Here is a 144,179-nt window from a genome sequence, read left to right as displayed (position 1 = left end):
TACCCCTTCAACCACAACTAGTACTACAACCTCCTCAACATCAACTACATCCACATCATCATCCTCAAGTGGCCCTTGAAAAACGTGATCATAGTGAGTGTGACGGAGCGTGCTGTTGTATCATATCATAGTCACCCCAGGATCAATTTCTATGACAGTCCTGGTGTTACTCAAAACTGTTCTGTTTACCTGGGTAAAATAAAGTATCTTGCACTGCAAATGAAAAAGTATAACATGTCTGTTTTCCTGTTCCTTCGCAAACCATGCCTTGCCGAAAACCGCATCGAACACCTCCATAACCGGGTGTGGGTGGCGTGTGCCTTGCGACACGCTGTGACGACACCATGAGCCCGGGGTCGGAGAGTGTAAGCTTACTCGTAGGGGTAAAGACCTGAGTCGAAAAGCTCAAGCTTTGAACATTATGTGAAGCAGGCGGTACAAGACTTGTGTCTCTCTAGGGAACTATTTTCTTGTCACTGAAGAATAACTACTAAATCAATACCTTATCAAAAACCCTTGGAAGGTTACAAAAACATGTAAATAAATATATAAATGAATGCTACTCGGCTAAGCTGAAGAAATTTCAGTCAACAAAGAATACTTAACAAACGATACTTTAGTCAGCAAAGCCTTAGTCAGTTAAAGATTACTTAACAAAGGATATTTTAGTCAGCAAAGCCTAGTCAGTTAACAAAGATTACTTAACAAAGGATACTTGAGTCAGCATAGCCTAGTAACAGAATTTAGCTCGTTCCATATCCAAGCCACGCGTCAACAGGGACACAAGACTGAATGTCAAAGGGCAAGTATATTATCCTTTTCTTCATGAATCTGGACTTCCAGAGAGGAAAATACAAGATGCTTGATGCTGCGCTTTCATGGTTTACATAGCACGAAAGAGGAAAAAGCTAGACCCAACCATGCTTGGGGATGATAGTGGACGATCGTCCGCTCGGCTGAATGGTTTGATACATATCTCCTTTGTCCTCAGTATATATATATATATATATATATATATATATATATATATATATATATATATGTGTGTGTGTGTGTGTGTGTGTGTGTGTGTGTGTTACCGGACTCCGTGTGCACGAGGTTACACCGCGATTGAAAGGTCACTTTCGGGAGCTGTATCACTGGAACCACAGTCACGTCAAAGAACTTCTCACAGCAAAGGAGTCTACATTTCCCTGCTATTGGAAGTAGCGCAGCCTTGGCCTAAAGGAGCTTTGGGGCAGGTTCTGAGCATCACCAGGACTTTCACAGAAACTGGTCCAGGGGTTTTGATAGATAAAATATACAAAATATAAACTTAAAGTGTACACTTTCAGACATACCTACCAACACACAGTTGTTTGGGGATATGTATGAAGGCCCGTCGCTACGAATAAAGAGCTCTGCTATACATCTGTACAGGTGTTCTCGTCAGCTGTGTCCCCTTACACAAAGATACACATGGCATTATCATGTCACTGCTGTCAGGAAACCTGTGTTCGAAGAATGAATAACAAGTGCGGTTATGTCATTCAACTTTTTTTCCCCCATCATCATCTTCCGTTAACCTGTTAACGTTTCATACTAGCTTGTGTCCCTTTGTTATGTCATAATGTAATATGATAGCGTGATCCTTTGTGCGCCTTACAATTGTGTGTGTGTGTGTGTGTGTGTGTGTGTGTGTGTGTGTGTGTGTTTGTATCTTCTACACAACCTTTGCATTATCAAACTTCCAGTGATGCATATCAGCAAAATGACACTGCGGCACACAATACGAAACGACGCCAAATTTCCCATGTAAACATAGGAAAACCACACTTAGTAATACAATATCTCTATAAAACCTGCAACTAGTGCTAGAACTACCACAACAACCACAGCTAGCGCTACAATTACCCCCTACAACCCCTACAACAACCATTAGCATTACAACTAAGCAATGCAACTACTAATACCTCGACAACAACTACAACTACCTCTAAAAATTCAACTTTCTAAAAAAACAACTATAATCTCTTACAACATCCTGACCTATCATCACACTACTACTTACAGGGCATAACCATAAGGCTTTTGACGAATTATGTTCTACTCGATGTCACTTGGAAAATATATATTGCACACAAATGATAACCGTAAATTCTTATTATATAAGACGGTATTACAATGAATTATCCAACAATGAAATGCATCTACATATATTCCATGCAATTCCGACGCGTTTCACGTGCTTATAATATTTCTGGATCTCATTCTCTATGCAAGTACTCGCTGACGAATGGAATGGACGCAGCGGTGATATAAGACTTCGAGCATAATTCGGTTACTTACAAGTTCAGGATTCGCATCTTTTGAGCATTTAATGGTCATTCCTGCTCCAAGGTCCTTTATTTAAAGAATAGTTACCATGCATTGGTTTGACAAGTTTTTCAAAAGCAAAACATTGAAGTCCGATAACTGAAATATTTTTGTCTTCCTGTTCACATGTTTCCCTGATCAAAAAACTTCAAAACTATGATTTTTTTTTTTATCGTTTACGTATCTAGTGAATGGCAACATATCTCTTTGGCGAATACAACTGAAATGAGTATTACCAACGCAATGAGTTAACCTGGTTTTCCTATTCTAATGAAGATTTATTTCTTAATGTTATTTTAAAGATTCAGTTTTAAAAAAGTGGCATACGGAAGGGATTTTATGACGTATGGGAAATACAGCTAATAGGCAAAAACACTAACCATACGGAAAAACAAATAGAATAACACTGCTCATTTTAAATTCCACCGAACCAGGAATAGCATAGCTTTTTTGAAGTGTGTCTCCTGACCCCTGTTTGTGTATATACATATGAGAGTGCATCTGCGCAGGAATGAAGAGCTTTATTGTACTACCGTACAGCTGTTCCCCTCGCCAGTGTCCCCTGCACACAACATGCCACTGATGTCAGAGAACCTATGTGATCAGTTTTTTCCCTTCGTGGTCTTCCATTTACCTGATGTCATTTCATATCTATTGAAAGTCAGTTCCAGTGTAATGTGTGATAGCCTGATCCTTTGTACGCCTTACATCCGTGAGTAACAATCTATCTATACTACATGGTTTAGGAGTATACATACATGAGGCCCCACATGTGCATGTGCATTTTACTTCCGTGTACGTGGGCACTTCGTATCATCTATCCCAAATACGAATTTCGCAAAATCTAATTTCTATCTAGTAACATGTGCAAATTCACTCGCTGTAATACACATTACGAGAGAGCCAAATTATTCTCTGATGTTTGACACCATGCAAACAAGAAGGGGAAAACTAAATAATTTCAATAATCCGTGAAGTAGAGAACTTATATCTTAAAACGACCAAAGTAGACTTTATATTTCATTATATTTCACAACTTTATCCACTCTCTGGAATGAAAAATGTACAAAGCAAGACAGAGTCAGTAAAATACATGAAAGTTAATAAAACAACCAACACAGGCCCAGTCCTCTGTTCTTAACGCTACTTGACTAACGCGAGAAATAGCAAACAGCATGAAAAAAAATATCGGTAAATTACAACACTAAACTCGAAAGTTTGTTATTCGAAATGATACAAAAACACAAATGACATAAACCAATGCACAAAGATCCTTATGTTCCTGCACACTATCACCTATACGTATCAATAAAGTTGAGTAATGACAGACGACCTGGAAGAATGCTATCAAAAAAAAAAAAAAAGAAAGGTCAATGACAGCAGAAATTTGTCAATTTTCTTCTGCCATATTAGTAGAGTTCGGTCGAAGGAATTGAAAATAAGAAACACTAAGCACACTCGGCAAATCCTCCGGTAATTACATGCAAATATAACAATTTACTTTATGAAATTACACTTAGAACATACATCTATGTTGCTAAGGGATGTTAGGGTAAGGCTTCCCTGAACTTCAACTACCGAAGGATAAATCAACAATCCTCATAGTCCTGTCCCGTGGCCTAAATCACTTCAAAGTATTTCAGAGTTTCTTCATAATCTTACCTAATGAAGAAAAAAGAAAAGGAATCCGGCGTATCTGGGAGAACTGTCACTGTACCAGCCGAGTTTGGGGATCTGTTTACCTCTGGCCGGCGGAGCTGAGAACTTCCTCCACACCTGATTATATCATCCTTATGGCTATTAACCACAAGTTTCTTTTCCTCTAACACATTGCTTGCACTGTTAACTTCAAACTGATATGACCAATGTGTAAGTCTATCGCTAAAGTTTGTGGCAACGTTACGTAAAATCGCCGTAACTTGCACGGGAACAACAACGTTGCACACAAGGCTGTTCACGACCTGGCTGGGCTCTGGAGTAAATTGATATACATCTTCTTCGCATAAGATATAATATCAAAGAGTATTGTCGATATCAAAAATTATTAGTATTAATATAATGTAAAAATTTATATCAGTAGGGCTTTTAATGTTTACAGGAAATTTTGTTATACTTATTACAGGGAGCTATGACGTCGTACTCCAATGTGGTTTCTGTTGTGTTCGGAAAGCATTACGATAATATTGAAAAAAGAAGCTCACTGATTCTTCATTTCCATCAGGTAAGACGAAATCCAGATTTTGGTATATCGGAGGTGTGTGAAGTTCTAATGTACCCCATTTCAAAGCCGCAGAAACTCGAGAAATAGCTATTTAATTTGGAGGGTAATCGTTCGCAGACACTTCAAATCCGCAGATCAGTGCCAGTTCATAATAGTTTCACAATCTTAATACGACCTTATAATAATGAAACATCGCGTTTTTAACGTATAATTGAAAGCATGGGCCTTCGGGAATCGGTAACTCCTCTGCACCTATGATGGTTTTTGTGACAAATGGTAGTCAGACGCGCCAACACAGTTTCACAAAACAAACTTGTCTTCCTTTGGTAGCCTAATGAACAGACCTTTGACGAAGTGAGTAATAAAACTCACGTATAGTTTGGGTTTCAGTATATGAAGTTAGGTGTGGTGATGATCATAGGAACCAGTATGTTTCAGCAGGGTTACATTCATGTAAAACTTTTTACCTTGAGGTTTAGCTCTTAATTTGCCCCACAAAGGCTCGGGAAAGCAAGTGTGGTTAACTGGGAATATTTGTGATTCATTGTCATACTGAAAGTTTGACACGTGAAAAACATATCATGAATCAACATAACAATATTCTGTGTTTAACATATTTGAAGACCAAGAATGAATCAGGCCGGATGTCAAGATGTAGGGTAATATTAGCGAAGAAAGTGATACCTAATTTGGATGTATTTTACATACGTCATAGAAAAAAATACAAGTTCCACAACTTCCGATGCTATGTGTTGTCCCATATTTCCCGTAATTATGATGATAATCATAAAGTAAGATTATTAATAGGATTTTTTTCTTTTTTCATTAGTACGTTTAACTCCTAGGAAGCAGGGCAAGACCAACTTTGATAGGCTATGCACGTCCATCATCATATGTTTTGGTGAGGGGGAAATATATTTTGACCTTAGAGGTTCGTTGGGTAATTCTTAAGCCTTGGATGATGGGCGTAAGAAGTGAAATATGTTTATGAATTCCTAATGGCTTGGTTTTCATGAGCCACATGTATAATGAGTGTGCATTGTCAGAATATTGCTCTTAACACCTGAATATGATGTTAAATGTTTTTTCGGTTTGTGGATGGTAGTTGATATGTTAAAAGATGGAACAACCAACCAGTATGGTCTATGATTATGGGGTCTGATTCCATAGCAATTGTTGTAAGTTTTGAAGTTACGAATGACATTAGATCTTCAGTATCCTAGAGCACTGGTAAGTAATACATTGATTGAATTATGATCTGTAGTTTTGATGATATCGAGGCTAGGTTAGGTGACAACTGCAAACTTTGCTTCATATATATATATATATATATATATATATATATATATATATATATATATATATATATATATATATATTCATTTATATAAGTGTGTATATACTTTGCTATAGCAATATCTTTATCACTGAAATTCAGTAAAGATATTGATCCAACCAGAACTTTTTTGTTAAACATTTCTTTTTATTGTGTGTACTGACAGAACTCATTTCAGTGGTATTTATTCATTGTTCCCTCATTTTATGTGATTACTTATAGGCCCCTCATTTTAAGTGGTTATTTATGGATGCCTCATTTTGAATAGGTATTGATAGACGCTTCATCTTACCGTCAACATACTGGTCATGTGAGTGTTCATTTATCACTGGAAACTTCACCCATTTAAGCATGGCAGTACAGCACTTAAGGATATGACCTTAGAACTGACCCTTAAGGCCTAAGGGTCTTAACTTTCGTGCTCAAGGGTCGTATCGTCTTATTCAAGGGGTTTAAGGTTAAGGTAAGGTTCATGTAGAAGGTAAGGCTCGAACCTGAGGACCTTGCTTTGTTAGTTAGGTTAGATGAGGAGAAAGCTTTTTCTTTTAATAATGCTTTACTAAGTATAAATGTCAGACGTAGCTTTGTTAGTGCTATGGTGTACTTTTTCCACAAATATTTTGTAGTTTGAAGTTGAAAATAGTTGAAAGACAAAAGGTATGATGATATTATGAAGTATTTCATTAGTGACAAGCTGAAAATGTCTCAAATATGATTACTTGTAATTAAAATGATTCTGGCAAATAGGATGTTTAAAGGAATGGGAAGAAAAATGAATACGTTTGTGCTAATGAAATGCAAGGGAAATTCACAATAATTATGATGTGTCAGGCTATGATATAATGAGCATTAAGATTGATATCGACCTTCCAAGGTTGCGATGACAGGAAATATAGGAATGACGAGAAAGGAAGGAAAATATACTAAAAGTTTACTAAAAAAATATTTATAAAAAAATCCTTATTACATAGTTTACATAGTCATATGGGTAATAGATTAGATAATTCAATAAATAGTTTGGGTGCATTGATATATAGCTTCGTGGAATTGGTGTCCAGCATACTAGCACTAAAGGCTGTCGTGGTAGAGCGTGGCTGGAACCTTACATGAAGGTCCTGCAGAGGATTAGGGTTAGGACGCTGGCAGTAACGCTCGCCAAGGAAGCTGCGTGGGCTTGAGCGGAGCTAGGCTGCAGTACTGTTGGGCGTATGGTAGGGCGTGCTGGAGACGTGGGCAGCATAGTCGTGCTGGCCCCATGATCTATGCAGGTCAACGTGAAGGAGATTAGCTCAGTGCCATCAAGGCATCTGGCCCCCAAGAGCATTTCCCTCTCGAGTTCCTGTTGATTCTGAGAGTTGGCGTTGCTTAGGATCCAGTCGAACTTGTCACAGGCACAGTGGAATTTATTTTCCCCGATGCTGAAGACTCCCATGCTCTTATCCAGAAGGAACCCTTCCTGTGCCACAGATAGAAAGACGTTGTTAGAAAGGGCAATTACTGTTTGGTAGGATATACCTTCGCGTCCCTTCAGTCCTGCCAGAGCGGAGCTGCCGAGGTTGGTAATCGTGTTGCCGATGAAGAGCGGGGCGCTGATCTCGCACTCATTGTAGAGCTCCATAGAAAATGCTCGAGTGTGTACGTTCTCGATGTGGTTGCCGCCGACGATGAGAAAGCCGAACGTCTCTGAAGTGACAGCGCGGGTATTCAGGGTCTGGATGGTGTTGTTCAAGAGCAGGAAGCGGGAGCCGTACCCCGGGAGAGGCAAGTTGACCGTGGAGCTCAGCTGGCGAGCCATGATGTCGCGGAGAAAGTCGTGGGAACGAGAGGAAGAAAACCTGCCGATGTTTGTGCAGCGCCGAACCTCGTCATTATCTTGTCTTGGCAAGAACACAGCCTCGCTTTCCACGTTGTCCACCTTTGAGCGTACGATGGTCAGGTCCTCAAGCGATGGCAGGTCGGTAAAAGCTCGGCTCTCGATATTCTTCACGGTAGTGTTAGCGATCTCGATAACTTTAAGCCGCTGGAGACCGCTGAAGGCATTGCTCCTGATCTCGCCGATGGTTCCCCCCAAAAATCTGATTTCCTCCAGTAACTTCATTCCTCCGAAGGCATGGGCCGGCAGAAAGTCGAAGGAGGAATCTACGAAACTGAGTTTGGTTATGCTGGAGTTCCAGACCGTATTGGGTTGGTGTTCGGCGAATAAGACGTGACTGTTGTGGAGGACAAGGGTTTCTGGAGCCACACGAATCTCTAGGTCGGGCCATCTTAGTTCCAGTCTCCTGTTGGAACACCCCGTCTGGTTGATGGACAAGTGAGCGACCTTATACAGCCTTAGCCTTGTCTGTGTGAGAGAGAGAGAGAGAGAGAGAGAAGCTTTAGTTATCTTAGTTCTGTCAAGAGAATATCATATCTAAACATAATTTTTTTTTACAGTAACTACCAAGTCCTTATTGACCAGATACAACCATTATATTTCCGTTTGCGAATATTAGTTGACCAAATAGAATTTCCTTTTCTTCCACTTTGGAATCATAATGAAACAAACATAATTCATATTTCCCACTTTCATCTCCTCATTGACTACGTAGACACGATTACTCCACCTACATTGGTAGTGTCTTGATTACAAGTCTTTACATCTCCCTTGCGCCATTGTTCCAAAACCAAAGAGTTAAACTAAAATTGCACTTGGTGCCGTACTCGCCCAAACATTTGGAAAGAAAAACAGAACAAAAGGAAGCGTGACTGTCAACCAAATGAGACATCCAAGTCTTGTCGGTTGAGCTGGTGAGAAGGCAAGATCATTTTACCACACAAGCTGAAGCATGCGTGATTCGAGATGTGGCGAGTACAACGAAAGATAACGGAACAAGACACTCGTCGGATTACGACTGTAGCACACTGAAAGGAAATTGACTTCGTGATAGAACACGGGGAGGGGGAGTAGGATTTAGGACGCTGAGTAAACAGTATATGAACTAGCGAGAATGATACTTCGCAAGAGGGAGACTGTTCCGACGTATCGTATGAATACGAAGCAGTAATCTGTTGTGGAAAGACACAGGTGATGCGAATGGAAAGAAGAAAACGCTCTACGCGCTGAGAGAAGACGAAAATGAATGGGCAGCACAAATACAATTAATGGCGCAAGGAACACGTCAGCATCAGATGAAAAGCCATCTGTGCCGTGAGGACAGTATGTGTGTGTGTGTGTATAATTACCTGGGTGAGCCGTTGATTGCAGCTGCAAGAGACGTTGACCAGGTTTTGGTTTGGCCCTGTCCTGGTCAAGCTGCATGTTTCACTCCTCTGGGTTGCCGTCGCTCCGACCAACGCCAGAGTCGCGATGGCCATCAGCACCCACCGCCTTCCGCCGAACATTGGATCCGTCATCACTTCACTCCGGTAATTCCCTTCGCTTTGCAACGTCTTTCCAAAGTTGATAATAGCGAGAGATCCTGGCTGTTTACCTGGCTCTCTCTGTGTTTGTGTATGTGTAGTTCGAACAGTGTCACTAAACTAGTTTTTCACCAGGTCCTGTCAGAGCGTCGTCCACACGGCAAGCACGAAATACAGTTTGAGGAGCACGATGGTACTTTACATTTTATATTCTCTTGGTACAGGAAATGCCCCTCCTACTCCAGCGAGTGTCGCAGCGTTTCACGTCATTTGTTTATGTTGATCGCGCCCCAGCCATCATTTTCATGTCGGTCGCCATCCATTTGATAGCTCAACTCTGACGACTTCTAAGTCATCGATGACCGTTCGAAAATGAGTGGTCGCCATCCACTTATAGTCAGCCGTTCGTGGTGTCTGCTCATTATAAGCGGCTATGAACAAGGCAGATATAACTAAAAGGATGAAAGGTTTTGTTTTCTTGAGCCGTTGACGTCACTTGAGAGCGCCCCGGGCTTCACACAGTGTCGTCTTGGACTTCCCATGCCATACACCTTTGTTTTGTTTGTCAGTGTCGCCTTTCACCTCATTCCGGAGAAGGGAGCTTGTCACTGGAAAGCTGGTATTGGTGTAAGGTTGTTTACGTGTATTTTTCCTCATCCTTTACTGCACTGAAATGCCGTAAAGAGGAGACTGCCGTATTTCAGTTCGGGGGGAAAAGTAGATATATGTATATGTTTTGTATGAGTTAACTAGTGGTCTCTTGTTGGATGGAGACCACACGCTTAGGTTTCGAAATAGTCTAAATGCGTAACGGAGGCCAGGGGCCAACCCACTTCCCATGTGTCTGGTTTAAAAGTAGGTCAGCGCAGGTGACGAGGTACAAAACAGTGACCTTTTATTTCTTGGCTGTTGGTCGAAGGGACGAGTTTCTGGAGCGTGAAATATCTGGGATGGGATAGTTGGAGAGGATTCTGTGAGGACGGTGATGAAGCGATAGCTATCAAAGACTTGTAGATCAGGGAGGAGCTCTTGTGAACCAAAATAGGTACCATCTTTACGTCTGGAGTGTTCATGGTTCGCTCAAGCGTGGACGAACCAAAGATATATATATATATATTATCCCCTGGGGATAGGGGAGAAAGACACTTCCCACGTATTCTCTGCGTGTCGTAGTAGGCGACTAAAAGGGGAGGGAGCAAGCGGCTGGAAATCCTCCACTCTCGTTTTCAATTTTCCAAAAGAAGGAACAGAGAAGGGGGCCAGGTGAGGATACTCCCTCAAAGGCTCAGTCCTCTGTTCTTAATGCTGCCTCGATACGCAGGGAAAAAGCGAATATTATAAAAAAAAAAAAATATGGCCTCCACATATAATGAGACTTGCTGTTGTGAGAAACGATCTTAAACTATCATGGACCTCCGTGGTGTAGTGGTTGGTGTCCCTGACCCTAACGCATTTACGGGCCGCCCACAGGCTCAAATCCTGGTTGCGACAGTTGGTCCACAGTCAGCCTAGCTGTTCATCCATCCCTGGGGTTCAGACAGACAGACAGAGGTTTTTCACTGAATGAAATAAAATGTTTTTAGCTTTGCCAAAATGCTTTTTTTTTTTTTTTTTTTTTTTGCCATAGGATTGTTTACAATACGTAAGATATTATCCGTATGTTTATACCTATAGCCTTTAGGGCGTAGAATATATATTTTACCCCTGGTGTTCAGTGGTGAAGTTATGAAGTTTTGTGAACGTATTTTTAGAGCAATGGAAGACTTGTTTGTTGCTGGAATGCCTCAATGCAAAAGTCTTTTCTCTTTTTTTTCAGGAAAGCTGAATTGCCTTCTTTTTTCCTTCTCTTTTTACATTTGTCTTCAGACGAACACTTTCGTACCTCGTCACCACCCGGTAACGTGACCTGACGTAAAGTGGCCGTGACGGCACGTGACGCAGGGTGTGGATTTGCGCGTAACATCATCGTGACCGTTCAGTGACGTGACGATAAACGTGACGGGTCTCGACCAGCACGGCACGGCACGTAACAACGACCGTAACGCGATGCATTACGAGTCTAGGAGGAGCCGCCGCCCCCCACCCCTCGCGGGGCGTGACGGGACGGGACGTGACGTAGACCATGACTGCGACGTGACGTAGTTGGTAAGGGGCTTCTGTAGAAACCGCATCGTCTTCCTGCCCCTCCTCGCCCCTGCCCCAGCCGGCTCTTCCGGCGGCGTTAACCGCGAGGGCCTGAGTCAACCTGGTGGTGTCGCTGCAGAGGGGGAGGGAGGAGGAGGGTGTCACGTCCGATCGCGTCCGTCCGACCCACTCTCTCTCTCTCTCTCTCTCTCTCTCTCTCTCTCTCTCTCTCTCTCTCTCTCTCTCTCTCTCTCTATCTATCTATCCATCCATCTATCTACTATTTCCAAAGGCTTTGTAGGAAGACGACCTCCCCACCAGGCTGCCGGTGCAGCGGGCGGCCGTAGTGATCGCTGCTTCGTCGTAGTCGAGCGCCCGGCTTCCACCAGCTCAGGTCCTTGCCCTCCTGTGCGCCAGCTGTCGGTCAGCACACACACACACACACACACACACATACACACACACACACACCCTCTGCCCTCAGGACCATGTCTTTAGGTCTCCCTAACTTTTTTTGCCTCCACGCTAATTCCTACAGCGTTCGACTCGGTGGTTTATTAATGTGTCTGGCTGGTTTCTGGCACTAGTTTACTCTGCAGTGGACGGAGATGTAACAGGTTTATTCTTCAGTGGACGGAGATGTAACAGGTTATTCTTCAGTGGACGGAGATGTAACAGGTTATTCTCCAGTGGACGGAGATGTAACAGGTTATTTTCCAGTGGACAGAGATGTAACAAGTTATTCTCCAGTGGACGGAGATGTAACAGGTTATTCTCCAGTGGACAGAGATGCAGGATTTAGGGAAAACTTTACTTTTTTGTGTGTTACATCGAAGTTATACGCGATTGGAGGTCATGGCGATGTATATATGTATGTAACTCGCATGTTTGAGGTCATATTGCATACATACACATACACACCCATGAGTCTCCCATGGCTATGCATATATGCATGTTCATGTCCCTCACTGAGAAGGAAGTGCCCCGTTAAAGATACACACACACACACACACACACACACACACACACACACACAGGGTTGTTAAGTCGGTTGGTCTGTCAGCACCCCAGACTCTCGTTTTCCACCTATTAGGGTGGGGTTCAACAGTCGGATCCCGAAGGGGAGAAATTCAGGGTCGAAAGTATTATATGCAAACCCTTCGAAACGTCGCTATTGTGGTGTTTAGGCATGAGACGTTAGATGGTTTTCGGTACGTTTCATATTCTATTATATTCGTTTTTATTCATTATTGTATTCTAGTCATCGAGGGAAGTCCAGAACTTCTTTGAGGGAAGTTTAGAACCTCTTTGAGGGAAGTTTAGAACCTCTTTGAGGGAAGTTTAGAACTTGTTTGAGGTGAATTTCAGAACCTCTTTGAGGGAACTTTCGTTGAGGGTTCGCGGGTTCTGAACCTTCTCATTGATCATGAACCATCGTATGAAGGTCTTTCCATCCACCTCCTCAGTCGTTGAGGAGGTTTTTGAACCTCGCTAAGGAACGCCGGTGGAGACAGTTTTGAATTGGTTTGTAAGTTGAAGGAGCATTGTTTTGTTCAGGAAATCGTTGAAACATTCCCCACATCGTAATACCTTACTAACAGGTGGTTTCCGGTACGTTTTAACAGTCTTCCTCCGAAATCCTTTCCTTTCAAGTCGCTCGTGAATTTTCAGCTCGATCAAACACGTCATCTACGTTTCCCATACAGTGAAAGTCACAGTTGAATTTAAACCATGCATTGAGAAAGTAAAAAGAGAATTAACTGTTATTGAATTCATCAAGAAATTGTAGGGGGGGGGGGGAGAGAATCTAGTTATTTGTTCTAATGCCTTGCGAGAACTGGATTCGAACCTTTACCATTTGTGTGGGAGTTTGGGTACGGTAACGACTGGGCTTGGCCCGTACAAGCGGTAGGTAAGGGGTTCGAATCCTGCTGTCGGAGGGCATTATGTGTTTTATGAAAGTGCGAGCCCATATATATATATATATATATATATATATATATATATGTATTATACTTTGTCGCTGTCTCCCGTATTAGCGAGGTAGCGCAAGGAAACAGACACTGATGGTGAATGATAATGGCGTCATTAAGAGTCTTTTGTGTGTGTGTGTGTGTGTGTGTGCGTGTGTGTGTGTGTGTCACTAGGTCAGCGGCATGACAAAGGTGGTGAATGAATGAATAAAAGAAACTCCTTTGATATTTTTCTGGGAGAGGATGAAAATAGCATCGTGACTCATCAGTTATCATCCTGTGACTTTAGGGTCATCCCGGAATGCCGACGTCACGGGACTCGTGACGTCACACGTCCTGTGTCCCGCCACGTCACACATGTACTTCCGGATGGCAGACCAGACTATCAAAACCTCGGGGGTTCGACACTGTCTGCTCTGTTGCTCTCTGCCACAACCCTCAGGGTTTGTACACTGGGAACCTTAATTTCTTTTTTACATGTTTATTGCTTACCTGTTGTAATTGGCCTCAACAGCCTTCAGCCTTAACGACCCAATCGCTCTCGTTGTGTCTCCCTCGTATGGACCATAAATACTGTGAGAGGTTTTAGCAGGTGAAGTCTTCTTCTACAATCCAAGCTGGGCCCAGGTTGTTAGATTTTGGTCGTTGGTTCGACCAGGCTGTCGAAGGCTGCAGCTGTGGTCTGGTTATTTACAAATGCATTTCATTGGAACACATGTTTTACATGTTTTACATGTTTTTTTTCTGTCAAATTGAGATCGATGTTCGTGGTAGTGAGGAAATGAAACGTATTAGACAGACAGACGCCTTCACATCAAAAAGGAATTTCTGGATTCCTTTTTTTCAATTACTGTTATTATTCTATCCAGAAAGTATTTATAAGACTTCCAACGTTGGAGATACACCAACGTCTTCAGTGGCGTTGTTGCCTAACCTGACCAGTTAACAGATAATTGGGTCATTATCAAGGGTCATTATCGAAGTCTTTTTTGGTCGGTCATTATACTAAGCTGTCATACACAATTATCAGCACTTGTCAGTTTTTTTTTTTTTGTCTTTTTTTTAAGTTAGTTTAGACGTTTTGTACATGTGTAAGAAGTCCAGGCACCATAGCTCATCACTGTTTTATTTAACAAATGTTACAAAACATATAATCTGTACAACCTATTTACAGAGCTTAAATGCATCTCTTAAACATCTAAACGCTCAGATCAATGCACCTCAAACGAGAGTGATTTGAACATGCCTCATTACCACTCTCTCTTTTTCTCCTCTTTATTTACAAGCGTCGAAATAACGTTATGATTTCTCTTAATATATTCACATTTACAGTTTTTGTTTGTTTTTTCTTTCTTTCCTCGTCCCAAGGTTAAGAAGTGACTTGAATGTGTTGGGTGTTAAGAAGTAAATGGAATGTGTTAGGTGTTAAGAAGTGACTGGAATGTGTTGGGTGTTAAGTGGCGTCAGGTAAGGAGGTCTTCTGTCAGTCTCTCTGTTCGTAACCGTGGACGGACGTACAGACCTTCCCATTCGTACATTATTATGCACATCCTCTTCGCGCCGTCACCGTGCACTGTGGGTACGTAGCACTCATCGTTTTCCCCTCCTCCGCTAACATGTTTTGGTTTTTGACCGTCCTCGCAACTTCAAGAGAAGGAAGGCCGACCGTCAGGCCTCCAAAGCCCTTCCTGGATGCCGAACATCCTCTTCGAAACCTTCCCTGTAGACGTCAGGTGCCAGCAGGTTTCCACAAAGGGGAGATGTAGATGTAAAGAAACATAAAAAGACAGGAAACGTGAGTTTGGAGAAGTTTGTGTTTCCCACATGTTTTCAGGGACTTCGGTCAGTCAATCTTAAGTTCTTGACTAAGTTCTGTTGTATTTGGTTTAAATCCAAATATGATATTCGTTTTACAGAACTGCTCCATGAGTACTACAGACAGTAATACGGAAATGTTTGCTGAGTTTGTTTTTTCTCATGAATTATGGTTTTCTAAGACATTATACGAATGAGATTGGAAAACACCTGCCAGCTAATCATTCCAGTCATGTTGAAAGCGTCCAATTGGTTCGTTCTGTTTCACCACTTTCAGTTGTTTTGTCACATACATTCAGAACTAAATGTATTTATAGCAGTTGGAAATGCATACACACTGATACGTGCTTTCAAACACATAGGAATGAGAGAGCAGTTAAAGGAATCTTCACGGTATAAAAGCTAAAAGAATGTTTGTCGCAAGAAATATTTTGAGTCGTCTTCACATTGTTCTGTAAAATCCCGTTCATGCACCAGATTTTCGTACGTATGACACTACAGAAGTGTTCGTTCACTTGTACTGGGCGATTGCTGTATCTCCGCCATGACGCACAGTCTTCATTTCATTGAATTATTGCACATGACAAGATTATTCTTCAACACAACATAAGCCGGATTCACTTTTGAAGTGGTTCTTCTTTAGTTCTTTACGGAATACCTAAGAGGTGTCTTTCACAATACTTGAATTCTTTATCAATGCATTTGAGCTTTACCAGGCTGCTTGACCTCACCCAGACTTGACTTGGGATGTGGAAGATACCTCGCAAGCATCACTTTCATCATCGATTTGAATCAGGATTGTATAGAAAAGGTTTCCGATGGAGTTCCATAAGCAGTGGTTACTGCTGAGGCCATTCCTGGGCCATCAGAGAGTGCCATGAGTTGAAGACAAGAGTTCTTCTTTGGCACCAGCGTTTCCCACTGTGGCAGCCAGACTACGTAGCCCCACGCTAAGACCAGCTTTGCAGGGCGAGAAGGGAGACCAAAAGATGACACAAAAGAGGCACTAACACGAGTTCTTAGAGGACAGCACGTACTCCATCCCCGCCTGCTGGACCTCATTCTTGAAGCAGTATCTCCACCTGCAGGAAAAGGGAACATGACAGTTGTATATTCTTTCTCTCTCTCTCTCTCTCTCTCTCTCTCTCTCTCTCTCTCTCTCTCTCTCTCTCTCTCTCTCTCTCTCTCTCTCTCTCTCTCTCTCTCTCTTTCATATATATATATATATATATATATATATATATATATATATATATATATATATATATATATATATATATATATGTATATGCATATTCCATTTGTCTTATGTAAATGAAGATTGTGTTGTGGAAAGAACTTTTAAGATGATGTTTCTTCTTGATTTGCCTAGGGATTAGTCCCTTCGCGAAGTTCCATGATCTCATATATAGAGTATAAGTAAGCCTTGTTTCAAGGAGTTGTGTGCAGATGAAGACTTGTGTTTCTGGAGGTAACTAAGTGACTGACTGACTGACTCACGCTATATTGTGTCCAAGAGGTTCGACCGTGATGGACTTTAGGTGGAGCCTTGGCCTCTTGAGCCTCCAAGACATGATGTTGAACATCGAACCCGGGTACTCGAAAGTCACGCCCATCGTCTCTAGATGACCCAGGTCATGGGTCAGGATCACTTGACGGTGCACGGTCCCCGCCTCGTAGTAGTGGGATCTGGGGAGAACAGAGGATGATTTTGTTACGTGGGGGGTTGAAACTCGGGCTTATATTCTATGACCAGGGTAAAGCGTCAGTTTCGTGGCGTGAGGAGAAATAGAGGTTGTGTGTGTTCAAGTGTATGAGGGTGATTATACGTAGATTTTTGGTCATTCATTATATATACAGAACGGAGAAAAGTAAGATAGGTGTTTCACTCTTAAGCTTACTTCTCCGAGAGTTGTATGGGGCGTGACTTGTCCTTGTTACCCACTAGTCGAAGATGGATGATGGCAAATTCTCCATCGTGGTCTCTGGCCTGGGTCGTGTTGCTGACCTCCACACTTACCCTGTAGTGGTATCCTGTGGAGATGTGAAAGAGACTTGAAGTCATACGTATATGCACACATTTGGGGTGGAGTGGGTCAGCAGATGGTTCGGGGACATAGGTCAGAGGTGGTTGGTTTAGGTATTAGGGAAAGTCAGGAACTAATATGAGTATAGGGATATTAGACTTTTATTTTAATGGGTTGTTGAGTCATAGTTGAAGTTATAACAACTTTGTTCTCCACATGTTAAACCATGCGTGTAGTTATTTTTGGGTGATGAACGTGCCTTGAATCAGAGGAAACCCACATACATACCCATAGCAGAAGCCCCCCCCCCCTCCCCCAGAAGGAAACCCCATACATGCCATTGCCCTGACCCATAGCAGTAGCCCCTAGAGAGAGGAAACCCCATGCATTACTTACCACAGTAAGGGCTTCGGTCCCTGGTGTGGAGGAAGAGCTTTGTAAGCGGTTGCACAGGTAGGTTGGTGGATTCTAACCCCATAGGAGAACATGGGTGTTCTTGGTCGCACCCCCAGCATTCCCCCTGAGAACAGAGCGAAACAGGTTAGTAAATACTTTTTTTTATATACGTTTCTGGTCTAGTGTTGCGAAGCAGAGCAGCGTGCCTGATGTCTCTCCAGATCTGACTACGAAGGATACAATACTCGTATTCAACGTGGGGTGGGTTTGGTTCACTGCAGAGGCTTTATAACGTGTTCATGAACTTTAATGTCCTCCCTGATTAAAGAGAGAGATGGTGCGAGTGTCCATGGCAGCTCATGGGTATAATACTAGGGTACAGGACGTCACAATTATGGTTAATCCTTCGCCGGGAGCATCACTTGAGATTTTCAATTTCTAAAGACAGGCAAATACTGAATGATGTTGGTAATTTCCTTAGTGTATTTGAGCTGATACATCATATGCGAAATGGAGATGTATGTGCTCAATACACACTCGAGGTGAAGTATAATATACACATCTGAACAAGCGCTTGAAACTCCAAGACAAATGCGTAGATTATAATGAGTCAATGTATAAGAACTCAAAGGCAGACAGGCCGACTCACATCCATGAACTCCTGATAGGAAGGGCAGGCGACACCCGTCATAGGACATGATTGTCGGATGGACTCTGTGAAGTAGGTGATGGCTCGGTGGTGTTGGCATTTCATGCCACCTGCGGAAAAAAAAAAAGAATATTAACAATACAGACACGCGATCGACCATGGTATTTTCCGTCAGCTGCATATGAATTAACAATTGTTTGACGCGTTGATATGATGAATCAACTCCTGGGTTATATGCAAGGTATGAGGTGTATTGAAACCTTTGAACCCTCTTGTAACAGCTGGGTAGTTAACTAAAGGGCTGGTACTTACCACTACATCCGGGTTGTTCGCCCCCACCGTTAGGGTAGAAATCCAAGTGACCAATGGGTTGGGTCATTCCCAAACCTGTATAGAAAAAGAAAAAAGAATGTCAGTTGGTATTGAATTCAACTTGTTACTTTCTGCATCGTATTTTTTTTTTATGTAGAGCAAAAGTGTCCTTAAAGGGTATTATCAGCCAATTGTTTGTTTTTAAATAGGTTCTGATACGAATCTGTTTCGGAAGGGCTCTGATATCAGATTTTAGATTTCAATAGTGTATTCTGTAGAGAAAAAGGTTGTGAAAAAAAGAATATGATAAAGTCTTGTCAGAGAAGAGATAGCGAAAACCTGTCACACAGAGGAAGGTAAGAAACGCCTGGTAGACACTGTACAGGTGTGGAGTTTGCCGCGATAACAAGCGAGATACCCGACCCTAGAACTGACGAGTGAGATAAGGAACTGATGAGAGTTATTGTGAGTGTACAAGATACCTACTGGTAGTGTGAGGTGGAGGAACTACAGACCTTACTGAAGGGGATGCACTCGACAATGTTAAGGGGTAATAGAGAACGCAGGTGTCACTAGAGAACTTAGGTTGCCTTAGAAAATGTAGTGGAGGCACTAGATAACGTAGTGCACTCTTAGAGCCCAGGAGGCATTGGGATTGTAAAAGAGGCACTAGAGACCTTAGGGCCAGAGAGAACGTGAAAGGCATTAGAAAACTTTTGAGGCATAGAGAACGTGTGGGGAGTGCACTAGAGAGAGCTCAGGGGACAAAGAGAACATAAGAGAGGCATTGGAGAACTTATGACACGTAGAGAACGTAGGAGAGGCAATGAAGGACATGGGAGAGGCAGTAAAAAACGTAGGGAGGCACTGGAGATCAAGGGGGAGGCAGTAGAGAAAGTAGGAGAAGTACTAGAGGTCGTGGGAGAGGCAGTAGAGAACGTAGGAGAGGTACTAGAGCTAGTGGGAGAGACAGTAGAGAACGTAGGAGAGGTACTAGAGCTCGCGGGAGAGGCAGTAGAGAACGTAGGAGAGGTACTAGAGGTCGTGGGAGAGGCAGTAGAGAACTCACTGAGGGGGAAGCCGAGGATCGGGGAGTCGTCAGTGTGGATGACGTCGACGAAGAGGGCGTCTGAGTGGTCGAGGCGAGTGATGGTGTGCGTGTCGTTGAAGTAGGGCTCAGCGGGGTCGAGCGCCGTGATCCTGGGTAGGTAGAGGCCGTAGGACTCTCGCAGGTAGGTGCCCGCGTGGCCGCTCAGGTGAGCGCCTAGGCTGTGGCCGATCAGATGGAAGGATGAGATGGGAACGTCGGCGAATCTCTGGAAAGGTCATGCGAGCTGGTATAGGGTCAGCTGTATCGCGGAAAGGGGCTCTTTTTTTGAACTTTTTCTTTTTTTTTGAACTACAATTGCGAGTTGTTTGAGCAACATATTTCATAGGAATCGATGCGCAAGTTCCTACCAAGCGCCCGTCTGTTGCGGCCTCAGTACCCACTTGACGCCGTCGAGGGAGAACTTACGTTGAGGGAGTAGATGAGGTAGGCGAGCTGGGCGCCCACCAGCCTTATGTTGGCCACGGCCTGGGTGTAGGGAGGTTGAGCCCCGCCGCTCCAGTCCACCACTATGACGTTCTGGTCGCTGGCGCGTAGGAGTTCCCCCTTCATCATCTTTCGGATAGAAAACGGCGGAGGTGTAGGTGCGTGATCATGGTGATTGAGGTGGGATGGTGTTTTATATCATCAGTACCACGGGGATGGGAGGAGGAGGTGATGATCTTGGGGACATGAAAGGAGACGGGAGGAGGGGATCTAGGGACATGATTACGTTGATCTACTGGCCCACGATAACATGATTGTACTTAACGACATTTCCTCGCTATCATCTGTTGTTGGGATAACACTACTGTCTAGCATCTGTCACTGTTATCTTGGCTATGGTGGATGTCTTATCAAGGTAAGATGACGCTACTAACATGGTTGGACTGTGATATTTCGGGTGGGTGTGATAAACTTTGTTATCTTTCTTTTGGGAGAAGAGATTGGTTATCTTGAGTTGTTATTTTTGGGTAGTGATTCATGTATATGGTTTGCCTTCATGGTATAGCTTTATAGTGTGTATAGTTTAGTGACACGGTATAGCTAAGTATAGTGTGTGTAGTTTAGTGACACGGTGGAGCTAAGCACAGTCTGTATAGTTCAGTTGCAGTGTAAAACTTTGTGTAATGTAAGGTCTTGAATTTGCTTTGTTTAGTCTGTGCAGTTTAACGCCATTGCATAGCTGAATATAATAGTCTGTATAGCTGAGCGCCAATTTATAGCTTTGTATAGTGTAGCGTTACTATATAGCTTCGTATACTTTAGCTCCTTTTATACAGTGATGCACAATGTGTATAATATAATGCTGTTGTATTCCGAGATAGTGTATTGGATTTCGAAAGCCTGTATAAGTATGACAGAAAACTTATGATTATATATACAACGATGATAATGAATGTAAGTACGAGACAAGAGTGACTGAGTGTATTTAGAGGCATCTGAGTGCATTTATAAGTGTGTGTGTGTATATATATATATATATATATATATATATATATATATATATAAACACGTACGTATATGTGTGTGTGTGTATGTACAACCACGCCAGGTAGCGTCAGGTAAACATTGACATAATCATTACCAACTCAATCAGACGTGCGAACCTTACCTTCACCCAGGACACGGTGCCGTAGGAGAGGTACCCGTGGCTGATCACCTTGAAGGGCCTGTCGGGGATGAAGGGCGCGCTCAACACCGTCCCCAGGTTACCGGGGTCGAGAGTCTGTCAGGGAACGAGATGTCACACGTAAGTATAGAGGCATACGCTTTGGAAGCACGTTGCAGCACGCTGGGTTTGGCGTACGGAGTTGGGACCATCTACCCATTGCCCCAGATAACCCGGGGCTATCCACCCCCCTTTCCCCAGATTAACTCACTGGGGTTGTCTACCCCCTTTCCCCAGATCAACTCACTGGGGTTGCCTACCCCCTTTCCCCAGATTGATACAATGTTAACTGTATATGTTTCATATCACACATTTCATCTATTCTAATTTACTCAAAAGAAATTGCATCTAGTTTACTTGAGATGTGGTATAATAATAGGGGAGCTGACCACGAATATTATGGTCAAAAAGTTTAATAAAATAAGGTGCAAGCAAGTTATTTTGATCGCATCATGGCGGATGGGAGAATCAGCTGTTTTTTGTTATGGGTAGATCAGCTGTTTTTGTTTTGGAAGGATCAGCTGGGTCTTTGTTATGGTAAGATCAGCTGTTTTTTGTTTTGGGAGGATCAGCTGCTTTTTGTTTTGGTAGGATCAGCTTTTTTTGTTTTTGTTTTGAGATCAGCTGGTTTTGTTGTGGTGGTGGTGGTGCTATGTTGCCATATGGTGTGCTATGAATTTCTAAGGATTTAGCTTTGTTATTTTTTTGCCTGACTATTGACTGCAGCAGGTTCCTTACCGCCGGGAAGGTGTCGTTGAGACGTGTGAAGAGCTTGAAAGTGGTGCCGATCTCGCCTGGGGACTTGGGCGCCCGGATGACCGGCCTGGAGGCGTTGACCCAGGGTGAGGTCAAGGAGAAGCAGGTCGTCTGCCCGTAGATCTTCCAACACTCTGCCGGGAGAGGGGGGGATATATAACACAGTGTTACCTTATGACCTCATCCGGGGAAGGAGGGCATAGGGTTACTATCTCCAAAGGTACTCCGTGACCTCGAAAGAGGAAGGGGGGGGAGTTGTGTGAGGGGGGGGGGTGCGTTGGTGCAGAAAGGTCATGTGGGGAGGGAGGGTGATATGGCAGACATGAAGATGAAGGTGACACGATAGATATCAAGGGGTCACATGGTAGACATGAAGGAAGGGGGGGGGGGGTGATAAGATAGACACGAAGGGGTCACGTGGTAGATACGAAGGGGAGGTTCGTGTGACTGACATGAAGGGTAAGAGGCATAGGCAACCTCTCCATCTCCCTCTCTTCATCACCCCCAGGCGTCTCCCCATCACCCCAGTCTATATCATCACCTTTTGGGCCTTCCCGTTACCCAAGACAGGTCCTAACCAACACGCCAGGCTACTTCCCCATCACCCCAGGCTCCCCCTGAGCCCTTCCCATCACCCCAGGCTCCCTCTGAACCCTCCCCATCACCCCAGGCCTCCCTCTGAACCTTCCCCATCACCCCAGGCCTCCCTCTGAACCTTCCCCATCACCCCAGGCCACCCTCTGAACCTTCCCCATCACCCCAGGCCACCCTCTGAACCCTCCCCATCACCCCAGGCCTCCCCTTCTGAACCCTCCCCATCACCCCAGGCCTCCCTCTGAACCCTCCCCTGCGGTGGCTGTGGGAACACTCGGGCACTGACCGGCCTCCATAATCGGGAGTTATCTGTGACTCCCTCCCCCCGGGGGTTGTTAGGGCACGCTTTCTGACCTCTAGCTCCCCGCACCTAACTAACTAATTAACTAACAAACTAGGCAGTGGCCCAGGGCGGGTGGCTGGGAACTAGCAAGGTGTTAGGGAGGGACCCAGGGCGATTCGTAACCTGACGAAGGTGTTAGGGGTGTGTGTTAGGTCCTTGTCTCGTTGTTAAGTGTGGTGGCATAACGAGAGAAGTTTAATAGGTTTATCGGTGGAACACACACACACACACACACACACACACACATGACCCACAGTACTCCAGTGCGATGACTTCCGGGAGCTTGTCTCTGCGCTAACCTAACCGCGTATTTATTATTCTATGTATTGTATTCCTGTCCTTTGACAGGAGTATTATTTAGATATCTTTGCGAGAAGCTTATCTGAGGCCGCTGGTTTGAGCAGGTTAGTTGGGAGGTGTGTGTGTGTGTGTGTGTGTGTGTGTGTGTGTGTGTGTGTGTGAAAAATCAGCAGCAAAATACTGCTATAAAGATTTTTCTAAGACGTATTAATTTCGTTTTTAGAATTGTATGAATTATATAAAGATATAATTGATAATTAATGCCCGTTTCCTGTGAGAAGAAAGATAATGTAGCAGTAAATATTAAAGTGTTAGGAACTCGTAAATTATAATTAAGAAGTGAAGGTCTGAAGAGTGGAGAGAAACGAGTATCAATAAGGAGGAAAAGATTAAAGAGTGTGAGAGAAATCAATAAAATGCTCGTAGATGAATAAGAGAAAGGAATGAGGAGGGAGGGTGAAGTAAGAGTGAACATCCGTACGAAAACATGCTCGTGAGAGAGTGTAAAAGAGGGTGCGAATTTAGTGACAAGAGTTGCTAAGGGGGTTGGAACGGTACATGATGTCCTGAGAGAGAGAGAGAGAGAGAGAGGGAGAGAGAGAGAGAGAGAGAGAGGGGGGGGGGAAGGAGGGTACGTAAACAGAAAAAGAGAGAGACGTAGAGGTGATGATGATAGTTGTTGGAGAGGTAGGATAGAAAGGAGGGAGAGAGAGAGAGAGAGAGAGAGAGAGAGAGAGAGAGAGAGAGAGAGAGACATGAAAGAAGAGGGTGGCATGGAAGAGGAGGGGAGGACAAAATGAAGGAAGAGATGGAGGCATGTAAGAAGAGAAAGAGAGGCATGAATGAAGAGAGAGGGAGGTATGAAAGAAGAGAGAGAGGGAGGCATGATAGAAGAGAGAGAGGGAAGCATGATAGAAGAGAGAGGGGGAGGCATGAAAGAAGAGAGAGGGAGGCATTAAAGAAGAGAGAGAGGGAGGCATGATAGAAGAGAGAGGGGGAGGCATGAAAGAAGAGAGAGAAAGGGAGGCATGAACGAAAAAGAATGAGAAGAGATGGAATGGTGTAGGAGGAGGAGGGGGAGGAGGTGTGGACACCCTAACAACAGCAGTGGTCAGCAACAGGGCTGTATCCGGTCGCGGATGTGTCTTACGTTCAATCAGGCCACTCCTACTGACCAGTCGGTGCTCTCCACCACCTAACATTCACCATACAGTTGAGAAATCTATTAATGCTAACCCTAGGTAAGTCAACCTAACCTAGTCGAACTACCATGCTAACGTAGTAGCACTAAATCAACAACCTAGTTAAACTACTTCAGCAAACCTAGTTAACCACACCTAGTTAAACTAATTCAACAAATCTAGTTAACCAAACCTAGTTAAACTAATTCAAGCGAACCTAACTCAACCTTACCTAGCAAAAAAAGCTAGCTTAAAGGAGCCTGCTTTATCGTACTCTGATCATATCTAATTGAACTTTACAATGTAATAAGACCATAATCAAATAAACCTACTTAAAAACTAAACTAACTTAGCCATACCTATCTTGACTATCGTAAGCTAACGCAACACTGCCAGCCTTAACTAACCATAAGCTAAACCCTCACTGATATGATATTCGCAAAATCCTGAAATGAGAAATTCGACGTTTTTCTCATATTTTTTTTTTTTTTGGGGGGGGGGTTGTGTGGTGAGGTTGACCATTTCTGTGTGCGATGAGAAACATGCGTTAAGTATGGTGGGTTCGTTACGTCATCCTGGCCAACGCCACCCAATACGGGCACGTCTCTTACTTCCGGTGCACCAGATGCCACCCCTCGTAGCCCTCCAGCCACCCAGAGGTCCCTCCATTCCTTGCCAACTAAAGTGAAGGTCGTCCTTTCAGTGCAACCCACCTACGACCACCCCCCTCACCTCTGCCACCCACATAAGGCCTCTCACAGCCATCCACCTATGGCCACCCACTCTACCACCCACCCATTAAACACATGAATGACCATCTAATTCCAAGTTATGAATAAAAGTAATACAATCCTTAAACTGATAAGGTTTCCAAGTGTTTATCTCTGTTACATTTCATGGCTTAAAGGACCTCTCGACCTGTAGTTTAAAGTAGGCGGATTTTTGTGCTGAAAGTTATAAGTAATAAAGCCTTTAAACACATGAAACCCGTCTAAAGTTAAAGATAAAAGTATCAAATCCCCTAAAGACATGAAATCCATATAAGAGTTGAAAAACAAAGTATTGATTACCCTTAAAAGATACGAAACCTTTATGAAGTTCATAGATTCTGAAAACACACGAAATCCCCTCCTGTTTAAGCACATAAATCGCCCAAACACTTACCTTCTTCCACGTTGGGGGCGAAGGAGTCGGCTATGGAGGCAGCCATCTCCGGAGGGTGGGCTCCCAGGTCCATCAGGAGGTTAATGTTGAGGAGGTGAAGCAACACGGCCTCCTGTACCGCCCCGATGGCCGGCATCCTGCTGGTGGTGAGGCACACGCGCTCCTGTAGGGCAAAAGATTGGTTGGATCAAATTGGGCTAGGCTAGGAAACGCTTACGGTAATAGGGGCAGCGCTTATCTGCGAGGGAGGAGCTAGGCTACGCTTAGCTGTAAGAGCGGTGCATGGATACGGTTATATGTGGGACAAGGCTAGTCATTTATATAATCGTGGGTTGTGCCTAATCACTGGATGGTGTTGAAAAATAATTTTATCCTCTTGATACTGCAACTAAGGGATATCTACGATTTATCATTAACGCCTCAAGTATGAGGCCAAGTTGGCTGGCATATATTGCAGCAGGTGCTGGGTAAGCAGAAGAGAAAAACGCTGCGCCCACCCAACCAGTCAGCATAAGCATACTCAGCAATCTTCGTGGCCAGGTTGTCTAAACAGCCAGAGGAGAATGAACAGCTTCTGGCTGCAACATTTCTAAGGTAGTGCATAATGATGATTTATGCTGTATGTGTGTGTATGTGCTCGAGCGAACAAGCAAAAGTACAAAAAACAAAACGCATATATATATATATATATATATATATATATATATATATATATATGAAAAATCGTATTTTTACCAGTTTACCTTCTTATACCTTACATAAGCTATGACATAAAACAGTAAATGTAGTCATTATGCTATTGAAGTCACTTCTTTATTCGTGTATCTGTTTATCAGTATTATGATTATCATTAGTTATTATTATTATCATTATTATTATTATTATTATTATTATTATTATTATTATCATAACATTATTATGTTATCATTATTTATCATTTATTTCGATTATACTTAACCTCAATTGTTTCTCTCTTAACCTCGCATTTTTTGCCGACGTAATTATGTTTCTCTGGTAACCTTCCTTATTCTCTTCTTATTCCAGCCTGTTTGAGTAATTACATTTCCTCGTTATCATCCCATATCCTCTTAGTCAAAACCCACGTAACATACAACTTGCCATTTTTCTCTTAATCAGGCAACATGGTAAGAAAGGTGACCTTCGGCCCTAAGATGTACGCTGTTTATGTTTTTAGTTTTAGAGATGAGTGCTATCTGTCCCTTATCATCCTCGGAATGTGTGATTCACGATAACAAATGGGGGCGAAACAACACTTTGGACATACTTTACTTTTGGGTCAGAGATCGAGTTGTGTCGCACTATCTGTCTGAGATTCGTTTAACCGGCATCTCAATTGTCCGGAATCCCGTTAACCGCAGTTGTAACAAGTCTTTATGAATAATCTGTAGCCTCGTAGACTGGTTGTGCTTAGCCAGTACCTGGATAGGTGGACGTTGGATTATTTGCAACGCCTTTATCCATGCAATCATATTTACATGATTTGTATATTTTACACATTTTTCTTAGATTTTTTCATTTGTTTTCGTATCAAGAAAAAAAAACTAACGATTGTCGAGAAGAAACTTTTAACTGGAATTACGGTTACTAAAGACTTAGTTAATGGACTAAATCATACGGAACTCATTTAATGGATTCCATTGTACGGAACCCGTAAATGGATTCTGTTATACGGAGCCCATTTAATACATGTCACGAAACCTCATTAATGAACTTCATAAGGAACCCATTTAATGGGAATCCGTTATATGCAATTATTTTCTAATGTCCCATTCGTTATATATATATATATATATATATATATATATATATATATATATATATATATATATATATATATATATATATGTGTGTGTGTGTGTGTGTGTGTGTGTGTGTGTATAATTATCCCTAGGGATAGGGGTGGGAGCGGGTGGGCTGGAAATCCTCCCCTTTCGTTTTTAGTTTTCCAAAAGAAGGAACAGAGAAGGGGGCCAAGTGAGGATATTCCCTCTAAGGCTTAGTCCTGTGTTCTTAAAGCTACCTCGCTAACGCATATATATATATATATATATATATATATATATATATATATATATATATATATATATATATATACGCACACACGAACGAGGCTAGTATGTTGGTAAGTGCTTACATAACCTGATTAGCTCACACAAACACACACACGCATACGTTCGGGAGACACGTGCACCACATGATAGGCAGACGGGTATGTTTATAAGCAAAATTGGTACGTTCTGAAGCAGACAGACAGACACAGGGGTTGAGGAACGTAAAACTGCTGTCATACATACTGATAGACACACACTCCCATTACCTCAACAGGTAATCGGTCATTACATACCTAACCTAACTATAGAATAAGCACATTTTTCACAGTTCTTTCTCTATCAAACGGAGATGTAAAGAGGAATATAACTGTTCATGTTGAAGCAGAATCTCCAGCACCGTGAAAGGTAAATATATAGGTCCTCACTGAACTCTCCCCAGAGAATACATATAAGTTATAGGCTCTGACGCAGTTAACCCCATAGAAATTATATTAGATGGAAGCACGATTTAGTCATTGAAATATTTTGCTATAATTTTTTTTTCCATATGAAACTTTCTTCTTATCGTATTGCAGACATGGCACAATTTGGATCAGGATCGCATGTTGGAGTCATTATCATGTAATTTAACCTGAGCGTACAACACCACGACCTCTTTATGTTATAGAGTTCCCGCAGAACTACACAGCTGCACTCCACTCAGGAGCTGGGGAAATGATGAGTTCGTGCAGTAAGAGGCTGCTGCACTCCACTAGAATGCTAGTAATACATGAACTTTTTAGCGCAGAGGTCTGCAGTGAGACTGTCTGTACTCCTTTCTGTCCACTGATGGTGATGCGGTCTCAATAGACGTTATCCTTGCGGTTTAACCAATTGCAAGCGGAGAGTCCGGTAACACCCACGTCTCATATGTATCGTTTGCAGGGCTACCTATAAGCTCTCCGGTCCGAACTGTGTTCGAGTGAAAAGTAGATTTAGCTTGCAGATGCTTTTCGAGTATCATAATATACATTAAGAAGAATAAAAAAAAGATGAACAGAAATTAACTTACCTTTTGAGGTCTTTCAGAGTCTCTGCTTGAAGTGGATTGTGTAGTGAACTGTTGGCGTTTCTCGTTTCTGTTCGTTTAAATTTGCAAAACTTTCAGTTGTTAGGAATATCTGCTGCCGGAAGACATACTACTTCTCTTACATCCAATTCAACGGTAGTAAAAAGAAATGAGGTTAGTCTCACTTAAATTCTAAGTAGACCGGTACAATCGTCTCTTGTAGAATAACTGTCAGGTTCTCGAAGAAGCTTTTTCCCGTCGCTGTATTCTTAACGCTTCTCTTTAGCCCTTGATGCTACTGTTATTAAAACAGTCTGAGTTACGGTACAGAATTACCAGCAGACATCTACGTCTTTAGTGTGCAAGCTCAGCGGGATCTCTGGCGTATATGAACCAAGCAACCAACTGGCAGATATATATACGTGTCGGCGTCACTTGGGACGACAGTTGCCAAATGTTACCGAATTAGCAAGTCCTACTTGTGTTCGTATCGTATGTACCCATAAATGTTGCGATGTTACCCTTATCGATGTCCTTGAGTCATTATCTCGTAGAGTTCGCTAAGACATTTGTAGAAATTTACTCCTTGGTGGTTTAAGTTGCAGGAAATTGGTCAATGAGGTGTGTGTGTGTGTGTGTGTGTGTGGATTCGTGCGCGCGCGATCGGGAATTTCTGGTTGACCCCAGACCTTTGGACAACCCATTGTTGCTTACTTCTCATTATCTCCACCTCAACAACATTCCTTATCTCCAAAAACATTTTTTTTTTATCTCCGACAACAACATCTCTCCCAATATGCGCACGTGCAACACTTATCTATCTATCTGTCCATCTATCTATCTATCTATCTATATATATATATATATATATATATATATATATATATATATATATATATATATATATATATAATTTTTTCCATACTATTCGCCATTTCCCACGTTAGCAAGGTAGCGTTAAGAACAGAGGACTGAGCCTTTGAGGGAAATCCTCACTTGGCCCTCTTCTCTATTCCTTCTTCTGGAAAATTAAAAACGAGAGGGGATATATATATATATATATATATATATATATATATATATATAGAGAGAGAGAGAGAGAGAGAGAGAGAGAGAGAGAGAGAGAGAGAGAATAGATATATAATAAGTATTGCACGGTGGAGTACAAGTAGGTAATTGTAATGGTTATCGTTACTGACAATGCATGATGATCTTCGTACACACGAGAGAGACAGACATACAGACAGACATGGGCTCGGACTTTCCCGTCAGCACGCGCACGTAGCCTTCTCTGAACATTTAGTTCCTCTGCACTGATTGTGACGCAATCAGCTTGAATATGGTTTTCAAACGTCAGAATATATATATATATATATATATATATATATATATATATATATATATATATATATATATATATATATACGTCTCGATGTCGTAAGCCCCAGAGAATACACGTAGCCTCCAAATGCGTGAAGCAGCTTCGTAAACACGAGAGAGACAGACATACAGACAGACAGACCTCTTATATCAGTAGGCATCTCTCGTGGTGGTGATTTCCAAGGGGCGGTTCCAAAGTCCCCCACTGCCAGCGTTCGATGCCCCGAACCGACCGGCCGACCTGCAGGCTTTCGGATCCCTGTTGCAGCACCTTGTTTGTGTGCGATGCGTAGCGATAAGCTGGCTGACAAAGACGGTAAGCAGGCTGACGAAGACATTAAGCCGGCCGACGAAGACGTTGAGCTGGGTGACGAACATGGGAAGGTTTTGCCCTACACTCTCAGTACACTGGCTCGGGATATCTTTACTCGTATCACAGTAACGTTGAAACTGGAAGGAGTGATAACAGAAAGAGGCGTTCATGAGTGGTCAAGAGAGAGCATATATATATATATATATATATATATATATATATATATATATATATATATATATATATATATATATATAGATAGATAGATAGATAGATAGATAGATATATAGATATATACAAGTGTATGTGGGTGGGTTGGGCCATTCTTTCGTCTGTTTCCTTGCGCTTCCTCGCTAATGCGGGAGACAGCAACAAAGCAAAATAAATAAATAAATATATATATATATATATATATATATATATATATATATATATATATATATATATATGTATATATGTTTTTCTGGACATGACCATTCGGAAGGTATGAGTGAGATAGGCTCGAGGAGGTGTGCGATTACAGACGGGATCAGAGGTGGCTCTTCTTATCAGTTACACGGGGGCGCGGGTTCGCATCCTAGCTCTACTTGATGCTTGTGCGGCGGGTTGTAGGTCCTCTCTCTCTCTCTCTCTCTCTCTCTCTATATATATATATATATATATATATATATATATATATATATATATATATCCCGTTAAGCGACTCCTGCCCTTCTTCACATCGCAGGGAATACGTCGACAGTCTTCTTTCTCCCCTGTCCTTAGGGATGATAATCAGGCGATTACCAGGACTTCCTTTAATGATTTTTATTTTAGTCAGCATTATATTTAAGGCTGTTTTAGGTAAGAAATGTTGCGTTAGTCAAGTACTCATTCCTCTTGCAAAGTTCAGTACAGTAGTTGCTATTTTTGAATCGTCCCGTCTCTAACCTTAAACCTAAATGTAAATTAGTAACTGTAAGATGGCTAAGATTAAACAAGCAGTTATGTTACTAATTTATGTTCGTGTTTACTTTCGGTTAGGACGGCGCGGCTTCCTGCCGTTTTGTGAGGCGGAAGAGTGGTTAGGGACGTACCTTCCATGGTCGAAGCTAAGCTAGGGTTAAGCTAGGCTTCCTTACACCAGTGCCGCGTAAGGTTAGGTTAGATTGTCGAGTGTGTGGGTTAGGTAGATGATTAGATTACCTGCAGCGCTTTGATTGGTTAGATTGGTCACACGATTAGATTTAGATTAGATCTCATTTCTAGGTTAGAGAGGTTAGATGATTGGGTAGGGTTGATTTAGATAAGTGAGTAGGGTAGACGATTAGATTAGATAAAGTGGTTAGGTTAGGTTAGTAAGCCAGCGATGATGGATAATGTACCGCTAGTGTGGTTGAATATACTCCCCTTCAACACTACCGCCAGAGATATTCAGTCTCCCAATGCACATCGGGAGAAAAAATATATAGGCATTTATGAACGTCTTCCTCGTTGTTATAAACAAGATAAGCGCTGTGAGCTGGTAATCAGGCCCTTTGCAGTTTGTCCTTTAAACCCGATTTTGAGCAAGAACAAGTGGGAGAGAAAGCAGGAAGCTGAGTTAAGGCATTCGTATATATATATATATATATATATATATATATATATATAATACCTTTTTAGTCATTTTCAGCCTTATGGAGGTGTCGTTAGGGATGATCTGCTAAGCACAGGGATAAGCTGTACACATATTTGGAAATAGTGGTTGGTTATGGAGCGGTTTGGATGGGAGGGGTCTAATGATATTGCCACTATGAGCATGTTGAAATCATATCATACTTAAAATAGTTTTTTGTATCGATATATAGGTGTTTGTGGTTGCTAGGCAGCCTATGAATATTCCGACTGTTCTGTTTTGTGTGTTTTGAGCCTTTTGTTATGTTTTCTTATGACATGGGGAGAGCAGACAGGTGAGGCGTAGTTTAGGGTGAAGCGGGTAAATTGTTTGTTGAAGATACTGAAGGGATTCTTTATCTTATCCCAGTCTGGTACCAGTAAGTGTTCTGACGGCGAATAGGATGTTTATTGGACTTCGTGTTGATGTTTGTGGAGTGGGGAGTGAATATTTTGCGTGTGTGTGTGTGTGTGTGTGTGTGTGTGTGTGTGTGTCGTATGATATTCACTTCATAATTGGAATATCATCGCTTAGAAGTGGTTCACCATTCAGACCGATGGGAGGGTGCAAGTTGGATTCATGTGTCTGGGGGTTTTGCGAGGGGTAACTGTAGACTTATGTGGCAATGCAGACGTTTTGTGTTTCGGGCGAGCCAGTGTTCTATTTTAGTGATGTGGTGTTGTATGTTTGCTGCTAGGGTAGTCGTGGGGCCGGCTTCAACACCCATGTGTTTTTTATTGATTGTTTGCCTGACTTTCAAAAGCTTATCAGATTAAGCTTAACTTTCATGTCTTTTGAAAAGTGATCGTCTTTTGATTATTTTCCCAGCACTTATTACTCGCTTAGTTGACGCGTATATATATATATATATATATATATATATATATATATATATATATATATATATGCGTGTGTGTGTGTGTGTGTGTGTGTGTGTGTGTGTGTGTGTGTGTGTGTGTGTGTGTGTGTGTTCGTTCATACTAGCAATAACAAGCAGAGAAAATGTCTCCCAGACTGTATTACATCATCAGACCAGACCCCAGACGTACCCATTAAGAACGCTGGTTGTTGACACACACACACACACACACACACGTTAGGTCACGTGGTTTAGTATCATGGTTAGTCTACTGCCTCGTTGGCGGTTGGTGAGCCAGTCAGTATCAAGCGAGTCTGTGTTCTGTCTCGCCCGTCCCATTGAAGTCCACTTCTTCTTCTTCTTCTTCTTCTTCTTCTTCTGAACATCACTTGTGCATTGAAAGGTATGAGGCTTTCTATATGTGATCCATTGCATCAATACACTTTCTTTTTCTCTTCCTGCTGCGACAGACGTTGCTCGCTTATGCAAGGCTTGGGGAGGCATTGTGCACGGGAATGACTTTAAATGACGTAAAAGTAACCAAATAATGGTTTTCTCTTTTTTGTTATTGCGTTTGCTAGTCAGCTACATGTTCCTGATGTCTTGTTTCATTGACGGGGGAGAGGAGGGGGGGTGGGGGTGTCATACTTCCTCAGACCAATGCTTATCAACACTCTTGAGTACGACTGGACACCCCTTGACGTCAGGTACAGTCCTTGAGCACGACGGTACAACCCTTGAATGCGACGGTTCTCAAGCCATGAGCGTCGTACGACGGAAGCACCCTTGAGCACGGCGGTGCAACCCTTTAAGAGCGCCCGGTTAAAGGGCCGGGCTGTCATAACCAAGGGGTCCCCCCCTCCCTCCCCCCACTCCCAATTTTTCATCAGTTATCGAATAAACTTAGTTTCTCTCGATAACCCGCCCTGAGCTGAACGCTCGAAGCCGTGTGTGTGTGTGTGTGTGTGTGTGTGTGTGTAATGGTTACGCAACTTTCTTTTATTTTTTTACCTCTCGCGGACAACCAATCTGATGCAGGCCTTAATGTGAACTGTTTTCCACGAGTAAATAGGATCTTTATTTTATAAGTCATGACATTGTAATACGATTACGGTAATGACTAAGGCAGTGTACATAAGACTGTAACTGGTAGAAACGACGGTAAAGCAACAGGCAACAGAACTTTTGCTTAATGGCATCGCAAAGTTAGGTATACAGATTACCTTATAAGCCTAGAAAACAGAACAGTTTATTCCAGTTGTACGACACGTTTCTTGGCCATCTTTCAGTATTTCCAGTTCCTGATATCTGGAAAATATCTTTCCAACTGTTCTTAACTCTAGGCAGAAAACACCCATCGAGTGAGTTATATGAGAATTCTGTTCGTTAATTGTGTATGATTCGTCTCTTGATCATTTTCTTTTGATGAATAATGCTACATAAACATTTCGGTATTAATTGTCCCTCTCATTTCGTTGGTAAAGCGGGATTATATTTTGTTTTAGACATTTAAGGATTGAAGTGCTCACTGATGGCAGGCCTTTCATGAGGAAAGTAAGGAAGCCAGAGGAATAATGTGTTTATGAGAAAGCCAAGACCTGATTCTGCGGGGGAGAGACGGTTCCGGGCGCCACCCCAACACTTGTGTGTCTGTATCATGTTTACCCTGACTCAAGCACTCCATAGATTATTCCTCTTTATCTTATCTTTATATCTTGTGAACATTGGTCGCCTTGTATTTACTTTCCCATCACTTATTAAGTGCTAATCAGGTATCAAGAGTTTATTATTCTGATATCTTGGGGGAAAAACGTGATTCCTGTGAATTTATATAATGTATGTTGTCATTATGATCATGTAACATCAGAGCTCCAATTACCGAGCTTCTGTAGTTTCGAGGTTGCACTCCACGCAGGAGCAGGGAAATGATGTATTCCTTTGTTGAGAGAAGGTCCGCTCCATCATTTGACAGTGACAGCCTCTCAGAGGGGGACATCTCTTACGTGTAACCACTTGTGTGTGTGTGTGTATATATATATATATATATATATATATATATATATATATATGTTTCCACATTGAACTGCTCTCTTCTTGGAGCTGCTCGGCGCGTCCCACCGCGGCGTCAGTCGATTGCCCAACCGTTTCCCTGGTGTAAGGTACTCTCGAATTTCACCCCTCGGCGTCCTTGTGATAACTTTTTACCCCTGTGTAATTTACTGTTTGTAAATACCTATTTTATATAGTACTCTGAGTGTGTGTGTGTGTGTGTGTGTGTAGAGTATACACATCAAAAATTAAAATTCTTCGTGAAAATATTTTTTTCTTTATTTTCACGGTGTGTTGCGGTGATTGGTATGAGCAGAAACACCAGCCGTTTGTGCGGTTAGATGTCAGTCTCTGAATAACGTAGTGTAGGGTGGAATAACTCTGTGGTGTTGAATGAGGAATGATGATTCTCCTCTCGCTGGGAGAGTAGTGGGGGAGGAGGAGAGGGGTCACGCCTTGGCCAGCGTGACCACGCGTGCGTGCATCTCCGGATCGCATCGATGACCGGAGGTTATCATCTGTGAAGTGTTTACGGCTACCAGGGGCCCCGTCCTCTTGCTCGCCGCCACATGTAAGCAACTACTTCAATGTTTTGTTCCTGGTTGATCGATAACAGTGGTCAAAAGTAATTCAAGTTAGCAAAGAAACGCTAGCGGACCCGTAATTAATTTCCGCTCTCTATATTTTTCATCCGCCCCAAGATGGCATTTTGATTAAAGGCGTGTTATTTTCCCGTACCGTGTCGATCACTCATCATGCAGTACCACCGCCTTAGAGTTGGTACAACACTGGGAGTCCTGATAAAGGAATGATTGCACTCGAGAAAAGATACTACTGGTGTATATCTTCTACGCGTTAAAGGGATCGGGAACAACATTGGCAGGTTGTGATGTTTACGGTACAAGGAAAATCTAAATGATAGGAGACCTGATGACCTGAGGCGAGGTTATCTGATATTTGACAGTAATCTTTAACCTGAATACAATGCGCAAGATATCATGATAGTGTGAAATCCTCAATATCTGAAACTGAGGTTTTAAACCAGGTTGTGAGTCGCCAAGATGTATCTTTGTTCCCTTAAATCCGTAAAAGCCCAGTTCCGTTTGAATCCTCGCTCAATTCGAGTTCCTGAAGTATTGGAGTGGGATATCATTCCAATAGATTATAATTCCGAAGCATCATTAATCGAAAACGTAACAAATCCTTAGCCTAACCCACTCGAAGATTAGGTGTTTTCCCCAACTTCAGGCTTCGTACACTTTTTCTTCTAAATAAAGATGCTTCATGATAATCATGACGCTTTGGAATAAAGTGTTGCGTTTAGTACGCAAGTTACAGCGTCTAATCTTAGCAGTAGGGGTCATAGCAGCGGTAAAGGAACCTGGATAGAGAGAAAAGTGATCGATGAATGAGATTTGTTCACTACACATTAGCCAGAAAACTTTAAACATGAAAAGTATGTAGAATACTCCCCATTACTTCTTTTTATCTCTTAGCAGAGGGAAGGCTGCTTTAATTACCACCAATACGAGCATTAAACGTAGTGTTGAAGAGTCGTTTATGTTGTTAAGCCCCCAAACTTGTTTTGGTTGACTGCAAAGATAACGTAGGGTTTGTAGTTATATAGTCGGGTGAAACTTTGTCAGTTGGAACTGCAGACATGTACTAAAAGAGTTGGCAGTAATTTGTGATTTATTTTCAGACATTTGAATGATGGGGTTCAGTTGTATGGTTTCGGGGATCAGACAGTTGTCATTTTAAATATCTCTCGTCTGGAAAGACAGAATTGTGAGAAGGCGTTGAGATAGAGTGTTAGCAGCCAGCAACATCTGGTGGCGTCCCACACTAAAGTTAACGAAAGGTCTTAAGACTATAAATGAGTTCAGTAATAATATCTTGAGTTCTCCCACCCCCTTGTATAATCTGATTAGGCTGAAAATGACATACTCTTTCCCCCCCCCCCCTCCCCCTTATAGGTCTTCTCTCTCTCTCTCTCTCTCTCTCTCTCTCTCTCTCTCTCTCTCTCTCTCTCTCTCTCTCTCTCTCAAAGATCAGTATCTTATCACTTAGTACTGATGGTCCCCACTTAGCCTTGAAATGTAGACCAAGTGACGTCATTTGTGCTGCAGATGTTTCATGTTCATGTTCAAGTGCCGATTGTTCAGCGTAAATACATCACGTTTGGTGTCAGGTGTTTAGTGGTACGTGTCTACTGCAGATACACCATGTTCGCTGTCAGGTCCATCTTCATCTCAAGTGCCCTTGTTTAATGTCAATACATCATGTTCGCTTTCAGTGTTGTTCTTTTTTTATGTTAGCTGAGATAGCATGGCCATCCCATTAACGATATATATATATATATATATATATATATATATATATATATATATATATATATATATATATATATATATATATTCTTTTCTTTTTCTTTCAAACTATTCGCCATTTCCCGCGTTAGCAAGGTAGCGTTAAGAACAGAGGACTGGGCCTCTGAGGGAATATCCTCACCTGGCCCCCTTCTCTGTTCCTTCTTTTGGAAAATTTAGAAAAAAAAAAAAAAACGAGAGGGGAGGATTTCCAAGCCCCCGCTCCCTCCAGTCGCCTTCCACGACACGCAGGGAATACATGGGAAGTATTCTTTCTCCCCTATCCCCGGGGATATATATATATATATATATATATATATATATATATATATATATATATATATATATATGTGTGTGTGTGTATATATGTATATGTCTGTGTGTGTATATATATGTATACGTTGAGATGTAAAGGTATGTATATGCGCTGTGTGTGGACGTGTACGTATATGTATATACATGTGTATTTGGGTAGGTTGGGCCATTCTTTCGTCTGTTTCCTCGCGCTACCTCGCTAACGCGGGAGACAGCGACAAAGTATATTAATATAATAATAATGATAATGTGTTTATATATATATATATATATATATATATATATATATATATATATATATATTTTTGTCGCTGTCTCCCGCGTTTGCGAGGTAGCGCAAGGAAACAGACTTTGGGTGGGCCACACGAGGCAGCCGCCTTCAAGCAAGAAAAAGTAAAGCTGGTTTTCTTCCGCATCTTTACAGAGCAGCAAGTAACTTTAACTAGCTGGGAGGGCAGTGCTAATTGTGTTTATGAAGACTGCAACAGAGGATTCAGGGGGGGGAGGGGTCCGTTATATACTAGTGGCTTTTCTCAACCACCTCATTTCTCATGGGTCACAAACAAACTGGAGGAGTGTAGCGTAGTCTTAGGATTATACCTGACACTTCAAGATGTTACACATTTCTTGAATAATGGTTCGTGCTTGGCGAAGCTGAATGACCCCCAGCCGTCGATGATAGGCTTGAAGTCCAAGTAAACCAACTAACGGACGACATTGTCCCGCGTCTTGTGGCGCATACCCTTCCGAGAGATATGTTGTCAGTCTACCCTAGACGCTGTCACCTTGACCCCTTTCTCGTACCAGTGGTATGGGTGATGGGTATTATTCGTTGTACGTATTGAGACGACTTCAGTATGATCAGTTTGTACCCAATTCGTTCTCACTAGCAGCAACCAACAATGACACCGAGATAAAACACATATTATCGCTGGGTAGAGGTCACATGAGACTTGCATGACTCTTACACTAGTGGACGAGGGAAAACGCATATTTAAGTCACTTAGAGAACAAATGTGTGCACGCCAGCCATGATTTCGATGCTCTTCGCATTCGGGCTAGGCTGTTGCATTTCTCTGATATTCCACCGATTTCTTCTGTCGACAATTGGTCGCTCATAACTCGTGTTAGACATATAATCCTGTGGGTATCATATTTTCATACATGTAATGACAGTCTTGACAGAAGTTGCTTGAATAATTTGCCCTTCCAAGAATAGATTTTCTCGAGGGGTTTTATACAACCCAATACGATGCGGCACGACGAGTTTCGCCGGCCGGCGTCTGGGTGTGTGTGTGTGTGTGTGTGTGTGTTTAGGTCCCTCTGTACAAGCAAGATTTTTGAACCCTGGGGTCACGGCCCCAAGTGAGGCTGCTAAGCATTATTCTTCGGGTCATGAGGCCATCAAGGACTCCAACATGGCTGTCAAAACAAGTCCATTATAATATCAACAGTCAGCAGCAACTCTCCCGCGTCAATGTATATCAATTGTTTTTTGTTTAACCCAAGTTCTTTTGCATTGTTATATTCAGGAACCTTAGTTCCTCCAGTTACCTTAGGATTTTAGTTATCATTAATACGTAATCATGAATTAACTGCTTTACTCTTGGAGTCGTCTTTGTTGCAAAGATAGGGAACCACTGCGTCTTCGGACTCAGCAAACAGTGCAACATTTCAGGGACTTCAGAACTGATAATAATGTTTCGCCTGAGCAATTCTTACCAGAATTACTTTCTACGACCCCTCACATCATGTCACTGATTCATATGATTAACGTCATGTTGGTCTAATGATCATGTCTAGGTATTCATCGGGTGATAAACATTTGGATGTTGATTGATTAAAATATGCGGTGTTGATTGACACGTATGAATTTCGATAGAATAATGAACATTACTCGTATCGTCTTCATACCTAAGTCGCAATACTTTAAAAACACCTCCAAAATGTCCACAGCATTTTGCACCTTGCAGCCTGACTGTCCCTGTTACGGTGCGTGGCGCATTGTTGGAGTTGCAGAAGCCCTCGGAAGAAGGGTCCTAGGATATATATATATATATATATATATATATATATATATATATATATATATATATATATATATATATATATCGTGCTGTATTTCAAGATCAGAAGGTTAATGGGGTCATCGTCAAATAGAGTACGAAGACCCTATGCTCAGTCTTGTTCGTCTGTGATCAAAATGAGATCGTAATGATCTTCACACAAGTGGAGACCAGGAGGGCTTATGTTCGATAACGACTGGCCCAAGCTTGTACATCTGTAATCCACAATTATGAGTGGATATGATGATGGTTACCAGAATGTGACGAAAGACAACAGTGTGAAGACACCATGAGTTCTAGAACAAGATCTTGGTCATAGATATGAGGAAAGCAGAGGGTTGCGCTAGCGCGAGTAATTAATGTTTCAGTTGCTCGCGCCCCTGGCCTCAGCGCGCTTTGTAAGAGCTGACTCATAATACTCGCTCGCCCATACAGGCTTCCCACACTCCCCGCAGCCAGACAAATGACCTTTACGGCCTGCTGACTAATGGAGTAGATTGATACCCCATTTGTGTGTGGACTAGGATACGACGCCGTCATACCTACATCCTGTTCTTTAGTCGAGCAAAGAGTTAAACAGTATTACTAATGTAAATTTCTTTCTCCGTGAACGATATCGCTGACAGCTTGATTGGCTTTCATGAACGTATTGTTTGGACCTTGTCTATCCGTCAGTGCATGTGGGCGTCCCAGTTTTGTCAGCGCTACATCTGTGACTGTATGAGCAGACTTGAGATTTTGGAGTTATAATTGAACCAGTTATTTGTAACCTAATTGATATTTCAGAAGACATTGGTGAAAAATAATACTACGCGGATTATTTCTTTTGAAATCGGATTTTTTTTAGTTTTCTGCCCAGAGCTTTTCATACAAAAGAAAAAAAAGAATTTGCATAATTATTGATAATGATAATATATTGATAACGTTTTCACATGTCTGCGTTGGTACTCGACATTTTATCCGTCTTTTTTAGTGTTTAATATTGGTCTACTTTTCATATGATAACATGATTTTTAAAGAAGAATTTGGTGTCAGGTATGTATTGTACTATATCCACATAATTAGATTAAAGGACTGTTTACATGGATATTATTATCATAGTTTCACACTGATTTAGACTTTGAATTCTTTCAAGATTTTAGGAGGAATTCAGATGTACTGATATACGAAAGGTTTGCCGTGGGAAGGGGTCAGCTTGGAGTGGCGTTGAAATGTTGCAGACAACTCTGGTTCACAAATGACCTTAGCGTCCTGTATATTGATATTAGTTTACTACACAATAATACCCAGACAACTTAATCATACATCAAACACATATACATTTCCGAAAGCTGGTTGCACAAGCTGGCATAGCTTGTAACAGCTCGCCAGCTCTTTAGCCTCAGAGCCAACATGCAAACACAGCACGCCTACCCCTCTTCTTGCACACGCAGGGTGCACTCGGCCACGCCATCAGAACCAGCCAATCCCGTGTTAGAGTTCTCAGAGCAGCCTATCACGTGATAAGAGTGACCGCACCAGCCAGTCACATCTTGGTACGTCAGGACATACCCCTCGCTCGGCTCTGCATCTCGCAGCCTTGAAAACCCAGGCGGGAAGTCTTAAGATAAAGTAGTAATTTTCATCACTTGGTATGGTACAAATATGTATTTTTAGCATGGGATGCACTCACTGCTGGGAACGGATGTTATATTTGACCCTGCGATGGTCCTTTCTTGTCATCATCTCATTGTGAGGGTTTGATGATAGTAAACAGTCCCTGGACCACTTGTTTGGACCCAGGGGTCTGTTTCTGCTTAAATTCGGTCGCGTATTGTTTTGTGTGACTAATAGTTCATGCAATGAGAGGAGTCTCAATTTCTTTCGTCATACAGTCTTTTAAACTTATCTCAACACTGCACTGATAATGTCTCCGTTACTGTACAGGCATTTCTTCACGTGAATCTTTTATAACTTAAATCTGACCTAGTTACGTTAGTCATGTTTTCGCTTGCTCAGTATTTTCCTCATTAGGTCTGCCCAAGAAGCTGTACGCTGCCCTCATGTCTCTCCTCTTTCTTCTCTTAAAAAGCTGGGAATATCAAGGCTGCTAGCCTATCCCTACAGCTTATTTTCCTTGTGGTGCAGACTCCAATAGATCATTATGTACTGTCATTTAGAGTAAGATAATCTGGTGCTGCTTACTCTTTGCCTTGATCTGATAACTGATATGAATACATTTTTGAACATCATGTCAATGTATTGACGGCAGTTTTGTTGGTGAGCGGTAAGTGATACGATTCCTTAACAGTCCTCTTCATATGAGGTTCTGGGAATAGACTAGATACTGTATCGATCCACAATCCTCTTTTCACATCCTACAATTCTTCTTTTGCAAGATGATAACCATTATATCCCATCTTTATCATCTTACATTTGATTGGGTTAAACTTCTTGACCTCTCAGAAATGCGTCTTTTGATCCTTTCCACTGGTTATTCTTGATCCACTAGGAGTGTATATCTCCCTTTAAGCCTTATAGCTCGTCGTCTCTCTCTCTCTCTCTCTCTCTCTCTCTCTCTCTCTCTCTCTCTCTCTCTCTCTCTCTCTCTCTCTCTCTCTCTCCCTGACTCTTGTGGATGGTGTCAAAGGTTTTCTGGCAAGTCTAAGAACTCATTGTTCAGTCACCCACCCGTTTTGTCTAGGCTACTGCTTCTTCCGTCACAGAAGTCCGAGATTTATTATGCCTAAGCACTTCCATCTGAGCCCGTGCTGTTCTAATTTAGACAGTGTCACTTTCGCAAGTAAATTCCATTTGTTTCCTGATTCTGAAAATATTTACTCGTCAGTGGCACTGGCCTGTAATTTAGTGTTATTTCCATATTTCCTTTCTTTGAAATAGGTATTTGCTCTGTTCCTGTTCCATGCTACGTAGAGATCTCTCTTCCATTGACTTTTTGAACAACTTAAGTAGCCTGCCAAGTGTTAGTCAACTTTCCCAAACTATTTAATGCAAAATTTCGTTGTTTGCTTACTCCCTGACTACATAAAAGCGAGATTTCATTGCTTGCGCAGACTCCCCAACTACATAATGCAAAATTCCATTGTTTCTGTCCACTCCCCGACTGCATAGATGCGAAATTTCATTGTTTCTGTGCACTCCATAACTACATAATGCTAGATTTCATTGTGCACACTCTCTGGCTACATAATGCGAGATTCATTGTTTGTGTAATCTCCCAAACTACATAACGCGAGATTTCATTGGGCCAGCCGCCATATTTTAAGTATCTTCCATTGATAAACTCTTCTTGCCAAAGGGTCGTCTGTAGTCATTTCCCCTTCTCATCTCTCCAGTGTTGTAGGTTGAGTTTTCACTTTGATGGTTTGTATGCCATCAAAATAGTCTTGACTTGTGTGTGTATATGTTCTTTAACTCGAGACAGCGCGTGTTTCAACATCTCGACCGCTCTGGTTACAGAGCCAGCATGCAAAAAAGAACGCTTACTCTCCCAAGCACGCAATGACAAGACCACGCCACCCGAATCAACCAATCACGCATTAGAACATCCAGACCAACCAATCACGCGTTAGTATGCCGCGACATACCCCTTTTTTCGATTCTGTGTCACTGCTAGTTCTTCAAGAGGCTACGCGGGAAATCTTCAGATGAATAAGTGGGGTAATTGTCATCATGTACTGCAAGAACAAAATATCTTTGCAAGGACCTGGAACAAATTGCTTGAGACTGTGTTTGACCTTAATATGTTTCTTTATTGATTAGACTGCGTCTCGTAGTGAGGGTTTGCTAAAAAAAAATTTTGCGTTGGTTTATGTATGAGAAGTTTAACATCAGTTCTTGAAAATGATAATGAAAAAAAGGCCGAAACAACAAGAAAGAAGTAAGAATTGTATTAATGTTTTTGATGTAGTAGAAAGCTTGCCTTTTTAAAAAGGGTCAGGCCATAGTTGTTAAGAAAAACATGAGAAGGCAGAGAGTCCCAAAAGCTTGGCGTTAGAGGGAGACATCACAGTGGCCCATCCTTTCTGGCGTATGGGCTTGCCAAGCACTGTATGGAGCACTGTATGTGGTCATGCGAGAGGTCATCAAATTTATTTCATATCTTCATAGATCCGAAGCATCTTTTTTCCGAGAACAAATCTTAATGAATAACCTGAAATTAGAGAAACATACTCAGGTAAGGTTCAAGATTTGTGACTATTCGGAATATCATAGCCATCCCGTTTTGCCGAAAGCGGAAGCCCAAAGACAAACAGATTTCCGGTACAGCAGCCTAAGTGATTGCTGTAGAAGAGTCGCTCCTTAGACCCAAGTAGCTGTCTTGTCTTTCCTCCCTACCTACAGGTGAGCAACTGGCTCTATCCCCAAGCAATACACTCTCTCCTCATACGAAATGCTTGACAATACATAACTCACGCGACTCGTTCTTTATATCTTGGTTTTCTTGCGGTGAACGCTGTAGGAATCCACATTTTTGGCAAAATCTCGTCTTCAGAGCTCTCTCTCTCTCTCTCTCTCTCTCTCTCTCTCTCTCTCTCTCTCTCTCTCTCTCTCTCTCTCTCTCTCTCTCCCTGTATGCGTCGTTTACTTTATATCTCCATCCTAATTTTGCGCAACTGAATTGCACAGTCTCCCCATTGTTGTCTAATTAATTGATATCTAAATACCACAGTCCACAAACCTTTTGCCAACTGACATGTTCTTTGAATTAGGCGTGTAAGATTATGCATTTAATGACTGTTCAGCAGATAAAGGTCATGAATCTTTTTAAAATCCTTACTGTACTGAACAATAAATGAAAAAAGACGTTTTAAGTATATTTCTTATTGTAAGCGTGCCAATTCTCGCCGACAGATGGCAGGTTTGTCATCAAAACAAAGAATGGTTCCTCAGGAGGTAGGGTATCTACATAATCATTTCAACACCATACGTAGTTTTCTGTTAATTCGCCTTGACTTCAGTTACCCATGGGAGGATATTAGTGTCGCAGGAGAAGCAGGGTAAGAGAAATGATTGTGTAACCCGCATGTCTGTAATATTTTGTCCAGATGATGTCTTACTTCGTGTAGGAACAGCAATATTTATATACTTCACTGTTTACCAATGATAGTTAAAACAAACTTATGAAATACATCAATGTTCCTTGGGCTCAATAAATGGCCTACATACGGCCATGAGATTCATATTGGTAGACTATTGTGTATTTCGCTGTGTGTAACATGGTATTTACAATCTTCCTTAGTTCAGAAAGGAGTCGTGCTCATTGCAATCACTTATGATTTAACTTTGGTTGAATCAGTTATGATAAACAATCGTAGTGTATTGCCATCTGAAATATACCAGATCATGCCCTAGGGCTCCTAAAATGGGTAACGTACGGGCGTTCGTCTACTGCTTTCACTGTAGGTCTCAGGGTCACTCAATATGTTAGTGGGGCATCCTGCCATTCTTGGTGTTTGCGGAAGCATTCGTTCATCTGAAAACGTGACGATTGGAGTGTGGACAAACATACATGAGGTGATTTCTCCTCAGACAGGCTGGTAGTAGATGTGTTTATCCCATCCCAAAATCCATGGGTGACAAGTTCTTCAGAAACCCACTGATTTTGTGTCACGAATTTCAAGTCCATATTCAACCGAACTTACGAATTTTTCAGGGTTCTGGTAAGATTCGGTTGAAATTTAGATGAGTGCAGCTTGTCTCGAAGCAAATAAGCAAATACTCACAAAGCATATTTTCTAGACACCTTACCTTACATTAAAATCTATCATTATATAGGACCAGTTTAAGGTCCAATGTGGAGGTAAGCGTTAGACGACATTGTTTTCATCTCTGGATTATCACAAATTTCCCAACGGAGACAGGACTATATAAGTAAGAAAGTGTGATAATTCCTCAAGGTCATGATAAGATCTTAGACCACAGGCCAAATAGCTATTCGCTTTTAAACGCCGTTCATGTAGTTGAAAACATAATGTTTACTAATGATAAGCGCTGCTGACCACAAAGCCTAGATGGGTCAATGTGACGCAACTTACGCAAGGAGTTTGTTTGTCTTAGCTTATCTCCCCACACGTCTTTGACATTGACATTAGCCTTGAAATAGATATTACGCATTGATGCTTAATAGCCCCAGTAGGTGTTATACACAGATTAGATGAATGTAAGTTCGACACTATACACATAAGCAATGTCGTATTCTGTGGCTTATGATGATATGGCTTAGCAGTTTATTACCTTAATGTTTTGGGACCACTAGTCTTCTTGATCAGTATAAATGACATGCCTTTTAAAGGTAACTTTAAAGGTTTGAAGGCCTACCTGAATGTAAGTGCAGATGATGCAAAGGTCATGAGATTCTGATGCAAATTTGTCGTGTGAAGAAAAATGGCAACAAGAAAAATGCAGATAAATTGTTCATTCAATTTTTCAGACAAAAAAAAACTTTCAGAAATGAAATATGAATTAATGTTGAACTTCAAACGAATTATAATAAATGTAAGATACACAATAACGTTTCATCTACATAACATATCTGTATTTTCGAAGTTGATTATGGTATTCAGCTGCTTAAGCTTTTAGTATGCTTGAGATGCCAGGAGACTCCTGGTGGTGTATTTCCAAAATGGAGTACCTCAGGGATATATATTAGAGCCCCAGGCGTTCCTTTATACTTAAAACAGGTGTTCCCTTATTCTTAAAAAGAATAAAAGATATTGCTAAGTAAATCAGGTATTCCAGCTCTTGCTGAGTTCATCCTTGCTGCCCTTGCTCTTGATATATATTAAAAAGATTGTGGCTCGGACGGCTACCTGTTCCAAGTCAGCACATTGAACCGGTTCTAAAACGCCGTAAGTCTCAGAAAGGTTGGCCCATCCATAGCTCACATTCGTTCTTGAATTCTTACTATTCAAGACCAATCATGAATGTTTACGTTTCCGATTTGTACCTGTACAATTCTGAGCTTTTTCGTTGCTGATTACCTAGCTCTTTCCGGTAATATAACTTTCACTATATTTAGTGTTGGCTCATATGTTTTCGTGCTACAACTCTAAACATCTTTACTCATTATTTTCTTTGTTTTTTTCTGTATAATATCCGTAAAATGTACTGCTCTTCATAGTTGTCCATTTCTTTTTCACTGTAACTCTCATACCAAATGTAATCTCGCAGGTGAAAAAAATAGTATGGTGTCGGGCAAGATCGGGGTGTCGACAGGTGATGTACGATAATGTTTCCTCTAAGCGAGTCTTTCCGTCAAAAAATTTAAAATACAAGTCCGCACTCCTTTTAAGAAATGACTGTATATGAGTTTAATATATTTTCATTTCTTAAATTGAAGAATTTAAGAGTACGTACCTGTTTTCACTATAAACAAACTCACGACATTTAGACAACTGGCTGGGCGTGCAGTGAACTTCACCTCAGTGTTACCATTCAGGTGTGTTACCTTTTAAGTCGCCATTAATAGTGCATGTATGAGGTATGTAATGACTAAATCAACCTGATGAATCATTAGTATATATCAAATTATGATTCGCTCTATCCCTCACTAAGAAAGTATATTTTTCTCCACATGTAAAAATAATCGTATATTTAAGAGGTGACAACGCGGTCAACATTATGTACAGTTATCGGTGTGTATTAAGCATTGTGAAAGCTTGTACCCAGACCTTACACTGATCATATAATATTTACAAAAAAAAATTCTAAACTGTGCAGAAAGGTGTTTTGAACCAGTGTATATAAAAGTGATATACGATTGCAATTGGGAAGACTCAATGTGAGGACGCTGAAAGTTCGCTTAAAGCAAGTCAACACTTCCAGTGAGGGGTGGCGTCGTGCAAGGTATACCAGACCTCACCGTGTTGGAGGTGCTTGTGGAACTTTTCTTCCCATACCTGTTGCTAAGACGTGTTATCTCTGTGATGACTTCGTTAGACAGAAACTTGTGACCGTGTTGTGCAAGAGGTGACAGCAATAACGGATGACATGGCGTGAATCAGAGGAAAAATGTAGGAAAATGACGTCTGGCTCTCCTGCTAGCGAGGTTACCTGTGAGAAACCAGTGTTAGCTAGCAAGCACCGACCAATGATTATTACTGTCTTCGGAGTGTTGAGAGAATTCTAGTGTATAAGAATAATGCCTTTATGTAAATTGATGCTATGATGGAAATCCCATACGGTGACAATATTCTTTTACAGTAATAATTACACTTCACGTCAACTGGACGAAGCCTTCCATAGTCTTCCCTTGAGGCGGAGGGCTAGACTAGGGAGTGTGTGTGTAAACAAACACATTTATTATCAAGACCATGACTATATTAACGTGATGTAGGAAAATTTTATGATTTGATATATTCAATTTCCTGCTCCGGGAAGTACGATATTGCGCAGTAAAAGGATAAAAGAAGAAATTTAGTCTGTAATGTGGCATCTGTGATATTAATTTAAGGTCTTCAAGATGAACAAGATATTACGAAGTAAGTGGGAATCTTGACTGTTCCTGTATAGTGATTGTTGACACATCTCACATTTTATGGTGTAGGTTTCATTTTTAAAGATCATTTTTCAGATTTGCATGTTTTCCTTGATTCTGATTCGTTTTCTGTACATGCCTTAGCTTATCCATGTCACGATATATATATATATATATATATATATATATATATATATATATATATATATATATATATATATATATATATATATATATTCTTTATACAATGATCGTTACTGGTCGATGAACACGCAGATAGACATCCACTGCAAATGATAGAACACGTAGACAGGAAGCTTTTATCACTTGCTCTCATGAGTGTCCACAGGATATATTTTATAGGTGGGAGGAGGAAGCAAAGTTGGCAGAATGTATTAAATCTTGCTACTTTTATTATTACTGAGAAGTAGATTCAATAAAGTGTGAGAATTTATTTAAACCTATTTTTAAAACGGGTGTTTACTGATTCGTTAAAGGGAAAATTACCCTATTTTTTTCCGTTTTTATTACCAGTTTTTATCGCAACACGATCCGGAAACTGCATCCCTCTCACCCTTTAGCCGACGCCTAGTGGGCGATTAGGTCTGCGCTTCATGCCCTTCCCCTGTGCCATGCGCACTTGCTTCATGGGTTTCGGTGCTCTCCCAGGATATTATGCTATCATGAGATATGATCGATTATACAACAGGAGTGCGTTTCTGCTGAGCTTATATATATATATATATATATATATATATATATATATATATATATATATAATTGTGTTACCAAACTCCGCCTCTTTGACGTTGCACTTTACGCGAAAAGTTATCTTTGGCGAGGCTTCATCATCGTCATTTGACTTGAGTACAGTCTCGTTAAAGAACTTTTCGCTTTACAAGAGACCATCCTGTCTCAATTACTGAAGGTAGCGCAGTCTTAAGGCTTCTGGAGCCCCTGAAAAGGACGTTCTGGAGTAACTTCATTACCCTTTCAGAAGGGACGTCATCGTCACTGGACGGAAAAGAGTATAGTGTCCATGAGGACCTTGCTGCAATAGTTCCTCAGAAGGCTGTTTTCAGCCGATAAGAATCGGAAGTTTGTAAAGATTTCCATTTATCCCATTACTGCTTTGTTGTTTGATTAAAATCTATCATATTACACTTCTTATCTAGTCTATAGTGGTAGAACTTTAATCGTAAAGAGCAAATGATATGTAATACTTCAGCTTTCCCATGGCGCCTATCGGTAGTAGATGGCGCCACATGCGTTGTTAAACAACTGAATTAATTGTTCCCGCACGGCGGCTCCCACAACCATCACGATTCGCGTCACATCGCAAAATTTGTTATTGTGTATACACTGGCGGTTCACTTTCGCATTATCGCGCATATGGCTTCCCGGCCGTGTTCGTTGTAGATCAGAATGCGAACAGCGTTTGTCCAAGTTTGCGTGCGTTGACGGCTGACCAATGCTAGTCGACAAAGCTGATGCATATTTGTTTTTCCGAACTTTGCAGCGATCAGAGATAACAGTCCAGCACCTAGGTTTTCGTTGGCAGCACTTGGAACGAGTAATTACCTTCAGACGACACTGCTGATATCATCGTCAGCAAACCGAAAAAGAGTATTGCGTCGTCGAAATATATATATATATATATATATATATATATATATATATATATATATATATATATATATATATATATATATATATTACTCCAAATTAGAAAGTTGGTTTGAGACGTAGATTTCACTTGACCCAGCATCAAGGGTACAGTGAAAGTCATCCATTGATCAGGTGGTGTGGAAGCCTCGCTTCACTTTTCTATACTCACTTTAAGGTGGAAGTCCTGGGTGGATGATCCAAGGCTTTTTTTATTATTATTTCCTGTACCGTAGGTGCAAGAAATTATGTAGTCATTTATTTTCTGGCATGTTTTTGAAAGATTTTTCATTTGAAATTAAGTATATCTGGCGTATTTAAAGCTGTGGTTTGGAGTCTTTCTTTTCTCGAATCTTGATCTGTTTTTTTAAACAAATGGCTACCGAGAAAACGGTCTTGACGATGTTGTGACTGGTCACTGGGCAGGGTCTGTACTTCTAATTTGTTTTTGGAACGTATTTGATAGTTATTGTGTATCCCCATCATTCGTGTATAGCTGGCGTACTTCATATCCGCTTTGTTAACGTTCGTAACGAGAATAACCTCACCACTTGCCCAAGTGACCTGGGTTTGCTTCACATACATCCATGACAGGAGCAGGTCCTCCGTCGACCTCTCCCCTTCTCCGTCATGTGTAAACTAACCTTGTGTTATAATTACGTTTTGCCTCCGCAACACACACACACACACACACACAGTATACATAGATTTAAGGAGTTGTATTATAATGAAAAAGAGATAGGGCCTCATGCGTGTACAATTCCCCCATTGTACAGTATAAATAGGTAATTACACGCACACACACACACACACACACACACACACACACACACACACAACATACATATATATTACACTTCCTGGTTTAGGTTCCTTGGCCTGAGTTGGAAAACTGGGGACCTGGAGGGGGTGGGTGTGAAGGTTAGCGGGACAGAAGTTGGTTCGGGCCCCAACCGTTGCGCGTTGCCACACTCACGAAAGAAAAAAATAAAAGAAAAAGCTAAAAAGTTTCCATGGGGTGAGTGGTGTGACCCTCCAGACACGTATTGCATTGCACAGTGGAGAAATTCAAGCACCTGAACCAGTCTGTAGTCAGCCGTGAGCAAGATTTTCCGATCTAGATGTGGTTGCTGTTGCCATTTTACGGTCGAAAATATCTTAAGCAACCGAAGGAGCGTCATAGGATGTTTGACCTCTTTTTCAACTGTAAATTTAAGTTGAGGCATCGTTAAGGACTGTAAAGATCTTGACATTGCCCTTCTAGATAGGTTGTGATACAGATCGCACATTCTCAGCCAAGGGTTGCAGCTGTTGTTCCGTGGGGCGCTGTGAAAAGAAGCTGGAGTGCTGTGAGGGCTGGGGGGGGGGGGAGCCTGCATTGTTCTGTTTCTCGACCCAGGGGTACCCCGGCACGGATCGAGAACACCGGTACCCACCCTGAGAAGTTCCACCCAGCCTCTCAGTAACGTTAGCAGTGCTCGGAGTGTCTGACTAACGTACGGGGCAAAGTGGATTGTATGGAAAAAGGACGAACTGGAGAATTTTACAAGTTGCGCGTATGCCGGAACGCCGCACTAGGTGTTCAGCTGCGGCTAGGGCGTTGCGGGTTGTAGGATAGTCCACAGAACCTCATAACCAAAGAGGTGTTCTAAGAGTTTCATAGTCAAGATGAATGGAAAGGAAAAAGAGTCTGCAAAATTCCATAAGAAGCCCCCCCACTCCCATGTTCTTGCCATTAGTCACAATAGATGGCATTAATGAGTTCAGGAAAGAAGATTAAGATTTCTAATTGATGAATACAACACGTACCTTGTTCCCCGGTGCCATTATTAGCAGAGGACGCGTCAGATTTCGAGTTGATTAAACTTGCCGTCGATCATGTTCATATGCGGGGCTCCCTTGGAGCTCGCGAGGGGGCGGGGGGGGGGGGGGCATATTCTTGGCATCGCCTCCCTTGTTAGTTGGTAACCCGGTTGCTGATGGCTTTGCGCTGCGTTGAGATGGCGCCCACGTCCTTAATGGGCAGTCCGCTCACCCACAACCTCAGCTGGGGGTAGCCAGTTCTGTTATTGTCACTCTCCATTAGATACTGTTCGCCGCCGCAACGTCGTCGAAGCCTTGGTTTTGTATTGCTGGTGGTGTGTGTGGGTGTGGGTGGATGGGTGGGACCGATGTGATAGTGGCTTCCTGCAGTCACTTTTATACTCAACAGATGATGATGGGGCTGCCTTCATCTGCCTACTTACCGGAAGATCTTGCCAGGAGGGGCAAGGCTAACGCGTAGAGCTCACCGCTCGCTTTGGGTGAATAACCCTTGTTACTCAGAACCGCCACGCACCTCCTATATATTTATTGATCCGAGTTTCATCCAGGATCAACATCGGCCATTTACCAAGTTTTAAACGTTTCTGTGAACGTTCTTCTGATGTTTCTCATTTCATGTTGAATCACCTTGACCCGTAAGGTCTTTTTGAGATATTCATGAGCATGACTCCCGCCCGACTGGACGACTCTGTATCTTCCAGTCAGTTGTTCTATCTACCTCACGAAGGGTATAGTTGCAGCTGACGGTGTTGTCATCGGAATCCTGGTCGATGGGGCTTTCGTCGCCCAACGTTCCGCACGGGTCTCCACGGCACCCCTACCACAAGCTGTCCTTTTAAACTGCTCCAGCATATTGATCCTAGAGATGTCTCCTCTCCCCCGACGCATGTTGCTGTTCCCTTCTTCAGGAATCCTTCTTATGGAATAAACTTTTTTTTTCGTTTTTCATTTGTTTTTCTATCCATAACCATCCTAAGATTCGCCTTCGGTCTTTCTCTTGGCTATCCCTCAGGTGCGGACGTCCGCTTTGATCCGATCTTAAAGAAACACTACAATATCCGAACGTCACGAACTAGCCAAGACAGTTACTAAAACCCTTTCGTGTATGATTTTGAAATCCCTGCCATCTCATCGTCGCCATTTTGGTTTTCTAGTGCACCTGCACCAAGATTGATGAGGCTATTCCAGGCTATCGTTAAAACATTCCCGCACGCGAACCTCGGCAGCCAATTTAGCGGTGTTTCTGTGCTCATAAGTTCTTGTCTTTCGCCATGTGTTTACCTGTCTCTTAAAAAGAATATCCCTTCACCAGCGCATTATGGGTCAGTAAGATCGCATTTTCGGTAGTGGTGTTATGTATGGGGAGGTGTCTTGTCTAACAGAGCGTAGGCACGCAACTGCGCACTGCGCAGGTTTACCCAGGACTTCGCGCGCGTTACCATGCCGGGTTAGCCTCCCCAACCCCACCTGTTCAAGTCCCCCCCGCCCTCCCCCTCACTTGGATGTCATTTCTCTCGGTAAGTTAGAAAAAAAATCCCGTATTCTATTTGTTCCTGTTGTGTGAACTTTCTATTTCATTTAAGTCATTGCGCCTAAGACTTTCACTGTCTCTTGTGCGCATATGTTTTGTTTCATGGCAAAACCTCATCGTAGGTATATATATATATATATATATATATATATATATATATATATATATATATATATACTTCACCCTTAGATGTATGAGGAAAGGTGGGCCCGCATGGTGACTCCCACCCGTATTGGTTAATACAAGTTATCAGGTCTTCTCTGTTGGCAGCTTCGAAGTGTTTGACTTACCGAGTTGAGACAGTGATACTGACATAGCTTCCCCAAACTGAAACAGTAAAAGTAGTTTTACGTACGAAAGGAGTAAATTGAAAGAGTGCAGCATACATGTAGCATGTCTTTACTCCCGTGTATACACACACACACACACACCCTAGCTTGTGCCATGTATCTATTTTATCGACCAGCCCATTAGGGAGGATGAATAGCTAGGTGGATTGTGGACCAGTTGCCGCGACCAGGATTCGAACGTATGTAGTATATGCGTGACGGTCAGCCGTGCTAACCGATGCACCTCAGTGTGCATGTATTTTGATTATCAGAGCCATTTATGTTAACATATCACTCATCTTGAACTTTAGTCCCAGCATGGTAGCGTCCTGGTGTCCAGGGTTCGCTCTGTTAACAGTATCTGGATTGTTTGTCAACGGTGCAGATGATGTTTTTGCAGAAATACAGTGTTTTGCTTACCGAAGTTTACTTTTAACATTATCCTCTCTCCCGCTCTATCATAACGCGGCAACACGGAACACGTCTCTAAACCAAAATTTCCTTCGGTGAGCGCTACGCGGAACCCCACTTTAATGTCGAAATCTCGTTGTATTCACTGGCTTCCGACCTGACTCTTGGAGCTTAGCTCTATTTTCTTGAACAGTTTTAACTTGAAATTGCCTATATGTCAAGGTTGAAACCTTCCAAGCAGAAAATAACTTTTTCGTTTTAAAAGCTGACGTATGAATTGGAGTATAATAACCACCTTCAAATAACATCAAGTTTTTCGTAGAGAGGGTCCAGATAACTTTAAAGAAACTCTTAGTCGATTGATACACATCGGCTTCCAATTCAACACTCACTGCTTTTTTGTATATTGAATTCATAATCTTTCCATCACACTGTATGTTTTTATTTCGATTGTGTGTGACCCAAATACAACCGTGTTTTAGCTTATGTTCCCATTATTCCCCCATTCATGATAATGTGCTCCCTCGCTGCTTTCTCATTTATGTAGTTCACACCCCCAACTCGGCTGACAATACGTTTTATTGTACTCTTATCGACAAGAAAATCTCTCTCTCTCTCTCTCTCTCTCTCTCTCTCTCTCTCTCTCTCTCTCTCTCTCTCTCTCTCTCTCTCTCTCTAAAACACTCCGATTTCTAGGTTGTGTACAATTCCCACCGCCAACAAACCTTGAGAGAACTGCGTCGTATGTTACGTGATGTGACGCTACACAACACCTGTGACCTTTTGTATCATCTACAACCTCAGGTGATAACTTGACGGCTCCACGTTGTAACGAAAACATTCTAAGATTAGACTGGACGTAAGTCACATGGAAAACGAGGAGGTCTCGTCCAGCGTACAATCTTAAGCTTTGGGCCAAGAGGCGAGTCTGGTATGTTGAAATATTTTTATGCTGGACATGCCTTACAGTGTGGCAACACTACCTCAGAGATGTTACCACTGTTATTAAGTTCGTATTGATATATGTGGTGGTGATGTAGTCACGCTGTCTCACTCGTACATTATTACAAACTTCATAGGTTGGCACTTAATGGTGACACCTCTCGAAAAACGTCAGTATGACTTGGAATATGTACACAAGCGATGTGGCCGAACTTCATTGAGATAGGCTGCGTGTGCAACACCGCAGCGGTTGATCATGTTGGAAAGTTTCGTTATGGTCATGAAATGGGGTATAGTAGGGGTCTCGTCACACCTGACCCATGACATGGATTTCTTTGACCTACCTCATAGCCCGTAGAGCACAGCCAAAGGAACTGGAATGGGGCATCTTTTAGAGAATGTGCTTTGGTTTGTTTATATTGCCGGCTGGACACCGCTTGTGTCCATGAAAGTAAGGTCTCTGATACTTGGTAAAATTTCATGCATACGAACAAAGAACTGATGCTTCGACGACTTCTAGTGGTTCTTAGAGCGTACAGGGAAACATGCAGCTATTTTATTGTGTTTATTTCCATTACCCTAACCAGATGTCAATCCTCCCCCCCCCCCCGCCCCCCCAAAAAAAAATCAGTGACAGGGGTTACTGAGGTCGACTTTATTCCTGTTCCCTTCATGTGATTTCATCTCTGTGTGCCTGAGTGTTCTTCATCCCACATAATTCTCTAGAAAACTACGAAATAATTGGAGTAGACACAAATCCCGGTCATAGGAGGTCGGTATGTGGACAGGGCCTCTGGTGTTCTCAAGGGTGGTTGTGACTTGTTCTCCATTGTTCTCCAGTAGCCATACTGTTCCTCACGCAAGAAAGTGAAAACAAAGGATCTGTGTGATGATTTGCTAGTTTGAGTTCAATTTTTTTTTCTAATTTTTCGAGCTAGATTTCTTTGTATCCGTGTGTAAGCTTTGTGTTGCCTCTCAAGACACACCCTGTTTGATATGAATATGCATGGACGTCCACCTTGTACCTTGACCCTGCAATTTATACTCTCGGCTGTAGAATGTGTTGGTGTTCACTTGGCCTCGGAACTTGTTCGCTTGGCCTCAGGCCACGACCATGTAGCTAAGAGTAAGGCTAGCTCGTTTTCTTTTTTTTTTTCCACTTATCAACTAGCAGTTGAAGGTTGATTGCGTAGCTGAATCAGCCGGTGTGAATTGCGGAGTTTAGTGGGATGAATTTCACCAAAGTTGTCGCGTTCTTCCCGTCAGTTTTCGTTCACTGAATTTGGCTGCTTAACTAAACGGTAGAAGGACCGACCGTAAATGGCCTTTATTTTCATTAGTTATTTATTTTTTATTTATCCTATGCATTACTGTTATAGAGAATGACTGTATTCCCATCAGTGTTATCGAGAAAAGTGGAGAACGAGAGTTTTCCAAGTTACTCTGCGCGTAGCGCTCACCGCACAGTGTTCTTGAAAACGATATTGCTAATAACTTTTTTTCTCTCGCACAGGTATACGACTGCAGCGAGGGGCATGGTGGCGGGCGGCTCGCGTGGGCGGCGTGGCGCTCCTGCTGCTGTGGGCTTGGTTGTCCTTCTCCTCCCACCAGACGTTCACCTCACCCTCAGCTACCCTCAGTCAGTACACACCGTGCATGCCACACTTATGTCGTTCTCTACATATTAACCATGTGTACCACATTTCACTCACGAACCCTCCTCACAACACCTCTGAGTTGTGCATATGTGACCTTACCACTTAAAACACTTATCATACAGGACATAAGAAAGTTAGGGTACATATCCTATTCATACAGCGTACAATTAACGTATTTTTGCTCTTAAAATTGCTCACGTTTGGGCATACTTATGATTGTCTTCATATCACAAGGTTTGTGTATACTTATGGTTGTCTTAATAATACAAGGTACACTTATACTGCTCACACTAATATCATGTATGTACTCCTTACATAGCATGTGCTGTTCACACATATCGTATTCGCGTTTATCCTGACCACACTTGCCTCACTCTCAAGTAACCCGTGGTTAATTGGTTGTACTTGACGCGTAGCAATTAACCTTGATTACTTCTCACAGACCAGTTAACAAACTCGGTATCTCCGCAGTAATCAATGTCATAGATTATCTCAAGGATTATTCAGTAACTGTAATTATCTCACGGTCATTAAATGATTGTGTGGTTATCTCACGCTTATTAAGCGATTATGCGATTATCTCACGGAGATTAAGTAACTTAATAGCTAACATCCGCAGTCTGGACAGTGGAGGAGATGGATGGATGCGAAAATAAGGTCTGTTAAGGCCAGAGATAGTTATTAAGAAGATGGTAGAGGAAGGATTGAAAATGGGACAACTGGTCTCACTTGAATCAACATAGTGCGCGGAATGAAAAGTAGGAAGTTTTTTTTTATTATTATTTATAAGTGAAGAAGTCCATGTTTCACTTCATCACACTGGGTGTGGTTTAAGGGGAAGTGTTAATGATTATAGGACTGCAGTCAGTGATGCTAGATAGAAGTTTTTGTAAGTGACCTCATCAGTTATCTCAATTAATTAGAATACCTTCACTATTACCTTGTACTTAACAAGTCCCTAAACGATTACCACACACGTAATTTTGAGTTTATGTCTTTTTTAACTAATTTCAACGATTGCTTCACTTACTAAGTAACTCTATTACCTTACACATCAGATTACATAGCGTATTATTATCACAGGATTTTTAAAAGTTTAACATTAGAGAGCAGTACATAATTTAAGACGCTGGTACAGTTCTGTCCAAGGTGTCTGTTCATATTTCATTGATATACATATTTGCTTTTTCTTAAGAAAAAAAAAGATTAATTCTAGAAAGGTTTGATGAATTTTGAACCTTGCCCTGTGTTCATTGCTAAGACGAGAAATGTTTTAGGACTTGAAATTTATATTTCTTGGTAGGAGTGTGTGTAAAGCAGCTGCTTAGGCAATTATCAGTGACTAGTTAATAATAATGATGATCTTGGCAGGTGATAGGTTTAGCCGATCCCCCAATCTCCAAGTGGCTCCACCAATCAACGTCCAATCCGCCGGGTCCAAACACGTCCACTTTGAGGCGCGTTCATCACACGCCCAACCTCGGCCGCTGGAAGAGCCTAGTCAAGTGAGTTAATGTCATGTCATGTACTGTGGATCATTAATCTGAGCTTCTGTGCTGGTGCGCACGTCGGTGGTAAGGGCGTGCGCACGGACGAAGGACGCGGGAGGCGATGATATAGAGAGACCCTTGACTGATAGCGTTACTCGGTGTTCTTGTGTAAATGATTGTCAACACTTTTTGTGGCGATAAAGCCTGGAGCCTCCGCTTGAAGTACATTGTGCATGCGTTGTCTCCAGAAGTACCCCTTACTGGTATTAGCTTGCGAATGTAGCTGAATTATTGTTTTTTATTTTGTATAATCTCTGGTTTATCTTGGCTGTTGGCCTAGCTGATTAGGTATAAAGCTGGCTCTGTTTTGTACTGATTGGTGCAGTGTAATTGATATGAATAGTAGACTTACCTGGCTTCTTGTCACTTGAGTACTGTAACTACTTCTCTTCACTGCCAGGGTCCCATTCTCTTAAAAAAGACAGGTATTCATTAGTGGCGAACGTGATGATTGAGCCAGCCAGATGCTATGGGCTAGATTTAAAAGTTACCACGTGAAAGTGCTTTCTTACTTCTCTGGTCAAGGTAATGAATATGACGCACATAAGAATTCAAAATTTTGGCTGTGTGTGTGTGTATATATATATATATATATATATATATATATATATATATATATATATATATATATATATTGCAAGAAGTCACAATGGTACGGGTGATCTGGTATATGCATATAACCACGAGGAAAATTAAACGCGATAAGTTTCCTAGTGCACTTTTACGTCTCGCTCTTCTATCTCCCCAAACGATGTGATCATTACACAAAAGTGCACTTGGGACCTTACTGTTTCATTTTCCTTATATATATATATATATATATATATATATATATATATATATATATATATATATATATATATATATATATATAATATAAGGCGTCTGAGAAATCTGTTACTGATGTGAATGAAAGCCACAGACCAACTGATGTTCTTTAGATGCTACGAAACTTATTCTTAATCTCTCTTCACAGATGAAAGACCAAGAGCTTCGGAAGGACTCTGGGCAGAATGGAGCCCAAGCTGCCCTGAGAGATAGTGACAGTGTTAACCCCAGGTACAACCTGAAGGCCGTCAAGGACAAATTGGAAGAGCTGAAACCCAAACCAATTCGAAACCAGATGTTTTTCAATCAGAAGCAGGGGGATATCCCTGATGGTTTTCTGGAGGAGTATAACGATGAGTACACTGAGGAGGAGGAAGATGAACAGGGGAAGTGGAAAGGGAGGAATAAAAATGAGGACGAGAATAATGTTGCTATAGAGGAAGAGGATGAGCCGCTGGCTGGCAAGGACGATATTGTCTTAGAAGATGTAGGTGGCCAGGCCTTCAAGAAAAAGAAGAATAAGAAAAGACAAGCACATCCAGAGACGAAGATGGAAGTAATCGAGAAAAATGATGATAACTTAATGAAAGTGAACGACCATATTGGGTTAGATCAAGTCTTACCTTTGCCGGAGGAAGTTCACGATTTCGATACTGGAGCAAGAGGCCAGTTAGCCCCGAGGGATGAAGAAGAATTTGTTGTTCAAGATCTGCCTGATATGGACAATGAGTTAGATGCCATCGAAAAGGTTTTGGCCCAGCGAAGGGCAAGGGTGAAGGAGGTCTGTGCGAAGAATGGGCTAGGGCCTAATGCTGTTCCTGGAACACCGAAGGCAGTCAAACATCCACCAACACCCAACTATGACATCTTCTACGTTGACAGGTACGGAGAAGCTACAATTCTAGTTATATTGAAGTTCATTGTTTGTAGCACCCTTTCTATTCCATTTATAATGGGTGGTTATAATTGCACATGCGTTGAAACTGTAATTAAAGGTTGAATTCCCATTTTGATGCATTTAAAGTGTTGCAGTGTTCAAAGAATTGAGTTTTGTATGGTATCATTTTCACAAATATAGTCCTTGATGTCATGAGTGTTTAGATGGAGGACTATCAATAAAATTTTCAGAGAAGTAGTTTGTGAATGTAAGACAGTAAAGATGAATATCATTGGCTTGTAGAAAGCCTGGGAAGGGTTCTATTTAAGTGAGTTTAGTCGTATTGCAACAAGAGTAAGGAAGACTGAAAGTGCAGTTTGCAGTGCATGCTTCTGGATGAGAAAAGGAGTAAGCAGGAAAAAAGCATGATGAAAGATGCTGTGCCTTTTGTGTGTGTTGGTTTTTCATATTTGTCACCCTGCTGTGTAAATGTAGTTAGGAAGAGTAATTTGTTCCATGTGTTTTTTTTTTTTTTATGTGTGTGTGAAATCATTGTAGAATTTTATACTAGTAATGCAGTCTCTTTCACACTTTGGAATCTAGTCTCAATACAGTGAAAGTGCTATCACCATTTTGCCTTATGTTCATGTATGTCACGGTTTTTTTTTATATTTATTTATCATATCTAAAGAACTTACCCTTTCCTTTCCAAATTGCCCAGGACTGACCAGCTGGCATGGTGCCCTGTTTACAAGGCAGCATCAACGTCTTGGCTTTACAACTTTCTCACGTTGGCTGGTCTGTCGGAGTCCTATGTACGCAATACCAAAGAGCAGGTTTCTCATGTGGCCAGGAGGGTATGGCCACCCATGGAATACCAGGATGCTCATCAGGTAAGGTTTGGGATGAGGGATGAGGACTACAGCAGAGGGAGAAAGGGTAGAGGGGGAAATGTTATTATTAGTTGGTGAGGAAAAAGTGACTAATGTTGATGATAAGGGTGTTAGAGAGCAAAAAGAAAATCATAGGGAATTTATGAATCAGATTCAGATATGATGGAAAAGAAAACAAAACTTATAGTTGAAGATACTTTGTGGGCTGTCATGATACTTCATATTGTAGAGACAACTCCAGTGAATTTGGATAACTGTTATTCATTGTGAGAGAACAGGATTTTAATAGATTGGTTTTTGAAATAAGTAACCACAAAATGCAGAAATATGACCAATGCAAAATGATAAGTCTGCATGACTGTAATTAGGAAATCGCAGAACTCATGAATTTTTTAACCAAACTTTACATTTCATGTTACTCAAGAGAAGAACATTTCAAAAAGATTTATAACTCCTTTGGGAAAATTAAGTAGGAGAAAAACAATTAAACTTACATGTACAGAACAATATATTCTAAAACAATTTTTTCTTTTTTGGAAACATGAATTGGGAAATTCTATAACCTGGATTTCTTTACATGTGCAACACTGTCCTTATTACACAAATACCTCAAGTACAATACGTTTTCAGTCCATCAGAATATATTTTCAAAAAGTTACTTATCACCACCATTTTAAAAATGAAATGATTTATACATATAACTCCAGTATGATTCCTTTTCATCTATAGTATTGATGTAAGAGGTTTAGTGTTGTCCCAGAGTGAAAAATAAACTGAACTTTAGAATTCTTATGCAAAACAAAGTGAGGAGGCTTCTTGACCTTTCTCAGGTTGACTTGATAGAGATGAGTGAACATGTCATGCAGTAAAAGTAGGATTAAGAGTTACAAATTGAGTGATTTTAATTAACAGTAGGATGAACTGATGTATACCAGAAATTTGTGATAGGCAGAATGAATAGTTGAAGATCACACAGCTTTGTGGACATAAAATGTATGAAATGATTTCGAAAATATGCAAATTCAGATTAAAATTTTCTTTTTGTGTAACTTATTGACTTCTATATCTTTTTCCATCATAGGCTCTCAAAGCGTTCCTGAAGTTCATGATTGTGCGCCATCCTTTTGAGCGGTTGGTTTCTGCTTACCGAGATAAATTAGAAAACACAAACATTGGTAAGGAAAATGGAGTTGATCACTTCTATCAAAAATATGGGAGAAAAATTGTGGAAAAGTATCGTCCACCAGGCCAAGGTCCTCCTGAAAATCGTTATTCACAGGACATGGAAGATCCAAGCATACCTCCTCCTAAGGGAATTGAACCTACTTTTGCAGAGTTTGTTAGGTACTTGATTGATACAGATCTAGTTTATTATTCAGATGATCACTGGATGCCATATTACCTCCACTGCACTCCATGTCTTGTTGACTATGAAGTCATTGCAAAGTTTGAAACACTTGATCGAGACAATAATTACATAATTCAGAAAAGTCATCTGGAGAAAAAGATCAAGCCATCTTGGAAACATCTGACTAAGGGAAAGAAAACTTCAGATACTGTTCAGAAATATTTTGCTACTATAACCAAGACTGAATTGATGAAACTCTATGATAAGTACAAACTTGATTTTGATTTGTTTGGCTATTCTGTTGATGAATACCTTGACTATGTTAAACAATCTGTGTCTGCTTATGTGAGATAATTATATTACATGTTGGGGGAAAGTGCCCTTACAGAAATGTATTAGGAAAATGTAATCCTGCTATGGGAAAAATATTCTACTTTATGTATATTTTATTATCCCGATGATTACTTTATATGTTCTTACCTGTGGTAAGTTAAAAAAAAAACATGAAAAAGGCTAATGTCTCTGAAAAAATTATTGTATCATATCTTGCTAGATGTCTTTTGCTAACTTTGCAACATATACAGTGCTATTAGCAGCTAATGTATAGGAGACCAATTGATGGTGTAAGATTGAGTTTGAAATTAATATACATCGCTTTAAAGGAGATACTTGAGATGCTTCTTTTTTTTAACTGAATGTTTGCTCACACTCTAGAGCACTCAAGTTTTTATGAGAGACTGTTGGACCAATTCTCACCTATGGCTACCTTATTTTGCTTATGTATTTAACTGTACCTTATAATTATTCTGTATGTTTGAGAAGTATAACTCGTTTATTATGTGCATAGATGATTCAGCGGTAGAGCGCATAACTTATTACCTAGGGATGATAAGTTGTAATATCATAGGGAGACATGGTTTTTACTCTTATGTATTATAAACTGCCATATTACTTAAATTCATTTAATTTAATCGCCAAGTATGTACAGACAGATCTCCAGTCCAAATTCCTCGGGTGCCTGCAGTGTTCAGATTTCATATTTTTTGGTTTATAGAGAAGCCTAATTATCATTCCAATGGAATTTTTATTTTTAAGTACTTGTATGTAATACTTGTAAATATGTACTATAATAAAGCATTACAAGGTATGTAAATATGTACAATATACAGAAATTAAAAGACAATTATATAGTATACTCAACAAAAATTCTTCCTTGTCTCTCCTTGTAACATGTAATTCTGAGGTAGAATCTGGCATCATAAGGGCAGAACAAAGGCAAAAACCACAGAAGTAACAGACAACTCAAAAAGGCACAGCAGTACTGCATAAGATTCAAAGTTTGGATTTTGGATGTTTTCAGATTATGGGTATTAGGACTGGAGATTTACCTGTTATCTAGATTGATTGACTTTAATCCAACTTTAACCAGTTCTCACACCATTCATAATATCTACCCCAATTTCATCAGAGAATATGTTGCAAATCACATAGAAACCCTAAAAACGAAGTTTTGATTTTTTTATTACTGGAGGTTGAATAATATTTGGACCAGTGATAGTTTCCAGTCACTGTTTCTGACTGGTGATCATTTTTTTCCATTTTACCAGTTGCTAACCTTGCTAAGAAAATCACCCAAGAGGAAAAGAGTAAAATAAGTGTTACCCACTGAATTTGTACCAGGTTGGTATATGCTTAAAACATGATTCTCATTAAACAGGTATGATGGAATTACACACTGGGTTTGTGTCTGAGAATGTCCTCCTTTCATGGGAGGGAATATGTTCCCATTCTAAGCCTATGATGGCAGCCATGCCACAGACCAATGAGGGAATCACTAGCATTAGAAATGTTGTGTGCTTTGAAAATTTTAAGGTGTTTCTAAGAAACCCAAACAAACCAATCTCTTTTATCATCCAGCCTCATAAATTGATCCAATGATGGACACCCTCCACATAAGCTTCACTGTCACTTAATAACCTCTTTTCGTTCCATCATCTAATAGCCTAATAACCATCTTGTCACCCTTGGCTTCTGATAATTTCTCCCGTAACCTCTATGATAGAACACGTGCATTCCATCCATCATTTTTCATTTATTTTGCTGAAGAATAGAGCAGCCATACATTTTTTTTTCCTTTTAACGTATATTCCTTTATCACATGTCTGTGTTGTAAGTACTTCGAGTGTTACCAAAAGTTTTAACATCTGATTTACTCATTCCATGAAGGTTTTACTGATGTCATCCCCATTTTGAACTCTGTATTGTATTCACCTATCATTTCCTCATACATGTTCATACCGCTCATCTCTATAAAAGCTCTTTTTTCAGCATTCTTCAACTTTTTTATCCAAATTTCTTTGGTTTATTCATGATCTCTATTCTTCTCTGCAGTATGCAAGCAACATTTACAAGCATGGTAGTGTCATTGTACCACAGTTTTATACCTAATGACTACAATACATATTTGCAGTCATCCACCTTCCTCTTCTACATATCTTTCATGAGAAGTCGCACTTTGTGCTTGACTAAACAGCACCCTTCAAACCTGATATTGTACTTTTCAGTCCACTTCCTTTCATATAAGTTTCACATGCACCCTAACTTATCTAGGCGACTTCTTCTTTCCTTAAGTTTTATACTACATACGTTAGTTTTACTTTAGCGAATTTTCCAACATTTCATTCACTCAAGACACAGTGCAATCTGTTGCATGCTTCTTGACAACGACTGAGATTGTTAACTGTATGTTTGTACTTATTTATTGTAATCTGATGAGCTGGTATAAAGTTTATCTTTCTATCCTTTACTGATCATAAGAACTACCTGAAGAGGTGGTCGGCCATTCTTCAGGCACAAACGTAAAAACATTTCGCCTCCTTTGAACTTATAAGTCTGCAGTCGCCCCCACAACCCAGGATGAATTTGCAATACCTGGTTATAAAGGGTCATTTTTATCTGTAACAATGCTGCGTTTCTAAAGCATTTTGAGCGCTGATGTACCATGAACATTTAATAATAAACACAAACTTCATTGAAGGGGATGAACTCTTGAGAACGTCTTAGTAATCAAGATATAGAATTGCTGTGTATTTGATGTGGACGTGAATTAACTGTATTTCCTGTTGTTGAGAATGAAGCATGTTCATGTTAGTGGCTCTAGCAAGATAAAACATAATCGCTTTTAAGAAAACAGATAACGTAGATAAGATAGATACAACTGTAATCAATACTGATCACTTGGAATATCAAAAGTATTTTTTATCATACAATTGTTTAACAGAACAATATAAATGTTTCGTATAAACATAAATGTTCATATTAGCAAAGGAATGCAAATGTTGGGCTATATTTTTTTTTTACCAAAGACAGCAACAGAAACAGAATTAGTCATACATATCGCCTACTCCACTAATTTTTTCATTAATTTACTTAAAGAAATATGCTTATGTACTCCTGTGATTGCATTTAGAACCAAGCAAGTGTACAGCGTACTGTGGGTGTATGGCGAAGACAGAATTAAAATAGTTTAACAAAAACGGTGGTATTGACACCGCAGAGATTAATGGTTGATTTACATATGGGAAATCTAGAGAATTTTATTTATACAATGTTTGGGTAAAGTTTTGAAATAAAGCTTAGCTTCACAGCTTAAATGTGTGAAAGTGAGTGTTAAGGCGTGTTCAAAATAGACAAACTTGTTGCATGCACCGGCAAAACACAAGCTGATTTCAGGTACGACGCACTAAGCTGATCGCCTCGGACTCAAGCTGATGCATGAATGTTGAGATTTCAGATTTCTTACACCTACTGTAATACATCCTGGTCTTACAATGCAGTATTCCCATAGACAGGGCTTAAACAGAATTATAACTGGCATTTCTGATTAGGTATATAACGACTGAGGAACAGCAGTTGCAAAGGGCTGTGTCCGTGACTATAATTTCATGACCTTATAATTGTTACGAATTAAACGGCTGTAACATGTTTCATATGAACTAAGACTTGAGGGCTCTGAATAGGGAAAATTAATGTACTAGATGTTTTAAGGTGTCTGCTTTTACAGGACATCACATTCCCGTAAGTCCCATGTGGATTTTTAGTGGGCCAACGTCACCCTTCGATTTCGTACCCGGATGCAGTCAGTCTCCACCGACCAACTTGAGTTTCAAGTCTAGATAAAGTGAAGATAAGAGGGCGGGCCAGGACAATGCTGTTGTACGACAGAGGGGCTAAGATATCTGTATTTGCAGTGTTCTCTGTGTAATGGTCACTTGCTTTCATGAATAAAAAGAAAGAATTCCGGAATGCATAAATTTTTTCAGTATTGGCAATAATTTTGCTTCAAGTGTTTTCATAAATCAATTATTAACGAAACCACCCTTCCTAGAGTAAATTAGGTTTATCTTGTTTTTAATAACCTCGAGACGTTCAACCACTGGATAGAATTCAAAGTTTTGAATGCCATCACGACTTTTGCGTTAAGAGCCTAAATTAGATCAATCCTTTGTGTAAAATTTCAGCTAAAGACGGAGTACTATTTCTCGTTGCGTTCACTATTGGTGAAATATTACCTCATTCTCCCCGCAAGTGTTAATTGCAGAAATTTACTTATCACAAGTGATTTATAAAAATATAGGATAGTTTTCCAATATACTAAAGTATCTTCTTATTGATGTTGATAATTATTAAAATTTCCTTCAGTTGGCATGTAAACACAGGGCTCAGGTGGACGGACAGGGCCAAGGTCTTACCTAGTCCATTACGGTATTTGGATGAGTTTTTTTCCTCTTCAGACAAAACCTATTTCGTATAGGGATACAAGGATAAAGATCTGTTTGTTATGTTCAAGGTGAAGGAAGTAATTGTGTACCTCTGAAATGCGTTGAAGGAATTCTTGTCACTTGTAGGGAAGGTAAGTAGCGTGAAACTGTGGTGCCGTGTCGCACTTGTTTAGTTATCATTATTCATTGATGTTATATCTGTAAGTAATCGATCTATTAAAGTATGGTTTTTTGTTGTGCGTGTGCACTAGATTTTGGGTAGTGAGTGGATGACGTGGATAATGTTATTTTATTCTGCTGTACCGGGGAAGGCTAAAGTAGCGTGTGTAATGCATAGCAGGGAAAATGTGAGACTAATTTATATAAAAGTACACAGAATACTTGGGGAAAATATACAGAATCAATGAAAACCTAACTAAACCTCGTCAAGCAGCAGAGATTTATGGTGGATTTTTGGTAAAAGTTCATGTTAGCTTTGCATTATAATAGCTTTAGGAGGTGGCTACATGTGTATTTCATGGTTTCTGTAATTTGATGGAGTGAAAAATACTTGTAAAGGCCCATCTACCTTATTATCATATTTTAGTGTACTGTTCATGAGGAGGATTATGAAAGACAGGTAAATTGTGTTGGTTGAAATTGTAATGTTATATTTTATGAAGATAATAGGAGTATGTATTAGGAATCAGTCTACCATTTGAGTGTTCATAACGTACATAAGTTCGTTATAGAGTTTTCTAATGTTCATCCAACTCTTAAGGGTGGATGAACAGCTAGTTTGACTGTGAAACAACTGCCACTAGCTGAATTCAACCTTAAGCAGCCTGTTGCATGCATCACAGTCAGGAATGCTAACCACTATACCACAGAAGACTATATGCTATTATCTCAAAAAATGTAGCAAAATGGGCTCATCTTGAAAATGATATGTGGTACATCTTGGGAATACTGTGATGTCTTTGTTTCCCTAGGTAAAAGGAGGCAGACTCAGTCTGGATTTTGTACGAGCTGTCTGACAAGGGACCTGTATGGCAGGGACATGTTCCTTTTAATACAGTATAGTTGTACGTTTTACACTGAGCAATTCGTTCTAGTTTGAAAGTAGACAGTTTTGTTGTCAGTGCCATTGTATCAAAGTGTAACATCTATCAGTTATTATGATGATGCAAAATTTGAATAAATTATTTTGGAGCTTTTTTTCTAATGCAGTTCAGGCCAGTTTTTAAAAGAGTACAGTAAATCATTAATTTACAAATGATGGGACCTTGAAAGCATTGTGAAAAACGGTGATTCATTGCTGGTAATTGTACTGTATGATATATACAAAATAAAATACAAAAAAAAAATATATATATATATATATATATATATATATATATATATATATATATATATATATAAATATATAAATAAATATATATATATATTTTTTTATTTTATTTTATTTTGCTTTGTCGCTGTCTCCCGCGTTAGTGAGGGAGCGCAAGGAAACAGACGAAAGAATGGCCCAACCCACCCACATACACATGTATATACATACACATCCACACATGCAAATATGCATACCTATACATCTCAACGTATACATATATATACACACATGGGCATACATATATACACATGTACATAACTCATACTGTCTGCCTTTATTCATTCCCATCACCACCCTGCCACACATGAAATAACAACCCCCTCCCCCCTCATGTGTGCAAGGTAGCACTAGGAAGACAACAAAGGCCCCATTCGTTCACGCTCAGTCTCTAGTTGTCATGTAATGATGCACCGAAACCACAGTTCCCTTTCCACATCCAGGTCCCACAGAACTTTCCATGGTTTACCCCAGACACTTCACATGCCCTGGTTCAATCCATTGACAGCACGTCAACCCCGGTATACCACATCGTTCCAGTTCACTCTATTCCTTGCACGCCTTTCACCCTCCTGCATTTTCAGGCCCCGATCACTCAAAATCTTTTTCACTCCATCTTTCCTCCTCCAATTTGGTCTCCCAGTCTCGTTCCCTCCACATCTGACACATATATCCTCTTGGTCAATCTTTCCTCACTCATTCTCTCCATATACCAAACCATTTCAAAACACCCTCTTCTGCTCTCTCAACCACACTCTTTTTATTACCACACATCTCTCTTACCCTGTTATTACTTACTTGATCAAACCTCCTCACACCACATATTGTCCTCAAACATATCATTTCCAGCACATCCACCCTCCTGCGCACAACTCTATCCATAGCCCATGCCTCGCAACCATACAACATTGTTGGAACCACTATTCCTTCAAACATACCCATTTTTGCTTTCTGAGATAATGTTCTCGACTTCCACACATTCTTCAAGGCTTCCAGAATTTTCGCCCCCTCCCCAACCCTATGATTCACTTCTGCTTCCATGGTTCCAACCGCTGCCACATCCGCTCCCAGATATCTAAAACACTTCACGTCCTCCAGTTTTTCTCCATTCAAACTTACCTCCCAATTGACGTGACCCTCAACCCTACTGTACCTAATAACCTTGCTCTTATTCACATTTACTCTCAACTTTCTTCTTTCACACACTTTACCAAACTCAGTCACCAGCTTCTGCAGTTTCTCACATGAATCAGCCACCAGCGCTGTATCATCAGCGAACAACAACTGACTCACTTCCCAAGCTCTCTCATCCCCAACAGACTTCATACTTGCCCCTCTTTCCAAAACTCTTGCATTCACCTCCCTAACAACCCCATGCATAAACAAATTAAACAACCATGGAGACATCACACACCCCTGCCGCAAACCTACATTCACTGAGAACCAATCACTTTCCTCTCTTCCTACACGTACACATGCCGTACATCCTTGATAAAAACTTTTCACTGCTTCTAACAACTTGCCTCCCACACCATATATTCTTAATACCTTCCATAGAGCATCTCTATCAACTCTATCATAAGCCTTCTCCAGATCCATAAATGCTACGTACAAATCCATTTGCTTTTCTAAGTATTTCTCACATACATTCTTCAAAGCAAACACCTGACCCACACATCCTCTGCCACTTCTGAAACCACACTGCTCTTCCCCAATCTGATGCTCTGTACATGCCTTCACCCTCTCAATCAGTAATAATATATATGGATGATATTGTTTTCACTGGAAGGGTGATATCCTAATCTCACCCAATCTACTGAACCTAATAAGATCAATAACCTAAGCCAGCAATCTAATCAAATCACACCTAACTTAACCCAAACAACTTCATTTGGCAAGAAGAACGGAGCAGGTGTCTCCATATGAGTGAATTTTGCATGCCATCCTTTTGTAGCTTTTTGAGATTTTTTTTTGCAGTCTGAATTATTATTTTTGTTCAACTTTTAGTATGGTAAAAAATTATGTAAGGACTTTTTGCTATAGTATAAATTTGTATCATTTTGTGTGGTTATGATATGAATTTTCTTGCATAACCATGTAACATTAGTTTTCCCAAGTAAGTTATGCTTGCATTAGGAAAAGATGGTGCCATTAACAAATATATCTATTTCAGATACATATAATCTCTGATAGCAATGGGTATAGCAAGATGCCTTTGGTGTTGTGCTCTTCGTCAGACCTCAGCCATTGTCTCACATGGGCAGATGAGAATACCTGTTACGAGACATTTTATTAAAAGTTTTCAACCATTTAGATTAGGTCTAGGTGAGTTTTTGTCTTTAAAACATTGCTAGTATTCTGTATTTGCATGATGTTGATGATAGTTGATTGTGCTTTGTTTTCCAAAATTTAGTAATACAGGCAGTATTCTGATTTTGTCTGTATCAATTTTCCATATATCCACACCACTTTATGTATTGTGATAGCCTTTCATTTCAGTCCAATATCATTTACTAGTATGTTGTTATTATTGATCTGTCATCATCACTTTTTATTATGTAACACGAGGACTCCGTGTATAGGGCTCTTGCAGCATTGAAGCTGCACTTACATGCAAGCAAAGTAAGTTGGCCTTCATTGGAGTGAGAAGGTCCTTGGGAATGCTCTAATCATTTCTTTCAGTTGACATTAAAACAGCCTTAACAGAGGTTCAGTCTTGTGCTCAGTATTACCACTCATAGGCAGAGTCTGCTGACACCAGTTTTGTACATACTGTCCTTGGGGATAGGGGATAAAGAATACTACCATATATCTTTGCATGTTGTAGAACAGTTAGAGTGTGTAGTGAAAAGGAGTTCAGATTAAAGAAAGAGAGAGGGGAATTAAATGAGACAAATTGCTTGTAACTGAACTGTAATGAGATGGATGTCGAAAGTTAGATTTAGTAAGTCCTGTGAGCTTTGGTTGTATGGGCATAGCTTGAGTAGCTACTCAAAAGAGAAATGCATTCAAAATGTGATCAGAATTTCCAGTATTTTGAAGTTAGACTCTTCTCTTTTTTAACTAATTTGAAAGCTGAAAAAACTATTGTGTTTTTCTTATAAACCATAGTAGATTTGATTGGTGTAATAAACTATGATAAACTCATTGATATTGCAGGTAAACGATGGCTTTCCTCCACCTCTTGGATTCCTCCAGATGGCTCTGATACTGGTGTCATGATATATAACAGTGCCTGTAAAGTAAAGGTAAGTTATTGAACATGTTAGTCTGTCAGTCCTGCATTCTCCTTGCATATGAACTTATCATATCTTTCCACGGTATCACAAATTTCCAAGTGGTTAATCCAGTTTTGTATATTTTTTTTATTGTTTTATAGACATGTGAGCAATATTGATTGCAGATGGAAGATTATGTGCAGTCAGACTTGTGTGAATAGGGCATTTTTGTTTCAAAAGTTGTAAAGATACTAAATTGTATGCAAGTCTGAATGACAATACTAAGTTAATTCCCTCTGGCTTTTTGTAGACCATTCACCTGGTTCTCCACCATTAGTGACTTTCCTCACCTGTTTTCCTGTAGTTCCAGTATCAGTTGTAGCAACCTCAAACAAAGAAGTGACAATAATGTCACAAGTCGAGAGTGATAAGGAAAGTGACAAACCTGTAGATGAGTATCAACATGTAATTAGCATTTGATATTTGATATTTATCTGCTGCAAGATATAATAGTAGAGTTCTCTTCCCGTACATGCAAAACTTCTGTATACCCTAATATGTTTGCATTATGAAGAAAAAATACATAAAAAGTATGTACTGTTGTTTTAAACTTTAATATCATCAACATAAAGATATACTGTGTATGCAACACTTTTCGCTTTAGCACATTGGACATGATTGAAGTTGTGGGTGAGTGACCTGAAAGGCTGTATGCTTGTAATCCTTCCTATTTAATTGGAAATTGAGGTGAACATGATGAGATGGGTCATTATTCATGATCCTTACTGTGGACAGAGTACAAATTTTTTACTATCTTTTTTCGTGTGTGTGCAAAATATTAGTAAAGGCAAAGTTGATCACGGTCATTGCACTCTTAATTGACATAGGCTAGTACACTGGCCTCTAGATTAGAAGTATCTGAATAGTTGTGCAGTATCTGAATAGTTGTGCTTATTTCAGGTGCCTTTAAAAACAGTACATCCAGGCCTGCTTACATGGTATTCGTGTGGCCCTACTGTTTATGACTCTGCACATATTGGCCATGCATTGTAAGTATGAGACGGAGCTTTAGATTTGATGAACATATGTAATATAATTTAATTACATAACTCCATGACCCCTTTTATGTGGCTCCTGCAGCATCGGGGCTGTGTTACATCCTGTATCAGGGGATTGATGGACTTCCTTGGGGTAAGAAGTTCTTCAGTGAGATCCTACTCCTTTTTGTCCTCCAACAATGATATAGCCTCACTCAGGGTGACTTTCTACTCATGATGTAATCTCTTGCAGGTGGAGTCTAGTAAGACTTATATATATAATTTTCCTTTCTTTCATAAATGTTTGCTATATCCAATATGAATGAGTGAGCATCAAGAACAGACGACTGAGCCTTAGAGAGAAAATTCCTCCTTTGGCCCCTTCCTTTATTCCTTCTCTTGGAAATTAATACAAAGGGAGAGGATTTTCTGCCCCCACTCCAGCCCCTCTTAGTTGCCTTCTGTGACAACAAAGGATATGTGGACAGTGTTCTTTCTCCCTATCTCCATATATTTTTTTTTCATACATATTAGCCATTTCCTGGTAGCAAGGTAGCACCAGGAACAGATGAAGAATGGCCACATCCATTCTATTGCTGTCATGTATATTGCACTGATACCACAGCTCCCTATCCACATCCAGGCCCCAGAGACCTTTTCATGTTTTACCTAGAATGTTTCACAAGCCTTCAGTCCATTGACAACATGCCGACCCTGGTAAACCTCATTGTTCTAACTTACTCTATCCCAAGCACGTCTTTCACCATCCTCTCAATGAGTACCCTCCCATACAACTTACCAGGTATTCTCAACAAACTTATACCTCTGTAGTTTGAACACTCACTACTATCCACCTTTCCTTTGTACAGTGGCACTATACGTGCATTCCACCAATCCTTAAGCACCTCACCATGAGTCAAACATACATTGAGAATCCTTACCAACTGATCAGCAACATAGTCACCCCCTTTCTTAATAACTTCAACAGCAGTACTATCCACTCCAGCCACCCAGCCACATTCCATCTTATGTATGGCTTTCACCACCTCTTCTCTCTGATGTGAGAGACGACAATTTAGTATAATATATAAAAGATATTTATTTTATATATTATTTATTTATTTTGCTTTGTCGCTGTCTCCCACGTTAGCGAGGTAGCGTTAGGAAACAGACGAAAGAATGGCCCAGCCCACTCACATACACATGTATATACATACACATCCACACACGCAAATAAACATACCTATACATCTCACCGTATACATATATATACACACACAGACATATACATATATACACATGTACATAATTCATACTGTCTGCCTTTATTCATTCCCATCGCCACCCCACCACACATGAAATAACAACCCCCTCTCCCCACATATGCACGAAGTAGTGCTAGGAAAAGACAACAAAGGCCACATTCGTTCACACTCAGTCTCTAGCTGTCATGTATAATGCACCGAAACCACAACTCCCTTTCCACATCCAGGCCCCACAGAACTTTCCATGGTTTACCCCAGACACTTCACATGCCCTGGTTTGAATCCATTGACAGCACATCGACCCTGGTATACCACATCGTGTGTGTGTACTGGAAAAGGACTGGTGATTGATACCTGATTGAAAAATAGGGACATACCTGTGTGGATGATTGGGGTTGATAGTAAGCAGGCATTAATTGATTATGTCCTGATTGATAGGCTTAATGAAGCGACTTTTGGATGTGAATATGGTGAGAGGGACAGCTGGTGGGATGTCAGATCACTTGATGAAGGTTTTAAGAGGTTGAGACAAAGAATAATATGGGTAGGAAGATTGTGAATGTGAATGAGCTTAGAAAAGAGAGTTAATGTGAATAAGAGTAAGGTAATGAGGTTTAGAGGGTATAGAGATTGGTCAATGTAAGTGCCAGTGAAGAGTCACCTCTGGCATGGTTGTATCACTGTCAGTGGACAAAATGTGTTGCCCTCTGGCTCAGGAACTTCTCACTCTAAAGGAATCCATCATGAATTAAAAGAAAAGGCCCAGTGATAATTTGTTTATAGGCTAATTTGTTGCATGTATATTTCCTACTTGATAGTTAGATGTGAGAAATTAGTGCTAATGAATGTAACCACCCTTTTATAAGGATTTCAGTTGCTAGTTTAACAAACTCTTGCATGGCAGTGAGTTTCCCAGAAACATAACTCTTGCTAAGCATGTAATACTGCACATGTATACAGGTTATTTGCAAGGAAAGAGTTAAGGAAGCTGGAAAAGAAAGTAAAGTCTCCTAAGGATGAAAATATAATAAACTGATTTAATAGTCAAGAATTCTTAGACAATAGTAAGACTCTTCTCTGTATGTCTCATAAAATCAGCTTTCCAACTGTGATTAATGCTCCTAGATGCCTAAACCTGGTAACATCTTATAATTATTCTTAAATCAGTGATAAGTTACACTAGGATTGCCCTTCTCTTTCAAAAGCAGGAATCTTTCTGTTATTCATATCAACGTCCTCCTTTATACACATTCTTCATAATTCTTCCTGTAATTCAGTTGAGAGATTAGATTTATCTGCATGCAACAACAAACTTGGTGGATTCCATTTTGTATCATAGTACTGTGTATGTTTTTGAAGAAAAAGGAAACAAATCTATATTATGGTGGAAAGGCACAGAGAGTGTAGTTATTTTGTAAAGTCATTGTGTTGTAGTGCAAATATGTGCAATTACCTCAACCCTGGGGAAGACTGTATGAGCCTTTAGGCTGTTTTGCAGAAAGGAATAAAAGTTAGAATTAGAAAAAAGATCTGTTCAGGGATATATTACTCAGAAAAGGAATTTTTTGGATGATATGGCTGGTGACAAGAAATTGGAAGTAATTATCTTTAATAGATATGGATTTGTAAAATATGATTCTTTTTAACATTATTTAGTTTGTTGTTTTCAGTTGATGTAGTCTTATGTTGTGTATATCAAATAGCAAAGTATTTTTCTTGTAGTTACTACCTTATTTTGCAGATGTTATGTAAAGTTTGATATCATACGGAGAATCTTGTCAAGGATGTTCGACTTGAACGTTGTGATGGTGGTTGGGGTCACAGATATTGATGACAAAATAATCAAGAGGGCACGAGAGGTAAGCTGATTTTATACCTCATAAACACTGCTAAATATAACTAGACTTCCATCTGACTTTATATGATACTTGACTTCATACCAAATAGCAGGGTGACCCATGCATAGTGTTTATTGTACATCATTGTCACTATGTTTGGAACATTTTCTTGGCCCTTATTTTTCACAGCATCATAGATTTTCCTGTTATTTACTTCTAGCCTCCTTCTTGCTGTACATTCTATGTAGTTATATTTCATGTCACTTGTTTCATACATCAAAATGACCATTAAATACAGTAACCTTTGTTACAGTAGTAATTAAGTTGTTCCTGTAGATGCATCCAAAATGGACCTAAAGGTGGCAAAGAGAGCTTGTATTCACAATTATCCAATTGGAAACATCTGCTAGAGTTTGAGTTTACATTTATGATACCCCTCTCATTGAAAGATGGGATTCTGAAAATCCTTTGCACCCCATACTGGGAATGGGTCCCAACACTTTGTTGGACCCTTTCATGGTATATTTAGTGGTTCTTGATTAGAAAAGCAAGGGGAAGGGAAAAATTTGAAGAAAAGAAGCAAAAATATTTAGTCTGTGTCTGATGTTGAAACTAAGCTGGTATGTTTAGTTTTAATGAGTCAAAAAGTAAGACCAGCAGTCTTGGCATAGAGGTTGTAGGATGGTTCTGGACTCCACTTTAACACTCCTAAGTTAGGATGGTATTACTGCCACTGGTGGTTGCAATTTACAACCTACTACCTATGTTGAACAACCTGACTAACCAGTCAACAACACCAACACCTCTTTCTTAAGAAATGAAACTGTAGTTCCTTCCGTTTCCACTCTTTCCCATATATCATCTTGATGTATTAGTTTACAGGATAAGTCTTGAATAGGTACTGGAAGTATCATTTCACCAGTTTAGTGGCATCATACTTTATACATGGTATATTATGGATTTTAGAATTTAAGAAATTCTTTTTTTATACAATATCTTAAGTTGAAGGTTGCTTTCTTTCCTTTTGAATGCATTTTACACCTAAAAGTTAAGAGTTTTGATGAATCTCCATTAGTAAACCATGGGAGTATGAAATGCTGCTCCATGATTTACTATTCTTACTTATTGATAGTCTTGTATCTTGGTTGGAAGCATGCACAGTTGCCTTCTAGCAGTAGGAGGGCAAGTGATATGTGCCCACCCCCATATGCAATTATCTGTATGTTCAGCCAAACATGCGTCTTTTAAGATTTTTAAAGTATGTAAAGTTGATTCAGTGTAGAGGAATAGATTTCTGCGCTCTGAAAGGGAAGGCTTTAAGGAGACACTCCTGCCACCCACCCAGATCAGTGGACTGGCTTTTCTGTGGCTTGAAGTCTTTAGTATGTAGCCAGTTTTTCTCCATGAGTTGATCCTCATAGGTGAGATAATGACTTCATAATTTTCTTGCTTGCTTTTCAATGAGTGCCAAGGTTGTTTGCCTCATGCAAGACAGTTGTAAGAGAATGCTGATAATTTATTTGCTTAGTTGTCCATTCTGTGACAGGGTTCAGCTATTTTGACAACAGGACTTCTGTCTGTGTATCCTTCAAGTTTCCCTTATCAGAATGTAGAAATTAGCCTTTCCAAACCAAACTGATTTTCCTTCGGCTAATCACAATTGTTCTTCTGTTGGTCCATGTTTTCTAGCTTAATGTCAAGCCCAAGGAGATTACTGAATTGTATGAGCAGGAGTTCTTTGGGGACATGGATCGATTGCGAGTCCTTCGCCCTTCCTTGGCACCCAGAGTAACAGAACATGTGCCCCACATCATCTCCTTTACCCAAGAAATCTTTGATAGAAAACTGGCATATCTTGCCAGTGATGGTGAGTTTTGGAAAAGCATGTGTTTTCTTTAAGATTGTAATTTGTATATGCTCGGATATGGTAGACTGGCTGCTTCAGATAATTCAGGAAAGCACTGCCTTTGAAATTTTGAATGAACATGGTGGACATTCTCATGGCCTCTTTTCTGCCCCTGATAATATATGTTTGTCTTCATGCAAATGTACCTTCAGTTTGATGGCAACTGTTTTTTCTCATGTTCTTTTGTTCTATAAATATTCAGAGGATGAATAGGAAGACAAAGCCAAAAGTTAAAAAGCATTAGGAACAGTAAAGGTGTATGCACTTACGAGATAGATGTGGTTTGACTTGTTTCAAAAGAAAGAGAACCAGCTGTTAAAAGGAGCAGTTATGGGAAACTAATTGCTTTGAATACTCAGGATGTGGCTGCATTTTCGTGTGTGATTAAAAAGAACCTATTTACCAGTAACTCACAAGATGGTAAGAAATAATTCTTCATTAGTTAGGGTTATATATATACTCATATGAGTGGACAGGACCACTTCTCTTGTTTCTAAAAAATTGCATTAGATGCTAGTCTAATGCAGTCTACTTTACAAGCAGACTGGCTTTGTTTTTCTTAAATGCTCTGTTGCTTATTGCATCCACTTTTATGTATCTCTGATAAACTGTTACCTGAATTCTGAAAAATATTAGATTTGATTAACTTGTGTCAATGGAAGGCTAAAACGAAATGTGATATCTCAGATTTAGGGTCTGAGTTATACATTCAATAACAAAAGAATATCGATACATTTGCTTTGTTTTATATTTTGAGACACAGGACAAAGAGTTTTGACATATTCTTGTAGGTCTCTTCATGAAATGGTATGCCTGCTCATGATATTTGGCAGTGACATGCATGCACAGGTGGACTGGAATCAAACCCACATAGGTTTGAATCTTAGCCACAGAGCTGACAGTCCACCTAGCTGTTCATCCTTCCCTAGAAGTAAAGACATAGTACACATATGCCAGATCAAGAAGACTGGGAAGCATGAGTGTAAAACTCTCTTCCTGTAAAACATAAATAGGACTCACATTACTCAAGACAGGGAAACTGTTGAGTACACTTGGGGTAGTGAAAGAACTTCCTTTAATGTAATTACCAGATACACTGTATTCTTATTGTATGCCCTTTGATATATTGAAAAGATTCTTGTCTTTGTTACTTGGATACAGATTGATATTTAGTATTGTATAAAAGAAAACAAGGAATACACTAAGAAATCAATGTGAAATGTACAAAAAAATGAAAGCATAATTGGAAAATTTGGCAGAGATCTAAAAGTAGCATTTCAAAACAAAAGCATTGCATCTCTGTTGCAGCTTAACCACAAAATATTATCTTCATTTTCATATGGTCTTGTTATTATTGTTATCCTTCGTGCATTCCACTCTCTGTAAGGGAATGGAATGGCTCTGGTAATCATATATGCCTTTGAATCTCATCTGCTTACATACATTTTAGATTAATGAAAGGAAGATTAGCATACATTGGTTTGGTTCTTTTTTCATGAGCTAAGTAATGATGTCCTGACAGTTGATTTTTTTTCTATTTGTTCAAATGTTCCCTATCCAAAAGTATTAGGTTTTAAGGATACTAATCAGCCCTTTTGCTGTCATATCATTTTCTTTCATAAGTACATAATGTTTGGTGAATGGCAACTCATCCTTTTAGATTTCCAAAGCTCTTTCTATTATGAATATGGTATAAATACATTTAGGCAGGGGTATTAGGTAGAAACTTTAGGTTGAAGCAATAGGTAGGTATATTAGGCAGGAGCATTAAGTAGACGTAGTCAGGAGGAACTTTAGGTAGGAGCCTCTGCAAGCACTGCACTAGAGTTGCCCTGTGCCAGTGGCCATTTAAGGATGAGGCACTAAAGGCCAAGAAGTGACAATGGAGTTCACTGTTTATGGAGACTGATGCTGTGGCAACCACCTAGAGGGAGTTTCAAATGGGAACAGGTGTCGGAGGTAGATAGATACAAGTACTTCTTGACCCTTAAAATGTTCCCTTCATTTTGCGATGAACACTTTAAATGTTGTGCACCTATCATCCCAAGACAAATTAAAGCTTTGCACTTCTTTTTAAAATCTTGCTGATGTTTGATTTTGCCAGTTATCCATAGATGTCACAAGCAGCTTACTGCCATAGTTGGAAGGAACATCATATGACTCGGTCACACACGGGGTGCATGTCATCTGGGTGGAAAGCAGATGTCAGATTTATTGGTTATATGTGTTGATATTTACGGAACAAATAAAGTTATTTGTTCATTAAATCATGTAAATTACGTTCTGTCTGTGTGAACGATATAAACACATAAAAGCATATATATTTAAAGATTATGAAAATATGATACATAAAACAATGTATATTTAACAAATATATATGTAAAAGGATACATACAAAATATGTAAGTATAGTGTGAAATGATATCAGGAAATGAATGGTAAATTATGTAATATGATGAGATTTATATAGAATGTAGTCATGCCTAAAAAAATAACTACTTATCGTATCCACATGCAGATGAGCGTCTATGCTGCAAGCATAAGTCCTCTGTCCATTCACGTCTTCCCACGCCAACATAGTGAAAAGTATGCCACTTTTTTGGTATTTCCTTTAATAAAGTATAATAGAGGTATTCTCTAATGAAAAAGAATTTTAAGATTTTTCGCATATGGGGATGGATCATGGAGGCAGCACCACTGTTTATGTTTTCAATTATCACCAAAACATTGATTTACACCTGTTTGTCCTTTATCCATAAGTATATGATTTTTGTCTTTATTTCAAAGATTTAATTCTAAGAATATGATATGAGGAAGCAATTTTATAAGACAACGTATAATCAGAATTACCACCCATGCAGAAGATTTATCATTTTGAATTGTGTCAAATCTTGGTTATTGATACTATCTTTGTTGTCTGTATATATCTATCCACCTGCCTTTTTGTGAATGGTTGTATATATTACATATTATTATTCAGAATAATTACAGGTTTTACAATGTGTAATTCTTAATCCATATGAACTCAATTTCAAAAGTTTTGTTGATCCTGAGTATTAGGAATGCCTATATATATTTTGATACATGTGTCACCATGCATATTTAGTATTTATTTATTGGAGTGCTTTAATAATGTTGGAATGAAATAACTTAACCATGGAGAGATGACTGAAATGTGACATTTTGAATCCTTTCTCTATACATCTTTGCCCTTTCAGGTTCAGTGTACTTCGACACAAAAGCATATGGACGATATGGAAAGATGTCTCCACTGGATGAATCATTAGATATGCGTGATGCTGGCATAAAGAAGTCGCTACGAGACTTTGCTCTTTGGAAGAGAGCCAAGCCTGGAGAGGTGTATTGGGATTCTCCATGGGGTCGTGGTAGACCTGGATGGCACATTGAATGCTCTGCAATGGCTTGGTAAATTTGCTTTCTAGTCTACATGTTTTGAAAGTGAAATGTTTGCATCAGTAATTTTGATATAGTAATTAATTGGTGTTGAGGTAGATGGAGTATTTATGTTAAGGTGAAAAGTTGGTAATCTTTTGAAATATTTTATACTTCTCCCATTCTTTTTTGGCCCTGCACTTCGTCCATTGGTAATGTATACTCATGAAAATTCCCATATATATATATATATATATTTTTTTTTTTTTTTTTTTTTTTTTTTTTTTGTCGCTGTCTCCCGCGTTTGCGAGGTAGCGCAAGGAAACAGACGAAAGAAATGGCCCAACCCACCCCCATACACATGTATATACATACATCCACACACTCAAATATACATACCTACACAGCTTTCCATGGTTTACCCCAGACGCTTCACATGCCTTGATTCAATCCACTGACAGCACGTCAACCCCGGTATACCACATCGCTCCAAGAGCCTCTGCTTATCCCTGTCCTTACATGCCTCCTTTGCATACACCATTCCATGCATTCTTCCATCATTTTATCTCTTTCCAGTAATCTTCCTGTGTGTTCTATTCATTGTAAATATATTGTGTGTGCATTTTTTTCAGTCACATCTTGGGAACACGGTTAGATTTGCACTCAGGTGGTAGTGACCTGCTTTTTCCTCATCATGAGAATGAGGAAGCTCAGTGCTGTGCTTACCATGGCTCTCACCAATGGTGTAATTACTGGATACACTGTGGTGAGTAGTAGCTCATTATTGCTAAAGTACAAGGATTTTATGTTTACCCTTTTTTTTTTAGTAATTCTTGATTCTCACCAGTAGTGTAATTATTGGATACACTGTAGTGATTAACATTATTGTTGTTGGATTAAAGATATTTTATTTTTAACCTTTTTTTTATAATTTGTGATGCATTTACATATGACAATGAACATGACATTTCATGTTGGCTCTTTTCAGTGCAGAGGAATATGTAAGAAATCTTATGATGAGATTTGCTTCTCATTCACCCTTGCATTATATATCATATATTTCAGACTAAGAAAAATAAAGATATAAGGCCATTTTATATGCAAAGAACATAATCCACTAGCATATCTGTCAACCATGTGCTTCAAAGAGGGAAATGTGATGTGGAGCTCTTCATAGATTTTCAGGGATCAGGGATTAAAGAGGTAGTGTCTGGGTTTTTATGTAAGAAAAAGAATTTATTTGGGTTTACTTAAGGGACCTGCCCATCACTTTCTCTTCAAGTTTCTTCACTCAGATTGCAGAGATTGGTATTTCCCTGTAAAACTTTTTTCTTTTCTACAGTGCCAAGAATATGCAGGGATCTGTAATCAACTTATGGGCGATATCCGACTGGGCATTGTTTGTTGTATCTAGAAGATGGGTGATATCCTACTGTGCATTCTTCCTCCATTTCTCTCCCTCCAGTACTCTTCAGTGGTCTTCCTTTCACACCAACCCTTTGAATCATACTATCGTACACTCTTTTTGTAAAACTCTCCATTTTGCATTCTTTCCACATACCCAGTATTTTATCTTGTACAAAATGTTTAGTGATATAGTTGTTTTATGAATTTGTTCAAACTGATTAATAAAGAAAATTTTGTAATAGGTCACCTCCACACCAAAGGAACAGAGAAGATGTCTAAGTCATTATACAATACTATCAGTGTTGAGGCTCTGCTCGAGCAACACTCTGTCAATGCCTTCCGCCTGTTCTGCCTCCTTTCACACTACCGTAACAGTAAGTGCTGTTCCTTGTTTCTGGATCAGAGAAACTGTGTAGGAATAACAGCATCCCTCTCAGAATATATGCCATTGCTCAAAGTTGCACTCATAAAGAATAAAATCTTAAACAGCATACTTTTGTTTTGGCTCCTGCAGCTTCAAGGGAAATGCTGGGCTGCTTTGGAACATATGAGACCATATTTGAAGAATACTTCCCACGTATTCCCTGCATGTCGTAGAAGGCGACTAAAAGGGGAGGGAGCGAGGGCTGGAAATCCTCCCCTCTTTTTTTTTTTTTTTTTTTTTTCCCCAAAAGAAGGAACAGAGAAGGGGGCCAGGTGAGGATATTCCCTCAAAGGCCCAGTCCTCTGTTCTTAACGCTACCTTGCTAATGCGGGAAATGGCGAATAGTTTGAAAGAAAAGAATCTGCTTTACCACTAAACTGATTAAACTGATAAGAAATAATAGATTAATTGACATTTCCTCAAAGGCTTGGCGTTTGTTCCTGATGTTTTCTTGCCCGGAGCTTCCAGCAGAAAAGAAAATTGAAAGCTTAAGTGAAAAAGAATGAATGAGACTGTGTGGTCGTATGCTGTAAATGAAAACAGAAAGAATGGCCAAGAGGGTATGGTGTGGATAAAACAAGTTAGGACTAGACAGATGCAAACATGAATGTAAATAGGAATTTGTAACAACTGAGGTATTTAGAGAAAATTAACCTTGGGTCACCTTATTTTTTGTGTGAAAACTACTTGTAGAGACATGTTTACAGCAGGTTATAGCATTCAGAATTTTCTGTTGAGGTGGTAAAATACCTTTGCACAGTTTTTCAGTTTTGTTATATGTTTACTACGTTTGATATTTGATACTCATTGATTTTTGAGCATAGAAATTTTAAACTTTTTTAATTTGAATTTGATATATGACATTCAGATGTGGAATATACTCCAGCATCAATGGCTCAAGCGAAGGCACACCTGCGATCCATACGATCTTTCCTTCACGATGCTTATGCCTACATCAATGGTCAACTGAAATGTGCTCCACTCAGTGAGGCAGCCCTTAAGCAGGTGATATTTTTGTCTTTTGCATGAAACATGTGCTGATTGCTGTTCTGATAATGTTACCTTTCATTTATATCCCATCTTTCTTGGTAAATTATAACTTTTTTGGTTTATGTTTGTGGGTAATGAAGAGTTAATGATTGTACTGCTGATGTAATATATGCTACCATATTTCTTGTTTGCACATAAATCTTTTTAGAAATTATGCTGACTTATACCAAATTCTTTGATAAAAGATGCACAGCCATATCCACATCAAGGGACAATAGTTTGCACAAGAAAAAAAACTGGTGCATATAAGAGGAAATAAGTGTGTTGGTTGAATTATGAACATTATCATTCACTAACATAATAGCAGTTATTGAATACCATCATGTATAACTGAACTGGGAATCATTATGCCACTGATGTTAGATCCCTTAAACCATGACAGTGTGCCTGTCTCTGGACACGTTAAAATGGTAACTTCAGAAAAGTCTATGATTGATACTTCTAACTTAAACTATAGATACCCCATATAGAGGTGATAGTCCAATTAGATTTTGAGGCATGCAGTTGCACAAAGTTGTATCTGAATTAGAAACACTTGCAAGTGATATATGATAGCTGAATGATAGGAAGTTCAAATTTATAGGGAGAATATATCCAGTAAACAAATATCATGGTTTATAAAGATCTACAAGGTACTGAGCTGTGTTTTTCCATACATGTAAATATGTATCTTGTGATGAGACACTAAGCAACAAGTGTCCCCTATAATTAATGTATTAAGCGTATTGCCATGGGACAGTAGCTGCTCAAGAAATCATAAGTTCTTATGATTTAATGTTTGGTTTGATATTGCTTTCTTCATACATTTTCTTTTTATTACAGAAATTGGTTGAAACTAGATTCAAAGTAAAGAAGTCATTAGCTGATGACTTCGACACAATTCGAGCTTTAGATGCAGTCTTGGATCTCGTAAATCTTGGCAATAAGGAACTCAGAACAAAGTCTCAGGTATTAAACTTCTTAAAGGGAGTTTTTGATTGTAATATATGACAAGTACTTAACAGAAATACTTCTCTTCAAAGATATCAGTCAAGTTTTGTATTATCTTCCAGTTGGAAATGATGACCTGAAAGAGTGATTTTTTTTCTTTTAAAGTAAAAACTGAATGCAACATTTTTTATGAGAATTGATTTTTTTTATTTAATTTATTTAATTTTATTTATTTTATTTAATTGATATTTTTTATTTCTCAGTGATAAAACAAATTTCTTACATTTATTTATATATGCTGATGAAATGTTATTTTATCTTATTATTTTCAGAGTACCAGCTTAGCAAGAAGTGCAGGAACAATGGTTTCCATATGTAGTTACATTCACTATTTAATGGAAGATGTTTTTGGTATACATTTCCCAGGCGTGGTAAGTTTTACACTGTTTCAGCTTAAGTGGTGTGACTATTTTCATATCATATAATTGGTTGAATATAAAATGAAAATTACTTGCACTGGAGTATACTCTACCAATATAACAATTAATTGAAATCATTGGAAAAGATACAAAAATCTTGATCACACACATCAGAAACAAATAAACATCTTCCTATCCACACATTCATTTGCTGGCTGTCATGTGTCATATGTTGAAATCAGTGTCTACTGTTCACTGCCAAGCCCTACAGAGTATTTCCTTGGTTAAAATTGGCCATTTCATATACATGCCACATTAGTCCAGTTCGACGTGGTATATGGTGGGAGATATGTGCAGTTAGTTGGCTGAACCACAGAAAATTGTCAAGATAAACCATGGGATAATTTTTAGAGCTTGGCTGTAGAAGATAGGCAAGGTAGTTTCAGGAACAAACTAACAGTAGCTTCGTTCCTAACAGAGTGATGCAGCTAATCTGTCCCTAGAATCTGGTGGTCGTTTATCACGTGTGATGAATTCTGTGGTTTCATTAAGACAGCAAGTGAGAAGCTTTGCGCTTTTGCAGGATGAGGCATCTAGTCAGGTAAGTGTGTCATGGAGTATGTTTTTTCATTTGTTGATATATGTGTATATTTATACTATTTAGAACTAATATTAATATTTTTGATTCCATCATAATGGGCACTGAATCCATGTTGAGGTTCACACATATTCCCTTGTGTTATCTCCCATAGCATGTTTAACTTCTTGCCTAGGGTAATTTGGAGATGGAAGTGTATTCATTGGTGAAATTTTCAGGATTCTGATTTTGTTTTTTTAAGATTGTTAGTATTTAATGCTGTAACAGGGAAGATTTTGTTGTTTCTACCATTTCTTAGCCTCTTCCAATAGTTATGATCTTGTGTATCTCATAATGCATTATATAAATTTGGAAATTAAGAATTAAGTTGTTAAGGCACGTCTGCACATGTTTAACAAATGGCGTCCTACCTTCGTATCTTCGATGTATATCAACTGACTTGTATTTCTCTCATGTCTCCCCTGATGATGTGATTATTACACGAAAGTGCACTTGGAAACTTATCGTGTTTCATTTTCCCTATGGACTCATAGGAATATCTTGATCACGTGCAAAATTGTGATCCTTTCCAATATATATATACATAAATGCCCATACACACTCATATGCATACATATACATTTCACTGTATACATACACAGACATATATATACCATGTACATATTCATACTTGCTGTCTTCATCCATTCCCGTTGCCACCCCACCACACATGAAACAGCATCTGCCCTTATGCTGTATATTTTTTATATCTGCTTAGAAATTAAAAACAGGACACATAGATACATATTCATACAGTTGAGGGTGGAAGTTCTTTGCTTGTGGGGGGCCCCTCTTCTTGTAGGTACACTTTTGGATGCTGGTATTTTATTACAGTATTATCATAACATAGATGATTTATGGAATGAGTGATTGCATATTGAAAGCTTAATCTTTGCACAAAAAATAGAATAAGACCAGATGTTTGCAAAATGAAACCTGAGCACAAGTTCTTTTACAGTGTTTCATGAAATTTACTTCAGTTTTCTTTTGACAGCAAGTATTGACACCTGAAGAAAAGAAAGTTAAAAGGAAGGAACGTGTGCCTTTACTGCAAGCCTGTGATAATCTGCGAACTGAGTTACTGAAAACTGGTCTACAACTAAAGGTAAAAGTTTAAGAGCTTAGTTTTGCTAGTCCCATTATTTGTTACCCATTTTTCTTTATTTTACTTACCTTTGCTGCACGATTTACTTTCATACTGTGTAATATTGTTACATAGAGTATGTCAAAATCTTGTCATTCATTTCTTGTTCCATATACCTTGCTGACTTATCTGTAATTCTTGCTGTAACTTATCTCATTTTCCTTTATTCAGCAGAAGTCCCTATTCTCATCTGGACATTATACACATGTATACTTTTTCATGCCATATTGCTTTTCCCAGTTTCATCCTCCTTCCCCCAAGACTATTTTGCAGTCTTCTGGCTCAAATTCTAAGGAAGCAGTACCCAAGATAGTTTGTTATTTTCTCCTAAGATTTTTGTACATTTGCTTTCATTTTAATCAGTCATGTATACCACTTTCTTTTAGTTTATTTGAAAGCACTTATTTCTTTCTTTGTACTCTTTTTAGCACTTTTCTGTGAAGATTTAACTTCATTCAGTCATGCTATTCCTCTTTTCCCTTACCTGTTTTTAGAGCATCTTACACTTATGTAGCAACATAATGTTAATGCACTGGAGTGCTGCTTATACATCAGGAGGGAATTGTTCTGTTGGAAAAGGAAAGTTACTTGAAGAAAACATGTCAGAATAAGTAGTAGTAGTGATTGTTAGATATTACTGAATTCATGAATATGGTAGTTTGAGGAAATTGGTGTTTGTAAGAACAGATTCAGTGAATATCACTGAAAGAAAGGGGTTGTGGAGGTAGTTATATAAGTCCGACAACCATGCAGTTTCACCAGGTTATGCTTCATTATGTAGGGATCTGAAGCTAGCAGATCTAGTTGCTCTGAGTTGTTATAGCTGTATTCCATACTTGCCATTTCTTGCTTGAGCAAGGTAGTGACAAGAACAGATGATCGAGCCTCAGAAGGAAAAGTCCTCCCTTGGCTCCTTGCTCTGTTCTTGCTTTTGAAAAGTAATACAGGAAGGGAGGATTTCCAGCCATCCACTTCCACCCCTTTAAGTCACCTTCTGCGACAGTTTTATTTTTCCCTATCCATGGACATTATGTGGTGTGAGGTGGTTCGATCAAGTAAGTAATGAAAGGTTAAGAGAAATGTTTCGTAATAAAAAGTGTGGTTGAGAGAGCTGAAGAGGGTGTGCTAAATGGTTTGGACACATGGAAGGAATGAGTGAGGAAATGTTGACAGACAGGAAATATATGTCAAAGGTGAAGGGAATATGGAGAACAGGGAGACCATATTGGATATGGATGGATAGAGTGAAAAAGATTTTGAGCCTTAACAAGCAGGAGGATGAAAGGCATGCAAGGGATAGAGTGAATTGAAATGATGCATTATCCTGGAGTTGCCTTGCTGTCAGTGAACTGAACCAGGGCATAGAAGGTGTGTGGGACCTGGTCGTGGATAGGGAGCTGTGGTTTTGGTACATTACTCGTGAGCCAAAGAATGGATGTGAGCAGATGTGGCCTTTCTTTGTCAGTCCCTGGTGCTACCTCACTAACATGGAAAACAGCAGTCATGTATAAAGAAAAATAAGTCAGACCTATCCTTAATGGCAGTTTTCATTCCAGGATCACCATGGGAGTACTTCATGGTCAGTTGCTGAGGAATCTGTCAGTAAGTTTCTGTACAGTATTTCCTTGAATTACATAAATCATATATAGTTATAAGCTGTTTTTTAGAGTCAGATGTGAAGTTATATAATCAATGCATATGGATTCCCATTTAGTTGGTACCTTCTCATATATACTAATTAAATAGCCTGTGTGTGTTTTTGTCAGTGCCATAGCTCCATGGTGATGGCAGCAAGAACCTCAAAACTTTGTTTGCATACTGAAGGAACATGGTAAGATTTTTATTTTAGAGGGAAAAAAGTCAGTTTTATCAATAGAGAAATGTAAAATATTGATAGAGGAAAAGGGAAAGACAACAAAACTGGGTACTTTGGCTAGCTTATATATATATTTATTTTGCTTTGTCGCTGTCTCCCGCGTTAGCGAGGTAGCGCAAGGAAACAGACGAAAGAATGGCCCAACCCACCCACATACACATGTATATACATACACATCCACACACGCAAATATACATACCTATACATCTCAACGTATACATATATATACACACAGACATATACATATATACACATGTACATAATTCATACTGTCTGCCTTTATTCATTCCCATCACCACCTCACCACACATGAAATAATAACCCCCTCCCCCTCATGTGAGTGAGGTAGCGCCAGGAAAAGACAACAAAGGCCCATTCGTTCACATTCATAACACATAAATAAGGTATTGCTTGCATATAACATAAAAGAACAAATAATTAAGATGGTAATTATTAATTGCTTCCTCTTTTGGATTGTTCTTTACATTGATTCCCCTCTTGTAAGATGCTTAGATTAATTCTAAGGTATCCCAAAATAGGTTTCAAAGATTATTAATTTGTTGGTGAGTGGTTGGAACATGTTTCTTCTGAGATGATGTATCTTCTGTGAACATTATCATCATGCCAGATTTAATCACTACTGGCAGAAGCAAATTTAAATTGAAACAGTAGTACATATTTTATATGTTGGACATTGTAGTGTGATGAACCTGTTGAACATCTTCAGTATTGTTATTTATATAGGTTTACATTAATGTCGTTCTGCAAAATGTAAAAAGCAGAACGAATTCAAACGTGGGCATGACAATAAAGATACCAGTATTTTTCAGACTAAATAAACATTTCACATTGAAATACACTTGAATACAGATCTCAAGTGCTGGATAAGCCTTGGTCCAGGAGTGTCCATAATGTAAGGTTATGTATTGATCAATACATAACCTTAACACTTGGAAGCATTATGGACATAATGTAAGGTTATGTATTGATCAATACATAACACTTGGAAGCATTATGGACACTCCTGGACCAAGGCTTATCCAGCACTTGAGATCTGTATTCAAGTGTATTTCAATGTGAAATATTTATTTAGTCTCAAAAATACTGGGTATCTTTATTGTCATGCCCACGTTTGAACTTGTATGCACTGGTTTGCACACTAGATGTCTTATTAATTCTAAAATCTTTTGTAGTTTCAGGAATAGATCAAACGAAAGAAGACACGGAGTGTTGACTGCTTTCAACCATAGCATCTTTCTGTCAAACACATTCCCAAGTTTTAAAAGTAGAGGAGGCAAATCAGCTATCAAAACATGCAATACAGGTTGGCATTATTGGTCAGATTTAGAATGCATACATTAAGCTTTTTGCTCATGTTTTCATTATTTGTACATATTAATGTAAATATGTAATTCTTTATAGATTTTTTTTCACAGTGTACAAACGAAAGAAATGTTCTCAACAATGCTTTTATTGTTCAAAAGTTTTCACAGACAATGAAAGACAAGTATAAAAAATATTTACATAATTATCTAAGTGGGCATGAAAATTGTCTCCAGTTTAAATGGTCATTCTTATCCCACACGATGTACAACTCACAACTCTAAAACAACAAGCAGCTCACAATGCTTGGGTGTAAAATGTTTTCTATGTAATGCAAAAGATGGTACCTGAAAAATGATGAGGCCTTTTAGATAAAATGTCATGGTTTCACTTCCAAATTATGTACTCGCATGCAAGAAAATTCTTATATATTAAAATAAACCAAAATTATCCTGTTTTATCATCGATTCAGTAGTGACCTTACTCTGCTGTCCTATCATATTTTGTTATATCTGGTACAATTTATTTATTGCTGTGGAAATTTGTTAAAAACCTATACAATGAAAATGCCACATTCAGCTACTCTTGCGTGGAATATAAAATTACAACTTTTCCAAATGGTCCCTCTCCATACTGTCAGTGCCATTTACTTCATTATAGCACTTTCTCTTTAAAATAAATCCAAATATTTGGTTCAATGCTTTGCAAGGTAAATTTACACAAGTTACACTCTTGGTATATGCAAGATTATGAGCTGCAGCATGGACCATAAAAAGAGAGATCAATACATAACCTTAACACTTGGAAGCATTATGGACACTCCTGGACCAAGGCTTATCCAGCACTTGAGATCTGTATTCAATGTATAAATCCTGTTTTGTACCAGTGAATAATAAAGACAAAGTTTCCTTGGCTTAATTAGTCTTCATAAAATATTTCACTCAAGTGCTGTTCAAGAACTCAGCCTGGATGTGCCAGGTTCACGGAATAAGATCATCTGACTAGATTATTAAGGATGAAATTTATGTGACAAGGCAAGAAATTATGCACTTGGACTGGCGTTACATAAGGACTGTTTTCATTAACACAGTCAAGATAAACAGTACTTATATTACAAGACCACACATGATGAAGAGAGTTTTCCATTCCTGTCACAATAACAAGGCAGTCATATATATATATATATATATATATATATATATATATATATATATATATATATATATATACATATATATATATTATAATCATTTCATCCTTTCCATAAAATAAACACCCTTAGTGACACAGTATGGTTTCAATTTGAAATAGCTGGATAGTGTTATATATTAAAAACTTCAGTACCCGTCACTAGTTCATACTGTTGTGGTGGCCCTTGGAACATTTTAAGTATTGATGCCATGTACTCTGATGATCATACATTATCAACATTTCTACTTTATTTTGTGCTTAAGCTTCGACCTGGAGATGAAAGTGTTAATATTGTGCCAAGGATGCAAACATTTAAACATCTGCAATCAAAGTATACTAATGAAGTTCAAAAAAATGTCATGACAATGACAAATTCAATTTCCTATGACAATGAAAACTACAAAAATACCTTAAAGCATTCCAGGTACATGCCAATGAGATATTTAGCAATTACAGATTTTCACTTTCACAAATTTACTACCAAACTCAATATTCTTGCAAATCTGGGGAGTCTGACATCCCAACTATTAGAGGGGATATTACAGTATCTTTTTCACAAGACACTGCAGACACTTGGTCTGTGTGAAGACAGGAAAGACGACCCTATTTTTTTAACATTTTACAACTTTGGCTGATATTCCTCCCGGCATATTTCCGATGTCATATGAGTAAAACCAGGACTATATGCAGTACTATTATTCTCATCTGCTCAAGAAGGGTTTGCCACATACCAACCCAAAAATGCTAATCACACTGCCAAGCTTCTCAATGCTTCTCATAATAATCATAATTGATCTGGTACTACAACAGAGTAGCAGAGAACCAGACTGGTCTGTTAGCTATATCTGGGAAATGGTAATAAAGCCTTATGGAATAGCACAGATGAGCAGTTTTGGAGATGGGCAAATGAATTATTTTTGAGCAGTCAATGTAAGTTCTAACCCATACAGCTTGCATAAATCATTTTCAAATGGCACCTTCATGAATAAATTAGCTACCATGAATGCCTTTTTTCAAAAGGGTAATACAGTTTCATGAACTTTATACAAATTCAACTCATTGTCTCATTGGAAATTTAGCAAGGGTCATGTCATAAAAGTGACTAGCATTTAATGGGTCAACTTGAACGGTGCTCAAATTCAATTCATGTGTTGCCATCTAGTACTGTCCTTAATATTCTATATACAACACCAACAACAGATTTAGAGCACACTAAATGTTTGTTATCCACACAAGCTCGTTACCTTGACTGCCACTGTTGTGCCTACTTATAAGGAAGAAACTGCAGACCCACCATATTGGATGGTTTTCTATTCGTTGGTCAAGTTTCTATGTAACCATCCAGAGGCTGTTCATATTTAACTGGATATACATAATATAACCCCAACATATTGATTAAATGTGTGGAATGTATTTATCAGCTGCTTTACAGTAACAATGATGGCTATTTATAGAATAATGGCTACATCATTCATTCATATGATTATGGGCTTTGAGTAGAATTATGAATTAAAGCATTAACAGGCTTGTCACTCTAGAGGTAGTGGGGGACCTCCCATTGTCCTGTAAACCTTGGCTCTTCCCTTATTGCAAAATACATGCATACAAATTACCATCTATACTCTCGCACGGGAGGAACAAGTTGAGCTTCCAGTCATACACAAATAAAAGTGATGTTATCACCATACTGCCTTTTTCCTGCATTCAAGCAGGTGGCGCACACAGAATCTTCCCAAAAAGTTTCGGCAACTAACAGTCTCCACACTAAGTGTCAATGACTCAACAGTAATGCTCGAAACATTTGCCAAAGAATTCTGCATGTCAGTTTGGCTTTAAAGTAAGTGAAGCAATCGCCACTTGCTTGCACTAAATAAAAGTGTGAGTAGAATGAGTTACCTCACTAATTATACAAAAGAAGGAAAGTAGAGGAAAAGAAGCATGAGAATATAAAACAAGTGATGTTATACACATGAAACCCTTATCCTGAAAATTCTTCATTGCATACTTATGTTATCTTTGCATACTATGAATACACTCAATGACAGGGTTTCATTAAAAAAATTTGCTGGTTCATTCTCTGTACATGTCTAAGTTTTCATTCATTATAGTGGCTTTTGAAAGTTCACGAGTTCAGGAATTTTTAAGTTATGCATTTTACTAATACTTCCTCCAGTTACTGTAATCTTCATAGAAACCTGTATCTCATTTCAAACATTATTTTTACAACACCTCTGATCATGAAATATTTGCCATACCATTATTTGATTTTTTCTTGGTATGAGCACATTCTGTAGTAACATGAACAAGAAGAAATTGCACATTTAATGCAATTATTCCTTATCAAAACAGTGCTGACACTGAAAACTGAGTAAACAGCTGCACATCTAAGGGTATAGTATCAATGCCCTCTCAAGAAATGTATTTCTAACGACAACCTTGGAGCATGGAAATTTACTTGATTGGACCTTCATAGTACTAAAAAAGATTACAAACTGGACACCTTCATATACACACTGGAATCAGACATCTGGATACACCCACGTAAAGCTGTAAAACTGAGGTCAGCTATACAACGGATGATCATACTGTCTAGTATTATTGGCAATTAAAACATAGCCTAAGAGAGCTAAGACCAGCAGAGCACACTTTGTGCCAAGCGTTTTCCAACTCTCTTAATAACTCGCAGCCTCACAGAGCCGTTTCCTTGCGAGGAGTGGGAGTGGTGACATGACCTGGTGCCCGACGTGCTGAAGCACCACAGGAGCCAGGAGTGGTGGGAAGGCTAGATGTTGGACGGAGGCCATGTGTTGCCCGTTGACGGGGACAGCGGGATGCAGTTACGTCCCGAGAAGGCTTGGCCTCTTGGATCTTTCGCAGCAAAATCTGTAGAAATAAAGGATGCTGTGAAACACAATGCATCAACACTTGTAACAATAAAGTGTAATATATAGAACTAAAATACTGGAATAAAAACTGCTACATGATATCCAGTACAGAGGAAACAAAAACTGGGAAAAAAAAGATCGTTTTACTGAAGCTGTAAATACACAAATAATGTTTTTTGTCATGCTTAAAAAAATATTAACCTGGCACACACTTGGATGGCATGGCTAGGAAATCCAGGTAAGCAAGAAATGCTACCAAGTTCCACATTACTACCACTACAGTAAGTACATTAACTTCCCACAATAAACAACTTTCACTTCATTTCAACTTAATACACAAGACTAATTTCCAATCAACGACTGTATGATCTAACAGAAAATTCGGAACAGCATAAAAATCTGGTCTAACTATTCAGGGAAAAATGGATAATTATTTGAATGTGTCTGCCTATGATATAATAAAGAAATCAGAACACTCAATAAATCCCAATTACCTAAGGCCTCTCCAAAAAAGTCATAATACTGTTGCACGTGATATTCTGACCTTTCACATTTATAACCAAGAAAACATTCTAACATAACACTATTATGCCACTAACAATAATGATTAACCAATGATCATGTTGTCAATATGAAAATTTTTATGTCTTAATTTAATATACGAACAAACCCTAGATTGAAAGAAATGTTACATTGCAGGATTTACCCAATAACGCTTCAAATTCTTTGTCACAAGAACACTTATTTTGATTTCATTTTATGTTGTACACATGGTGTATCAACTAAATCCCTTACCTTATCCTTCTCTTTAACGGCTTTTTACTCTTCCTAATAAAAAAAGCCCACTTCACTGCCAAAGAATAACATCTTTCTATATAGATAGTACTGTACTTCTACACCAGCTTAATTATTAAGTGATATGTATCAGTAGCTCATTAGAGGGGTGAAAAAAAAATGCATGGCTTTTGGAGCTTCCTACTTTGTAAAACAAGTCCAAGAAAAATTGAATTACTTCCTAGGTTAACCAGAGGTAAATTTCAAATCAGAACGTCATTGTGCCATACAGTACTTACTACACAAAAATATGTTACGCAATAAAAATTCAGGAGTATACAAAGTCATTAACTTATGATAAGACAAAAATATGTTCCGCAGAATGAACAGATTAAGGATGGAGTAACAGATTTTCCATAGAGTGAACAAAGTAAAAGATGGAGTTTTCAGATGCTGATGTATCAAGTAATTAGAATATCAAATTACTCTCCAGACCCAAACTGAATTCTGAGTTATAATGATTTCACTAGATCTACCAAGAATTAATACACTGCTCATGCACATTCATGAATGATGAAATTAAATGTTTTGATAACAATTAAGACGTACTGTGTGCAAATAAGGCCACTTCGTTTTTCCTGATGCTGCCTTGCTATGACAGGAAGGAAATATAAGTATGGTAAAAGAAAATTTCTGATATATACTGTAACTTTAGCACCTTGTGACCAGTATCACAAAGCAACAAGCAAAGAAGGATAAATAAAAGTAAAGAATACTATGTAGAGAGAAATGCAATTACCATTTTAATATATTTCAAGACCCCTCAAGCCCAAGATGCCACTTCCAAACTGAAGACACTAAACACTTACTCCTCAACTGTCCTGTGTTCACACCACAAAGACACACACACAACATCTCCTCACTTCTTGACCTACGATCCCGCCAACGAATGTGGTCAGCTTCCTGAGTGCTGCGGGAGTCCCATAGAAGGGGATCCTGGGACAGGAGGGTAAGATATGTTGTACAGAGATGCATACATACAAGTAGGAATAGACATTGAAAGCTAAAAGAGCAAAGAGAAAAGACAAACCCAAAAATATTAACATTTCACATTAAGTGGTTTAATTGTGATAATACAGGAAAGCCTGAATACTGCTTTATTACCTGACATCTAAGAGTGACAGGAAAATAAGAAACAACAACAGAGGAAAGAGCGATTGTCCTTCCTTTATATTACTGTATCTTAATTTAGTGCACTTTTGTACATCTTTATATCTTTTTGTACAGTAGAATGTAATACTGCTACTAAAAACTCCTTTCTCATCACTGACTTTGTACCAATGGGTAAAATGACTAGAATGCCTTGTGGGATCTGATTCAATTTAGCTGAAATCCTATAAAAGCTATGGTAAGTGTAAGTGCCTAAAACTAATGAAAACTAAAAGCTCTAGTCTATTTGCAAGAGGAATATGGAGCCAATGGCAAATGAACTTCCAGGTGCATATGAACCACACAGAAGACCAGATTTCAATGTTTTTGTGAAAAAGATTTTGAAACAGAAAAGGAACCACCGAACATCATCTAATCAACAAAATCTTCATACCATAACTAGTATCAGCAGCACTTCAAATGAAGAGAAGTTCTGGACATTTACTAAAACAGAATAGGCAAGGATGCCAATTCTGGAAATTATGTTAATATTCTATAGCCTTCCCCTAAGAAAAGAGTATGAAGCAGATCTGTAATTGACTTATCATACAATGGTGCTCAGTGAAGCAAAATTTGTGGAGTTCCAAGTTTATGCCATATCAAAACTTTGCTGTCACTTTTGGGCAAATTTCAAAAAAGTATAAAAAGCTTAAATTGTTGAGAAACGAGGAACTAGTTAGGTTATGTCACCTCTGTATTGCAAAACACAATACATGGTACATTATTAGAAAAACATTACCCTCAGTGATATCAATGAATGTTAATGTATGAATACTTCATAGTGGAATAATAATGCTAGAAAAGTAAAAATTTTATGTGAAAGACATATAATGAATATCTTTTCAATAATTTTTCATAAATCAAAATGACTTCATGATCAGTTCAGAACTGATGACAAAACATTTGCTAGATGTTATGACCAAAACCTGTGTCTCCATTCATACTGCTCAGCAGTGCTAAGGAAAGTACTTTCAGACTTGTCTACAAAAATTCCGTATAGGCAAACTTGATTAGTAAAGCAGTAACTGTAGTTGAACAACAAACCACATGGTAATTTTTATGGCAAAGGTGAAGACATCTGCAGGGGTACAACAGTAAAATTGCATTTGTAGGGGGTGTAATATGGTCCGAACCAATGTCACTAGTTGTGAAGAGAACTAAAGTTTGGGAAACAGTTCAGATTTTGATGTGAAACCTTCTAACAGTTACATATGATCTGTAGTGGCAAAAAGAAATGAAAAGCATAGACAAAGACAAAGATCGAGTTCACAATATGTCGGTAGATCTACAAAAGTTTAAACAATTAAAGATAGCATAACATGATTATATAGATAATACAAGAAATAAAATTCTTCAAACACAAGTCAGGAAAAAATTTTTACTGTGAAAATATCAGGATTTATACCATGTTACCATATGAGAAAGAACAAACAAGTTATGCAGAGATGATAATCTATATCCATTTTAAAAAGTATGGGCACTAACAATGTCAAAATGAAAAAGGAAAATAAACACAAATGGACAGAAAAGGTCAAAAATTGTCACCCGCCATATTTTTTCATTTTGCCAAATACTGCACTCTGTTGGTCGGGGTACTCTTAATATGCCTGTATTATTTTCAACCCAACAATAGAACAAAAGATCTGTCTACATACATACATACATACATATGGTCTTTGGACAACCAAAAGAACTGAAGGCTATTACAATTACCACGAAAATGCAAAAACATGGTAGAATCACAGGCATGATAATGATGAACAGTTTCCTTCAGCAACGTTACACAAAGAAACATTCTATTGTAATTCTACCCGAAAAAATCCTGAACTCAGATTCACCAAAATCAAACACACTATTTTCTAGTAAAGAAGTAAAAGAGTTGCATCTAAATTTACACAAGAGAAATCCTGAAAGGCATAAGCCCAATCTGTGATCAAACTCCATCACCTACTGGTTTGTGGTCGGTGTTACCAAGCATGATTCATGCATGGGCCTGCCTAGGTTCAAATCCTGGGTATGGAAGTCAGTTAATAGCCAACCGCCCTGTTTATTTTCCCACATAGACTGATTGATAAATGGGAATGTGTGTGCTTGTGTGAACTCTGATTATGAGATTATCAATATGGCTTAATCCCAGACTGAGTCTGTAGGTTCATGCCAAAATACACCTAAGGTCATTCTCACTTTTTAATGCTCTCTATAGACATAACTATGATGAAAGCTGGTGATTCGACATTTTATATCAGAGTTCATAATACTGTACAGCAACTAAGAAGAGAATAAGTAAACTGAAACTCTCACACATATTGTAAGAAAATGTGACACCTTGAAATTCTTTAGAATGAAGCTAAGAGATGTAACAGCAAGTAAAATGTGTTTATGGAAAGGAAGCATAAAAATGTTTGGTAATGTGACAAGTTACAAGCAAGGAAACACTTCAACGTCCTGAAAAGACGAGTTTCTCTAAACTATTATAGTGAAAAACAAGAACATAAATGTAACAATAAAAAAGAAAAGAACCTCATATGCTATCATGCTTCAAACAATGCTATTATCTTAGGTAAAGATAACAAATTTATATCTCATTTTTGGTGTATCTACCCAAAATGGACTTCAATCAAACCAACAATAACTTGCATATGTGCTTAACATCTCAAAATACACCAATTAATGAAAAGCTCTTTATCTATGCACTGGCTATACTTCTCAGCTGAAAACGTGTAGCAAACCAAGATGCTTTAATTTTCCAAGTGGAAGCAATCAAGTTACAAACTGAAAACTCAGCCAGTAGATCTACTGAATACTGAATCATCTGCCTCTGCTGTGGTAAAATATACAGCCCAGTTGTACAACTGGCATACAGTACCTCACAAGCCTAGAATTTCATTTGCAATAGGTATCAACAGTAATAAATTTAAGTATGTACAAACAGGGAGAGTTTTCATCGATCTAACAAACTACTGGCCCAAGATGGAGACACGAGTGATAGCTCTACAAAACTACATCAACAATCAAACCGATTTTCTGCAATATGTACTTGGCTAACAACAGCAAATGGACGCACCAAACTCAAAAGATCATTATAAAAGCTTTTAATCCACAGACTAGTTGCTCTACAATCCCTCTCTTAGTCAGACCTTGTAAGCTTCACTACTCATTTATTTCTTCCCTATACTAACAGTATAAACCAACAGCAAAATCCTTAACTCAACTGTGCAAACATCCTTGTATTTCTCACAGCACTTTCACATCACAACCTTTGGGGCTTAATATGCCTTTCAAACAATTTCTAAAAACCTTTGAACCTGATCATAAACTATTACCAGTAACTTGAGCAAAATTGTTGTACATAAGTCGTATCATTATGTTTGAAAATACAGCAACAGTACAGTACAGTATTAGCAGCTCAAGCAACATTAGTATTCAAAGTTGCAAAAACATCAAAGTGAAACGGTAAAAAAAGTACCAAACTTTCAAAATCAATTATATGCAAAAAGGTAAAGCTGATGACTTTATCTACATACATCTCAAACTATAAACTTTCAATGGCCAAGGTAAGACCCCATATCTGACCCCAAACATGAAATTTACTCGTCACTTTCAACAATTAATATATCGTAAATTATATTGAACTTGTTTAATCAACACATTAGAATTAACACCCATCACAAAGTGCTACTCTAGAGAGTAATGAAGAATAAGGGCTTATAATAGTGTTAGTATAAAACTCCATCTTGAATTATGTGCTTACAATTCACACTAACTCAATCTATACAAAAATGGAAACATGAAATGAATTTAAACAAAATACCTAATCACACTTACTCAAATGCCTAATTCGATTAAAGAGAACATAGAACGACCGAAGATGAATAATACTGTAGATGCCTTTTGATTAAGAAACACTAACTGCATAAGTTTAAGCAAATTCTGGATAATGAATACAAACAGTTTGCTTAAGCATCAAGGAACAACAAAAGCATACTATACAATTAATAAATATGTTAATAGAGGATAACGAACATTACGTATTATTAATAATTTTACTTAGAATGCCCATAAGTTTGGTTATGTTATTCATATAACAGAAGAGCATGGAAAAAATGAAGGCTCCATAACATCTTTGTTTCAAAATGTTTCAATGCACAATAAATGCAAGTATCAACCAAGAATATAAATGCAGACATAGTAGTGTCTTGTCACACTTTCTAACACAGTAAATGATGAGTACAATATTGCTCAGGCAACTATATGAAGACTTATATACAAGATGAGAATGAAGCTAATTAAACAATTTTGACAGCAGAGAGCCACATCAGTACACTGACTTTTCATCTTGGTATAACTACAACACAATTTGAATGCGGTATACTGTTCGTGTTACATGACGCTTTACAAATCCTCTTTACTTCCCATTCACTAAAAAGGAATGGATTTCTTAGCTATATTGGACAGAAATACAGAACATGAAAATTAATATAAACTAATATAGTGTCAAATACCACACCAAGTTTTTTGTTATTTCCTCCTAATTCTGTCACAATATATGAGCAATGTGCACTCACCAAATTAATAAATCTAACTGACAAAGTTCTAGTCAAGACGCCACAACTTTGAAATATCTGACTGTTTTGCAAAGGTTGCTCTGCGTGAAGATCAGAACATGACTCCATGGCGTGATTTGGATAATTTCTCATCCTACAGTAATCAGTTGATGGTGAGGAGGGCTATGAAAATCTAAGGAAAAGTGGGTTTAATTAATGTAAATATATACAAAGCATTTCCGTAATTCAAAAGAGCTCAAGGAAACCCCAACACAATTCCCCCAACTGCCAAAAGTCACCTTGCTTACATTATCATTTGCAAAATATGAGACTCTACATAAGGAAGTCTGCATTTATATACATTCCAACAAACATTTGTGTTCATATGCATAAATGCATTGCAATGCACATACTTCATGTAGTACAATAAATTAAGGTACTTCATGTAGTACAATAAATTAAGGCTGGTATATTTTGAATATCACACTGAAAAGTACAGTAAATCTTGGTACCTATAAAAAATTCGAGGACATTTTTAAAAGGTTCTGCTGACTTCTGTTTCACCAATCTGTACGTTATTCATCCCCTCGTTTTCCCATCTTTATAGCCCTATCAAATATCAATGTATTTACAAGTGTGGTATATCAACAAATTCTGCAAATCGCATAACACCAGTCTTTTTATCTTCTGCAAAACTACACTATTAGCGCAATCAATTACTTACGTTCCACAACTATCTTTAGCATGCGTGAACTTAATTTTAATAAATCTAGTTCATTTACGGTAAATGACACTGTTGTCTCACTTGGTGTCATTAAATTATAACTGATCCCCAACTTAATTTGGGTTGCCTGAGGCTTTTGCAATTTTAGCTCTGAAATCCAACCAGCAATTTGCCAAGTAATTAGTTCAAAAGGCATTAAACTTCTACCCAAAAGAGATTTCTGCAATATGCTGGAATAGCCATTCTACTGTTACATGTGTCATAATCTTATTGTTCTCTTCAGTACTGCTTCAATAATACTTTTGTACAGATATCGAGAATAAATACCTGGATATGAAAAAAATATACCTTTAACATAATATTTAGACATAATCTTTAGAGATGTGTTCCAGACCACATCAGAGGACCATTGTACTGCAACCTGGGATCTTTCCAGGAACATGACCTAGAAGCAGAGTACTCGCCCGCTGGAGAGGTAAATGTTACATTACTTGCTCAGACAACATAGGGAACTGTTAACACTCCCAAGAAAAATCAACTACAAATCACAAAGGAAACTCACCATGTTTTCTCTGCGAATTTTCTCATCTTCTCTCCTTCTGTTGACTGTGGAGTTTGAAGGTTTATGGACGGGCCGACTATTCTGGTTGGAGGAACTTTTACTCCGGTTGTGTGCACTCATGATCTTCTGGAGCAAGATCTGGTTCTCACGATCTATCCTCCTCACTTCATCATTCGTAAAGGACATGTTCTTCCGCCTATGGTAATGCATGGTTCTGCGTAGATGCCTGTGGTGTGGGCTGGCATCTATGGGGTGTATGGAGATGGGGTGGGACTGTTGGATGTGATCACTCGTTCTGTTATTGGCTTGTCTTTGTTGCTGCTTCTCTAGTTCTACGACGGCTTTTAGCAAGAGCGTCATGTCTGTGGAGTCGCCGCTGTTGCTGTGACTACAGCCGTTACAGTGGGGCTGTGAATCGTAGCCTTGGTCATTGGAAGAATTTTCTGGCTGAAAGTCAAAGCTCAGGTCTCTGTTATCGTGAAGCGCCAGGGGAGAGGTGCCTACAGTACGTCGCGGTAGAACTGGGGACAGACCTAGGGGACTGGCAGTGGCTGACAACAATGGCGAAACATCAGTGATGTCACTCTCACTATCACTATCGTCATAATCGCTGCTGTCAGTGCTGTCTGTCTCTGAGGAGAGATTGGAATTTTCCCCCTCCATGTACACGAGAGTTTCTCTCTCTATGAGTCGATCCACCTGAGACTTGGGATCATCGTCATCACTGCTATCACTATGGTCCCCGTCCGTGTCACTCAAATCACTCTCATCCCACTCGTCTGAGCTGTAAGGGTTGGGGTCTACGTGTTCCATGACTGCACTGGCTCCTTGCTCTTGTGCCTCAAGAGAACTCGCACTACCAACCTTCCCAGGCGTGTTAGAATCACTACTGACACTTCCAGCACTATCCTCGTCCCTCGACACCTCCTCTGATCCCTGATGACCTTCTATTGGGCGCCTCCTACTGGCCTGCTGCCCACTAGAAGAAGTGTCCTCCACACAACGGTACCGGGAGTCCACCAAACAACTCGCACCAGGTGCAGAGGAAGAACCGATCACAGAACTGAATCCTGATCCACTAACACCTTCACCACTTTTAGTCCTCTCAACATCACTCTCTTCAAAATTACGAAAATCCACTTCACCACGAATGTCCGGTTCGTACTGTGTGTCGTTCGGTCCTATTTTGTGAGCCATCCTGCCCCGTACACGGGTATTATAAGAGTCCCCTGCTAGCCATCCGTCTGCCAACCTTCCCCACACTCCGGCCGTCCCGCTGCCATGTCTAACACAGGTTGGCCAACTGTAACCGTGACGTCACTCCCACCCACAACCCTATCATAAATAAACCTTGCTTAAACCCATTTCAGAACAGATCAAAAATCATATTACCTAGATTCACTTTAGCTGCTGAGTAATAAAAAATTATCCCACAAAATGTTAACTCCAAGAAATATTAGAAAAAAGTAATAATTTGCCAAAACCTTGGGTGTTGGCACCGCCGAAGTGACGTCAAAAAAGCGTCACAAAGTGGGCGGAGCTTCAGTGAATCATGTGTAAAGCAACTGACAAGAGCCGGACGCAAAGGCCATTTTCCCAAGAACAAGCTACAGGGACGGTTTTCCTGTAAGTGATGTTCTATCCGTTCTTATCTATCAGATAACAATTGTTCAGTCTCTCATTACCTTCATCCGGTTTCCTTTTCATTTTCTCGTCCCCCTAGATCAAAGTGATAAGGCATATTTGTGTCACCGAATGCATTAGCGTGATGCACAATGTACTCCTACTTTTAAATAACTACAACTGGCAGAATTCACAACGCATAAAAGAAAGTACCTATAATTTCCACGATATTAACACACTCCCAGGACGACGCGATTTAAACTGAAACAAAACGCAGTTTATGGGCCCAAGGGCGAAACCTGAGGTTGTTGACCTAAATATGACGGTTACTTTTGAAGGAACGACATTGTATCTTAACTGTTACACCAACTCCGTGATCTGTGTGACACATTACGCAGCTGCCGTACAGGTGACAGCGGTGGAAGTACAAAAGTGGACTCGGGAACGGTTCATCTGCAAGGCACTGACTGTTGTGGGGAAGCCGTTTATCCTACGGGACTGGCGTTGGTGGAGGAACAGGTTCTGGTTGTGATCATTCACTCGTAGTTATTTACAACGAAGGTGGTATTTATGTTTGAAATACTCGAATTATTTGATGCATACGGTTAGGTCTCAACGAAACATGCACACAGTTAGCCAAAAGCGACCGATATGAAGGAATATGTCCCCCTGACTCAGAATCTTTCATAAAAGTCGTCATTGTTAGATTGTGGATCATATACTTTTAACTGGAGTTAATAATACCGGTGGTCAACGCTGTTCTGCGGGCTTGACGTGTTGGGGGCTGTACACCGCCTTGAGCTCTTAGGTAACAGCGTTTCGGGAATCCAATGCCGACTGTGTTAACCAACATGCTACGTCATGGGGATTTTTTTCGTATAAAAAAAATAAACTACAAGATCCATGGATGCTAGACGTCATAATAACAATAGACAGGGACAGATTGATTCCTTATAATATAGTTTAACTTTACGTAAGTACATTATATTTCTTTTTAATTCCATCTAACTTCATGCGACTTGGCTGCCTATATGCTCAGGCCTAGTCTACCAGGCTGATCTTAGCAGCAGTCTCTATCTATCACGTGTTGTGAAACCTGACCTGTCTAGTACACCTTGGAGGTAACTATCCGGTTCTTTCTTGATAAAGTCCAAGGGTCTTCCTACAGTATACTTTCTATATACTGATAGGACCTTCTATATACTGATAGTAAAAGAAAATAGGCCTTTGACATTTTATTCTACTTTCCACACTACGTTCTGCAGCGATTACTGGATCTGATTTGCACATTCTAAATTTATCATTCCAGAAAGAAATTACCCAAATCTGTAATCCCTATGCGTATTATGATGTATACCGCGACTACATTCTATTGAGAACAGGTTTAAAGCCTTTACCTTGTCCCAGTAATTCAGATGTTTTTAATGAATCGATGTGGGTGCCAAAGGACCTTCGGACATTCTCCAGCATGGCAACTCCAGCCTTGCAAAATGATGTCAACTTCGCGGCTCTCCAGCCGTGAGAACAAGTGCTTTGAATAGAATCATACAGTGGCATTGCTTTGTTATTGGTGTCAGGAGTAAACTTAACATTACAGGCTTTCACTGAACACGCCTATAAAGTAGGTCACTGACAGTATGTCACGGTGAAATGGAGGTAGAAAGAGAAGGGGAAACGTGAGACCCGGAGTGATATATATATATATATATATATATATATATATATATATATATATATATATATATATATATATATACACACACACACATATATATATGAGTGGTGTTACTGGACTCAGCCTGTCGAGGTTTGTCCGCAAGTGAAAAGTCACTTTGGAGAGGCTATATCATTGGAAGTACAGTATCGTCAAAGAACTTCTCTCTCCAGTAGAGTATACACTTCCCTGCTACTGAAAGCAGAGCAGCTTTAGAAAGGCCCTGGGTAACACCAGAACTCATTCCTAGATATTGGCCCTGATGGTAGCGAAATAGGGTATGCTGAGTAATACGACAGGATAAACCTAAACTTTGTTACAAATGTATACTTTTAAATGGTAGTATACTGCGTATGTAGACAGCACAGAGGAATACGAAAAAGAAAACCCAGTTTAGAAATGCATTGGAAGTCGTTTAGAAAAAACATACATCAAACTTACCCATTCTATTTATATATTAGTTCTAATCTTCTTTCCTGCGATGTAAATTGGGCTATAACGTCATCGTAAAAGGAGCCTCTCTGTCGTAATTCCATGAGTAGCTTCCTCTCAACTGAAAGTAAACTAGGGCCACTCATTGCCTCTTGCTCTTCCGTGTCTCGGAAGTAAGAATTCATTCGTTTTAGGGCAGAAAAGGAGGGCTCTGCTGCAGCGGTATTACTTGGTATTGTTAGGATCAGTTCAGCCAATTTAAAAACTTCTTTAAATCCACACCTTAGATTATTTTCATTCATAAACTCTACTAACTCATGCACATGTTTGTTCGAGAATTCAGAGCATGAATAAAGCACAGTGAGTTCATTTTTCAAGCGTATATAGTCAAAGAGTGATCCATAAAAATCTTTTAGTTTGTTGACTAGGCTGTCAGGGAATTTCTCTATATATTCTTCATATTTCTCATGCCACAGAAGGTGAAAAAACTCTAGTGTTGATAGTGAAGAATACCTACAGTCAATCTGCATGCATATGCTATCAACTATTTTGTAATACAACTGAAGATAAGCAGTTTTTTCGTCATCGTCTACTGTACATTTTAGCCTTTTAGGCTTTTGTTCAGTATCATTTCTGTCAGACAAAGCAGAAACCCATAAATCTTCAAATCCATGTTCCTTGTTGTGTTGAAGCTGTTGCGTAACGTCATTTATTTTTTCACAGCAGTATAATACATCATAAGTTTTGTTTCGTAGTGAACTGGTTAAGACGTCAGTATATCCGAAAAGTTTTGAAAAAATTTCAAGCAGCAGAACTGTTGGAAAATCTTTTAAGAAGTCTAAAAATCCTCGTGCTTGAACTATAGCATCTGTGTCCCAATTTTCAGAATTTTCAATTATATGTTCGAAAAATTCAATAAACTGAATTCTGTATTTATGTACTGTGTTACATAAACAAGATGTAAAATTCCATCTTGTAGGCGTCACAGATGGTAACTTTCTATTAATCAACTCGTGCAGAGCATGTAATCTTTTGTAAGATTTCGAAAAATATGCTGGTAACCCACTCAAAATTTGGAAAAAAATCCGACATTCTCTGATGTCCGAAAGACCTTGCTGCAAAACTACATTTAACAAGTGAGCGTAGCAAGGTGTAAAAAGGGCCAAAGGATAGGCATTGAGAACTTTGCTCTGCAAGCCATTCATATGTCCACTCATTACACTTGCTCCATCATAGGTCTGTCCTACCAATTTTCCTCCGAGTTGAAATTCTTGAACCGTATTAACAACGTGACTGAATAGACCTTCAGAGGTCCTGTCAGCACTAACATCTGTACATCCAATGAACCTTTCTTGAATTTTGCCTTCGTGAACAAAACGCAAAACTGTTGAGATCTGCGATTTTGACATAACGTCAGAAGTTTCTTCAAGGATAATAGCAACAAATGTCGCTGAATTTATCTCTCTTTTTATGTAATCTCTGACAACTTTGGATATAGCTTTGATGAGGTCATTTTGCACAGTTTGAGAAACTTCCTGAAACACAGTTGACGTATTTAAATGAGAATCCAGAAGAGGATCGTATTCTCGAAGCAGATTCAATAACTCTATACAATTTCCTTTGTTCGCTGAATTACCAGACTCATCATAACCTTGTAAAGGAAACTCCTGTTTTGTTATATAGCATATGACATCAATAATCCGTTTCATAATCTCTCTATTCTTTCTTACCTGTTCATTATGTCGGCTTACTTCATTTTTCTGTTGACTGTCAATTAATGTGTCATTCCTTTGTTTTCCAAACATCTTAAGGTTGAAAAAAGACTGAACATGGTGTTGAGATCTCTCATGTTTCTGTTGCGCTGTAGTTAAATGGTTGAGATCCGAAAATCCATGTTTATTCCACACACCATTTTCTTTTGAGAACAGTAAACATGGCCAACAGAAAAGTCTAGATCGCTTTTCACAACCAGTCATCCATTCCACTGTTTCGTATTGTGATATGGAAAAGTGTCTCATATATTCAGATTTTTTGTCTTTATGTTTAGAAAGTAAATTTGGAAGAGCCGGGCAGGGTTTGCCTTCCTCCACGACTTTCAACTTGGACTCGTAGGTCCGGGATGAAAAAGGCGAGTTCAATATTTCTTCTACACTGTTTCCCATTGTGTCAGAAGGGCAGAAATCTCACTGTCCAGAGTCCACAGTCAACGTCATACACTGGTTATGTTGAAAAAATCAAATGAATACCACAATTTCATGTTTAAATGAGAGTAAAATCACGAAACTATACTCCCCGTGTGAAAGGCAGGGTGCTACTGGCGCACCGCTCGACTTCCAGCCGTTATAAACCCCCGTCCCCTCCATGTTGGGGTACCCCTATGGTTGCATCATGTTAGATACAATAGAGTGTGCGGTCAGTGCTCAGCTCAACTGCAGCTCTCAGCAGTGAACAGGAAAGCCGGGAAACGCTTAGAAGACGTTAACACTGTATTACTATGCGTAGAACATCATACAGATCTAAACCAATAAGATTAATGAATCGTTATTTTCTTAATACTGCAGGGGAGCGGCGTACACCAAGCACACCCCAAATATACGCTCCTCGAACTGTCCACGCTTGTTTTAGAATTCTTTTGTGTGTGCGTACAGAATTTGGCACAACGACCATACGTTACTCACACCAGGTGGAACTAACCAGCCCTATTCCCCCACAGAAGAAATATCTCGCGTCTCCGGAGGTATGTCAACCATGATGAGCTTTGTAGACAAACCCGAGGCAGCCCTCAAAGCGCTTCAAATATACCTTTTGTTCCGTCTTTCGTCACAACCGAATTTTACGTTTTGTCATGGGAATCATAAACCATCTAACGGGTTCGTTTTCAACATTCCTAAAACCAATTATCTTATCGTACTTTATAAGATTAATTCTACTGTTGAGCTAAAAGTTCACGTGAGCTCGCAAGTTTTTCCACACCCACAAAACGCTAACAGAACTGTTGCATTTCTTCGAAACCCTAGGGGCGTTCATTTCCACTCCTACTGACTCATGAGCAGTAATACCCTATCATGAATCTTTGAGTATAGGCTGAGGTGGAGTCACACTAGGCAACTCCAGGGGAAACAAGAGGAAATATTATCGGAAAAACTCGCCTTACCAAGAATCAGGTGAGGCGCAGCTTCGCGTTGACAGTATGTTCTTTATCTAATTTTCATATTTTTTTCACTGTACAGAGAGGCTATGATATTCATACTGTACGCAGAACTCTGTCTCTAATTAACTGCACTTTCCATCTAAAATATTATATACCGATAACGATTGCTACAGTGTGCTGTATGGGTTAAGAAGTAAAATATATACAATCGTGCTACTCCGCAAGGCATGGCGTACCTGGCCGGCCGTCAGCTGTTGGAGGTCCGCGCCCTGGGGTCTTGGTCGCTAAGCCTCTTTCTCACGGTCGTCTAAGGTGCAGATTTGCAACAAAGACGTGCCAATAAAATCATGCCAGTCGTGCAATATCAACGTGTGCAATGAGATAAGAAGCGAGTATATATGGAAACATTCTGTCCACTGGAAAATTTTGCATCATTCAAGTCGGTTGCCAGGTACCGCCTGACATTACGATTTGAAAGATTTTAATGTTTATTTTGGTTTTTACTTTTTTGGGGGGGAAGATTCCCATTTGCGTAGAAATAGTGAAGCTGAACGTGTGAATGATGCTTTTACTCTGCATTCTCAGTTTACTGTGTTTTAGGACTTAAGCCTTTAAGTGTGCTGAAGAAAATCGTTATATTATGAGATAAGAGATTATTTCGGGAGCATCAATGCCAACTCGTCATTCAGTTGGCCAGAGGTACAATATAACTGGCTTTATCTATGACATCACAGTTCCCTGCAATAAATTTTCATATATAATGGTATATACACAGACTATACATCTTTCCATACGTAGCCTGTGCGTCTCTCAATCTACATGTAAATGAGAAAATCCACTCCACGGCATAGTCGAGAGTTATATGACGTGGACAAACACTTGAAAGTGTTCACCCTTTTAGTAAGAAGACCACGGACTACACCGTGTGCGTGGAACCATACACAAAATGTTACATACGTCTGTTAGTCTGATATCTAAACTGATGTACCAAAAATATATAACTAGTTTGTTAGTGCTTTACAGAAGATAAAAACCAATTTATTGAGAAGACGACCTAACAACTGCCACAAGCGGCTGCTTGATTTTATCAGTTCTAAGAATTTCCGACCGTAATTTGCTATGATTTTTTTTTATCTCATTTCTGCGTCTGTTAATTTATATTTTGAGAGTAACCGATGGGCCATGAACTCTTGTGAGTTGGATGAATCCTGGTTTACTCCTGGTCGACACAGTATTGACCACGGTAACATAATGGTGCTGACCCTTGTCATGGTGCTGACCCCTTATAAATTGTATTAAACTTGCAGCCACCATGACACCATCCAACTCCTGTTGCCTTCGCCTCTGTCAAGGCAGCGAGTCCTTAAGGATAATGGAGAGTGAAAGCCTATCATAAAGCATTTTCCTTACGCTGTAAAGTTTGTCACCACTTTCAAACTCAAGACGAAAAACATCACATACCTGTATCAAAGTAAAACTATAACATGGGGTTGTTTCTGTTTTAATAACATCACAAGAGCCACACAATTCGTGGTGACCTATAAACACCCTAACTTAGAAAGTAATTCAGATGCTGATGAGGCAAGTCTCGTACACCCTCAATACAGTTCTGGGGCACCAACCAATAATATTTCTAGGACAATCTACAGCTAGCCTTACCCACGAGCCAAAGCTTATGCTCCCTTCTTTTATCTCATTTCTCCTTAGGTCCTGATGACCTTGCCTTTGACAAAGGTCACGGCATCATACGCAATGGTTACTACCGTCGTGCTTTCATGGTTATACCGTTGTGCTCAAAGGTTGTAACGTCGTGCTCAATGGTGCTCCCGGCGTGCTCAATGGTAATACCGTCGTGCTTAACGGCACTATCGTAGTGCTCAATGGGGCTACCGTCGTGCTCAAGGGTTGTACCCTCACGCTCAAGGCTCGCACCGTCGTTGTCAAGGGGCAGAACAGTATCTTTAGGGAAATATAGTAAAACTTGCTCCACCTGCTTTTTGTGACGAGTCATAACAAAAACACCTGAAAAGCAGGTACGTATCATCAACTGAGCGGCTCAGTACTGGAACTGATGACGTAACGTAGATCATAACATTGCCGATACTGCTTTCACGCACCGGCACACTTGCTGTAGTGTCCACAGTGCAAAGACACTGGTATCAGATCTCCTCACATGGATACGAATGTGACGGGTCACCGTCCTAAACATTGTCTGTATTGATCTCTGCGATGCAAACGTGACCTTTTTCTATGTTATTGATTCTGTTGTGTGACGAACGGCAGCTTTTGAAATTTTCAGCGGTTATAGGCCTGACGTATGGTTGCATTCTCCATCATTATTGGCGGTAGAGGGGTGGTTAATGGTGGTGGTGGTGGTGGTGGGGGCGGGTCAGTGGGGTGTGGGGGGGGGGGGGGGGGGGGGGTTGGTAGCGGTGGTGGCGATAGCCCAAACCGACGCCGGCGGAGACGCCCGCACCCACCGCCCCCTACCGTCCCCGGGGGCGTCCACCATACTGTCCGCCCGCCCGCCGCGGTCAAGGTCCTTCACCCTTAGGTCGTCCAAGGGCTTTGTTACCCGTGTCCTGAGCCCTGAAGGTCGGACGGAGCCATGGCCCACGAACAGAGGACGCACGTAATACGGCGTCCCTTCATTATATGCTTTCCTTCAACCTAACTAGCCAATTACGGCTTGATATCTTAACGAACTTTATGTATTGACGTCTAAATAAGCCATGACATCACAGACGATGTTCAACAAGCCGTGACATCAAAATACTACATATATTACTAGTGTGGAGTGTCTGCAGCTTAAGAAAAAAAGCGTCCATTTATAGTTCAACCGTCGTTTCCTTTACAACTTTTAAAATCGTATTTAACGTAAACTTTTGAATCTTAAGAGTTTGCCAGAGGAAGGATGTATAGCCCAGGCTATCTGCTTCGTAATGAAAATCTTTGTGTGGAATTTGAAAAACTTTAGAAAGAAAAAAAAAGTCTGGTCGAGTCTCCCTCCCTCCCTCCCTACATCCGACGCGACGGCAGCTGTGAAGTGGGACGCGTCCTCCGCTCCGGTTTTCCTTGAGGAACAGAGCCTCCGGGTGAGAACGAGATGAGGTTACAAGGAAAACTGGTGAGGAGGACAAAGCCACAGGGGTCATCACTTCTCTGCCTGGTGTGAGCGCAGCGAAGTAAGTGTGAAGGCAAATTTCAAGATGACGCTTGGGATAAGCCTATTGGAGGTTTGTTTACAGATTCGATTGTGGTTTAGTTACTGCCCACCAGATTTACTGAATTCGACTGACACGAACGCAAACACACGGAATTTTTTTCTTGCAATCACATGTTACAGAAATAATAATAATAATAATAATAATAATAATAATAATAATAATAACAACATTGAGGAACCAAACAAAACGACGTAAAAACTTAGGACAAGTCCCTTCAAAAGTTAGTTCATCTTCCATAAATAAGACAATATCAAACAAAATTGGTCTCAAAAATTGATAATGGTTAAATACGTCTGGTCAATATATTTCTACTCAATGATGTGACTTGTGAACAGTTGTTCATCCTGACAGTGTGGTATGAGTTCTGGTAAGGCTTCAAGGTTGGCCAACTTCCTGGCAAGATTTATTAAGGATGTTCCTGTTGTTATTGTTCATCCTGCCAGACACTGATCCATCACTGGGTGTTGGAGTAGAGAGCCTGCCTGATGATCTTAACCTGAGATGTTCCACTAAAGCTGGAAATTACAGACCTGTATTGGTAATGAACATCAGGTATTTGATAGGACAGCTTTTGACCAGATGAATCACTATCTCATGAAAAACAAACCCCCACACGTTTCAGTTTGGATTCCCTTCCATCTGCGCGACTGACACACATATCTGATTACATCAGGCTGGAGTGGCCACTGGGGGAAAATTACACGGGCATGGTCATGGCTGACCTAAAGAGGTCGTTTGACACAGTTAATCCTGGTGTCCTCCAGCAAAGACTCAAAGCCCTTGGCATGGTTGGTGAGTCAGTGGACTGGCTCCAAGTCATAACTATCCTCTCGAAAACAGGTAGTTGATGTAACTGGAAAATTGTCTCGAGAGTGCGGTACACACTGTGATGTGCCTCTGGGGTTCGATTCTGGGCCCGCCTCTGTTTCTGGTTCATGTTGATGATACGTGAAATGTTCAAGTTACTGCTTTACTCGGATGACTCAACTCTGCTCGAACCAGGCAAGAGTGAGCCGGGAGGTAGGTAGATAAAAGGAGGGCGACCATATGCCAATTTATCCGTACAACACGTGACTGGAGGGCGACGACACAAAGACGTCTCTCTACCTCGGAAAAATTGAAAGTTTATGAGATTCATGTTAGGTCGACCCTCTAGAACGCACAATGAGACAGAAGTGAGTTTCGGGGAGTCGTTACGCATGCCAACGGCACAGTATAGCTTTCCTCAAACGAAACTTGAGTCACATATTGTACTGTGTGAGCAGGAAATGCTCCGACATACGTGAAAGCTGAATTTTAGATCTCGTCATCAAGTCACATTACCAGGAATAGTGTTTCCTATTACGTTCCCGGAGATGATGGGTTTTGGAAAGAATGTATTCAGTTATACTGATGCTAAATTGTGGCATGTTATGTAGCTTTTTCTGTCAAAAGACATTTTTCATGAACACGTAGAGGATCATATCACAAGTTCCAGTTAATAGTGAAGGCACTTTTATCTCCTGATGATTTTATTTGTTTCTAGTCTCCATCTTTATGCCAAAGCTCTTTTTATTTTCTCATTAAAACATTAAAATCATTTGTCCATTCATTTTGTTTATTTGCATAAGAAACACAAGAGAAATAAATATTTTTGTTGTATGCTTTTTGTGTTATCCTCAGCAACACTTTTTTGTATAGTTTCAAACGTATCTTTAATGCAGACATAATCATATGATGATAACATACGTCCACCAGTGAAGCCCGTGCGTTTGCCTCATGCGAGACGCAACCAGCACCAGCACTTGTGTCTACTGGCGAACATCCTCCAGGCTTTGTCAGCACAGGCATCCTATTGATCCTTCAATGACCCCTGGACGGTCAGTGAGGGATCTAGTGCCTGGACCCGAAGGTCATGGATCTGTTACATTTATATTCATCGAAAAGTTATATTTTACTTTTTTTTTACGACCATAAAACAAATATTTACAAACGAAGGTATTTTACATATGACTCGTGTTGTTTACTGCTAGAGAACAGTCTCTGTGATAACAGGGTGACTGACCCCTCGATCACACAGGGTATCAGGGCGGGGGCCAATTAACCTGAGGTTCCAGGGCCAATATCGTCATGTTTAAGGGCTACGACCTGCTCTCCCCATGGGCGCCCTGGCGTACCCCCGTGCAGTGTACACCCCAGGTCTGGGAGGAGGTGGGGTGACGAGAGCTTGGCGCCGCGTGGGGCCGCATCTCCCGGAGATGTTGAAGTGATCTTGATGTCATGGTGGATGCCGGGCCACGCGTCCGCCATCCCTGACCAGGCGTGACACACACACACACACACACGGTACTAAACCCCGGTTGATATGAGGCTTTTGCAGCAGGAGCGAAGGCAGTTGTGGTGTGTGTGTGTGAGTGAGTGCGTCTCGCCTCACGCTAATATTAACTGGAGGCCATCGGCCGCCCGTGTTATTATTGATTCTCTGTTCTCTGCGTGGCTCGCCATGTGACCACTAGAGATGTCCTTCACATGGGTTCCTCTCTCTCTCTCTCTCTCTCTCTCTCTCTCTCTCTCTCTCATCCTCCCCACTCCCTCAACACATGTTCCAACACCCACCCCCTTCCTCCCTCCAAACCAACACGTGTTCCTGTCCCCTCCTTTCCCCCCTTCAACAACTGTTCCGACAACCCTCCAACTCACTGCATGTTTTGCAACCTTTCCCTCTCAAACGTATTCGTGCCCCCCCCCCCCCACCCTCTTCCCCCTCCTCCTGAACACGTGTCAGTATCCCCTCCCTCCTCAACACGTGTTCCTCCCTCACACGCGTCATTCAGGGTCATCTGGCCTTTGTTCTGGGACAATCCTAAGAAGTGTGTCTCCAAGATGGAGGATATCCTTACTTCCATTGGAGGTGAGTGTGTGTGTGTGTGTGTGTGTGTGAAGGGGGGGGGGGGTATGCTGACCTGTTTTGCAGGAGGAGACTGATGTAGGTTGCAGGGGGAGGGGGGTGGGCTTTTATACACTCGAGGAGGGGGTAGCCTACCATGGGTTGGAGGGGTGTACGTCACATGGGTTAAGGGGGGGTGAAGGGAGCCTAGCTTGAACTGGGTGGGTGGGTGAGGGGGTGACGGAACATGGGTTGTAGGGCGGGGGACTGGATTGTCTCATGCCACACGTGTTGTCAACAAGTGTACAGTTACCTCCTGAGCTCTCACTCTCACAGTTCCCATCTCACCCTTTCCTCACTCTCACAGTTCCCATCTCACCCTCTCCTCACTCTCACACCCTTCCCCTCCATCCCCGTGAGGACATTACTTTCATTAAGTTTGCTCAACAAGTTGTTTCGGAGCGAGCCGGCCCCGGCCTCTGTCTCTCTCTCCAGCCAAGCCTTGTGGCATGTGATCAGGTTAGGTTAGGTCAGGTGTTCGACAGAGCCGTCCGGTCCTGCCCAGCCTCTGTGGCATATGTGATTAGGCTAGGTCAGGCGTCGGTTAGAAGGGCGTCGGCCTCTAGCCCAGCCTAGCCACGATAAGTTAGGTTAGGTAAGGTGTGTATGGTCGGGAAAGGAAGAGCAGGAGGTGAGGAAGGAAGGACTGGAAAAGAGATATTATGGCATGTAATCTCAACGGGTTCGATTGACTATTCCTACGTCACACCAGAAGCTGAAATTTACATAGTCTGGTGCAGTATAGAAAAAGAAAACGGCTCTCCTGATTAACAAGTCTTTATGATTATACCTGTGATCTATTGTAATCTCTACCAGATTAATTAAGCCATATTTTCTTCCAAGCTTTATGGGTCACCATGTCACAATCCATCACCTGATAAACCGCTATTTAGTTATGAACACAACAGGCATTATGGCACTTGTGCCTCACCTGTCTGGTTGTACCAAGACGTGGATTGGCTGTACCATCTCACTGTTGGGTATACCAACTCATGGTTGGCTGTAACATCACGTAGTTGGCTGTACTATCTTATGATGACTGGATGTGCCATCAGGTGTTTGGTTGTGTTCACGTGGTTGGTCGCACCTGACCCACCAGTAGTGGTCCAGCCACGTGTTTTCCCCGGCTGTTAAATCGCCTCCTCACAACAGTTTTTCGGCTCGCTGGCCCAATTATGTCTGCAAGGTCTACCTAGGATGGAGTTCCTAGGGAAACCTGCTGCTGGTTCCTCTGCTGTTTGAGTTATATCCCTAGCAGTCTGGAGGGTCGATTCCCCATGGCAATGACACGTTTTCATTCTGTTTAAAAAGTACCGTTTTTTTCTCTATTCGTTTCCTGCTCGGCATTAGCAAGTGGTCCCCTAGTCAGGGAAGACCTTATCTTCTATCTCCATTCAGTTTCTCTTCGTTAAGGTCTTCATAGTGCCTTCCTTCAGTGAGATTTCCCCAGGCCCTCATCCTTTTCTTAATCAGCATTTTTATGCACCCCTTCCTCCTCATTATCATTCTATCATGTCCTTTCCTTCCCCAGTCCTCCCCTCTTTCCTCCTGTTCGTTTCCTCCAGAACTTAATTCATTTCCTGGCTTCACCTGCCCTCATCATTTCTGCCTTCATCTCTTGCTCCTCTTCCTATCGTAATACTCATCTGTTTTCTTCTTCCTCATTCTAATTCACCCTTCCCCCTCCCCCCTTATTCAACGGTTCTTCCTCATCAACACTCTTTTGTCCTCCTCCTTTTACTTCCGTTTTCTTCCCAAATTAACTTTGACACCATATTAAAGGGATAGGGGAGGTGGTCTTCCTCGTCACCACAACACGCGTTAGTGTATATATATATATATATATATATATATATATATATATATATATATATATTCCTGCAGCCACTCCCAGGAGCACAATGCCAGACGTCCGTCACTTGGGGTTCCCTATGACTTGCGAGTGACACAAGAGACTGATTCGAATTTCTAGCTCGAAACTGTAGACTCAGACTTCCCCAGGGAGTGGACCTGATGTCATCTTTTATTTTCTGAAGTTTCTTCCTCGCATCTAGCGACAGACATGAATTCCGTGAACCTGCTATGTGAAGTAAGATGTCATCTTTAGAGACTTACTGGTTATCTGGGTTTATCCTTGTAGTGGGAAGGTGCTGGGAGAAGAGCCAGCTTGTGGGTGTGCGCGGCAGTTCTGGCCCCGTCACGTCACCACCAATGGTAACACCTGTCACACGCACACTCACACCAGCCGCGTGGCATCAGAACACTCCTGAAGGGTTCACTGATTCTGACGCATGCAACGGCATATAAAAAGACGTCGCCAAAATGTCTTGACAAACATGTTTACCCTTTGAGCAGGACGGTGTGACCTTTGATCATAACGGTACGATCCTTGACCACGACGGTGCGACCCTTGGTGATAGATGGCCTTGCCCTTCGGTCCAACCCTTACGGTTCATGTCAAAAGCCATGGTGGCAAAGTCGTGATCAACCGGTCGTGCTTAAGGATTGTCGTACTGTCGTGCTCAAGGGTCGTACTGACGTGTTCAAGGGTCGTACTGTCGTGTTCAAGGATCATCGTGCACAGTGGGTTAAGGTCCTATCCTAATGACCTCCACAAGAACACAGCTATTAACACCAGGATGAACACAAACAGGTTCTATGTTACTGTGCAGGAATTATCTTGCATTGTTTCTACATCTCGCAACTCATGTCCTTGAAAGGGTAATTGTGGAGGTCCCTCACCGTATGTAGAAGTCATACTCAACATCCCAAGCAGACAACAGTTCCAACCTCAGAATTACTGATAACACTTAGTGAAACTTTGTTGCATCAAATTTCCGCATAACAACAAGGAAACCTTACTGTGGGTATCCTATTCCAGTAAAGTAAGACAAAAACTGAAATTTCTTTCACATTTCTGTCATAACAATGTACAGGTATCAACTCTTTTCTGACGACAGTAGGAAAGTTCTATGAAGGTTAAGTAGCAATAAAGGGGAACAAAATGCAATGCATGCACCACCAAACTTGAGTAGGACGCAAGCGGAGATGCGCAGTGTCCCTGTGCGCAGCAGCAGCGGCTGATCGAAGTCAGATGCCATTGTTTACAACGCGTAGCCAATATGGCGGACCATACTAGTGGTCTTCGTGAAGTCAGGAGGGACTCAGGGAGAACCGTGAACAGCCTCTCTACCCCTCGCCACGCGGTGGCTGTTCCCATGTTACTAGGGTACTACCGCCCCAGGCCACGAACCCAAGGGACAACAGCTGCCCGCCGTCCCTAAACTTACCTACGTGTTACGTAATCGATGGCAATGCCAAGGTATGTCCCACATGATCAGCTGTACATGCAACACAACACTCCCTGCAACCTTCGTTCAGTCTCTCTTGTGTAAATGGAATACCACAAAGACGTTGAAACTTTCCCTGACCTAGTACGCAATACATCATTGTAACTTTCACTACTCCCTCCCTTCTGCTGTGTGAAAAAGATACATACGTTGCTACATCCACTAACCAACTACAGTGTACGTGAACTCTGAACTAGATAGGCACTGCACAGCCAAATAAATCTTCCCAGTAAAAGAAGACTGAGATACAGAACACATATGTTTTACCAGACTCTGTTTACTGTGAATGACACACTGAACACAGTCAGTGTGTGTGTGTGTGTGTGTGTAAATGACACTAACTTTCACTTGGTCGATCTTGTATATCAGCGAAAAACCATATATATCATGACCCACTGAAGGCAGGCGAGTGTTGCCCGTACGACACCTGTATTGCAAGTTTTGCTGATGCAATTAATGAAGGTGCCTGACACACCACATAGAACTTGTATTGCAAGTTTTGCTGATAAATGTGCCAGAAACACTACATATTGCAACTTTCACGAGAAATCCATGTATGTGAATGAAACACCACATACGACCTACAACTTTCACCAGTTTTGTCACATGTAAAAACAAAAAAGCCACTGTATTTACCGAAGCCTTCAAAACCAGAATGGATGTAGCCTCACATATGATGGGGGCCACGACCCACATTCAAATCTCCCTCCTCCTCCTCCTCCCCAACTGACCTGTACAATCAATGTACATATACAGACAACAGTGCATCACGTAGGACAGACAAGAGAGAGAGAGAGGAAATGTCGGGAGGTGGAGGGTTTCTCTCTGTACTTTCCCTAACCTACATCAGGCACAGAGGGCCGAGCACTGTCGGCCCGTCTCGCAACTCCTCGTATTTGTCGTGTTACGTGGGAACATAGCCACGCAGGCCTTGCTTGTTCTCTCGATACACCTCGCTATATATCTCCTCATCTTATGTTAAAGCATCGCTAACGATCATAGCTTACGAGCTGGGAAGTCTAGAATCATAATGACAGTTTCCTATGCACATTTAACACAGAGGCAAAGTCGCTAACACTAGAAAACTAACGAACTTTGTGAAGTAAGCGTGACCTCAAGTATTTCAAACAGGGCAGAGGTGCATGGCGGACAGTAAGCCGCACCGAGGCTGACTCCTGCCTCGAACAGGATGCTTTCAGGAGGTTGTTTCCAATGTCGTAGCCAACTCTTCGTACTTTCAGCATCAACGAAGAATAAGAGGGAGCATTTCAGTCGAAAATTCAAACCACTTAAGTCACCATGGACTATATCGTTCTTAACGAATAACATGTCTTATATTTGATGCTGCAATGGCGTGATTTTCAGTTCTGTCTCCATCCGAACTGACGAAACCCTGTTTGGTAAGGGGAACCCGTTAACCTTCTCGGTAATAGTTACTCCCAACGTACAGTGATATACACCACTGCTACATTGGATGATGCCGTACCTAATACATTCCAAGTCCACTTCAAGGCATTCCCCACAAATAACTTGACCAAGTTACTTATAACGGCATTTATCTCGAACCCTTTCAGCCGATAAGGTTACCCGGTGGAGGGAATCAACTTCATCATTCCGAGTCGCGACGTTACAGAAGAATGTTTAGCCCTTCCAAATGTAGCATATGGTACCCCCGTCCGGACGGAGGCGAGCATCACCAACGGTCTCTGAAAATTGTCGATATCACCGCGGGTATGTGATCTCCCACTGGTGCGTCCCACGCCTGGTTATACTGCAGGAGAGTACTCAGGTCCTCCCTAAGATAGCGTGTCCAGTCGCTGATGAACTTGCAATTGCGTGTTACGTAATGCGACGCTTCGTACAGCAGCGCCCCCTCTCTCATCACCCACTCTCCTACGGAGGAGACAATATATGAAAGACGACCTCTCACAAGGTAATATAAATCGGGTCGCCTTAGGTATAATAAAGACACTTATGCTGAACGTGTCTATTGTTATGTTAAGACTCACGTGGAGCAACATGCAACCGAGCCCCGGCTACATGTGACGTCATCCGGTGGGCGGAGCTTCTGAGCACCAACCTCTGATTAATGCGTTAAGGCCAATATGTCAGCAAGAAATAGTGATAATACCGACTGAATCGTCAGTGATTAGCATTGTCATGGCTGGATCCTTCCAAACGTTGCCAGTTAGCCTCCCTAACGGTAAATAGCTCTGCTGTTCCTTTCGAATATAAGATTTGTCTTTGTGTATGCCTTTGTTTGAATATGCAGGGTTTGTTCTTTGCCACTAAATCTCCTCAACATATGAAAGGTCTTTTCTTCTCTCCATTACGCTGCAGCCCAGGATGTACAATCATATATTTGCATATCTTGCCACCTGCAAGAAAACCTGTTAAAAACAACTGCTGTTACTGGTCCCAGCCAATCGGTGATACTGAATTATTACTGTGATAATCTTTCAAGTCTGGAAGTTATTTCTACCACAGCTATATCCCATTTAGTAACCCTGTTACTACGTAGCGATATATAAAACCCACTGCAATGTTACAAAGAATCCAAGTACAAAATTAACACTGTTTAGTTCTTCCCTCCTCTTATGTTAACATAAAACCTTAGCAAGTATTAATTTCACAAGTTAACAATCACTGTTTTCCACCCCTCCCCCACCTGTGTGTTATTTGCAGAGGAGCAAGTGAAGATGGGCGATAATTCTCCACACCTCCTCCTTCTCCAATGATTCGTCCAGCGTTATGTGGGTTGCACAGTGTTGCCAGTGAGTGAGCGGCGACTATTGCCAAGACCCCAGTGGCGGTTTGCTACGTTGCACTAATTTGTATGGTCCTCTGTAAGGTCTGGTGGCGGTCTGGTACGTTTTTGCACCGGCCTGTACGGTTCTCTGTAGGGTCTGGTGGCTGTATGGTACGTTCTACACCAGTTTGTATGGTCCTTTGTAAGGTCCAGCGGCAGTTTGGTACGTCCTACACCAGTTTGTATGGTCTAGTGTCAGGTCCAATACACTTGCTTTTTAACATCGCTGTCTCCTAAGTGTAACACTCTCATGGCTTAAATACTTTCCATAGGTTTTAGTGGAAGAAGTATATGGAAAAGTTATTTATTTCAATAGTTGATCGATACAGGAAAACCCAACATAAATCATCGTACTAAGACAGGAGAATATTACAAAACATGCTTTACCAATATGGCTGCCAATGAACTTTTGTCCAATACTAAGACATATTACTCTATAGATTATCATAGTACCAAGGAGTTCGGGAATATTAGTGGGGAGTAGGTGATATCATCACCACACTAATGAGGAAAGGAACTTACTACTGGATGTATCTCCTATAGTCCTAAGCACGGGGATTAAGACACCCTTGGGGAAACACAAGGCCAGACCTTTCTAACGACACCAGCAGACACCTTCTACAATACGCTCCGTACATTCTAAATCTCTGCTCTGTACACACCTGACACACAAACACTATGTTCCTCTGGCGGATGAAGAAGATTGTGCTTTGTATAAATGTCACATACGCCATACCTTTCCCGTTTCTTTGAGATTATTGATAATTGAATCATGATTTCTGGTTAGTTTATCCTAACAGTACAAGCGACATTTATACGTATTTTCTCCTTTCTTGACATTAGTGACACGAGATGCTTTGGGCTGGTAACAGTAAGTCCAGCTGATGAAGTAAATCTCAGAATCTCAGACGTTAAGGTCCCGACTGTGGGGAGTCCTACCCAGCCGAGGAGGAGATGGAGGGGGGAAGAGTAGCCATACCTTCCCCCAAGGCCCATAGCATTCCTTCGCAGAAGTTACGAAGAAACGGTTTCGTTAAACCAGTCTTTACTTTCCCCGCTCCTCCCCCAACGGTTTATGTAATATAACGAAAAAACTCGTTCATAAAACAAGCTATGTTCTCGGAATGAAAATAAAAATAATGGCTAGCCAAGAAGGGCCTCGTCACCTTAAAGGGAAAGCCTTTTTTTTTTTAGGGGGGAGTGGGCGGACCTTCCCTTAAGGGATGTACCACTTCACCAAAAGGGTGCACCAGTGCTCAAGAATGACCACTAATCAAAGGGGCAGCCTACTTGCTCCTTTTCCGTATAAATCCTTTCGTACTTCATACGTTCACCTTATACCACAAGAGGCTTCAACATCCCGAACAAAACGTAATCGATATATAATTTTCAGACAAGAACTCCGTTGCTCATTTCGCGGATTCGCGAACTTTCTTTTCAGTCACCTAGTCTGGGCTTCTGTGCCAGGCGGCTACACAACTCTTCTCTCTTCCATAATAGACGGGGATCGTACCATTATTAAACATGTAATCCCGACCTTGTTGCTAGGGGAGTCGGCCTCACGCCACTGTTGCCAGGTTACCCTCAACGGACGCCGGTCTATCAAAATAAGGGAGGGTCGCTGCGTCCAGGTTCTGGCCATACTGGCTGTTCCATGGGGAAACAATACTGTGTTGTGGGTCCCACAAAAAAAAAAAAAATGAGGAAATGAAAGAAAAACCCCATACAATATTTCACCATGAATGAGGACAAGTAATTCTGATGAATGAAAAGAAAGGAAAAGTCATTCTGACGAGCAATGATTCTGAAGTGTAACTGCAGCAAAGTAATCAAGAACAGTGATTCAAAAGGAAAGTAATCTAAAAGAAAGGTAATTCCGATTGAAAAGTAATTCGCAGAGGAAGTTTTCCACATCTTTTCACGTTCAAAGCTGCAGTCACGGACATAAGCCTTCACGGGGGGCCAAGCAGTCCATGCAAGACATACATACATTCCCTTTCCCCCTAACGTGATTACCGTTTCCCGCGTTTGCGACGTAGCGCCGGGTACAAACAGAATAAAGGCCGCATCCGCTCATAACCATTCTCTAACTGTCATATGTAATGCACCGAAACCAGATGTTCCGTAAGTAATGCGCTGAGATGGGCCGTAGCCGGAGAAGGAGGAGGAAGCCAAGACGCGTCGCTGAAAGAGAAGCCAAACTACAGAGGTGTTTAGATGGGATTCCAGAGATTAGGGGCTTAAAAAAAATGGGGGGGGGGGGAGCTGAGAGAGAGAGAGAGAGAGAGAGAGAGAGAGAGAGAGAGGGGGGGGGGCTGGAATAGGGCCTGAGACAGGTGGCTGGGAGAGGAAATCCAGAGAAAAATGGCCGGAGAGGGAGGATGAAAAAGAATTCAGAGACAAGGGGCTGGAAAGGGGCCTGAGAGAGAGAGGCTGGAAGAGAATCTAGAGAAGGGCTGGAGCAGGAATTGAGGGGGGGGGGGGGGGCGGAAGGCGGGGAGGCTAAATCTGAATCAAGAGAAAGGGGGGCTGGAATAGGGTCTGGGAGAGGCGGGTGGGAGAGGAAGTCCAGAGAAAAGGAGCTGCAGTCCAGAGAAAACGGATAATGGAGGATTCAGAAAGGAGTCCTTAGAGAGTATCCCTCACCTCCTCCCACACTCCCACTCATCCGTCAGTAACCCAGATGCCTGAAGTGTATTACCAGCTACTGTATAATTCATGCTGAGGAACTACATTATACATGAGTACTCTAGATGCCTGAATAACGACATTAGCAGTTGAATGAAACATGAAAACGTTGGCAAACACTTGAAACCTCTCCTGTTTTCCCAGATGGGACAGCCTATCTGATGTGTGGCCATTGGCAAACGCGAGGATACTTGGCAGTTGTGACGTCTGCTTCTTCCTGTGCACAGCTAAGCTTTGGAGTTCTCCAGCTTCCCATGTCTTTCCCACGAAATACGAACCTGCCCATGTTTTTAAAAGGCAAGTTTTCCTGTCCTTAATAACTCGGATTATTTTTTCGTCTTTTTTCACTATCTCTTTCACAATTTCATTTTGATTTACCCTCAACGAGGCCTTTCGTCCATGACCGGAGTCCCACATCAGCAACACCCACGAGACAGGGACGACAACTCTATAAACCGAAGTGGACCACAGGTCCACCCTGGCGGACCCCAGGACTGGGTCCGCCACCTCACCGGCCTTTTGAATATAGGCCACCGGAGTTACACCACAGCTTGACTGTGACCTTGTCTTACTCCTGGATAGGGCCTGTGCATGCTCGGTGGCAGACCTAAGTCCGTACCTTAAGTGTGAGGTTCAGTTATAAGTTAATACCCAAGTTTCAGATCTGAGGCTCACCACCACAGAATGTAAACCAGCATTAAACTACTACATAGACATGGCTCTTTTCTAGATGACTACATTTCTTTACTACTCACTGAGGTTTTCCTGAGATGGGTACATCTTATACAACCCAGCCATTACCTTGTCTGACATTCTGTAATGATCTCAGCCTCGCCGGTAACATTCTTTTACAGGCGAGGATAAAAGTGCGGAGCTGGTGGTGAGGTGAGGGCGTAGAAGTGTGGAACTTGTGGTGAGGTGAGGGCACAGAAGTGTGGAACTTGTGGTGTGGTGAGGGCGTAGAAGTGTGGAACTTGTGGTGTGGTGAGGGCGTAGAAGTGTGGAACTTGTGGTGAGGTGAGGGCGTAGAAGTGTGGAACTTGTGGTGTTGTGAGTTCATACAAGTGTGGAACTTGTGGTGAGGTGAGGGCGTAGAAGTGCGGAACTTGTGGTGTGGTGAGGGCGTAGAAGTGTGGAACTTGTGGTGTGGTGAGGGCGTAGAAGTGCGGAACTTGTGGTGTGGTGAGGGCGTAGAAGTGTGGAACTTGTGGTGTGGTGAGGGCCGCACTGTGACGCTGGGGGGTGCACGTGAGGGTGGTGGTTGTGGTGGTGATGGAGACACTGATGTGCAAGTGTGGGCGGCAGGCAAGGGATCACCCCTAGCTTGACCTCCATACTTCCTCCTCATCTACTTACTGAACCTGTCAGTGCCACACCAGGCACGTGGGGTTCGAAGAGGGGTGGCTTGTCAGTGATGGATCCCCTCCCTCCTCCCCCCTTCCCTTCATCCTTTAACCTATCCTTCCCCTAACTGCATCCCTGACTCCTACCCCTTCCCGACCTCCATACCTACCCTCTCTCTCTCTCTCTCTCTCTCTCTCTCTCTCTCTCTCTCTCTCTCTCTCTCTCTCTCTCCCTTCCATCACCTCCCAAGCCAACCTCACCTACGCACAGTGCCATCATCAACCTGAGGTTTCCTTACCGAGATCCATCTTAATGAAGCTCAAGGCAGCCTTTGAAATGAGTTACCCTCATACGAGGAGCCACCAATGGAAAGGATCAATTCATACTGTTAATATCGAGTTGTTCTCATGTATCATGTGCAACGCTATCGGGAACTGAACATCAATATAATCGAACTGTGAGGCCGTCGAAGCTTGTTGGTCTGCGCCACACGAGTGGGCCGAGGCTCGAAGTCTAGGGTCCTTAAAGTGTGATGTTCTTTGGCTTGACAAGGAGCCGTCGGCCCACCGATGACCAAGGGATGTCCTCGGGTGGGCGGACAGGGGGGGGTGTCGGCCCACCGATGACGAAGGAATGTCCTCGGGTGGGCGGACGGGGGAGGTGGGGGGGCGTCGGCCCACCGATGACCAAGGGATGCCCCGGGCCGGACACGCTGGGCGAAGGGTCGCTCCACCAACGACCAATCTCCGGGAGGAAGGGTCGGGAGGGGGAAGGGGAGCGGGGGGCCGCGCCATGATGGTTCCTGCTTCCATCACCGGCCACCAGAGGTCTCAACCCACCTCCCTCTGCTCCTCCCAATATCCTGTAGTTAGCCATGAAGGCCAAGCCCTGTGATGGGCCACATCCTGACGGGATGCTAAGGACGAGGAACGCCCTCGTCTCCTACCCTGCCCAGCAGGAAGGGGGATGGGTGTCACTGCCCCGCTCCCACTCACAATACGCAACAACAAAAAGAGGATCTTAAAAACCTGGATTTTTTTTTTTTCCCCCACGAGCACAGTGAGAGATGAACGACATTTCCTACTTTTCAGTTATTTTTTTTTTTCCAGTCCGATACCTCCCCAGTCTGAAGTCTCTCCTCACACGAATATCTCCTAATCCTGGTCTCCCCAGTTCCATCTCCTATATGAAATGTCTCACCAGCTTGCCTCTCCGATCTAAAGTCCACCGGAAACAGTGTGTCGCCATATTAATATCTCCCCAGTCCTGCCATTTGCCTATTTGTGGCGTCTATCAGTTCAGTGTCTCCCCAACCTCACTTCCTCAATACAGCATCTCTAGAATTACTTTACCCAGCTCTTGGCTCCCAGTATAGCTTCTCCCCAGCCCTGGGCTCCTAATATACCTTCTCCCCAATTCTGGTCTCCAAATAAAGCTTCTCCCCAACTCTGGTCTCCCAGTATAGCTTCTCCCCAACTCTGGTCTCCCAGTATAGCTTCTCCCCGACTCTTGTCTCCCAAGATAGCTTCTCCCGAGCCCTAGCACCTCAAATACACTATCTCCCCCTACCCTATTGCTCGGAAATAGAGCACTTCCCAGCCTCAGCACCCGTAATATAGCGCCTCCCAAACCTCGTACCGCAAACACATAATCTCCCCAGCCTAAATACTCCCAGTACAGAGTCTCCCCAGCCCTGGACTTTGCACACTTCCCCAAGCCTCGTTGCCTAGTGTTTCCAATATAATATTCTCAAGCCTTGTAGCCTAATATTTTCCATTATCATTCCCCTAGTCTTGTAGCCTAGTATTTCCAATGTAACATCTCCCCAGCCTTGTAACCTAGTCCTCCCAGTGTAACATTCCCTCAGTCTTGATGTTTGCAATAACCTTCTTTCCAATACCCTCCTTCTTTTACCAGTATCACGTCTCCCCAGCACAACACGGACCCACTCCAACTTAATATATGCCCTTTTTTCAGTATAGCTTACTCCCCCCCCCCCCCCCAATACACACACACACACACACACACTCCCTAATGGGATTCTCCCCAGCCCTAGTTTCCCTTGTAAGGGTCTCCCCATCCCCGAGTGAGTCTCCCCAGCGGGGTCTCCTCATCCCTGGTCTCCCCAGTGAGAGTCTCCCAGCCCCCGGGGTCTCCTCATCCCTGGTCTCCCCAGTGAGAGTCTCCCAGCCCCCGGGGTCTCCTCATCCCTGGTCTCCCCAGTGAGAGTCTCCCAGCCCCCGGGGTCTCCTCATCCCTGGTCTCCCCAGTGAGAGTCTCCCAGCCCCCGGGGTCTCCTCATCCCTGGTCTCCCCAGTGAGAGTGCGCCCCACCCACTCGTACTTTCACTGGGTTCTTCACCCCCTCCCTCCCCAGCCTCTGCTTCCCCTCCCCTACCACCACCACCACATTATGATAACCTCATCATAGACCATCAGGTCTTCTGTAATCTGTCTTTCCCATGCACTGTCCTCCAACAGTTAACCTCGTCACAGACCATCAGGTCTCCTGTTATCTGTTCTTCCCATGAACGTCACCTTCACCATCCTAATCCTTATCTTAAAGCCTGAAATTTCAGTTCCTTATTAGTTGGGTCTTTGTTTCCATATCCTTCCAACTCCTTTCTATACCAATCTAACATTTTTCTATATCCTCTTTCCTTTGCAAATCCTTCAAACCTCTTTCTCTCCTACCGCCCAACTCCCTCCTGTATCCTTGTCCACCAACTACATCCTCTACCACGTAATTCCTGCCATTCTCTCCTATCGCTCACCCGACGAAGGAACGGAGTCCTACGGTACGCAGAGAAGGACTCCGGAATATCCTACACCTTCCCTCTGCTCTTACAAGGGCAAGAGTAAAACATAGGACTCCAGCGTATCCTACACTCGCTTACAAGGGTCCTAATACATCCCCCAAAAGAGTCCAGAGTCTGATGTGGGTCATAACGGGCGTGGAAGGCCGGGCGGTGGGAGGGTGGGTTGGTGCCGGGCGGTGGGTGCCGGGTGGGTGGATGCCGGGCGGTGGGTGGGTGCGTGGGCGATGGGCTGTATATGCCAGACAGTGGCGGGTGGGTGCCGGGCGGTGGGTGGGTGAATGGTGGGCGGTGGGTGGGTAACGGGGTCGCAGACGCCTCCTGTGGCTTTCCCTCTCAAAGTGAACAAGAAAACCAGTTACGCAAGTAGGGCGGGGGGGGGGGGGGGGAGACGAGGGGGGACGGGTGCTGGAATTAGAGCAGTGGGGCTCGAGCTGGAGAGAGAGAGAGAGAGAGAGAGAGAGAGAGAGAGAGAGAGAGAGAGAGAGAGAGAGAGAGAGAGAGAGAATACATGGAAAGGAAGGGAAGGAAACAGTTCAAGGGTTGATAAGACAAAGGGAGATGAACAGGCAAGCACAGGGAGAGGGGGGCTGAAAGCAGGGAGGGAGGGAGGCCAGCAGGTGAGAGGCGGGCGGAGAGGGAGGCAAGCAGGCCAGGGGAGCAGTAAGTAGGTCAGGAGGGAGCCATGAAAAGTTAACATGAACAATGGAAACTCATGAAACCACGCGGACCACGCAACACCCACCCAAGAACACACGGACCACGCAACACCCACCCTGGAACACACGGACCACGCAACACCCGCCCTGGAACACACGGACCACGCAACGCCCTGGAACACACGGACCATTCAACACCCTGGAACACACGGAACACGAAACACTTACCCTGGAACACACGGACCACGCAACACCCTGGAACACACGGACCACGCAACGCCCTGGAACACACGGACCATTCAACACCCTGGAACACACGGACCACGCAATACTCGGGAACATATGGACCATACAACACAAGAAACACACTCAGCCCAGCTTCATGTAATCTGTGATGATGATGAGAGAGAGAGAGAGAGAGAGAGAGAGAGAGAGAGAGAGAGAGAGAGAGAGAGAGAGAGAGAGAGAGAGAGAGAGAGAGAGAGAAGGCCGGAGAGATAATGTGAGATGAAAGGCAAGAGGTCAAAGGTCATCAGTATCTCGAGAAGAAAGGAAATTGCATCGACCTGTAGCACCAGCGTGGCCTCTGACCCAGCCATATGTGGGGTGTGGGATCAAACGGGACAATGTCTTCGGCAGTCGTAGGAAACCTCTAGGGGATGAGGGGGTCAAAGGTCATGAAAGTATTTGAGCAGAGAGAGAGAGAGAGAGAGAGAGAGAGAGAGAGAGAGAGGTCATCTTCGTCGAGAGGCACTGACAACAGATGACCTGACCCCGAGTGGTTCGTGCGACACGAGGACACTCCCGGTAGGCCTCTGGGGAAGGCCAAAGGTCATGACATCCTGGGTGAGGGAGGAGATTCCACCGTGTCAGCAGGTCAAGGAATGGGGCGAGGGCAGAGGTCAGCAGCGGGGTCACCACCTGACCACCACCGTCATCAAAAGGCCACCAAAGGTCATCAACGTCTCTTGTACTACTGAGGTGTCAATCATTCTAAGCACAGACACACAGACACACACACACACACACACACACACACACACACACACACACACACTTAAGGGCGTGGCGCCTGAATGGCGTAAGTGCCTACTTATTGTGTGACACTTATATTCTGTGCCAGTGTGTCAGCAAATACCCTCTTCTTCCACGTCAACGTATTTGACTCGAACATATCTTTATGACGGCGCACTTCGTTATCCAGGGTTCCGAATGTAATTACACAGTAAGAGGGTTTTTAAGGCTACCACCTTGAGAAGGATTTCCAACACCTGGAGGCTTCCAGCACCTCCAATCTCGTGAGAGAGGCCACATTTGTGAGGGAGCCAAAGTCCTTTTCGAATCATACGTTAAAGAGGCAGCCACTCTCCATGAACCCTCTCTGGTACCTCTCACTCTCCATCAACCCCCAGCACATGCCTGTGCACCTCATTTCCCTTTCCACTACTACAATACATACAAGCAAGAACAAAACAATGTCATACCGCAAGAGAACGAAGTATCTATCGGTTCTTTTCGTCAATAAATTATACAGATACAATAAATCTCCACAAATAACACAACATTCTTTAATTATTTATATATATACATAATCATAAAATCTCTGACCCACACTGTTATTCTCTGCCTGAAAATGAATGTAGGTTACAAACTGGGTCATTTCATCACGTCAAAAAAACTTTTGAGATCGTAAAGTTATTAAAGAAAAAAAGAATTCCTATGGTAATTTTTAGCATAATCATCAAACTACATTATCACGTCATTTATTTTACCTGCAATTCTCAGCAGATACATGCATCAGCTAAATGGTAATTATCGAAATCATAATTACTCCAGGACCAACTTCTATGGAAGAATCCTTCTGTTACCCAGGAACCTCTTTTCGAAAGGCTGCGCTACTTCCAGTAGCAGGGATACACAGGATCCTCATGAAACGTGAAGTTCCTTGACGCGAGTACATAGTGTGATCAGAAGAGGATGACCGAGTTGACGAGATGAACAGCTGTGCAGCAGAGACCACAGAACCCCTGTGCAACAAAGAGATCATGGAACACGACAGCAAGCGTTCCTTGACCAGGTTACAGCATCCGTGACCAGGTTACAGCATCCGTGACCAGGTTACAGCATCCGTGGCCAGGTTACAGCAGCCGTGACCAGGTTACAGCATCCGTGACCAGGTTACAGCATCCGTGACCAGGTTACAGCATCCGTGACCAGGTTACAACAGCCGTGACCAGGTTACAGCAGCCGTGACCAGGTTACAGCAGCCGTGACCAGGTTACAGCAGCTGTGCAGCAGACACCACGCCCTTCTGACTCCGTCTAGCAGAGTACCAAGGGGAAGCCCACTCAACACAACCTCTCCCCCTCTTTTCATGCCTGCCTGCCCTCCCCCCTCCACACCCCTCCTCCCCACACAGAGCAACCACCCCACTTGAAGTGTCATTGGCCTGACCTTGGCCATTTAATCTACTCTCCCCCCTCCTCCCCCACCAATCACTAACTCCCCCCCCCCTCCCCCTCATGTGAGCCCCAGACAGACGCCAGACACTTCAACTACCTCCTCTCCTTCCTACCTACCTACCTACCTACTCTCCCATCCCATCCACACCCCAGCTCAGTCTCTCCCCCCACACCTCCCCCCCTCAATCAACTACCTAACCCCCCCCACCCACCAATCAAATCTACCCCTTACTGACCAGTAACTGACTGAGTACCCCATCCCTCGAAGGCTCATAGCACCCTCTGCATTCCATTGAATTAAGGCCTTGTAAGTGTGTGTGGGTGTGTGTGTGTGTGTGTATATATATATATATATATATATATATATATATATATATATATATATATATATATATATATATATATATATACGCCAAACCTCCCCATCTTCTCTTCCAACAATAGGCAGCAACAGGAGGTCATCGACCGCAAGACGTACCAACAGAGCTGAGGTCGACCTAACGTGCCAGCGAACATTCCTGCCACACCAACATAGGCCTGTTAATCCTACACGGGTGTGCTCGAGCCTCTGCCACTTCCTCGAAGACTCGTTTTGCATCCCAGTTTGCCCCCTCCGGCCGTAAATATTTACCGTATATACTAAATCTGGTAAGAAATGCAAATCGCATAAGGCTTCCAATTTATTAAGTTATCGAGCATTCCAATCGTGGCTGACGGAAAAATATCAATACAAAAAAACTTTGGAAATTAATCATTTCGCCTCGGATCTAGTTGGCCACAAGACGATGTGTTGTCCAGTAACTCGAGCGTTCCTTAGCCAGTCGGGTGCAGGGGCGCCCCCCCCCCCCCTTGTTTTCAGACGTTCCCTGTGACTTGAAAGGTTACGAGGGCACAGCAGGGACTGACCACTAGGGCAGCAGACCTGTACTAGGTGAGGACTTGACCTGTGCTGGCGATTAGCTGAGCCTTATACCGTCTTACTTGTTCTGCGAGGTGTGTGACTACCTACCTACCTGGGCATCACGTAGAAACTGAAAACCAAATATTCTTTGAGGTGGTGACGAGAGACCCCATACAGGGAACATCATTGTCTCTCAGCTTTACGAGCACGACTGTACGAGACCCACCCTGGATGACAATGGTACGACCCTTGACCAGGATGGTAACGACCCTTCAACACGATCTTACAGCCCCAGGGTCGAATGGCCTGACCTTAATCAAAGTCGTACCCAAAAGGGTTGTATCGTAGTGTTGTGGGTTAGTCCACGAGGAAGGTGGTGTCACACAGCCAACCAGGGTGATGTCACACAGCCAACCACGGTGGTGTTACACAGCCAACCATGGTGGTGTGAAACAGCCAACCATGGTGGTGTCACAAGCTAACCATGGTGGTGTCACAAGCTAACCATGGTGGTGTGACACAGCCAACCATGGTGGTGTCATACAGCCAACCATGGTGGTGTTACACAGCCAACCATGGTGGTGTGAAACAGCCAACCATGGTGGTGTCACAAGCTAACCATGGTGGTGTGACATAGCCAACCATGGTGGTGTCATACAGCTAACCATGGTGGTGTCACACAGCCAACCATGGTGGTGTCATACAGCCAGCCATGGTGGTGTCATACAGCCAACCATGGTGGTGTCACACAGCCAACCATGGTGGTGTCACACCGGCGGTAAGGTCCAAAGGTTTCAAAAAATCAACCCGTAGTTAAGTGCTTTTGAGGAGTAGGGCGGCGCGGGCCCGGGGCTGGCTGGACCAAGTGGACCCAGAGATAACACTTGGGGAGGAGGAGGAGGGGGGGGGGGGGTCTTCGTCTGCGGGCCGCTCCATCACGAAGACCCACAAACATACTGCTCCACGAACGTAAGAGACGTCCCACTGTACAGACCTCCAGCAACCTTAAGAGCGAACAGCTATTTCAGGTTCAGGATGCTATGGGACGGGGCTCCAGACGGTAGACAGGAGAGGACGGGGTTGGCGTGTTGGGGGACAGACAGACAGACGTGGCGGCCAGACATGGGGGTTTTGGGGGTATGGGTTGGTTGGTGGGGGGGGGAGGTGGGAGTTGGGGGGGCATATATATCCTGGCCGGCGCATTCAGCCACCCCCATACCCGTCCGACATTAGCGGGACAAAAGAGAAGCGACAGCCGTAGCCGCCATGACGCTTGGTGGGCGAAGGGGGGGGGGGGGGGGGTTGGGCTGTCTGGAGGGGGAGGGGGGGGTAATAGTACCCCGGGGTTGGGGGTTGGGGGTTGTTGGGGGGCTGTTTGGGAGGGAGGGTTGTCGGACCTCGCCAGATTGTCACGTACGCCCAAGCCAACCGTCTGCTGGTGCCGCTACCCGGCCGTCCTGGGTGTGTGTGTGTGTGTGTGTGTGTGTGTGTGTATAAATAGGTTGGAGGGGTAGGGAGGGGAGAGGACCCAGGAAGACCATGGGGTGGGCAGAGCAAGGGGGAGAGTACTTCTCTAACGCAGGGAGAGAACGACCGTGAGGACCTGCGACACGAATTTTTCGAGAGAGAGAGAGAGAGAGAGAGAGAGAGAGAGAGAGAGAGAATATTTGGGCACGAATGAATATGGTTACCAAGCGACCCTTGAAGTAAGCGGATGAACTGCGACCTCAAAAAAACCACGAAACCCCACTACGTGCCCACTGCCGCTCTCCCGTCACCCAGTACACACACACACCCCAACACCACTTCCGTACAGTAACTACATCAACACTTCCTACTTCCCACACACACACACACACACCAAACCTAAACCTTTCCAATAACACGACATAATCAATATACCATACGTCACCATTACTTCAGTCAACTTTACCCCAGTCTCCACTACGTAGCCTAAATATTCACCTACTAAACCTGCTTAACTTTATGCCCTCAAGTTTCCCGGGTTCCTGTGATGTCTCGCCTCCCCTACCCACCGCAGCCATGACACGCGGAGTGGTTAAATAAATTGATGAACCATATAACTACTTCTCTCTCCTTCTTGCCTGGGACGCGAGATGACCATCGCCTCTGCCGGGGATGTTTGTAAACACGACCGAAGTGTCTGGCGGGTGGGTGCGCGCGTGTGCGTGCGCCCTCTAGCCTTAGCAAGCTGTGTACTGGGACTTCGCAGTTTGATTTATGACCTTACCTACCATTGCTGGGGGCCGTTGGCTTCCCCTGGCCATTCCCCAAGGAAGATAATTCCGTCGCTCAACAGGAAATTGAATGTCATGTGTTCCGAAATTTTTCTTTTAGACTTGAGAATGAAGGGAATCTTGAAAAGTACACTCGCTCATATTTACGTTTTCTAATTAATCACATCAAGTGTAGCCCTAATGCCACTGTCACTTCTCTCTCAAATAGTATTACGTAAAATATTAACAGCGTTAAGTACACAAGAACAATGTACACACATACCGAAGTATAACTGTATCTATAAGTGGATAATAAACATTATATATGTACTGGTCTACTGTAAGAATTTTGATGAGGGGTGACGACAGAGTACGATCACACACACACAAACACACACAGGGTCTGCTGAAGTGCATGATGATGTTTTAAGTATCTTGGGTCCGGCCACAACCAGGCGTCGTGAAGGCCGCTTAGCTCAACTGTGTACCGTCGGTGTCGATCTGTTTACATCCTGCCACCGCCAGGGGGACACTTGGGTTGGGCTGAAGGCTCAATCAGCCACAAGAATTCAATTCACTCGGCTGTTACGTTAACCCGTCCAGCACGGCTGTACGACCCTTAGGCACGACGGTATCATGACGGAATGATGACGTGACCCCTGACCTCAAGAGGTCATCATATGCAAAAAAAGAAAAAAAAGTTTCAAGGTCCAGCTAGAAGGGGAAGGTCTTCCATGTCTTGCCCTTATGGGACAACTGGCGAATAAAAGAAGACTTGGACACATGGCTCAAAACAGTCCCGGATGAGCAGCGGTGCTATGAGCACGACAACCAGAGAGCAACACTTTCGCAGAACACACGGGGAGTCACACGGTGAGCGCTCCGCGTCAGCCTTGCCCCCAGCAAAATCTTCGTCGCAAGGTACTCGTAGATGGCGGGGGGAATATCTGACAGCTTATCTCTGGGATATATCTACTGGTCTCTGGGACGTCAGGGGATATCCCTAGGACGTCAGTTGATCTCCAGGACGTTAGCTATTACCACCGACCTTGCGAGGGTTACGAAGGACGCAGTTCAAGGCAAGGTGCGAAGAAACAAGGAATTTCTTTTCCGAATTCGCCTGATTTTCAAGATTCACAAGCCTTATAACATGGGCTAATTTGGCAACACGGGCGACTCGCGCAAAAATGTGCAAAGAAAAGATGTGTTGCAAAAGTTGAAATAGTTTTATTGAATCAGGGACGAGACGAGACACCCAAATTGCTGGCTCCTTGAGCAAGACGACACGACCCCTTGAGCACGAAAAGACGACCCCTCCTGCATGACGGTACGACCACTGAGTATAATGGCTCGGTCTGTGAGCACGACGGTAAGAGCACTGAGTACGACCCTTGGGTATGACGGTACGACCCTTGAGTATGATGGCACGACCCTAAAGTATGATAGCCCTATCCAATAATACTGGCGGTACATATACCCCTTAGTAATGCCATGGGGCCATGGACTCCACCTTGCCGGACCTCATCATCAGGAAATGCCTGAGAAATGCCGCTTTCTTCACCTCTTCCGGAGACAAGGTCTGCTGCTGCTGCCGGCCCAGCTGCTGCTGCTGCTGCTGCCAGTGACGGAGGGCAACAACAGCTTCTATGGTCTCGCCGCAGGTGTCGTTGCGCGAGAGGTGGTGGTCGTGCCCCTTGCGTGTCGTGTGGGGCGCGGGGTCGTCTTCAGCGTGGCTGGGAATCATCTTATCAGATAACCAAGCCGTTGTGCCCTGATAATGACTAGAACAAGTACAACTGATAGCCCGAAATTATTAATAATAACCACGTATAATGGCCTGAAATGACCACTAGAAACAAAAAAGATGAACACTGTAACTCGACCATTGAGAGGAGTGAACGCCCTAATACACACCTCAGTGTATATATATATATATATATATATATATATATATATATATATATATATATATATATATATATATATACTTGTCTTACATATCAAATGTCGTTGCCTATGTTACTGTCAATGTAAGTTACTACCCTGTAATTATGTATCATGTATCTGATGTATCTTAGAAGCGAGAGTTAAGCAGTAGTATACGTCAATATATGGGATTTTTCATCATATATAGCATTTTATAAACGGAATCATATTTTCATTCGTTTCAGTTAATTAATCTCAAATTACCCTTTTTCCTTGTATCAGGGAATAGGCAAAATAAATAATATGAAAACTATTAAAGAGAGAAGAAGCCGCTTGAGGGGAGGTCAAAGGCCAAAATTGAGACTGCAAGCACCACGCGTGCAAAGCCGCTTGACCCACTGAGCCAACGAACCATATTCCAGCGAACAAAGAACCGGGAGAACGAGCGACTCATTCGGTCAACACAGGAACCATATTCCAGCGAACAAAGAGCCAGGGAAACAAGACAGAGGGTCCAAGTGACTAATCATGGCAAAAAAAAAAACGGAACATACTGACGATACTGATGAATTCGAAGCCTATTTCGATTCAGGAACTGGCCCAGTTTTGGGTGAAAATCATACCACTGCGATCACTCGAGGTTATATTGAGGTGATGGGATAGTGGCATTCATGGACACTGCAGAAGCTACTGGTGGCTCTTATGGCATCAAACATTTCCCTGCTACTGCGTGGAGTGCAACATTAAGCTGTGGGAGCCCTAAGACAGGGATTCCGAGGTAACGCAATAATAATAATAATAATGATAATAATAATAATAATAATAATAATAATAATAATAATAATACCTATAGTCATAATAACATTATCATTATTATTACAATTATCATCATTATCATTATTCCTGTTATATATCTCCAACACAGACCACGGAAGATCATTTTCCCTCACATACATATACTCTACTGAGAGGGGGAGGAAGGGGCGTTGAGGAAGATGCTGAGGGCAGCAACAGGAGGTGCTGAGGACAGCTGCTCCTGAGGGGAACAGGTGCTAGAGGGAACAGGTTATGATGGGAGCAGGTGGTGAGGAAAACGGGTTGGTACCCACAAGTGCTTTGTCTTTTCCAGGTACGTCCCTGCCCCACACTACGTCCCCTCCCGTCCTGGGAACACACACACACACACACACGCCCTTGGAGGAGACACATAAGCTTTTCTTTTTTTTCTCACCCTTTTTACAACCCCAGGCAGGACACAGATGGCTACCCCACAAGGAGGCTTCCTTGTAAGGAGAAATGTTATTATTCTCGTCCTAATACCCGATGTGATCACAGACACACACGTCTTCTTAAAGATTGCAGATGTTACCCCAACATCTGTGTGTCGGTCCGCGGTGAATTGTACCATGAAATCCTTGAGCACGACGGTACGACCATTTAAAACACAAGTACGGCCACACAGCACGACGGTACGACCATTTAGAACACAAGTCGGCCACACAGCACGACGGTACGACTATTAAGCACATCGGTACGACCTCTCAGCACGACGGTATGACCATTTACAAAACAAGTTCGGCCACACAGCACGACCTCTCAGCACGACGGTATGACCTTTTTAGTAAGACGGTTCGACCCTTGAACACGACGGTACGACCCATGAGCACGACAGCTTTTCACCTGACCTCTGAAAAAAAAACCCGCTTAGGTCAAAGGCCAGGTCATTCATTTTACCTAAGGGTCGTCCCCTGATGCCCAACAAGGTCAAGGTCAGGCTTCGATGACCCGGGCGAGGTCAACGCCACCGGCTCTGTACCCTTCGCTCAAGCTACCACCACTTCAGTACTCTGCCCATCGCTCAAAGACACCATCTTCAGGAGGAGGGGAGAGAGAAGTGTGTGTGGAGAGAGGCGGTCAGTCTGATGAACAAGACACAGGCGTCTATGTACTCTTACCTCCCCCACCGATAGCGATAATGGGGGAGACCCAGGTCCTCTCATCGAAGCCAGATGGGTGATGCTGTGTACTGTTAGACCAAGTTGTAAGATGGGGGATGCATAGCAAGGACCTGATGCTACTCCTATCCTTCTCTGTAATACAGATACTGTATACGTACGTGCTTGTACTTCAAGTATGACGGGATTTATATGAGTCTACGTATGCTTGCTGAGAAGTGCGTGCAAGCACTCGCACCTGAGCTTCGAGAAAGAAAGGCTTCATCTCGTGGAAAAAGGAATGCCGTTTCGGTGTCGAATGGAAACCCCCCATGTGGGACTTCCCATCCCATGACAGAGCGCCATTCAAGAAGCCCTTACTAGACGCAAAATGGGAGGGGGGGGGGGGGATTGAGCAACTACGGGGGTGGATCTGGGATATTGCAGGAAAGGGGGGGGGGAGGTAAGGGGGGTGGTAGGTTTTGGTTCATCCTGGGGTGTGGAGGGATTTGGGGGGGGAGGGGTTCTGCCAAAGTGGCAACACTGAGCCCCATCCTGGGTGACGTAGGGGGGTGGGGAGGTAAAGAATGATTCACCCAGCTGATGGGTGTCAGTTCTGGGGAGGTAAGTGGGGTGAATTAGCATAAGGTGGGTTCTGGTGGGTGGTGGGAGGAGAAGCTTGGAGTGGTGTCACCACCCACTTCTTGGCACATGTGGGGAGCATAATGATGGGTGCTTAACCCCTTGGGAGATTGCCACCCTTCCTTTGAACACCAAAGGGGAGTATAAGGTTGAATAACTGACACCTGACACACGCTGGGGAGAGTGCTACGCTCCCCATGGTACTGGCGGGGAGCATAATGTTATAGCTGACACCTGACGCCCTGGGGGAGAGTGGTCGAGGTGGGGAGCATGTTGCTGAATACCCAACACCTGACACATACACATACATTATCTCTCTCTCTCTCTCTCTCTCTCTCTCTCTCTCTCTCTCTCTCTCTCTCTCTCTCTCTCTCTCTCTCCTGCTTTTCAGTAAAGAGATAATAGAAATTATTTGGACGAAATAAAATAACATACAATAACAACGGCAATAATAATATTAATAATAATATCAATAATAATAATAATAATCCATACTTGTTCGTCATTTCCCGCGTTAGCGCTACGAACAGATCAGAAAGGTCAAAGAGGAGAATTTTTAAGATAGTTAACATATAATAATAATAATAATAATAATAATAATAATAATAATAATAATAATAATAATAAAAGTTCTTATGGAAAGATTTTTATCTTCAGGGAGGGGTGGCTTGTTCCCATGCAAAAATACACAAACACTTGGTAAGCCAACGTCTTACAATGGCCTAACTGCCCATTTTCGCGAGAGAGAGAGAGAGAGAGAGAGAGAGAGAGAGAGAGAGAGAGAGAGAGAGAGAGAGAGAGTTCGGTGGGATAATCATCCGTTGTGGAACTGTTCAAAGGGAGAAATAACCGGCGTCCACGAACGCGTTAGTCGTCCGGCGGCAAAGACCTTCTGGCGAATGATCTTGCTGGCGACTTGACCGTTGCCGACCCGTCCTCATCGATGATACACGCCAGCTCACAGTACCCGAATGTTCCAGTATGTAACACACGACATAACGACTTTCGCAACACTGCGACAACACATACGTGTGTGTGTGTGTGTGTGTGTGTGTGGACACTAGTGACCGTTGAGATAACGCTGGAGAATGGGTCTTATCAGCGGGGCTGGGCTGGGCAATACCAGCCCTACTGCTAGGGACACACAAGGCTCCTTTCTCTGTCCCGGAGCGAACGGATATGGTGGGCTGGTGGACGTGTGGCATCTGAACTCGTGGGAGGAAATGCCAGAGCTGAGGAGCCGGCTGTGTCATGGTGGTTATTGTAGGGGTGGTGATGGTGGCTATTGTAGTGGGAGTGATGGTGGCTATTGTAGTGGGAGTGATGGTGGCTATTGTAGTGGGAGTGATGGTGATTATTGTGGCGGTGGTGATGGTGCTTAATACAGCGGGGTGTGACGGTTACTGTAGTGGTTACTGCAGTGGTGGTGGTTACTTAAGTTGGGGTTACTGTGGTGGTGTTGGTGGCTACTGTTGTGGTGGTGGCCATATGTGGTTGGAACTTCTGTGAGGGTCGTGGCTATTGTGGTGGTTGTGGATATCTCAGTGGCTCTAGCTGCATTCTTGTTGATACTGTAGTGGCGGCCCCCCCTTACAATCTTGGTGTATGTTGCTAATGCTGTTGCTCGTTGGTATTGTAATGGCTACAGCTCTATTACTCTCCTGGTGTATGTTGATGGCCCGGTCTCTACGTGTTACTGTAGTGGTGCTTCCGGATATTGTAGATCATACAGTAGTATCGATCTAATGTTGGCTATTATTATGATGGCGCCTTTTAATGATGTAATGGATACATCTCAAATACTGTAGTGGTATTGTTCCTGCTGTATTGCTGTCATGGCGCTCATGTAGCTACAGCTGTTTTACTGTAGTCTCGCTTGTTGATGCTGTAGCGTCTACAACTGTATTTTCGTGTAGGAGCTTGATGTATACTGTAATGGTGTATACTCTAGTGGGTGTCACTAGGTTAATGTGATGGTTGCGAATGTACTTACTGTCTGTTAGTGGCGTGGCTGTATTGGCTATCAGTGGCTGTTAATGTAGCGGGTGCGACTGACCTGGTTGTTAACGTAGTAGCTGTGGTTATGATCGATGATCATGGTTATGAATGTGGTGGATATTACTGTGCTGGTTGGCTCGTGGCTGCTACTGACGCGGTTGTGACCAGAATGGGAGTCATGTCTATTTCTGTTATAGTGGTCGTCACTGTTACCCGAGCAAGCGATGGTGTGTTGGTTGTTAAGGGAGTGGCGTGTGGCAGTAGCTCTCTGTTATCCTTTATATATATATATATATATATATATATATATATATATATATATATATATATATATATATATATATATATATAATGATAACATAAGGTCATTTTGACATTAAATTCCCAGTTACTTTCAATCGTACATCAACTGCAGAGTCTCTTGGTCAACACGCATCAATTTCCATTCTGTGCAGGATTGACTTAACAATAGTGACTTCAATGACGTTTTCACGGTGGTGGTGGTGGTGGTGGTAGGGGAGAGGGGGTGGTGCTCAAACCCCCCCCCCCTCACTTGAGCGCAACGGTGCTACCCTTGAACTTCAGGGTACGAAACTTGAACTCCAAGATACGAACCTTGAACCCCAAGATCCTTATCTTCCAACTCCACGGTGTACGAACGACCCTTTAAGCACAATGGTACAGCCCTTGAGTACAACACTATGACCCTTGGGCACGTTGGCGTGACCTGTGACCCAGCCGTTAAGGGACGGGTGGTCAAAGGTTAAGCCGTAAACGGAAAAGGTGATATAGTGAGCTCGAGGGTCGACCCGCCTCGCTCGAGGGTCGAACCGTCCTGCTCGAGGATCGAACCACCTTGCTCGAGGGTCGAACCGTCTCACTCGAGGATCGAACCGTCTCACTCAAGGATCGAACCACCTTGGTCGAGGGTCGAATCGCCTAGCTCGAAGGTCGAACTGTCATGCTCGAGGATCAAACCGTCTTGCTCGAGGGTCGAACCGTCGTGGTGGAGGGAGTCAGGAGCCATGACAACCCTTCCATTATTCTTGGATCATCTTCAGCTCAAGTCCAGTTCCCAGTTTAGCCTCTAGGAAGAGGGCCGCTGATGACTGACGGCTGCGTGACCCGTCTATTTTGACTATACGATGGCGGTCCATCCCCGAGAAGCCCTTCCTGGAAATCAAAGAAAGGTCCTCTACACACACACACACACACACACACACACAAGCGGTGTGTGTGTGTGCGTGAGTACTAATTATGGTGTTACGGGGAGAGAGTTCTACACTCGTGTTGCCTCGTCTCTTAATCTTGTACATGTGTACCGAGTCTTTTACACACACACACACACACACACACACACACATCATTCTAGGCTAAGTATATCCATTTATCGAATAGCCCCAAGAGGAGGATGAACACCTGGGTTGGGTGTAAGCCGACTGCCACACCCAGAAATCGAACCCAAGTGGGGGATCGACCCCGGGCTTGGCCCTTGCCGACTAGTTGTCAGTAACGCTAACCGCTACACCACGGTGGGCCCCCGTGTGTTGTGGTGACCTTGAGACACATCCCCCACCCACCAGCTTTGCACACGACGTCTGAATGGTAAACATCATCTGTTTATCCCAAGCTGTGGTGAGAATTATAAAACAGAGGAGATGACAGTGGATCACCCTAGGGCATGCCTTTCCATGGCTTCCAACTCCCTCACGTCATTCAGCCTCTTTCTCTCTCTCTCTCTTGTAAAGTGTACAGAATATTATACAAACTTGCACGAATTATTAATCTGAGGCCATTAATCTCGCCGTTACCTTACTCTCAAGTGAGTCATTTGGTTGACGACGCGGACTGGGAAGGCAGAGAGGTGTCTATCCTCTCTCTCTCAAAACAGAGACAAGAGATGAGAGTTGGTTACTGGGGGGAAGGGACGGTTACATCACGCAGGGAGGATTAAAAATACAGCTTTATCTTTATCATCATCGTCGCCGTCATCATCATAATCTGCACCATCATCACAACGACATAATGAGAGATACAATCATGCTTACGCCATCTGCTGTGACGACGTCGCACTAAAGTAGTTATACACATCAAGCTACATATCATTCATGTAATAGTGTCAACTAGACTGATGATTCCAGCAATGTATGGACTATGGTGGGAAGTACCTGTCCTCTTCGTGGTACACTGTAGAAGCGGGATACCAGGACCCAACCCGTACTAGGCAGTGTACCTGTGAATTACCCGACTCACCCCTCACCCCCCTTGTACTGCCCTCCACCCCTTGTACTGTCCTCCACGAGTGTACTGCCTTGCAACCCATATCTTTCCCTTCACCAACATACTACTCGCTACACACATACACATACACACACACACTTACATGTATAGACATAGCGTAAGCTGCGGTATGTACATATGTGAGTCCTCTCATTATAAGCTTAAGACAGATATAAAAATATGTAAGGTTGAGACGGGGTAACACGAGAATAAAACTCTATCCACGTAAAACACACACACACACATTAGTCACGCGCCAACAACCTCAACACAGTGGTAGATGTACCCAATAATCGCGCGATAAGTGAGCATTTTGCCTCTAAACGAAGTCCGCGATAAGTCTTACTTACATAACTGGCTTCGGATGCGAAGCGGGTACTGTAGAGGAAGCCTTGAAACATTCAGTGAAACAGCTTGGACTTCGAAACCCTCAGAGAAACATGACGAACTTCCATGTAAACTCCATGAAACAAGAACCATGAAGCACACCTGGTCAAACTCGAGTTTCGAAACAAAGAAAAAAATCAGACGTCGACTCAATTCAGTGAAGCAACATGCAAGTCGAAGCATACAGTGAGACAACATGAACTCCGAAACACACCTAATGAAACATCCTGAATTCGAAGCATCCAGAGCAATATGAGTAACCTGACTTGCTTACGGCGTAAGCCTCTGTTCTGAGAGTATTTGCGTACATTTTTACATCCAGGAAAGCACGACGCTCGTGACCCATTTCTGGACCATACTGACGGCAACATCTGTTTACAGGAGAGAGAGAGAGAGACCAATAAAAAAGGGGCCATGAAAAGCTCGTATTGGCAACTGCTCACCTGAGGCAACCAATGAAATAACCATTCAAAGTTCAACTTGGCAACTGCCCACCTGAAACAACCAATAGCACTGCGACCTATTTTCCCATACGTTGTTACATCAGATCAAACAATGTTTTTCATATACTAGATTTGGATTATCTGGCCTGAAAACGCATCAGTGTAACTAATACATATAT

At 41.6% G+C, this 144,179-nt stretch overlaps 7 protein-coding genes across 8 annotated transcripts in view; 3 read left to right on the top strand and 4 right to left on the bottom strand.

The window, feature by feature from the left end:
- Window positions 1-219, top strand: part of LOC139758024 (uncharacterized) — a 3,985-nt gene extending 3,766 nt beyond the window's left edge. The window contains exon 4 of the mRNA XM_071679026.1: window positions 1-219. This exon is cut by the window's left edge and continues 1,159 nt beyond it. Within this exon, the coding sequence (XP_071535127.1) occupies window positions 1-79 (79 nt within the window). The 3' untranslated portion in view covers window positions 80-219.
- Window positions 220-6,842: 6,623 nt separating this feature from the next.
- Window positions 6,843-9,491, bottom strand: LOC139757923 (uncharacterized). The gene is made up of 2 exons (XM_071678865.1): window positions 9,135-9,491; window positions 6,843-8,253 (listed from the first exon to the last, which is right to left on the bottom strand). Exons 1-2 carry the CDS (start codon window positions 9,303-9,305, stop codon window positions 7,015-7,017), a joined length of 1,410 nt encoding a protein of 469 aa, XP_071534966.1. The 5' UTR covers window positions 9,306-9,491; the 3' UTR covers window positions 6,843-7,014.
- Window positions 9,492-14,517: 5,026 nt separating this feature from the next.
- On the bottom strand, window positions 14,518-29,488 carry LOC139758023 (pancreatic lipase-related protein 2-like). The gene is made up of 12 exons (XM_071679025.1): window positions 28,828-29,488; window positions 25,705-25,867; window positions 22,105-22,256; window positions 21,310-21,423; window positions 20,124-20,270; window positions 19,677-19,923; window positions 18,608-18,682; window positions 18,296-18,405; window positions 17,647-17,770; window positions 17,125-17,257; window positions 16,724-16,912; window positions 14,518-16,305 (listed from the first exon to the last, which is right to left on the bottom strand). The coding sequence occupies exons 2-12, from the start codon at window positions 25,838-25,840 to the stop codon at window positions 16,230-16,232; spliced, it is 1,503 nt and encodes a 500-aa protein (XP_071535126.1). The 5' UTR covers window positions 25,841-25,867; window positions 28,828-29,488; the 3' UTR covers window positions 14,518-16,229.
- An 18,003-nt stretch (window positions 29,489-47,491) lies between these two features.
- On the top strand, window positions 47,492-62,584 carry LOC139758022 (uncharacterized). Its single transcript, XM_071679024.1, has 6 exons — window positions 47,492-48,294; window positions 56,506-56,631; window positions 58,022-58,155; window positions 59,177-59,910; window positions 60,627-60,798; window positions 61,880-62,584. The coding sequence occupies exons 1-6, from the start codon at window positions 48,276-48,278 to the stop codon at window positions 62,498-62,500; spliced, it is 1,806 nt and encodes a 601-aa protein (XP_071535125.1). The 5' UTR covers window positions 47,492-48,275; the 3' UTR covers window positions 62,501-62,584.
- A 4,252-nt stretch (window positions 62,585-66,836) lies between these two features.
- Window positions 66,837-90,621, top strand: CysRS-m (cysteine--tRNA ligase-like protein, mitochondrial). Of its 2 annotated transcripts, none has more exons than XM_071679022.1 (16): window positions 66,837-66,910; window positions 70,470-70,621; window positions 71,456-71,544; window positions 72,475-72,563; window positions 75,558-75,675; window positions 77,344-77,521; window positions 80,779-80,986; window positions 81,586-81,719; window positions 82,603-82,734; window positions 83,653-83,789; window positions 84,657-84,782; window positions 85,097-85,195; window positions 85,662-85,784; window positions 86,815-86,925; window positions 88,521-88,566; window positions 90,034-90,621. In XM_071679022.1, exons 2-16 carry the CDS (start codon window positions 70,492-70,494, stop codon window positions 90,072-90,074), a joined length of 1,761 nt encoding a protein of 586 aa, XP_071535123.1. In that variant the 5' UTR covers window positions 66,837-66,910; window positions 70,470-70,491; the 3' UTR covers window positions 90,075-90,621. The 2 variants fall into 2 exon arrangements, with proteins under 2 accessions (XP_071535123.1, XP_071535122.1); XM_071679021.1 differs by having other exon boundaries at window positions 66,846-67,058.
- On the bottom strand, window positions 90,296-104,507 carry LOC139758021 (uncharacterized). The gene is made up of 2 exons (XM_071679023.1): window positions 102,053-104,507; window positions 90,296-94,237 (listed from the first exon to the last, which is right to left on the bottom strand). Exons 1-2 carry the CDS (start codon window positions 103,247-103,249, stop codon window positions 94,043-94,045), a joined length of 1,392 nt encoding a protein of 463 aa, XP_071535124.1. The 5' UTR covers window positions 103,250-104,507; the 3' UTR covers window positions 90,296-94,042.
- LOC139757980 (zinc finger MYM-type protein 1-like) lies at window positions 95,899-107,983 on the bottom strand. The gene is made up of 2 exons (XM_071678917.1): window positions 105,831-107,983; window positions 95,899-96,009 (listed from the first exon to the last, which is right to left on the bottom strand). Exon 1 carries the CDS (start codon window positions 107,981-107,983, stop codon window positions 105,836-105,838), a length of 2,148 nt encoding a protein of 715 aa, XP_071535018.1. The 3' UTR covers window positions 95,899-96,009; window positions 105,831-105,835.
- Window positions 107,984-144,179: the final 36,196 nt, after the last annotated feature.

The sequence above is a fragment of the Panulirus ornatus genome, chromosome 29, assembly GCF_036320965.1.
Source record: "Panulirus ornatus isolate Po-2019 chromosome 29, ASM3632096v1, whole genome shotgun sequence".
Lineage (NCBI taxonomy): Eukaryota > Metazoa > Arthropoda > Malacostraca > Decapoda > Palinuridae > Panulirus > Panulirus ornatus.
This window is presented reverse-complemented; position numbering and strand designations above follow the sequence as displayed.

What these genes read in the sequence shown, in the direction of transcription:
- LOC139758022 (XM_071679024.1), top strand. An exon ending in CTCACCCTCAGCTACCCTCA is followed by an intron (nt 56,632 to 58,021) that starts GTCAGTACACAC and finishes TGATCTTGGCAG; the next exon opens with GTGATAGGTTTAGCCGATCC. An exon ending in CGCTGGAAGAGCCTAGTCAA is followed by an intron (nt 58,156 to 59,176) that starts GTGAGTTAATGT and finishes CTCTCTTCACAG; the next exon opens with ATGAAAGACCAAGAGCTTCG.
- LOC139758023 (XM_071679025.1), bottom strand. Translation starts at nt 25,840, where the DNA reads ATGCCGGCCATCGGGGCGGTACAGGAGGCCGTGTTGCTTCACCTCCTC. An exon ending in ACCTCATCTACTCCCTCAAC is followed by an intron (nt 19,924 to 20,123) that starts GTAAGTTCTCCC and finishes TGACCTTTCCAG; the next exon opens with AGATTCGCCGACGTTCCCAT. An exon ending in CGAACAACCCGGATGTAGTG is followed by an intron (nt 18,406 to 18,607) that starts GTAAGTACCAGC and finishes TTTTTTCCGCAG; the next exon opens with GTGGCATGAAATGCCAACAC.
- LOC139758021 (XM_071679023.1), bottom strand. Translation starts at nt 103,249, where the DNA reads ATGGCTCACAAAATAGGACCGAACGACACACAGTACGAACCGGACATT. An exon ending in AAATTCGCAGAGAAAACATG is followed by an intron (nt 94,238 to 102,052) that starts GTGAGTTTCCTT and finishes TTATTTCTACAG; the next exon opens with ATTTTGCTGCGAAAGATCCA.
- LOC139757923 (XM_071678865.1), bottom strand. Translation starts at nt 9,305, where the DNA reads ATGACGGATCCAATGTTCGGCGGAAGGCGGTGGGTGCTGATGGCCATC. An exon ending in GCAATCAACGGCTCACCCAG is followed by an intron (nt 8,254 to 9,134) that starts GTAATTATACAC and finishes TCTCTCACACAG; the next exon opens with ACAAGGCTAAGGCTGTATAA.
- CysRS-m (XM_071679022.1), top strand. Translation starts at nt 70,492, where the DNA reads ATGGGTATAGCAAGATGCCTTTGGTGTTGTGCTCTTCGTCAGACCTCA. An exon ending in AGGATGAGGCATCTAGTCAG is followed by an intron (nt 85,785 to 86,814) that starts GTAAGTGTGTCA and finishes TTCTTTTGACAG; the next exon opens with CAAGTATTGACACCTGAAGA. An exon ending in AAACTGGTCTACAACTAAAG is followed by an intron (nt 86,926 to 88,520) that starts GTAAAAGTTTAA and finishes TTTTCATTCCAG; the next exon opens with GATCACCATGGGAGTACTTC.
- LOC139757980 (XM_071678917.1), bottom strand. Translation starts at nt 107,983, where the DNA reads ATGGGAAACAGTGTAGAAGAAATATTGAACTCGCCTTTTTCATCCCGG.